General features: G+C 38.8%; 3 protein-coding genes, 2 long non-coding RNA genes and 2 other non-coding genes across 8 annotated transcripts in view; 5 read left to right on the forward strand and 2 right to left on the reverse strand.

The window, feature by feature from the left end:
* LOC149081464 (carcinine transporter-like) overlaps window positions 1–15,976 on the forward strand; it is a 20,991-nt gene extending 5,015 nt beyond the window's left edge. The window contains exons 3-10 of the mRNA XM_089238389.1: window positions 3,052–3,206; window positions 3,304–3,472; window positions 5,193–5,322; window positions 6,233–6,354; window positions 10,208–10,422; window positions 11,625–11,794; window positions 11,901–12,064; window positions 15,603–15,976. Coding sequence (XP_089094515.1) covers window positions 3,052–3,206; window positions 3,304–3,472; window positions 5,193–5,322; window positions 6,233–6,354; window positions 10,208–10,422; window positions 11,625–11,794; window positions 11,901–12,064; window positions 15,603–15,684 — 1,207 coding nt within the window. The 3' untranslated portion in view covers window positions 15,685–15,976. The remainder of the gene's footprint in view (window positions 1–3,051; window positions 3,207–3,303; window positions 3,473–5,192; window positions 5,323–6,232; window positions 6,355–10,207; window positions 10,423–11,624; window positions 11,795–11,900; window positions 12,065–15,602) is intronic.
* A 5,045-nt stretch (window positions 15,977–21,021) lies between these two features.
* LOC149081465 (beta-alanine transporter-like) lies at window positions 21,022–36,531 on the forward strand. Its single transcript, XM_089238390.1, has 10 exons — window positions 21,022–21,871; window positions 22,103–22,206; window positions 27,358–27,512; window positions 27,623–27,791; window positions 29,246–29,375; window positions 29,714–29,832; window positions 32,168–32,382; window positions 33,776–33,945; window positions 34,037–34,200; window positions 36,317–36,531. The coding sequence occupies exons 1-10, from the start codon at window positions 21,506–21,508 to the stop codon at window positions 36,384–36,386; spliced, it is 1,662 nt and encodes a 553-aa protein (XP_089094516.1). The 5' UTR covers window positions 21,022–21,505; the 3' UTR covers window positions 36,387–36,531.
* A 13,663-nt stretch (window positions 36,532–50,194) lies between these two features.
* Window positions 50,195–61,945, forward strand: LOC149081466 (uncharacterized). 2 transcript variants are annotated; one of them, XR_016193368.1, is made up of 3 exons: window positions 50,195–50,498; window positions 60,307–60,568; window positions 61,827–61,945. It is a non-coding gene; the product is annotated as an uncharacterized LOC149081466 (long non-coding RNA). The 2 variants fall into 2 exon arrangements; XR_016193369.1 differs by lacking the exon at window positions 50,195–50,498 and adding an exon at window positions 54,378–54,519.
* Window positions 61,946–74,183: 12,238 nt separating this feature from the next.
* On the reverse strand, window positions 74,184–87,053 carry LOC149081467 (uncharacterized). The gene is made up of 3 exons (XR_016193370.1): window positions 86,960–87,053; window positions 74,607–74,859; window positions 74,184–74,439 (listed from the first exon to the last, which is right to left on the reverse strand). It is a non-coding gene; the product is annotated as an uncharacterized LOC149081467 (long non-coding RNA).
* On the reverse strand, window positions 82,613–82,684 carry TRNAA-GGC (transfer RNA alanine (anticodon GGC)). Its single transcript has one exon. It is a non-coding gene; the product is annotated as a tRNA-Ala (tRNA).
* On the forward strand, window positions 82,914–82,985 carry TRNAA-GGC (transfer RNA alanine (anticodon GGC)). The gene has a single exon. It is a non-coding gene; the product is annotated as a tRNA-Ala (tRNA).
* A 7,507-nt stretch (window positions 87,054–94,560) lies between the features above and the next one.
* Window positions 94,561–121,453, forward strand: GLS (glutaminase). The gene is made up of 15 exons (XM_089238391.1): window positions 94,561–94,968; window positions 96,773–96,869; window positions 99,588–99,724; window positions 103,658–103,787; window positions 105,038–105,117; window positions 105,245–105,408; window positions 110,041–110,111; window positions 110,237–110,269; window positions 113,043–113,101; window positions 113,187–113,304; window positions 113,564–113,740; window positions 115,739–115,870; window positions 116,436–116,590; window positions 116,877–117,017; window positions 117,156–121,453. Exons 1-15 carry the CDS (start codon window positions 94,688–94,690, stop codon window positions 117,322–117,324), a joined length of 1,944 nt encoding a protein of 647 aa, XP_089094517.1. The 5' UTR covers window positions 94,561–94,687; the 3' UTR covers window positions 117,325–121,453.
* The last annotated feature ends 6,101 nt before the right edge of the window (window positions 121,454–127,554 follow it).

Below are 127,554 nucleotides of genomic sequence, written 5' to 3' on the forward strand. Positions count from 1 at the left end.
TGATTGTGGATACAAATACAAATACAACGCCACAACAGGTAAAATGCCCAACGAGGTGGCCAAGAAAAAGATGCCATAATAAAATATGGACGTCATATATTTCAAAAATATAGCAACCCAATTAAAAATGCAATTAACAAAAATTATAATCAATATATACACATGATAATATATACATACATACAATACAATATATACATACTGTCCCTGTCAATAGACTCTTCAGATTGCCCAGTAACATAATGTAACTAATAGCATTACTTTATTTATTTTTTTCTTATTGGTATATTACTCGTGAATATATGTTCTGCTGCGTGTGCCATTAGGGAATGATATGGAAATAAACCTAAAAGCAAAAGTTTACATCAACGCCCACCACAAGGAGAAAACATGCACAATTCACGTAATGACAGCCAAAAATGACTGCTCTTGGCCGTACAAATCCTTGAATATCTTCAAATTTCTGTTCACAGAGACAAGTACGGAAATAATGGAAAGACACCAAAAATGGTGTGTGTACGTCAAATACTGTGGAGATTATAGTGTTTTCTAAATCAAGAACCGTCAAAATGACTGCTCCGACCGTTCTGGTAACTTTTTTCAGGCGTGACCCAAAATCAACGGAATTTGATCATTCTGTTGATTTTGGGTCACCCTTTTTATGTTAAAGCGCTCATTAACCACTTGCCTGATGGGTTTTAAATCGTTTTTTCAGGGTCTTTTTCATTCTACTGACATGTCTATGACTGAAAATAACAGACAATTACAAAAAATCGTATACTTAGTTTTTAGTTTAAAAATTCTAGAATTTTAATTCATCATTACTATTCTTTTTCAAATAGAAAAAAAAATTCTGAAAGCTTTTATTTCAATTTTTTTGCATGGAATATGAATAATCTAGTTTTGAGATAGATTATGTAACACTGAACTACCTTATGTATATATGTAATTAGATTACAAGATTGTATATATAGTTGTCACTATGTTACTGTTGCATGAAGCCATAGCGTTTGTGCGGATTTAGACAAATGTATACTTTTTATTTGCGCATTTTTTGGGGTGAAGATTTGGGGACGGCAATTTGTTTCAGGGGGAAAAATTAGTTGCACATGTCGCCACCAGGCGTTTTATTTAGAAATGACACATTTAGGCAAGCGTTTACAATTTTAACAATTTTTAAACACTTTTACAATTGTTACTGCAACAAAAAATGTTCCACATGATGGCCATCATTTTCAGATACCAAGTGAAATCGCAAGATTGAATGTTCCACAATTGACCGAAGTGTCTGCGGGAAAATGTTCAGCACGTGGCCTGAAATGCTGCGTTTAAGGTCAGGTAAAGTTCTTGGATTGTCACAATTTACCAGACGTTTCAAATGCCTCCAAAGCCAAAAATCACATGGATTAAGGTACAGGGATCCTGAGGCCATAGATTAGGGAGGTGCCGGCTGATGACACGTTCTTCTGTAAAACGTGTTTTAAGAACATTTTTAACACACACTGCATTAATATGTGGAGGAGCTCCGTCTTGCATAAAGATTGCGTCTGCAAGGCAGTGACGGGCTTGCAGAGCCGGAACAATTTCGTTCCGTAAAAGCAATGCATATCGCTTCCCGGTGATCGGATATGTCCCTGGACCTGTAGAACGTAGAAGTAGGGACCGAGAATGAATGATACTGTAAATCCACACCACACCGTCACTTTTGGTGAATGCAACGGAACCTCTAAGATAGCGTGCGGATTTTCTGGTTCCCAAATTCGACAGTTGTGAGTATTGACCGCACCATCCAAGTAAAAATGCACTTCGTCTGTCCAGATGATATTCCAAAGCCATTCTGAGTCGAGCTCAACGCGAGCTACAAACTAGTGAGAACCAGAGTCAAACGCTATAATCATGCGGAAACAACCGCTGCACAAGTGAAAGTTTATACGGATAATATCGGAGAATATTCCGCCTAATCTTATGGACAGTTGAACGTGGCCTATCCAACACACCTGTACTACCACGAGAAGAATTTGAAGCGAAACCTCCTCTACTGCGTCTATAGAAATTGGTTTTCTTCCTCTTCCAGGACGAATAGCCAACGATCCTGTGGTTTCAAATTTCGTTATCACGCTCCGAAGGTTTTTAACATTCATTGGACCTTTTCGAATCCGCTTCCAAGTCCGATATTTTCGTAAAGCAGTTACTGCAAATTTGCTATTTTGGTAAAACAATTTGACCAAGAAAGCGTTATCTCGTAAACTTATCATCATTGTGAGCAGCAAACACATTGAGAAACAAGATCTCCGCGAATGTTTCTATGTTTTATAACAGCTGCTGCGTGACATCGCATAAATTTACATGTTTACTACAGGTATTCAAAGTTAAACGCTCTCTGGTGGCGACATGTGCAACTACTTTTTCCCCCTGAAACAAACTCCCATCATGAAGTCCTCCACAAAATTTCACAATTTGCTGATGACTGGATTCGCCTGTAGGCTACTTTAAAATAGGGTCTTTCAATTATGGACGCCCTGTATATGACGCTCTTATTGTAATTTACAGATCAAAAACGGAATACATTTTTACAAAAAAAAATTAACTTTTTTTTTTAATTTGATCACTTTATGTTACATTCATGCTATTTTAATCGAATATTGTCAAAAAATTAATTATATTAACAACTTGCCAACAGATGGCAATACCTTAAAACAATTTATACGTAATTATCTGAATTATTATCATTTTTACTGAAATAAAATTGACAAACCGAAAACGACAATCACCACACGGTCTTAGAGATAACTGAAAAAAGTAAATTGACTTCACTTTACAAGAAAATTTCGAAGGCGTCTGATGATCATAGTCCACGAATCCGAAATTGTTGCGCCTTCCAGGGCTTTTATCAGGCTGACACACCCGCAGCAATTTTTCCCATTAAACTAATCAGATTCAGGAAGATTTACGCCTCCGAGCCGCATGTTCATGATAAAAGTAAAAATATTAATTGCCAGATAAGAGAGCAAAAAATTCATTACTTTTGTTGAAATTTCTGTTATTTCGCAGGTTCGGTCGCAAACCGACGTTCTTCTTCACGGTATTCATCACCTGCGTAACGGGTATCATCTCAATCTTGATGACCGATTTCACGGCCTTCGCTGTGTTCCGCCTGCTGAATGGTACCATCATGCCATCGATCTTTCAGATACCATACATCATACGTAAGTATGACGGTTTCAACGTTAGTATCAGCGGAAGTGGGGGGGGGGATGGTTCCACTTCGGATTTTCACTAACCATTTGTGCGTCTTACTCCTAGTTTTGGAAGTTGTCGGCCCAACGATGAGGACCCGAATCAACGCTATAGCGAATGTGTCTTGGACCTGTGGACTCTGCCTTTTACCGCTTATCGCGTGGCTCAGTCGAGGGTGGATCGTCCTCGGTCTCATCACTTCTTCGGTGACGGTGCCGTTTCTGGCTTATTGGAAGTAAGTGCCATCAAAAATATATTGCAATAACTAACATAACGTGGTATTATCATTCCCCGCTTTGTTTTGTAATCTTATGGATTCCCTTCGGAGTGGAGGGGTGGTGTAAGCCAAACTGTGCTGAAACCACCTGCAGCAAGGAGGAGCAGCGTCGTCCTAAAAGCATTGTGGGACAAGGGCAACTTGATTTTTCTGAGTCATTGATTGTTTCTTCATCTGACTAGAAATGTCCGCTTTTACATGCTGAATCTCTAAAATCTTTAGCAGATCTCATTACCATGACCAACGCCCCCCCCCCCCTCCTTCCGTGGTCGTGCTTGGAACGTTCTAGACCAGGTAACCAACATTTTCCCAAGCCGTGCTAGAAATTAAGATTATTTTCGATGCGCGTGTCACTCCCCGGATTTTTTACACGCATATTCATGCGTCCCGTTTTAGCGGGGCACGATAATTTTCCTCACCTTCAAAAAAATGCTGTCCTATTGTATATATGTATATATATGAAATATATTGTTGTTCGTTATTTTCACATAAATTAATAAACTTCCGGATACACCCATTCTCCGGGATTACTTTGATAACTGTTTGAGATGAGAGATGGGGTGCGCCCGGTCCTTCAATGTTCAATTTCCTGTTGTGTCATAATGTTCATCTTGCCACACTTCTGAATACGAAACTATTTTCATTTTTTGAGTAGTAAATCTGGGGAATTGTGTGTGTATGTAAATTGATAGTTCATATTACCTACACCATGTTGGGCATGGGCACTGAAAATTGAGGGCTCGGGCTACTTGCTCCTCTTCCTCCTCAATAAACTTTGTAAGAAGGCTGAGCCTCGCAGGAATTCATAATTATGCAATGCAATGCATTACGCCCCGAACATCGTACGAAAGCCCCGAAGCGAACGTCCCCGAATATCGTACGCATGGAACGTCCAGCAACTTTGACCCGAAAAACGGAAATACAAACAGAAGAGCATCGAATAAAAAGTAATTATTATAATTAATTAAGAATATTTACCTCGTACTAAATATAAGTTTGGTAGACTACAAGGCCGCTCGTAACCTCCATTCATAATAAAATCATTGTTCGAAACTGCTGGAGAGAATTTACTCGATTTTAAAATGAAATGGAATTTATTTAATTTTTCAAAATAACTTTGCGTGCTACTCTTGATACCACGGCGTGGCACTTGTGACACGCGTGCAGCGGGTTGGCCACCCTTGGCCTAGATGTTAAGACGGCACTGAAGGGGAGTAGAACGAATTGCACTAGAACGGGTCAACATCGCATCTACATTGCACTATTACACTTACAACAGGGCCGTAAAAAGTCTTCGGTAGATAGGCCTTATACCATTCCATGTCAAAATATTATGCTAAAGACATTCTTCATTCTTCTTGAAGGCATGTGCTACATTTTATAGGGTAGCAAAATTCTATAGGGGACAAGTTGATGGATTACAACAAAAGTACATGTCTGCAAAAGTTGAGTATCCATCTAGTTAGGTTAGTCGTGGTGGGGTCAGATATTTGACTGCACACAATGGTGGAAGACCATTCTGTGAAAATGACCATGTAATGTGTTTAGTGGCGTGCACGATAAATGAACTGCAAATGGAATCTTTGGACTTCTTAAACACCGGGATATTTTGCGTGCCTATAAAATTATTACCTAAAAATATATTCAGAGCCTTTTGTCATCCTTTCAATTACTATAGGATTCTGCCAGAATCACCGAGATGGCTTCTGTCTCGCGGTAAATACGCCGAAGCGACCGAGGTCATGACGAAGATCGCTGATAAGAATGGAAGTTTGATCGAAAAAGAATTCCTGTCGACGGAGTTGAAGGTAAACGATCATCTTCATAACGAAAAAAAAAACTGATCGATTTCCTATGTCTTTTCTGAATTCAGGGTGCCCCAGAACTCTACTGCTGGAATAAGAGGGGTGATGATATATCGCTGAAGACAAACAATTTTTGCAATGGAACCTATGGTCGGGACCTACTTTTCCGAGGAATGCGTGCGTTTTTACAAATCAGAAGTCGCCAAAATATGTAAAATTTTCTTACATCATGAGAGACAAGGAAAATCATCTCACCAAAGAAAAACCAAATAAAATCATCTCACATCTTTCTTCTCCAACGTTATAATACAGGGATTGTCAACCCTTTTTAGCCGTGACCCAAAATCAACAACAAGAGCAACTTAGCGACCCATGGGACAGTTTGTTTTTGAAAATTAGTGAAACCAGTGATGAAATATGCTCATTAATAACAGTACTCTAAGTATATTTGTATGACTTATATACAAAGACGCTTTCGAGTCACGTTTCATTCGCGACCCATAGCTCAAGATTCCCTGTCCGTAAGTGGATTTGTAAGAGTCATCTCGGGAGCACCTGCAAGTCGAGTTTGGGGCAGTCCCCTGCGGTCGTGACCCACAGGGTACGAACCTCTACAATAATGCATATGTGGATGGGAAAATACGTTTTCCCTCTTACTGCCAAGGTTTACTTTAGGATTTATTCTCCATTTTTTGGCACTGGTTGCTTAAAGTTCATGTTAACATGCACTTAAAAAAAAAAGCATTTGCGACCATAGGTACTTTTGAAAAACTTTTCGTCTTCACGTGTATTATCAACCCTCCCATTTAGATGGTAACGTTCTGGAACACACCATGGATATATCTCTTACATTTTTCTTTTCTCTCTATATAGACAATAAACGGAATGTTTATGAATTTATTTTCCAATTTAGAATTACGGAGAACGCACTAGAAAAGAGAAACAGAAGATGATAAATTCCGTTGACACGTCTCCGAATGCTCTGATGAAGTACCCGAAATTACGTAATAACTTCCTCATAATCACTTTATGCTGGTAAGTCTCTATCGAGCATTCTTCCAGTAATTCAGTTGTTTCCAAGTATTGTACAACATGCTCAACAATTCTTGTAAAATTTACACCAGCGTTTCTCAACCTATGATCCGCGGACTAGAGGTGGTCCGTGACGGTGTCGTAAGTGATCCGTGAAGGTGTCATAGGTGGTCCGCAGGCAGACTTGATAATTCGAATCTAACTGAATGAAAAAAAAAATTTCAATTGTTTTAACTGATAATATTAATATCCATATGAGTTCAAATAAAAACTGTTCCTTCATACTTAGGTTCATCGTACCTCATTAAATGCGGGAAATTGCGATCCTAAATACGGGACATTACTGATTGTAGCGGAAAGATGTAATTTATGACAAATATACTACTGATTACTTCAGAAATGGGCGAAGGGTTGGGGAAGTAAACGGCTGCTATAAATCACAGGGAAAAAATATATGTTTGACGAAATATAAATATTCAAATGAATAGATGGCCATATTTCATTGAAGAAAAATTATTGGGAGAACTGGGATCTTTAAATGCGGTAAAATACGGGACGTCACCAATTGGCATTAAAAGCGTTGCAATAAGTCGGCAAAATCCCTAATTGTTGCTAAAACAGCTGAAAAATGAAGGGGGGGGGGAAAAAACGCGGAACCTGACAAATACATAAGATCAATATTTGTAGCCATAATTATCATAATAACTATGGAAAACCTGTTTATTCATGGTTTTACAAAACATTACAAATTTAAATAAGCATCGTTGAACAAATGTATAAAACAATTCGGAACAAGTAGAGATAATTGGATTGTCCCGGTTATACGGGACACTAATGATCTGTCGAATTGTTTCAGACATTTTACTGATCCTTGGGTTTAGAAAGGTTGAGAAACGCTGGTCTAGAGATAGACACATGAGTCGGCAACATCGGAGAGTTATTCAACAAATCCACCGTCTGCTTTACTTCCACGTGTGATCCGAGAAGCTGCTGCACGGATTATCATCTCAGTATAAGGAATTTATTAAAATATTTCTAATTTTTCTTAGTTTTTCTCGTTTTTCACCCATTGACCCCCTTTCACGATATTTACTTTCTTGGCCTCCCTCGTCGCAAGCAGACCTCATACAGGAGCGAGAACCTTCCTATTCATTAACGGGATTTCTGATTGAATTTATAGCGTTCAAAAAAATCCATGAATAACACCAATTTTCAGGCTACGGGGCTGGAGACCCGTCAGACTCCCTCTTATTGAGGTCCTACGGGCAGTTCCATTTCCTTTAAACTGAGAAAAACTCAGGTATATCTCCATGGGCTAGATATACCTGAGCCATGGGCTACTACCGAATGGAATGTGCTGGAAGTGTGAATAAGTGTGCCTAGCAGTCTGAGTGCGTATATAGTGCTGTGTCGGATTTTTCAGTGCTGCCATCTATGTCTCAGAAGATGATAATTTTTAACTTCATCTTCATACTTGCCCCACAAGTCTTCTCCTCACTTCTTTTGAAATCCCAAGCTGCGGTCTCCAGCCCTTATGTGCCACTGAGAGTACGTGCAATTTTTCTCCCTGGTCATTCGGTTCAGCTATCCATTTTTATCAAATGGTTTATACGTTACATCGACTTGATAGCTGTCTTCATGGAAAGAACGACGCGAGTTATTTGATACAGTCGAATCCCGTTTTAACGAATGCCGATATAGCGAAACTCTCGTTTTAACGAATACGTTTCTAATCCCCCAAATAAGTTTGCATAGGAACAATGCAAAAAAATCTGGAATACCTTTATAACGAAATTTCGTTATAACGAAGCGATTTCTCCGGTCTCTTGGAATTTGTTATAACGGGATTCGACTGTACTTGCGAGCAAGGGGCAAAGGGGCCACTGTACTATGCTAATTTTTCCGGCACAACCCTTCCTCTTTTGAGGTAACGGAAGTAAGTTGCTTTACATCAGTCCGGGGTTGTGAGCGGCTTTTTCTATCTGTCTATGTTTCAGAAGTAAAGTGAGTGACGTGTGATAATTTGTAAGCCTGTTGCACTCTGTAGTGAGACTTTTTAACAGGGGGGATCAGCTCGCATTCACGCTTCGAAGTTGGGAACAGCAGAAAACCCACTTCAGCCGACCACCGCTGTGGCACCGGTGGGGCCGGACCCGGGCTCTTGAGTCGAGGGGGATGAGAGAAAAATTTGAAGAAGGGAGCGATGGAACAAAAAGGTTCCAGAGAAAGTCACATTTCGCTCCCGTCCTCGTGTTGGATGGAGGAAACTTCCGAAGGGCGAATTAGGTGCCTTCATTCAGTGGTCGTCTTAGGTCCGATAAGAATAATGCAAATTTTTGTTGCCGTTTCTTGGGACAGTAGCCACAGAATTGATGGTTGCCGTTATGGTGACACACGAGCATCTACGCCACTCGCGCACCTTCTCTTAACCGCCTCCTAACCAGAAAGTGGCCCACCATTCTATCTCAATGAAGAGATTTTAGCAGGTGGTCGAAGAAGACCTGGGCCAATTCTGGAAGTCAAGCAGAGCCCTAATGGCATGGCCTTTTGTGAACCTAGCGTAAAGTTTGTTTCTGTGTAATGCTTGTTATGTTTCATGTTGTCATCTGCCGTCAATTTTTTTTTAACTTCGAGTGAAGTGTGATGATTGAGTAATTGTAGGAGGCCTGTTGATCTTTGTGGCGAGACTTTTCAATGGAGAGATCATCAATTGCGCACTAAAAATTTATATACAACGACGCAACAGGCAAAATGCCCAACGAGGTGTCTAATATATAACCTAAGTGGGATACGAATCTTCCCCAACCCCAAATTACCCGCAATGGAGCCTTCTCACACCGATCACCCTCCCCCCTCAAGCGAAATGTGAATATGATAATATTGCATTCAATAAATCCGTTGAAAATTACTTGTATCAATATTTTGGATTAAATAACAAATTCAGGAAAACATCGACTAAAAAATAAGGAAAAAACTGGACATTCATTTCAAAGAAAATGTCGAGAGAGAAAGAATGCCGGGAATGACTGTCCGGAAAACACGGGACACCGAGGGATGTATGGTCACCCCATCCACAACAATGTAGAAAAATTGTCCCTCCCAACAGCGAGCTCTAGATCCGCCCCCTGCCTTTGACACAAACCGGTTACGTCCGGACGGAAAGATGCCGACCCTTCTATTTTTCCTTGGATGGGGGAGCAGTCGACCCAAGAAAGAATAGGGCCCCTTTCACAAAGGACTTTTTTTTCCCGTCTGGTGAAGCTGATGCAGCCAGCCCAATGACCAACAAACGACGAACAATAACTAACAAAAGACTGCGACCGGAGGGCAAACATGGGACGGCATCTTTCCGTCCGGGTGAAGCCGGTGTGTATGTGAAAGGGGCCTCGGCATATCACCGGTTGAAAACCATTGGGGGCCCCCCCCTCAAATCCGAACTGGTGTCACTGAAAAACTGACGTGGTCTTTAAGCGAAAAGATATCTAGTGACAGTTGCCGTTCTGGCAGTTTCGAAGGTATTGCGCTGAACATTGGAAGGGAACAAGTATCCTTTTGAAAGATATCGAAATGTTTTAATGCCATCTAATGAAACATTTATCAAATACGAGTCATCAAATCATCAGAAAACTGTATAAAAATATTTCAAAAATTCAATAATGATTAATGAATGGGAAAAAAAATTAATGCATTTGATAGATTGTGAATTTTTTAATCTTATAATTTTCTATATGATATAATCATATACATTTATGTTGTTTTATGTAGTAATGAGGACTACTGTTCGTATCATTGAATTTTCAAGCGTCGTTTGTCGTGGGATTCGTATCTGTACTTGTTTGATTGTTCTCTCCGACAGGATAGCCAACAAAGCGGGATACTACGGGCTGCTTCTGAATGTCCCTAATCTGAACGGCAACGAATTTCTGAACTTCTTCCTGCTATCCATCGTCGAGATTCCTGCTTTCGTCTACAGCTGGTGGTTCATGGAGGCGTACGGGCGTCGCTGGTGCGCTGTACTGAACTACACACTCACTGCCATATCTTGCCTGGTACCAGTCTTCTTCCCAGATGGTTTGTGGAGAAATTCTTTCACTTGATATCATAATGTGTTGTACCTCAGGGTTTCACAACTGCGGGCCGGTGGAAGTAGTTGAACATTCGCGCGGAAATCGGGGAAATAATTTGCGGACTATAAATAAGAAAAAAATAAATAAATATTGGAAGAGTAGTTTACAGTTCGAAAGAATTCAGAATTAATTTGCAGACAGGAAAAATATAAATAAATGGGGATAAAAATAAATTTCAGAATTAATTTGCGGACCAACAAAATATAAGTAAATGGGAGAAAAATAAATTTCTTAGACTTATAGTGCGCGGACCGGCAAAATATTTGTGAATACAGAAAATAATCTACAGGCAGAAAAACAAAAATTAATCAATGAGAGAAAAATTTAATAGTAGAAGTAATTTACGAACCATTAAAAAATAAATGAGAGAAACTAATAAATAAGGAAATTCAATAAGAAAAGTAATTTGCGGACTGGCAACAAATAAATAGAAGGAAAAAATGATTGCAGAAGTAATTTGCGGAAAGCCAAAACATAAATACGTAAAAGAAAATATAGACTCAAGGTAATTTGCGGACCGGCGAACAATAAATGAATGCTAAAAATAACTCGCATACCCGCTGATGGCTATGACAGAAATTTAAACCAATACAGGGTGTTACTGAACTGATGGTCAGAACTGTATGGGGTTATGGAACGTAAATCAATCGGCGAGAGGGCGCTTTCCTTGGAAAGGAATCACCTTCTGCGGAAGGTGACAAACCTTTCATTCAGCTGTTATGCGTCGTCGATGTGACTCTTGTATTGCAGCTGGTGATCGTTCCTTTGAGCGTTTGTTGTAAATTTTTCAATAATAAAGATTCTTTATCATTTATTATTCGTCTTTACTGTGCTCCCCATTTTCACGACGCAAGTGCCCTCTCACGGCTCGCCGCTTGCTCTCCGACCCCACATTGTATGGCGAATGTATCACCCTTTACAGTTCTCACCATCAGATCAGCTACACCATGTGTAGATAAGTACACTATTTAAAACTAAATGTAAAATTACGTATTAGCTATATGAAATTTCTAAATTGTTTCGTGGACCGGTAGGGAATTCCTATGGACCATCACCGGTCCGAGGACCAGCGGTTGAAGCACTCTGCTGTATCTATCATGCTTTACTCGTTGTATATTCCTCACATTAATTTCTTATGAATTCCAGCTGGTGTCGTTCCTTCTTTACTGGGGAAATTCTTTGTGTCGGCCTCATTTATGACGATGTACCAGCAATGCGCCGAGCTGTATCCCACGACGCTGCGTTCCTTGGGAATGAGCATGAGTGGAACTATAGCTGAAGTTGTCACGCTAGGCGTTCCTTACATTGTGTATCTTGTAAGTGTTTGGCAAATCATGATATCATTCATCAAATATTCTTCAGTGGAAACATAGTTGGAGCAACGGCGTGTAATCTGAATGTGTCTCTTCTTTCTAAAACTAGGCGGTGTACGGGAAATACATACCATTTTTGGTGTTCGCCACTGTATGTGCGATGGCTGGTTTCTTTTCGAGCTTTTTACCAGAGACATTGAACGAGAATTTGCCGCAGACTGCTGAAGATTGCGAGAGTTTTGCCGCCCATCAGAGATTCTTCTCCTGCAACAGGTAAGGATGAAATATTTCTCTAAACAAAATGACTAAACGGTGGAACTTCTTTTCGAGAATTGAATTTATTGTCATCATTGCAATTTATGGAGGTCACACAATGGGGTATTGCAGTGATTCCCAAAGTGTGGGTAGCGTTAATGAACTGGGAGGGGGAGTCACGAAAGATTCTCCAAAATGAAAACGTCTGAACAAGAAATTTATTCTCGAAAAATAATGATATATACTGACATCAAAAATATATCAAACTAAACAGTGACTAAACTCAGCTGAGCAGCTAACATGTGCCATATAATGTAATTTTATCAAATTCTACATGTACAACGATCAATATTCTTACTTACACTGGGTGATTCAACAAGAATCTTTTGATTTCATAATTATATATATTCTAAAAATTAAAAACACATAGTGATAATTGTTGTTGAATATAAACTGGGAAGAGACATGGCTACGCTTTATATCAAAGGTGCTCAACCTTTACAAGAGTGCGGGCCACTTCACTGGTTTAAAAATGAGGCACGGACCACATAATTAAGTCATCTTGGTGAGTGTTACAGATCACTTAAGTTATTTGCAAATGCGCCGCGGGCGCTCACTTTAGTGATATTTAGTTGTGTCATGGTAACTTTGGTGACTTGGAACTGTGCGGTGGGTCATTTTGATGATCTGTAAATGTGGCGTGAGTCACTTAAGTGATGCGTAAATACGTCGCAGACACTTTTAACTGATCTGAAAATCTACCGAGGGCCGCTTGAGAACTTTTTCGTTGGACACTAAAGTAATCTGGAAATGTGCCGCAATTAAATTAAGGAATTTAGATATATGTTGCGACCTTCTTAAGCGCTCTCTTAAGAGCTTCTAACTGACCGCTTTAAGCGGTGAAAATAAAAAATTCCCCCATGTAGCGGGTTGCTGTTAATTGAAAATGACAACTTCTCGAGAGAGCTGATCTCCCCATTGAAAAGTCTCGCCACAGAGAACAACAGGCCTACAACGATAAGTTATTCAATCATTACACTTCACTCATAGTTAGAAAAACTGGTAGAGGATGGCAGCACTACACATAACAAGCATTATACAGAAACAAGCTTCACGTCAGGTTTCACTACACGTGCACGCGCATTCCAACATGTACCAATTCGTTAGAGGTCCCGGATAGGGAGTATGGACGAGGTACATGTATGGTTTAGTAGTAGTTAATTGAAAATGAATTGAAATATTCAACTCCGTTAGACGCTACAAGCTCAGTTATTTTCTTTAACGATTGGATTTTTCCCCTGTTCGTGTACAGCAGCGTTTCTTAACCTTTTTTTGCCCGTGGCCCCCTTTGAAGCATATTTTATTCCCCGTGGCTCCCCTGTCTTACCCAGAGTCTTCTACCCTCATCTAGAAGCAAGATCCTTTATACGTATTGAATTGATTTTTTCAGTGAATTTATACTGAATGGAAATTTTGCAAAGAAGATTGACCTCCAGACCACTGGCGTAGAATTTATTGAGCTCCCTGCTAATCCCAGTTCTATTCAGGACAGTCTCAACATCATGGGCACCCCTAGGCAAAGTGATGCTATGGTAGTCCCATACTTAGCCGGAAATAAACAGCCTACATATTTCCTACTTATTATCAAAATTTATTGCAATTTTCAAAATGTCATAAGGTGGGGTCACTTATGGACATGAGACAACAGGGCACGACCCCTCACAAGAGTGGGACTGACAGAGCTGCAGCCCGGGGCTTGATATGGTTTTCATCATTTTTTGTTTCTCACGCTATAATTTAATATAGAGGAGAGGCCTGCGAAAAACCCCATCCTTGGGAACCTGTTGCAAAATGTAGGCGGTGAGGCCTGGGTGGGTCCATGCCCCAAGACGGCCCTGACTTTGTGTGTCGTTTTGTTGGATTCTGTAAGTGTGTAGTCTTTAAAATATAAAAGCTTTTTCTTCACACCTCAATTTTTCTTCTCGGCTCTCTGCAGCCCTCAAAACCACCTGTCATGGCCCCGTTCTAAATTATCTTCCGTGGCCCTCTTAAAGTATCCCAGTGGTACTGGGGTTTTTTGTTCCATCACCCCTTCTTCTGAATTTTTTTCTCCCATCACCCCCCCCCCCCAATACAATCTAACTCAGGATCCTATATTATACCCGTAGCTTCTACCGCCCCCTTGGAACATTCCATCGCCCCCCAGTGGGCGTTAACGCCCACGTTGGGAATCACTGGTGTAGAGTGTAGAGTGATCATAACCTTGTTATTACGAGTTATCTTCTCCCCACTATGGCAAATTTATCACCAACCGCTTTTACAAGGGGACACCAGTATCGATTAGTGAGGGACAATGCAAGGTTATGGTGTCGCAGGGAATTTTTCTCTAATAGGGTTGTTAATAAATGGAATAGCTTACCCCCGGAGGTAGTAAATTGTAACACAATTGACACGTTTAAAAAGAAATACGATAAACATGTTGGGGTAAATCGAGAAGCTATCCATTCTTAGAATAAGACAACCATAAGTATTCTTTATGGGCATTGTATAATATTTTATCATGTGTATATATTGTTTATAATTTGTGTTAATTGCATTTTTAATGGGGTTGCTGTATTTTTGAAACATATGACATCCATATTTTTATGGGCATCTTTTTATCAGCCACCTCGTTGGGCATTTTGCCTGTTGTGGCGTTGTATTTGTATTTGTATTTGTATTTGTGATGCGTGCTGAACGAGATCTATTGAAAAAAAACTATTTTTCCCACAAAATCAACTTTTTTTTCTTTCACTGTTAAGTGAGGGATTTTTTGAGGGAAAGGGGGAGGAAAACCGGTTTTCATAACTTTAGCTTTCTTGATCACTCTCAGAATTATAGCATTGCTGCAGGCTTAAAAATGCCAAGTTATACGTTTTGTGCAACCTTCGGTGAATTTGGCATGATTCAGAAGTGAGGTCATGCATTTTTAATTAAATATAACTCCATAATTATTGGTCAAATTAAAAAAACTGGAAAAACTTTACACATTAGTTTTCACTATAAATTATTGGGTGTTCGACAGCATCCACCCTCCATATATAGGGTGCATAGGTAACAGGGCGCATGTCATTTTAATGGCGAACCGTTGATCCTAGAGGTATAGCTCCTGTTAGGAAAAGGATCCAAATAACGTGTGGTACTCAGGTATGTCATTCATGTTGCAAGGGGTTGTATAGTTATTAAAATAAGAAAATAACTTTTTCTTCATACGGGCATCCTGTTCGCGAAAACACAATTAGAAAGTTGTTGCCCGGTCCCTCCTGATGATAGAAGAAGAAAAAAAATTCACGTTTCCAAATGCAATATTCACTGAGATATTCGAATTCAAATACAGAGGGAAGTTGGGGAAAAAAACAGCATTAAATATGTGCAAACATTTTGCCCGCATTCAAGAAACTACGTCGGAATTAGCGTGTATAATTTTAATTTAATATAGAACATAATTCTATTTTATAAGTTAATTATTAAAAAACTGTAATTTTATTTTAGTCTTTACTTCTCTTCATGTTTGCAGGAGAAGACGGCCATCTTGCTATGAGCACAACATTGACTTTCCTATGCAAGAGAGTGTGAAGAGAAAACGATCTCATACGTGAAAGATATGGAAAAGTGTCGGCGTATATGAAGACCCCACTAAATATCATATTCATGTATACATATATAAATATGTACGTCTTCACGAAATAAAATTGTATCCCCCGTGTTCCATTATTTTTATGTCTGTTTTAGCGTACAATTTCTCCAACAAAAGCTTACTAACCATTTGAATATGATTATTGCTGTCTGAAGATATGACAGACAGAGATATCGTTTCTGTCGTATTATTCGTAGATAGATATCTTTATTTTTATGAGATTAGAGACAAGCTAATTGAGATAATTCTGATAATTTAAGGTTTCCGACTGCGTTCGTGATCCCTTTTCTATAAAATGGTACTGGAGTGAACTTTAATAACATTTTTTGTACCAAAAAACTGTTACAAATGTACCAAAACGGTGAAGAAAAAATAATAAATTTTGGACTATACACATGTATGATGTTTTCTATGAAGTCATTTTTATGTCAAATTTTCTAAACAAAATTCATGTAATATTCCAAACACGATTGCAAAAATTCCTACGAATGGGATGTTTTGTTATTTTCGCAGTACATTCAGCTAGTGATGATGCAGGTTATGCACCCATATCTAAAGGATTGTATGGTATGCTCATAAGTTACAGTCAAATTTGTCTGTATATAAAACAGTGTAATCAATGGCAGACCTTAGATTTTGGTACAGAACCGTACCAATATACGGCAAAACACCATATTAAATTTTGGTAATGATTGAAATACATTTCTAGGAATTATTTCCAAATCAAGTGAAATGTCAAAAATAGTATCCATCGTGTAAATTACGCGTTTAAAGTTTTTATTCGCGTGTTACTTATATGCGAAAACGCAACACTAGAGTGGGCGTAACTTCGGTTCTGAGCATCATATAAACAACACAAGAACCCAAGGAAACTGATATTTTCTGGATGGATATTATGTCAAAGTAAACTCAGAAGAAAAGTCGTCTAGTCTCTACCAGTCCCTCTTGCCAACCGGGCAAGCGTGCTACCATTTACACCACTGGATACGAGATCTTGCCTTCCTTATTTCACGCATTGTGGCGTGAGGCGCTAAAGTAAAGGCATTAGCAGCCTGTTTTCGAATCTCAACAAGCAGGTCTTTCAGAAAAAATATATAAAAATAGAAAATTTTTCTTCCAAAATTACGTTTTCAATGTAGTCGGTTACCTTAAATTGTACGATTTTGATAGGCCCAGCAAAACGGAAAAGTCATTACCATTTCAAAACGTACAGACAGCGTTCTCTTATCAGCGTTCTCAGACAGCGTTTAAAATTTACTAATTTAAGAAACTTGTCAGATAAAATCAAATGTCAAGTAGTTTCAGTACTTTCGAAGCAATTGAACGGCATGTTTCAGTATTTTCTGTTCATTTCCCTCCTATCAAATACAATTATCAGACACATACGGAATTCATCCACTTCAGACCTTTAGAAGTCTTTACGAATGACTGTTTACCCACGACCTGGTCCGATTTAATTGGGCTATGCATACCATAAAGTAGTTCATTTGGATAATCAACCCCAAAAAAAAAAAACATAATTGTTCTAAAAAAAAATCTATGAATTTCCAAACATACAAATTCTACAATTCGTTTTCACCTACCTCATCGCAACCGGCTCTATCAGGGCCGTCCTTAGGGGTTCGCGACAGGTACGGTTGCACCAGCCACCATGCTTTATGAGGGCCCGCAATAATTTTTTTGTTAGAGGCTTTCATTAATTCTTAAATTATTTTTTTGCACGTGTTCTGTGAATTTCCATCAAATATGGAATTATTTCTTCCGTTAATTCTGAACTTTCATCCATTGTGAAATTATCACTTGCACTAGTTCTGAATTTTTATCAATTATGAAATTATACCTTATGATAATTCTGAATTTTCACCACTCCCTTCTAGAATTATTTCTTCCGTTAAGTCTGAATTTTCACGCATTCTGGTATATTATCACTTTCATCAATTCTACATTTGCACCCGTTAAGGAATTATAACCTGCACGAATTATTTCTTTCATAATCAATTCTGAAATTATTCCTTTCATGAATTTTAAAATCAGTATCGAGAATAGTTTCTTTCATCATTACCTTCAGTGTTCAAAGTTGTTACCAGAAGGTAAGTTCAAAATTACCTTCAGTGCTGAATTTCCATTAATTTTTTTTTTTTGATGATTTACATTTAATATTGTGTTTAAAATTTTTTGCATGGACACATTTCTCACAGCATTATTTGTTTTCAGAAATAATGGATGTGTGCTGATTCCCCCACCCCAAAACAAAAATAAAATCAGGGGCAAAGAGGAGAACTACACATTTGTGGAGCCCCCGAAATTGTTGAGACGTGCCGGGCCCTCCGCGTCTACAAACCCGCACGGGTAAAAAGCTTATATCCCGGGAGGTGCAGAGCCTGGGTCGTGTCTGGTCTGTCGGGTCCCCGCGTCTTGTAGGAGCGGCTCTGATCTCAGCCCAACCTCGTCTTACTCGAACACTAAATTCATTCACCAGCTGCAGAAAGTTGTCGAGTGTGGACTTCTTTGTTACATTTTCAAAACGAACGGGAGGAAAATGGTGTTCGATCTTTTTTCGTTCCCTTCCCTCTTTGCCTAATTCAAGTTGGCAAAACCTATTCTATAATTTAAAATCACAAACTCGAAAAGGGTCTGTTTCTATGCAATGGAAATTGGTAATGATTTTGGGCGAAGTTTTCATTTAACTCTTGCATATATCGGAAACTGTTTGACACATCGGGACCAAATTATGTGTATGTACCGAGAGGTGTGGGGCCCCCCTCCCCTCATACTGCAGCAGGGCCCCTAGGCTGGGATAGTTGGCGGTTCCCCCAACCAGCTTTTTCACGGGCCCCTCTGTGGTTAATTTATAGTGTGAAAACTCAAAAAGTTGTAAGAATTTTTCCGGTCCCTGTCAGCTCTGTTCTTGTGGGGGCCCTGCCGAGAGTATATATACGTATAATATACATATATCCCCAGTGCTCGCAACACACAGGGTCGGGGTACCGCGTATCATTGCACATATACCTTCATGGGGAAGTTAAAATGTTTAATTTCCTTTGGCCTTTGACGGATCTCATTGTTATCTTGCTGCTTTATAATTGAAAATTTCGCAGTAGCGGAACCCTAAGATATATTCAGTCTGGGAGGCCCTAAAAATTTGCGAATTGGGTCCTGGTTCCTTGATTGGGATTTTATTCGTTGTTAAAATGAATACAAATAAAAAAATGTCGTGGCCCTCACAGAGAGGAAGTCCGACAAGTCGGCGGCTAGGTCGGCGGCCCCCCCCCCCCTCCTGGAAAAATGGACAGGTTTCATTTCGGGGGCCTTGTATGAATCTCAGTGATTTTTGTTGTTGACAGGGGAGGATGTCCGATAGGCTTCCAGGTCGGTGGCCCCATGTGGTATATATAGTTGACAGGTTTCATTTTGGGGGCCCTGGATGAAACGCATTGGGTTTTTTTTTGTTTTACACAGTAAAATTTGCAACAGTGGGGGTCCGAGATAAATCCGGCCTGGGCTCCGCTAAATTTCTGCGAATTGGGTCGCGGGTACTTGATTGGGGGCCCTGGAATTCATTTGCTGGTAAATTGAATACAAGTGAAAAATTTCCGTGGCCCTCACAGGGGAGGATGTCCGATAGGCTTCCAGGTCGGTGGCCCCATGTGGTAGTTGAGAGGTTTCATTTTTGGGGCCCTTGATGGTACGCATTGTTTTTTTGTTGTTCAACATTGTAAAATTTGCAACAGCGATAGTCCGAGATAAAGCCAGTCTAGAGCCCACTAAAATTATGCGAATTGTGTTCGGGAAATTAGTTGGGGCCCTGGATTTTATTCGTTGTTAAAATGAATACAAATGAACATTTTTCGTGGCTCTCACAGAGGGGATGTCGGACAAGCTTTCAGGTCAGGGGCTCCATGTGGTATAGTTGTATAGTTAACAGGTTTCATTTTGGGGGCCCGATGAATCAAATTGTTTTTTTTGTTGCTTTACACTGTAAAATTTTCAACAGTGGAAAAGTTAGATTCGCACATGACAATGATATTCGGACTTACCTTAAAAATTGCATGCAATAGTTGCGGCGTCATGTTTTGTCCCCCATAACGGGCGCTAAGATGAAAGAGAAATGGGGTTGTCTTCAACCTGGTGCTCGTGACATATTCCGCGCTCGCGAGCACTTGATTAACCTCTTAATTAAACTCTTTGTGCAAATCACATCAAGTATTAAAATCATCCCGATGTCAAACTCTTGTGTGTGTGGTCAAACTTTCCGTAAGGGTGCTCTTCTTCTGATGATAGGTGGAGGCAGTGTTCGTGACTAGAAAAAGGTTGAAGACCTGTGCTCTATAACGTCCCTCTTTAACAAACACTATTCAAAGTCGACTATTCGTAACGTCCTGCAAGACCATAAAAGAGTTAGTCTTGAACGTGGGTCCTAAATTAAAAAATCGTCAAATGAAAAATTAAAAAAAAAATTCCATAGAGAAATTGGTACATTTACTTATTATGGCTAGCCATTTCCGACGTCAAAAAATGGTGTGATTTTACTCCTATAACAGCTTGGCGATGCGATTTCGTTTTTTCATGACGGCTAGCGCTGTTTTTCCGCCACCCTCACGCAGCTAGCGCATTATGCTCCGCACCCATCTAGGTCGCTCCGGGTCAAAGCCGCTTGAAAGGTAACTCTTAATGCATCTTTGCTCCGGGTGGTCTCTCCGAGGATGTCAGGATGCTAACTATCGGCTTTGAGTACAAGTAAATCTTCACTTGGCTACGAGAGAAAGTTTATTTCTATTCAAAAATCTCAATAAAAATTTGGAAATAAGGGACACGATGTGGAATAAATAATTCCCTACATATAATCCGCTGATTATATGCAGGGAAATACGGTAAATTTTACATTTTCCTGAATATTTGGAGACGTTTATATGACGGTGGTGTTTTTACGTGATACCTTAGAAAAGCATCAGCATTTTGATTTGAAATTCCTGACCAATCAATGGTGAAGTCATAATAACTCAATCATTAACTCAAACAATTTCTTTCACTTCCCGAAAATTGAAGTTCAGACATGCTTTCAAGGAAAATTATAACCCATTTACTCCGCAATTTTATTGAATCTCAAAGGATTCAATATAATCTCGAATCAAAGAAAAAAGTAGACAAAATACATGCACTTCAGATAAAGTTCTCTCTCGATGATCGATCTTTTAATCTTCATTCCTTTTTAAGGGCGGGATCCGCATCGCATAGCGATTTCTTTCTTCTATTTTTTTTTTTTTCATGTATTTTCAATACTATCTTGTAATTCCGTCGTACACGACAATAAGTAGAGTGTAGATATTGGCCGCGAGAAGAAATAGAGGAAGCTCCTATCATCGAAAATCTCCGAACAAGGCCGTTCGTGAGGGTCACTTTATCGAAAATCTTCAAAAAAATAAAACTAAATCAAAAACAGTCGCAAGCTGGATCTTTGTAGAGGCACAGAGTTTTTCATTCATTAAAGACATCGCATTTCCTCATCGGGCACTAGGAAGAAGCCACAAACGATCCACATCCGTTTGAGAGAGAGTTGCACCTCCAACACGAAACTCTTCCAAGTGCTTCTTTGGACATGGATTTTAAGTGTTGCGAGAGGACGAAGCCAAGCATATGCACATACATATGATAACTTTGACTTCGGTTATGAACACATCGAATCAAGATCTCATTCCATATGTTCATCTTTGAGTTTTTATTAATTTAAAACAAGAAGACGCCAATCCATTTTCGATCATAGCTCTAATTTAAAATTTCCAATAATGGAATTCGAAGACATCCTCGCGAAAGTAGGTGATTTTGGGAAATACCAGAGGACCCTGATGACGGTATTCCTGTATCCCGTCGCGATCCTGCTGCCGTGGTTCACAATGAACATTCTTTTCATGCTGTCGGTGCCGCAGCATTGGTGCCACGTGAAGGAGTTGGATTCCTGGAATCTGACTTTGGAGGAGAAGCAAAACCTGACGAGACCGCCGTCTGATCCGAGTTGTTCCGTGTACGACGTCAACTACACGGACATCCTCAGCTCGGGTAACTTCACGGTACCTGAAGGTTCCCCGACTAAGTACTGTGATCAAGGTTGGGAATACGACAAGACGTATTACGAAAGCACGGCGGCCTCTCAGGTGAGAATTGTATCGATATAATGTCGACGTTATTTCTGTGAGAAAAATTCCTTTACCCGAATTAAAACATGAATTCGTTTCCACAATATTTATGCATTATGTCACACATCTAAAAAATTTATTTACAAGAAATTATATATTTTTGTTACTCATTTTCGATACAGATAAATCGATTTCATTCATTACACACAACTGAACCACTAACGAAATTATTTCTGCTCTTTTGTACAGTGGAATTTGGTCTGTAGCGACGGTCATTACGTAAGCCTGGTACTGACGCTGACCAGCGTTGGAGGTATCATAGGTACACCGACGTATGGGGCACTCGCAGACAGGTACGTTGCATACAGAAATAGAATTGTCGCACACATATATATCGGTTCGAAACCACTATTACTGAAATCATCAGCGGTATGACACAAATCCGTATCACACTAAGTACAATACCCAGCAATAAATTGCTCACATTATACGTTACATCTATGAAACATTATGCACAACGTGCACCCCCCCCCCTTTCCGATTGTTTTCAGAAACGACTGCAGAGTGCAATTAATTACATCAAGAACATATAAATTATAGATATAATTTTATTTTAAATTTAATCGATAAATTCGAGAAGTTCCTTTGGATAAGAATATTATGTTCTCAAATATGAATCATTTTGGTCTGCGTAATATGGCTCGCGATAGATTAAGTTTAAGATTTCTCCATAGATTCAATCAAGAACATAAATGGTACAATTGTTTAAAAAATAAGTCCTTGACAGATCAGAGACCCGCATAACAAAACAGCTCAACGATTACAAACAATCACGTAACAAATTTGGACATTAGAAATCAATGTAAGAAATTGACAATAGCTGGATAGCTATAGATGCTGAACCAATAGTCGGTTGGCTATAACTAGCTTTTACGATTCACTGAGAACCGAACTTCGATTTTGTGGCAATTAAGAGCTATATTACAGTTTATTGATCATATATAGCGTACCAATATGATTCGGATAAAGTACACAAAATAATTTTTTTTTTCTATGTAGTGATATCCAAGTCTAAGAAACACATTTTGCTTAACGCATTATTGTCTAAAAGTTGCCAGTCCGATACCTAAAGTATCTAGACTGTAGAATTTTTGTCTGTCTAAAGGGATGTCTACATACTAGCTATAAACAATCACACTGAAACAAAAACTCAGCTGAGTAAACGCTTCGGTATTACAAGCAATTATGCAACAGCTTTATGATAATAAACAATCATGCAAATTTTTAACAGGTTAGAAATCTACAACAACTAGATAACTATTGACACCAAAACAACTAACCAACTCTATTACGGCTCCTTGAGAACCGGACATCAGTTTCATGACTATAAACCGCTATACAGTCGAATCCCGTTTTTGCGAATAGCGTTATAGCGAAAATCTCGTTTCAACGAACACTTTTCTAATCCCCAGAAAAGTTTACGTAGGAACAATGCATAAACCTGGAATTCTTTTATAACGAAGTGATTTCTCTGGTCTCTTGGAGTTCGTTATAACGGAATTTGACTGTAATGCAGCTTAACGACTATAAGCATTTCAGTTGCGGATAAGCTATAATTTTATACAAGATATTGCTATCTATGTAGTGGTGCCAAAAGTCTTAGTAATATATTTAACTTTCTACTTATAATATATCATTTTTTAAAAATGGCCAGTCCAGTTTCTAGAATCTCTAGCTAGTAACATCTTTGTCTGAAAGGACGTCTACGTACCAGCGAAAAACGATTGCAATAGAAACAAAAACGCAGCTGCGTAAAAAACTACAAATATTTTAACATAATAGATGGTAATACACAGGTGTTACACTATAACGTCCTAACATTAAAGGTGTAACGTATAAAATATCATAAACAATCGTTTAACACTTCGACAATCACTATGAAATTTTACTACAAAAGGATTACAAACATTTGAATAACAACTTAACGATTATAAGCAATTGTGCAACACTTTAAATTTACTAACAATTGTGTGACACTTTAAATTTACTAACAGTTGTGTAACACTTTAAGTTTACTAACAATTGTGCAGCGAAAGGATTACAGACATTTACGTAGCAACCTAAAGATAACAAACAATCGCGTTACACCTTAACAACTCAAGTCTACAATTATTACGATAACTGAATAATTGTGTTAGTTAAATGCGTAATTAGTCATATCATATACAGGGTGCATGGGTAAGAGTGGATTACAAATAGTCACATCATATAACATTTTACCGACCGTTGATCCTAGAGGTACACTTCCAGTTACAAAAAAAAAGTATTCAAATAACGTAGTAATTAAGTACTCAGCTATGCCATCCATGCTGCAAGGGGTTGTGCAGTTATCAATATAAAAAAGTGAATGTTTTATACGGGCACATTGTTGCCCAAAAATCTTGTTGTAATGTTGTTGCGCTGGCTGTCCTTGACGCCAACAAAAAAATAACAATAATTCTACGTTTGTAAGTGCAGTATTCACTGAGAAATTCGAATTCGAAGAACGGAGGAAAAAAACACCATTAAATGCGAGTACAACGGTTTTCTACATCAACTCAATACAGTCCTGATCCCAGAATCCAAACCCAGACCTGCCCCTTAGGGGTGTGCGACAGGTGCGGTCCCACTGGGCCCCGCATTCACGTTAGCAATAACTTCTTTCATAAATTCTAAATTTCCAATTCCAATTTTCATTAATTCTGGAATTAATGAAATTCAATTCAATTTCCATCAATTCTCGGAGATTTTTTTTTTCTCTTATTCTGAATTTTCATCAACTCTGGGGAATTCTGCCCTTCATTACTTCTGGAATTGTGAGCTTCATCACTTCTGGAATTCTGAACTTCAATTCTGAAAAAAATGAATTTTCATCACTTCTGGAATTCTGAACTTTCAATTCTGAAACTATTTCTTTCATATATTCTGAATTTCCATGATTTTCATTTTCTGAATTTCCGATTCCCCTCTCCCACAGAAGAAAAAAATCGGGGCTAAATAGCCCCATTATTATTTTGGCACCAGGCCCCACGTCTGGAGAGGGAGGCCCTACATAAACCATGGCAAAAAATTAACTTTTAAAAATAATTTCATGACAGTTTCGCTGAGCAAAGCAATAATATTAGCTGTTCATAACCAGCAATGACACGCAGCTCAGTTATTATAGCTAACTGGGATAACAGTAATGCTAATTTGATGTGGATTGGGAAGCTGAATTATTATAAATAATCAATTAGCAGCAGCTACTTCGCTTAAAATCATAGTTAAATACAAAGGTTTTTAACCAGTGGGTCCCGATCCGAACTTGGGTCGAAAAGGCTCTTGAAACGGGTCGTACGAATCCATTTGCAATCCGGTTCTAAATACATTTCTATGTACAGTGGAACCTCGGTTAACGAGCGGTTCGGTTAGCGAGCAAATCGCATAACGAGGAAAAGTTTTGACAAAAAAATTGGTTCGATTAACAAGCGATGATTCGCATTACGAGAAAAAATTTGCGTTTCATTTATTGCCACGTTTTCACAACTAAGCTGATGATTTTTCGCTTCCTTGCACACACGTGCTGTGGAACTGTAGGTAATATTCTCCCCTACAGTGTCCGGTCAGCGTGCCTCACTGGAAAAATTGAATGTGACTATTATACGAAACTAGATGTCGAATCGCGCGTATGTGTGATTGTATTTTATATAAATTCTGCTTGGCCAGGAGTTGACCATAGACGAACTGATGGACCTTCATTGCATACAATAGCAAGAGCTTATATTGAGGGTATCTTTTTCTGAGGAAGAGAGAAGTGAGAAGTCCCTCTCTTTCCAAATGTGATTAGAGAGATGTGTAAAATGTGAAAATCCGTACAAAATTCTGTAGGAAAGTGCCAATGAAAAAGCACAATAAAGCAAGCAATAAACCTGCAATGCAATATCCCATCTCCGAGAAATCCTGAAAAGGAGGCAAAAAGTAAGGGTCATTGGATACGTTCTTTTTAAAATTACACAAAAAGAATAAGAATGCAAACAACAATGAGTCGGTAAATTGTCCAACACGAGATAATCCTCTTCTCTCTCGTTGTTTAGAGTAAGTTAATTTGTATACATTATCGTACCGCATATTTGTTTATGGAGTTATTACATTATGTATAATGTACTTGAAAGTAACTACCATTTATCACTTGGCGTGGCCCCCTTTTAGAGTATACCAGTGCCACAAATGGGCCACGTGGCATCAGGTTGCGAACTACTGCATTATTATAAAGTACGTACACGCACATTCCCGCATATACCAATTCGTTAGAGGTTCCGTAGAGGAATATGGACGAGGTGCATGTGTTGTTTAGTAGTAGTAGTAGTATTATATAACATGCAAAGAAAAATAATTTCACTGGAACTTTTGCCGTCTCCTGTCGAATAAAATTGTTACAATTTTCCGATTGAAGTTGCTAACTGGCTTGCGAATAGCATAATAAAGTAAATAAAAATATTATATCACATTGAAGATACTTTAAAAATGATAATATATATAAAATTATTAAAGTTACCAAAAATTAATTATCAGTTGATGTTCGTGTACAGTAATATATTATGAGTAAATTTTGTTAAGTGTTGTCATCCATCACTTTAATGAATGATTGAGATCACACATATAAACAGGATGCAAAACCATGGACGGCTTATATCTGCTATTTTACTGATATTATTTTACTTCACAAACATATCAACCGTTAAAGTTTTGAAGTAAATTCAGTGATTTAATACATATTATTATTTATAAAGATATTTTATTGTACAACATTATATTATTTTTTCAATATATTTCATCAATCAAAAACATTTTACGAATGTCAATTGAAAAATCATATTAGTTTTATTCGTTAGGTGGCAGCAGATATTTCAGATCAATGTTTTGTCATTAACATGATAAAGATTGCAGTGGTTCTTAAAATGGTTATTCTGGGGTGGGGGAGCGCTGGTGAAAGTCAGATGAAAACCAGAACAAGTGCTGAAGAGGGGCCCTCAGAAAGAGAGGGGTGATAGATTTCAAGTGAATTATGGTGGGATTATTATATTATTCCTAATTTAGGAAATGAATGATTTCAGAATTCTAGTGAAAATTAAGAATTTTTTTAGTGAAGACATAAGAATGGATGAAGAGATTCAGAATTTACGGATGAAATAATTTCAGGTTTAGTGAAAGTTTTTAATAACTTGGGACCCCCTTTTTTAATTCATAGCCTACTAGGTTCAGGCCCAGTTGGATCACCTGCAGACCCATGGATGGATTTCTCTCTAATATCGAAACCAATACATCTTTTCATCAGAAATTATTTAATAAAAACGCAAAGTTGATATGTTGTTGATTTTGGGTCACGTTTGAAAAATGTTAAGAACCCCTGGTTTAATGCCTTTAAAAATTGCTAAATCAACCAGAAATTCGCACACACAATTTTATCTACTGAATTTTTTTTACAGATTCGGTCGCAAGCCGGCGTTTATGATGACGGTTTTCGTAACTTGCATTTCCGGGATCGTATCCGTTTTCATGAAAAATTTCACGGCATTCGCCCTCTTCCGTCTGGTGAACGCGACAATTCTGCCATCCATATATCAGGTACCATACATAATAAGTAAGTGTATTGCTTATTCTCTCACACAAACATCACATTGTCTACTGTTTTGGATGCTTCGATGCCTGTGACCAAAACATTAATTTTCATGAATTTCATGTTATGAATAGTTCTAGAACTCGTTGGACCAGCGAAAAGGACAAGAATCAACGCCATCGCTTTCTCTTCGTGGACAGTTGGCTTGAGTATTCTACCACTTCTAGCTTGGCTCACCGCAGGGTGGATCACTCTCGGCATAGCTACGTCGTGCGTGACTTACGTGTTCCTGATATACTGGAAGTAAGTCTATTCCAACCATCACCGTTGGTGAATACCAATTGATATATGACACATTTTTAAAGTATTTAATTTCATCTATTTGTCAAGATGTTCATTCACGCAACGACTGCAGTGGTTGGGTAAATCAAACAGCAATTCACATGCCTAGACGGGAGTGTAACTTTTGCATGTCTGAAGAAAAAAATGTTAGTAAATATTATTATTAGATTTACTTATATGCCCGGGTCGGGCATGTATTCTAAAAAAATGCATGCCCGATCAAATTTTATCATGCCCCGGGCATGTCGGGCCATAGATCCAGCTCTCAACCAGTCTATAAATTACATTTTTGTATCTCATTGTGGATGCGAATAATTTATCTAAGTAATGTTAAAAGAAGACGTTTTTTTACTGTATTGCTATATACCAGTGATTCCCAACGTAGGCGATAACGCTCCCTGGGGACGATAGAATGTTCCAGAGGGGCGGTAGAAGCCATAGGACCCAACGAGTTAGATTGCGATGGGACAAAAAAGGTTGGGAAACTATGCTATATATACAGTTGACGCTCGCTAGAACGTCCTCGTTAAACACATAACATTCCGTTATGACGACCGTTACGACGAATCCCAAATATTTTCTAATTTTCATTATTTTATTTTTATCCAATATAACGAAAGGCAAATCAGTCGATCCATTACAACGGCCAAACTTAACTTGGATCTCCGACTTTTGCGACGATATTAACTAAATCCGTTGTTGAATGTGCGTGGCCTTGACGTTTGGGGCAGAGAATCATTGTCTTTTCTATGGAAAACCCGGTGGTTAACCAGCGCTATCATTGGAAACGGGGAAAACCATATCAAGGTGGACTGCTCTCGCGTAGGTTGATCCCCCACCCCTTTGCTCATAATTCTGTTTTATTTTCTGATGGTGGCTCACTCCCACTTCCCACGTGGTGGATTTTCTTATCTCATTCCAAATTTCATTGCGCAATTTTACTTAAATTTCTCACAATGGGAGAATATACTGGCAAGTGAACTTATATTTTCATGCTGAAAATTATTCATTCAGCATGGCTGCCTTCAAGAAACAAAGTGCTATAGATCTCAGTAGATCTCGAATTGAAAGTTTCGGTGGAACTGACAAGAAGTCTAAAGCCAAAATAGTCGAATCATTAAATATTCAAAACAAAATGAAAGAATTTTTTTATTCCGTCAGTATATAATACACAATTTTCTGGAGAGAATATACATTTTATATATTTTTAAAATGCAATATAACGCCCATTTTACGTGGAACTAGTGGGGTCCACTCATTATAACGAGCATCGACTATACTACGGTGATTTTCATGTATTGAAATGAATACGCGAACCCTTAAATTTAAGGTCAAATATGTGCCGATCAAATATCAAGTCGATTTTTTTTCTTTTTTTGCGTTCTGTTTAATCTTGATTTCTTTGACACGAACAGGATTCTGCCGGAATCGCCAAGATGGCTCTTGTCCCGAGGCAGATACAAAGAAGCAACTGATACAATGGTTAAAATCGCTGTCAAGAATGGAAAAATTATAGACAAAAATTTCCTCACTACGGAACTAAAGGTTTGTCTAATTTTTGGAAGAAATGTCCTTGAGAAAATAACAGTAAATAGAAATGTATTGCCAACATATTACCAAGTTTCTGTCTTTTCTTCATTTCCAACGGTTGGTGCCCATATCATGTGCAGTCATATGCTAAAGCCGGGATTACACAATAAAACTTTGATAAAATCCCTTTTATAAAACTTGAAAAATCCAGCCACGATAAAACTCATAGGTTACATTCGAGCAAATGCATGTTACTGGTTGAATTTTTCAAATTTTATAAAATAACTTTTAGAAAACTTTTATAGTGTAATAATCCCGGCCTTAGATAAATGTAATAATTATTCTTTTCTCAGAACTATGGAGAACGTTGCAAGAAAGAGAAAGAAAAAGCTAAATCGTCTGAAATGTCCCCGTATTCGATATTGAAATATCCAACATTGCGAAAGAATTTCCTCATATTAACATTGTGCTGGTGAGTTCAATATATTATTGAATTTAATCAATACTATCAATATCTCAACTTTAAAAGGTGGGGAAAATGGATGTTCTTATTGAAAAGTTTCCCGACTTCTACAGGGATGTTCGGGAAATTCTTGCTGTGCTTATATATATATATATATAAAAGGCTCAAAATTAACATTTTTTAAATAGAATGTGTTTCCAGAAATCCAGAAATATTTTGCCGAAGAAGTTTGTGTCAGGAAATTTTTTTTTTGGTCGTAGACAAATGCGTGCGACAATTTTTTTGTCATAGAAAGTGCATCCGAAAAACTTTTCTCGTCCGTAGATTGTATTCCCAGAAATTTTTCTGTCGTAGAATGTGCATCCGAAAAAGTTGTGGCCGTGTATGTCTACTTTACCGAGCACCAACTCCGGTCATACATCGCCATACGGAAATTTCCAACCAGTAGAGTTGGGTGGGAAATGAATTCTTCATCCATCGGTGGTCACCCCCAGGCTCGGTAGGTAAAGAACTTGCTTCTAACGTTCTATAGCCTGGATTCGAACCCATGGACATTAATGATAATCTTCATAGTGGAAGACAAGCATCTCACCACGGTGCCACTCGGGCACGGAATGTATGTCCGGAGACTTTTATGTCGTGGAATGTGGGAGCCGGAATTATTTTTATTTTTATTTTGCCATAGAATGTGCACCCGAAAATTTCTTTGCCACAGATTATGTGTCCAGAAGTTTTTTTCTTTAGTAGAATGTGCGTCATAAATTTTTTTCTGTAGTAGAATGTGGGTCCTAAAGCTTTTTCCGTAATAGAATGTGCGTCCTAAAGTTTTTTCTGCAGTAGAATGTGCGTTCTAAAGTTTTGTTTGTAATAGAATGTGCGTGCAAAAGTTTTTTCTGTAGTAGAAAGTGCGTACTAAATTTTTTTCTGTAGTAGAATGTGCGTCCTAAATTTTTTTCTGTAGTAGAATGTGGGTCCTAAAGCTTTTTCCGTAATAGAATGTGCGTCCTAAAGTTTTTCTGTAGTAGAAAGTGCGTACTAAAGTTTTGTTTGTAATAGAATGTGCGTGCAAAAGTTTTGTTTGTAATAGAATGTGCGTGCAAAAGTTTTTTCTGTAGTAGAATGTGTGTCCTAAAGTTTTGTTTGTAATAGAATGTGCGTGCAAAAGTTTTTTCTGTAGTAGAATGTGTGTCCTAAAGTTTTGTTTGTAATAGAATGTGCGTGCAAAAGTTTTTTCTGTAGTAGAATGTGCGTCCTAAAGTTTTGTTTGTAATAGAATGTGCGTGCAAAAGTTTTTTCTGTAGTAGAAAGTGCGTACTAAAATTTTTTCTGTAGTAGAATGTGCATCCTAAAATTTTTTCTGTAGTAGAATGTGCGTCCTAAATTTTTTTCTGTAGTAGAATGTACGTCCTAAAGTTCTTTCTGTAGTAGAATGTGCATCTCCTAAATTTTTTTCTGTAGTAGAATGTGCGTCTCCTAAATTTTTTTCTGTAGTAGAATGTGGGTACTCAAGTTTTTTCTGTAATAGAATTTGCGTCCTAAAGTTTTTTCTGTAGTAGAAACTGCGTCCTAAAGTTTTTTCTGTAGTAGAAAGTGCGTCCTAAAGTTTTTTCTGTAGTAGAAAGTGCGTCCTAAAGTTTTTTCTGTAGTAGAAAGTGCGTACTAAAATTTTTTCTGTAGTAGAATGTGCATCCTAAAATTTTTTCTGTAGTAGAATGTGCGTCCTAAATTTTTTTCTGTAGTAGAATGTACGTCCTAAAGTTCTTTCTGTAGTAGAATGTGCATCTCCTAAATTTTTTTCTGTAGTAGAATGTGCGTCTCCTAAATTTTTTTCTGTAGTAGAATGTGGGTACTCAAGTTTTTTCTGTAATAGAATTTGCGTCCTAAAGTTTTTTCTGTAGTAGAAAGTGCGTCCTAAAGTTTTTTCTGTAGTAGAAACTGCGTCCTAAAGTTTTTTCTGTAGTAGAAACTGCGTCCTAAAGTTTTTTCTGTAGTAGAATGTGCGTCTCCTAAATTTTTTTCTGTAGTAGAATGTGCGTCTCCTAAATTTTTTTCTGTAGTAGAATGTGGGTACTCAAGTTTTTTCTGTAATAGAATTTGCGTCCTAAAGTTTTTTCTGTAGTAGAAAGTGCGTCCTAAAGTTTTTTCTGTAGTAGAAACTGCGTCCTAAAGTTTTTTCTGTAGTAGAATGTGCGTGTCCTAAATTTGTGTGTCGTGGAATGTGTGTCTAGAATATTTTTTGTGTCTGAATATGTGTCGCATTTATTTGATATAGAGAGATGTTTAGCTCTCAATTTTAACGATGAGTTTTTACTTATAAACAAAAGAAATTTTCTCTTTTTAATAGGATAGCTAACAAGTCAGCTTATTTCGGCCTCTTGTTCAATGTTCCGAACCTAAATGGAAACGAGTTTCTGAACTTTTTCATGTTGACGATTGTCGAGTTACCGGCTTTCCTGTACAGTTGGAAGTTGATGGACTTCTTTGGTCGTCGCTGGTTCGGCGTCTCGAACTACGTTCTCACCTGCCTAGCGTGCCTGGTACCGGTTATCTTCCCGGATGGTTCGTTTGATTGTTTTTAATATGCATGAGAATCACATCAATAAATTATTTCGTGATAAATGCTACCAGTAACAATAGCTCTGTTCTAAAATATTTGGGGCACCATACAGTTTGTAAAGAATTAATGCGGCCTGTGTTAACAATATTCATTATAAAGGAAAGGGAATACCTTTTGGGCACGGTACAATAATATAAGTGGCATCCCAACTAGAAGCTCAAAATAGTAAAGATCTCAAACACGAAACAGATGTTTCGAGGCTAATATAGCCCCTTCTTCAGTGGTATAAAGTATGATATGTAAGGAGAGCTACTGTAGTTCACCATATCGTGGGCCTTATTTCAACCGCGTGTTTTGTTCTAGAAAGGAGTTTGCGCAATATAATCAGCGGTTCTCAACATTTTTTGACTCGTGGAGCCCTTTTTAGTAAAAAAATTCTATGTCGGAGCCCCGTAGGCCAATTTTTTAATTATTCATCAAAGTTACTGATTTATTTTCACTATTTAAAAATATAATTATTTTTTTACACAAGGAGCACCGGTTCAGAACCGCTGTGCTATACATAAGACTTTCTACCACCAGGGCCGTCATTTGGGGAGTCAGGGGGGGCCATTGCCCCTCCCCCGGCTTTTGAAAATATACTAAAAATTGTATATATATACAATTATATATATATTACATACATTGAGTACATGTTCTTTGCCCCCTTCTCTAAAAAAAGTTTGCCCCCCCCCCCCCGGAAAAAGTTGACGGCCCTGTGTACCACTGACGAAGGTGCTATATCAGCCACAGAACAGCTGTTTTTTTGGTCCTTGGAATCTTTATCATTTTAAGCTTCAATGTTGAGCTGCCACTTATATTAAAGCACAGTAACATCCCTCTACACGGATACCCTTCAGATTCAGTCACCAGCTCTTTTAAAGCCTGATAATAAGTTCCCCTTGTATAATAAAAGTATGCACTTCAAACCCCCTGATTTACAGTCATCCCTGAAGCACGGACGAATTTTTTTGTTCCATCGGTGTCCGCAAAAGAGGGGTTTCACTATAATATTCATTGCTTTGGCACGAGGTGGCGCGGTAGTAAGATCGTGAAGGTTGTCGTTAGGTCCCAGGTTCGAACCGGGAGAAGAATATAGATAAAAAAAATCCTAATGAGAGCTCGAGGCAACCACTGATAGATGGCGCCTTCATTTCCAACCCAACTCGTTAACGACAGTAAATTTCAGTACAGCTATATGGCCGGATTGTTGTGTTGAAGTAGTAATATTCATCAAGTCTATGAGCTAGTATGTGATGCTAGTCTTATTATTTCTTAAGTTAACATTTATTAACTGTATTTTTGGCATTTACTAATCTCAACTAATTTCATTGTATTTTTTTTAATCAATGCCAGCTGGTGTCGTGCCATCACTACTAGGCAAATTTTTTGTGTCCTCTTCGTTCATGACGATGTACCAGCAGAGTTCCGAAATCTATCCGACAACCCTACGTTCTTTGATGATGGGACTTAGTGTGACCGTCACTGAGATAATTACGATAGGTCTTCCTTACATTGTATATCTGGTAGGTCTAATATCTATTATCAGTCATAAACTAAATGAATACTCCGGTACATACTGATCACTGCCGAACCTTTATTTTTTGCTTTCTTTAGTCCGTGTACGGCAAGTACATACCTTTCTTGGCTTTCGCCACTCTGTGCGCGATGTCTGGTTTCGCTTCGAGCTTCTTACCAGAGACTCTGAACGAGAACTTACCGCAGACTGTTCAAGACGCCGAAAACTTCAAGGCCAACGAGAAATTCTTCTCGTTCAAGAGGTACGAGTTAAGACATTTATGTTTCCTATGGGGGGAAAAACTGCATTTATACACATGTATAAGAGAGATTACACAATGACATGATGAATCATATTTAAAACCAGAGACGCAAAAAGCAATCTTCAGGTATTCAAATACAGAACGTAAGAGAGAACCGAGTTTTCTTTACAATTGAGACATTCAACGTCATTAGAGTTTATTTCATAATGAGGTAGCCGAATGCGTTCCAAAATTTACACATCAGCAACATCAGTTATAGGCCAGTATTTTTCAATCTGTGGTCCACGGGGGGTCATGACTACTCTATAAGGGATCATTTTCATTTAATACCATTGCACGAATGAGAAATTTTGTGCTGTGGAATTGTAATTTATTCAATTGTTTGTTTTTTGCCAATTACCAAAAAACAATATATTTTGGATTTTATGGGAGCGGGGTGTCTGCAGCGTCAAAAAAGTTGGGAAACACTGGTATTTGCAATAGAACAGCGTACGTCTAGGATAAATCGTTGGCAGATCTCAGACCAATCCAGCAGCTGCAGGAATGCATGTTATATGGCCGTCATCATTTTCAACAGGACAGTTTTACGTACCTATCGTACAACAGTCCTTCACTGAAGAAGTAAACAGTGCTCTCCGGCACTCGCCTCATCGGATGCGACTCTTGATACAGCGGTTCGTTCGTTTTCCAGAGTCAGCCGAATCCGACATTCGAACCCAATGATCCTTTTTCTGTGGGGTTTTCCAACTTTGACGCACAAATACAAGCCGGTCTTCCATTTGAAATGTCTCTCCGCAGAGAGTAGGCAGACTTACACGATACTTACATAATATGAAAATTCAAGCATTTACAGACTTCAATTCGAAACAAGAAAGACAAATGGTGACACTAGGGTAACACGAAACAAGCACAACTCCGATAACATAAATACGTTAGAGACACTCATATACGCACACGTTCGTGCTTGTAAACCAATTCGTTAGAAATTCCTGCGAGGAATGTGGAGGAGGTGCATGTACGGTTGAGCAGTAGTGATTCTGCTTTAGTCATCCCTCGCTTTACGCTTTAATTGTTTCCATAAAATCATTGCGTAAGAAGAAATCTCGTAAAGTATGTTGAAATTAACGTAAGTAAAGTAGAGATAGCGGTTTTCTTCAGAAGAATAGAAAAAAGAACAAATTTTTCAGTAGAAAAATACTTTTTTAATGAATTGAATTCAGACGAATTCAATTCATTAAATTGAAGTCTCGTAAACTAAAGCCATACGAATGAATTTAACTGATACTTTTTAATTCTGTCTTCAATAGGCACTTCTGATTAATTTATATGCGAGTGTAGTGTTGATGTTTTCTTTCCTGAAGAGTCTGGTATGATAGGCTGATAACTTTTTTAATGAAGTAGTCCAGATTCATGTGACAAGCTGCATTCTTGGTCTCTATGAAAACCTCAGTGGCAAGAGAATTCTGAATATCTCTCGCAAATATGACAATTCTGGTTTCATTAAGACATTTTTTTTTTTTAATTTTAATTCCGATAGCATTGTCAATGTTATCAAGAGATGTTGATTGCGAGACCTGGTGAATTGGATTTGAGCATTTGTCCCACATCTGTCTCATCTAAATCATAAAATCTAACGGATTTTCGTCATTTCAACTAAATCATATCTTCAATTTACAAGCCCATTTTCAAAATGAACATCAAACTCCAGGCGAAATTTAGCAGTTTGTGATTTCTAATATCAAATTTTCGAAATCACGTAACAGCGAAATCTCGTAAAGCGAGGGATACCCGTACTTGAGAGGGGGGATATGCTAGTACACAAATCCTATCCTCAAGGAACTCCTGAACAACTTTGTGATCAAATATCGAACTGCTTGCCAGCACATGGAGACGGCGTTTTCGGCCTCCGTATTGATGATTCCGAATAGTCCACCCATTTCTGAAGCATCCCGCAGTTTGCATGGGTTTGTCATTCCTGGATTTCAGGTGCCATTGTCTACTTTATCCATTATTCCAATCTATCCCTTATTCAATTAATTGAGCGATTCCTTTTGAGGATAAAAACACTGACGCCAGTGCGAAACGGATTCATAGATGCCGTAATTCTTTATTTCAGGAAGAAGAAGCCACAAAGTTACGAAAACGACACCGACTTCCCACTTCAGGATGGAATGAAAAAGACATGATTCCAGGCTTTCGAAGTACGAACATGTGCTCGTTCCGTTTTTTGCATCAGAAAAGACCATCCATATATTTTTTCCACCATATCTATGAAAAAGAACTGTGCGTGCATCCTTTTTTCATTGAAATAAATTTTTATTCCATTGCCTTTTTCTGCGCACGAATTCTTTTATTAATTACTAGCTGTAATACCCGGCGCTGCCCGGGTTTCTTCAATGAGGCTTTTTTGGATCACGTGATATCTCCCTCTCTTTTTCTTGAGGAACATATAAACCGTGTCCAAGTTAACCAATATGGCGACTTCCTGCGCGATTCATGAAATAAACAAATTTAGATTTACAGAAACGTAGAAATGAATATATATTTTCCTTTTTTAAGGGGCGCTAGGTATTTCGATAAACCTCCACCCCCCCTGAACTTCAAGTTACCCATCTGCCTGTTTCAGCTTTCAAAAAATGCTTAATTAAAGCTGTGGAATTTTTTCCATCCACTTTTTACGGGCTCATAACTAATTTTAAAATATCCTAACCCACATGAATTTATGCAAATAAATATCAAAATACAATACGGAGACATTAATTTTCATGCTTGAGATGCTGATAAAACTGATGCTGATGGTGATTATGACGTCTATTCGAAAAGCCTCATTACTGGGAGGATTGAAAAAGTAGCAAACCATTGTAAAGGCATATACACGTCTGAAACGCATTGCTAGGCAACCACGGTAACCAAAGTAAACGCTTCGAAAGTGATTGTTGAGGCCCAAAAACCATTGTTGCCCAACCGTTTTTTTGCCCATTCGGGGCATTTGCCCTGCTCTGACAAAATTTTAAAGTAGCCTATCGTTCAAGTCGGGTCCCATTTGGTATATATGCAAAATTTGGTGACGATCGATCTAAAATTGTAGATTTGTATAGAGAACATACATACACACACACAGACAGACAGAAAATCAATTTTATATATATAGATTCCACAGCGGAACAGGCCATGATGACATTTTGTGAAGATTGATGGCCGCACCTGCCGGGCAGAAGCAGCCGTACGTGCAATTGTATTTTCTCGTAACACATCAACGTTAACCTTGCATTTAGTCTCAATGTCCTTAGAACGGACACCGTTAAAGGTTTAAAGATTAGCAACGAGCAGTGTGGAGAAAATTTATCAGAATAATTTGTATGTTAATAAAATAAACTTTGAAACACATTAATCGTCTTAATGTGTTGCGCTTGAACCTAAATAAAAAAAAAAAATTTAATCTATTACAACGAAAATGCTGGCATTTGATAATAATTTTGATGAAATTGAATCATCTAGCATTTTCTAGATTTTAATTTAACGACTTTAGATAGCGATGCAAACCTGTCTGGAGTGTTTTCGTAAAGGAAATACAGTGTATGCCGCTTAATTTGATCATATCGGGTGCCGGGAATTCTAACAACTAATTGATAATCATGACCAAAAAAAAAAAAAAAAATACCGATTGAAGCAAAACAGGCCGAACACGACCAGGCCCTGAAGTACCAGACAAGACCCCCGGACTCTGTCCCTTGAGGGATATAAGCCCTTTACCCGACTGGGTTGAGTCTTGTTGGGGAGTACGACCAGGCCCTGTCACTTACGGTCAAGCTTAGGCTTAAGCTCATTGCCCCGGAGGAGAAAATAATAATAACAGTGTTCTACAAGGAAAAAAAAAAAAATTTCCGATATGAAAAATATGTTTCTAAAGGTTTATGGTGTGGGAAATTCGAATCTGAAGAGCACAGTTTTTCCAGTTATTAAACAATTTATGTCTAATTTTACCGATATACAGTAGTTATGAGTCATGAATCATTTCGAATACCTTTCAGTTTATTCGCATTCCTTCTTGGAACCTTAAGTTTTCTTAAGAAATCATATTCAAAAACAAATTCCCCCCATTTCCCCCCAAAATTGTCGTTAGGTTCGTCGTGACCATTTGATGTGCAAGAAATCAGTCAGAAGTTGTGGGTGGTTCACCAGAATATGCCCTGAATTTCTTAATTGTAAATTATGGTTTCTAGTGTTTCCTGAACTCTTACACCTTGGGTAGCTGAATACATTGCTGAGCTGCCGCAGGACGCGAATTAATTTTGATCATTTTTGTCACACCACGGTCATTTTCTGTGCGCGAGGGCTAATTAGACCGGGACCTACAAATTATTGCCGATTGCGTATCTCCGCCCATGAGGGGGGGGGGGTAGAAGAGTGGAATGAAAAGGATGAATCCCTTTCGGAAAAAAACAAAACAAAATGACGTAGCAGAAGAGAAATGTGGAAATTCTCGAAAAATGACCCACAAACTTTTTATATATCCAAACAATAGTTAGCGTTGTAACGAATTGGCGCTAAAACGAGTCCTTTTTACATTATAATCCCTATATAGAAGATTTGTTCGCTGGAAATTTGTTGAGCTAAGCGGAGTTGACGATATAACGGGGTTCGACTGTACATCATCATTATCCCTGACATCAACAAGTACGGTTATAACTGTCTCTTAGATATACGAATCGAGCATATTTACGGCGTTCACGATAAATAAAATACAAGCGTGTGTATTATGCGTCTCTCGACTTCATGTCACATTATGCCACGAACCTTGATGCATTTACGTGACCGCGAGGTTAACCGACCATGAATCTATTCAACCGTTTGTCTTCTTCCTTGATGCCCACGGGATTTTACTGGAATCACCGTCAGGGCTTTTGTCTAGCGGTAAATGTACCGTAGCTATCGAGATTTTTATGAAACAACTGAAGGCAACCCCGTCCCGTCTACGAAATTTCTATGCGTGAGGTGTAACTGTTTCGCGCGGGAAATTGAGAAATAAATTGAGGAACATATATATTTTAAAAAGGGAAAATTTCCATTTTTTTTAAAATTTGCAGTAGAAGCACACGTAAAGTTTTGACGACAAAAGCGTATTAAGTGTGATTTACTTGGCTATAATCATGTTTATTATTTTGATTGCCAGTTGACTTAGATTTTTTTTATACAGGGTGTTATGTTAATGGACTGACAAACTCAGAGGGTTGTTAGTAGACATCAAGAGGAACAAAAATTGCAATGGAAGATGGTGTCGCAAACCAAGTTGAGGGGGTGAAAATCGCGAAACACGAGAGGTGGATTGGACGCGCGGGACCCTCTGCTTGTCCTCCACGTTCGCCGGATCTCAATCCGCGTGACTTTTTCCTATGGGGTCACCTTGAATAACTCGTTTATTCGACGCCTGTGGACACACCGGAGGATCTTATAGCACGGATTATCGTCGTTGCGGCGGACATCAAAAGCATACCTGGTATCTTCGAGCGCGTCCGGGAATCGTTTTTACGTCTTTGTAGACTGTGCAATGACGTCAGTGGCCGCCACTTCCAACAACTCTCGTCGTAATTAATCAAATAAATCTTTGTATATTTATTATTGTAGCTTTTTGTTCCAGCGTGACGTCGAAACCTGCATGCGTTTTTCGCGATTTTCACCCTCTAAACGTGGTTTGCGACACCATGTTCCACTGCAATTTTTGTTCCTCTTGACGTCTACTAACAACTCTCTGAGTTTGTCTGTCAATTAACTGACCAACCTGCATATTTCATTTATCCGTTACGCGATTCCAGATTAACGATTGCTGATGTTCCAAGATGATTGTATAAATTTACTTTATATTTTGTTGCCTTCGTCTGAGGTGACTATTTTTCTTCCATTTTAATAAAACTTTCCAGGTACACCCATCGTTCGGGAACGCTTCGATATCTCTCCGAGATGGGACTTTAAAGGTCGAAGTAGATGTTAAAAGGAACTAGTTTGCTCTACAAAAGTAGAAAATGGTCCAACAGGTGGGGAATGGTAGAAGAATATTTAAAAACTATATGTTTTGATCAACGTTCAAGGGAGTTATAATTGAATTTTCGAAATGTTCCGTTTTGAAAGAAAATCAGTGGAAATGTTACCTTTTCATTAAAATTGGAGCTGGATAAAAATGAAAAATTGGAAATCTCTACGTTACCTATTGATTCCAGAAGGTGTTAGGCTAAGAACATAGTGGGAGCGACGAATGAGAAGGAAGAGAAGCGAGATGAGAATATAGCTGTGCGAGCAAGGAACATAGTACACATAGTGGGGGGCGTTTAATATAGCAGAGAGTGTCGAATAGAAACTCGAAATCAGCTTGGTTTCTTCAATTAAAGAATGCTTAAAAATTTCATAATGATAAAAATCATTGCTTAGACAACAGTTTAGAAATAATAGTGTTGTGTGAATATCGCTATTTTTAAATATAACTACGGAAATATTCCTCATATTTTTGCCGCTTTCCTCCCTACATCTTTTCCCGCAGCACTTGAGTGCGATCACTTCCCGAAAAATCAATAATATTTTCTACTAAATTTATGGAGTAAAAAAATTGAGAAAAATATGAAGTTTTTCAAAGCTCCCCCGTACCGTTTGAATTTGTATTATTAGCATAGGCGGGAGGGTAGAAGTGGAAAATCCCCCCCCCCCACTCGAATAGCTTTATTTGTATAAATATTTGTTGGTTTCATTTTTTTACACAAGAAACGTAATTATTAGCACACAAAAAATCCAGCATAAAAAACATTCGGTACGCTTCCAGTATGGAAATATTGACGGTACGCAGAAAATAAGCAAATAAAAATTGCCAATTTCCCCCCCCAGAAACATACACGATTTTTAACTCAGACTACTCAAATACATTTGACCACACACGGTGCACAATAAATTAGCTTAAAACTCAAAATATAAATAATTTTCGGTTTGGTTAAGCACATGCGCACGAAAAAAGTTTGACGGGAAATATATGAAAATTATATTCGGTACTTGCTATTTCCATTTGATCGTCCACACCATTTTGAAGAACTTAACATCAACGATTCTGGTGACATTTTTGACCTCACGACCGCTTTTTAACAGCGGAAACTTCGACAAGCATCTTGAAACTACACACAAGCGAGCAGAGCAGAGAAAACAAAATATCTTGAATGCGCTGCTCTTATCGCTTGTCGCGGAGTTCCCGTCCTGCTGCGGTGCGCGCCACTATACGCAGGCGCATTGGAATCAGTGTGCTTGATTTCGCTGCTCGGATCTCTTCTCCCTTCGTTGCTTTGCTCTCCGTCTTACTATGTGTTCAGCCTTAAGTTGCCCAGGAAGGTGCCTTTATTGCCAAACACCAGTGGAATAAATTCCATCTAGTTCTCTGTCTTTTCTCCTCATCATCGCGAAGCTTTATGGCAACATTGTAAACCCCTGTTTTTTTTCCTGTACTCCTGTCGGTGTTTTCCCCTTACATACTGTACGATGTATCTTTCTACTATATACATGTAAGAACGAAAGAGAACACGTGCGTTGAGGGTGAAAAGAGAAATAAAGAGAAATCTGTTGGATACTTCCCTTATGTACTTGTTTATTATATTCTTTTACAAAAACTAAATGCGTCTATAAACAGTTTTACCTACAATTCATGCTGTTTTTTCCCAACTTTCCTCCGTTTTTCGAATTCGAATATTGCATTTGGAAACTAAAATTTTTTTTTATGTTATTATCAGGAGTATAACTTTGTAATAACTTTGTAATTGGGTTCTTGAGCACAGCGTGTGCGTAGTCCGTATACGAAAGATTTTTTTGTATTTCAATAACTATACAACCCCTTGAAACATGAACATATCCAAGTACTACACGTTATTTTATAATTGGAAGCACTTCTCTAGGACCAACGGTTCTCCAGTAAAATATCATACGCCCTGTTACGTATGCACCCTGTATATTCTGCACTAATCATTTTTTCCGGGAGCGGTAGCCCAGGTCGATAAGATACTCGCCTTAAGTACCAAAGGATGTTTAGAGGTGTCGCGAGTTCGATACCCGGTTCGTCCTTGTCAGGAACTTTCCTGGCACAGGGGTACAACAGAAACCGTGACATGACCACAGAAAAAATTTCTACCGCATGGAGTCCCCTATTGAGGGATTTATCGCACCAACCTCTCGATGAGTATAAAAAAAAAAGAAGCCTGCCGTTCGGAATCGGCAATAAATTGTAGGTCCCGGTCTAATTAGCTCTCGTGTGCAGAAAATGACCGTGGTGACACAAAAGTCCCTTCTAGTTTCTATTTCTAACAAGGAAACCAGTTTATATATATCCGATCGAATACATATCATCCGAATACAGATCGAGTATTCTCTGATACTTCAAATGAGGAGCTTATTTTCTAGAAGGGAGCTTTTCCACTTTCCTTTCGAACTGCACTATTTAAACCTTTATATCCTGAATTTTAATTTACCAGTGACTTTTTGATTATATTTTTGCATTATTAGATAAGTTTTGGTGCAGAATAACCCTGGAGAGAGGAAAAAAAAAAGAGTAAAATACTTTTTTACAGTGTTCTGGTGATCAATTATGCAGCTGGTACTCAGAAGTACCGACAGGAATATGGGTAATATGTAAGAAAAAAAATTCAAACACACACATTTTTATTCACACTACTCGAAATCATTACTTCTAGAATTTTTTTTGCAACATGAACATTATGAGTGTGGTTCGGACTGTATCTTTGGAATGGAGCACGTCTGAATTCCACCCTTCCCTCCTCTGCTGAGCAAATGTAGACCAATGAGCTCCCAGATTTTGTTTCCTGATGTTTTTGGGCGCGGAAAAGTTTAGGCCGAAACACACTGGACTGACGCGACGTAATTTCCCGTCATATCAGAGACGTTGTGAACTCTGGTTCGTGAAAATTCTGTGACGTGGAATTCCTACGTCACAGAATTTCGACGTCGCTGAATTTAAACGAATCAGAACGCACAACGCCGCTGACGAGACGAAATAATCACATCACGTCAGTGTAGTGTGTTCTGTCCTTAACTCTTCCGTCTCTTCTTCGGCTGCTCTGGTGTGGTGCTGACTGCAGAGGATGACCTGTGTTGGCCACTTCCTTGGGCTATGTGAGTCCCATTGCCAAGTTTTTTCGCAAGTCCAATAGTGAAATTTCTCCATGTATTTCTTTATAAATGGCATAAGCATTCATATGCGCCATTTCAAGCATCGCGAAAAACAGTCTGTGCCACCAATTTTTGACTTTCTGTCCCTGTCAAATGGTGAGTGCAGCATATCTGTTTTGTCCACTCCGTACATTGATGAATACCATAGGGGACTACAACGTCTTATTTCGTCTCGTCTCGATGTCGAAGACTCAATGTAGTTGCCTCAGTAAAAATCCTCCCCATGATTTCGTTTTCCACATCGAAGTAATTTTTACTATAGGAAATCACTCTTATTACCTGGCGGTACATGCACCTCGTAAGAGATTTCTAACGTATTGGTACACATTGGAATGTGCGTGCTGTGAACCTAACGTGAAGTTCGTGACTGTCTGTGTAATCCTTGTTATGCTGCTACATCAGCCAACAATTTTTCTGACTATGAATAAAGCGCAATCATTGAATAATTGTACCGTTGTAGGCCTGTTGCTCTCTGTGGCGAGACTCTTTAACGGGAATTATCGGCTCACATTCGCGCGCCTCGAAGATGATAAAGACTCCTGTGAGTACCAGGCCCGTAGCCAGAAACTTAGTTCGGGGGGGACCACAGTGGTAGAACAATAGATTTAGTCATCTTTCTCCCTTTTTTCGGTCATTTCCCAACATTGCGGGGGGACCAGACCCCCAAGTTCCCCCACCCCCCGCCACGGCCTTGCTGAGTACCAACATGGCGGATGCATCTTTTGTCTTATATAGCACCTTACTCATAGCCCCTATTCTTTCCTTTTTGTTTTGGTTTTATATACAGAACGTAGTTCGCAAGAAGACAAATTTGAATTTCATCCACAAGAATGAAGGGATCGATCCCCCAAAACGTGAAGGACGTGGAATGAGACTCACACTAATGCATAAATGCATAGATACGCTTTCACGTTTTTCCATGGCGTAAATCCATTGTGCGTTATTTTTGTCTCTTTTAGCGTATCGTATATCAATTCAAAGGTTATATTTTCCCGGCGAATATGTTTATGGTCGCATAAATGCTCTCAACGCCATTTGTGTGCGTAGATTTATAGCCCTATTATATCTGTAAATATAATACATAGCTGCAGACAAAAAACAGTGATAAAAAAAAACCTCATCTTCACGAATCATGAATCGCACGACGTAAATAATCGATGTTACGACTTGTTGACGTACTGTACTTGGAATTTCATTGAACGAGATGACGCGAAATCTCCACGGCAACTTATAATAACCATGCGTTACTTGCGAGCATGCATTGCGGAGTATTCCCGCATTCGAGCACCTCAACCAGTGCTTCCGGGTGTGAGGGAAAGTTCACTGGGGGGACACACGACCTAGGGTGCTCAAGTTTTTCAAGAGTGCGGGCCACTTCATTGGTACGAAAACGTGTCGCGGGCCACATAAGTGATCTGTGAATGTGCCGCGGGCAACTCAATTCATATGAAATACCGTTCCAGGTCACTTAACTTATCTATCTGTAAATGTGCCGCGGTTCATTTGAGTGGTTCACTTAAATGATCTGAAAATATGTCATGGGTCAGTCACTAGAGTAAGACAAGAATGTTCAGCGAGTTCAATCATTGATCTTGAAGTGTCCTTGGCAATTTCATTAATTTGTAAATATGCCACGGGTCACTGAAGTAGTCTGGGAATGTGTTGGGGGGTCACTTAAATGATTTGAAAATGTGCAGTTGGTCACTTGGTGAATTAAGAATGTGTCACGAGCCACTGAGTGATATAAAGCAGTGCCTCATGTCCCTTAAACGATCTGCAAATATGCCGCGGATCACTTAAGTAGTTTGGGAATGTACCGCGAGTCATTTGAATGCTCTGGAAATGTTCCGCGGGGTCGCTTAAGGAATTTGGTTATGTGCTGCTTAGTTCATTTTTACAAAATTTGCGGTCGTGGGCCACATCAGATGACTCCGAGGGTCACATTTGTCTTGCGGGTCTTAGGTTGAGCATGCATGGCCTTGGTGTGCCACAGTCCTCAATGGTAGACTGGTATAAACCTCAAGTATGGCAAAAAGATTTCTTAAACATATTCGAACCGCTCTTTAATCGAACCCACACGGGTAAAATGCTTATATCCAGTGAGGGACAGACCCTGGGTCGTGTCTGGTCTGACTGAGTAGGCTCTTTAAGGTGCCACAGTGGCGATCAGATGAGGTTGGTTATCTGTGTTCTGCCAAATATGCCGAATTGATGTGTTTTCACATAGATTTTCTCTGTTTTGAAATATCAATTTGTAATTTATTTATGAAAAAAATATCTAAAACCTAATTTACTCTTGTTTGTTTAGAGTAATCATTTGTACGTTGACCGAACAATTAAAAAAAATGGTATTTGAATTTATATGAGCGTATTGAGTTGTAGTATTACATCCATGTGCAACCAACAGATAGTAGTGCAGTCATGTCTGAACCTACATTTTTACATAAGGGCTTTATTTAGTTCAGGAGTTCTTAACCTGGGTTCCAAGGATTTCTTGCGGGTTCTCAGAAAGGCTTCAGAGGGCCAGTGAACTAAGATGAGTGAAATGATTTACTCACTGTTTATACATTAGTATACAGTATGCTGGATATTATGAATTTTGTGAAGGTGCTTCATTTTATTGCTGAATAAATGAACGCCAGAACTTTGCCACTGGACTTATCCCGTTGCAGAGATCACTTCCAGCCCAGCTTCGTGGCAGAGTCTGGAACACTTTATTTTGTGTCAAAAAAAAAGAAAAAAAAAACATACAAACTTTTTTACAACATATTTTCCCCGGACAATTGGGTACTGTCGTGATAAACAAATTTTGTGGTGATTACAGACGAGATGGGATTAGGAGTTGGAGAAGGTCGGGGTTTAGTTAAGAAGAATGTACACATATTAGGATGGAGGTATGTTTTAAAAGCAATTGAGCGCCCCCCCCCCCATGCCATCTCATCTGTTATCTTGCACTTGCCATATTATATACACAGGATACAAAAAGAAAAAGAAATGAGAATCTTATTGTGAAATAATATATCTATATATCCATCGTAGCGAGTCATCTCTCTCGCTTAACACCTTATTGGTGAGCAAATGGGTTTGATAACTTGCGACTAGAAGCCAGCATCAGTTTTATTGTGTTGAGTTCACTCGCTCCGGCGGATTTAAGGAAAATATACAAAATAGAAGTACTGTGTGGGGGAATATATACAATTAGGGAGCACCCGTGGCATCTCGCTTAGCACCTTATTCGGTGAGCAACATGAATACGACAACTTCATTTTATTGCTGCAAGATGGTCCTTAAGCACCATTTTATCCGTACAATTGGTTCTCGCAAATTAACGCAAACGATTAAGAATCTCTGGCTTTGATGGAAACTACAAATATTCTGCAAGAGAGGACTTAACGTTCATCAAAATACTAATTGACCCAGTGATTCTGACAACAACTAATACTACTACTACTACTAAACCACACATGCACCTCATCCATATTCCCCTACAGAACTTCTAACGAATAGTTGCGTGTTGGAATGTGAGTGTCTGCATCGTGAACCTAAATGTAAAGTTGTTGCTGTGCAATGCTTTTGTTAGGTGTGGAACTCCATCTGTCATAAATTTTTTTAACTATGGGTGAAGTGTAATGATTGGAGATTTTATCGTTGTAGGCCTGTTGCTCTCTGTGGCGAGACACTCTTTCGCGGGGAGATCGGATCACATTCGCACCTGGAAATTGGGAACGACAGAAAACCTAATTCAGCCGACCACCACTGTGGCAACGGTGGAGTTCGAACCCGGGTAGTGACTTTGACTGTGAATGCCTAACTAATTTTTGTAACGTTGTTGTAATTGCTTTTGTACTGCCATTCTTCACTGCCCAAACTCAGGAAAAATTCAATCACGTGTCCCTGCAAAATGCCCGAATAGTGTTCTGGCCCGGATATGCGGCCCGAAATGCGAGGCGACAGTGGTCCAACTTTCGTCAGGGACACGTGAATTTTCTTTCCGAGATTTTTCTCCGCTTGGTATCACTGTATATGTACTGTTACGAAAATTATGTAAGTACTAATTATTTATCAGTTACTATGTCATCATCCGCCTTTAACCTCTTCACGATCAAGGACGTAATATTGCGTCCAAATGCCAGGGTAATAAATTCAAACAAGTTCGTCTGTTTCCTTTCCTCTCTCCTCATAACAACGAAACTTTGTTGCTACCCTATGGGGGGGGGGGGTAGTTATTATTACCTTCGTGATGAAGGAGGTAAAAAGCTTCTACTACAAGATAAAATAGGTTCTACTATATACATGTGCATAAGAGGGGAAAGAGAACAGGTAGGTGAGGATGGAAGAGAAATATAATTATAATACATACTTCCTCTCTCTTATCTGTAATATCTGTAAGTATTACAGATAAGAGAGAGGGAGTACAGTAATATCATTACATCAGAACAAGGTTATCATATTTATCACCATTCGTTAAACAGAGACCACCCGAATTTCTCGCCAATCGCTTGTAAACTGGAAGCGGTTGAATAGCCATGCTCACATTTCCCTGTAAATTTCGCCAAATTAGCAATAAACTTGCCAAGTCTCTCGACAGCTCCGAAAGAAGTGTAAAAATCTCGCGAGAATCGTGAAGATCGCTCTGCTCTGGAAGGTTTTTTGTTGCCCACATAGTGATGGTGCCAGGAGAGAACTACAAAGAGTTTTGTTGAAACGTCTTGAAGAGGTGAGATCTTTTGTATGTGAGAGAGAAGTCGTTCCCTGTTTTTAGCGTGTTTCGTGAAAATCTCTGCTTGTAAATAGCTTTTCTGTTAAATAAATCTGTGTTTTCTTTTCGATTGCTTCATGATTTGCCGTCTCGAGACGGTGAAACACTAACCGGAACAGTACTTTGTATGAATGGCGTAGAGAGTGACATATTTCTCTCTCTCTCTCTGCCTGCACGTATTCCTTGTCAGTTGAAAATGAAAAAGCAAAAATGTATTTTGTATTCTTTTTGAATGTTATGCAAAGTATCCGGGGAGAAATGCTGTGCCTAAAGCCGAGCCCACGCCTGCTGCGCTAAGCGACACCGTACCGCGCTAAAACTGATAACGGCCCGAAACGGAACATAACAGTGTAGAACGGGGCGAGGTTTGAGAGGTCGGGTAACTCAATCCATGTGGAGCGAGCGCTAGTACCGATACTCGGCTCTTTGAGATGGCCCGTATACGGGACATATTCCCATATTTCCCCGTAATTTTACACTTTTCGATACTTTTTATATTTTTATTTTTAACTTGGTTTTTGTTGTTTTTTTTTCCAAAAAAGTTTACTTCAATTCTTAGCCATCACTGGAATCCGGGACGAAGGTAATTTGCATAATTTATAAAAAAAAATTGTGATACAATGGCATACGATGACATACAATGACATACGTAGAACTCAGATGTGGTGTTGTTCTTGCATATCGCAATAATGATTCTCGCAACGAAATGTTCAGTGGTCTCGTACATCGATGTTTTTGAGGGATCCTTGAAGTCAAGTGTCTGATGGTGAAATGCAGTCAAACTCAGTTATAACGACATAGAAGATTTCGCGATTTTTTTTCGTTATAACGGATGTGTCGTTACTGCCGAGGTGCGATTTTTCAACGCAAAATATCACCAGACGCAACCTTTCCCTCATTTCAGTCACTTTGAGAACAAATATCTCAGCGAATATTGCACTTAGAAACGTGGAAATTTTTTTACTGACCTGAGGAGAGACAGGTGAAACAACACATATACAGGGTGATTACTTAATTCCCCCCTTGCCGCATTTTACTGGTGAAACGTTGATCCTAGATGCTTTCTTCCAATTAGGAAAAAATATCCATATAACTTGCAGAACTCAGATACGTCATTCATATTACAAAGGGTTGCATAGTTATCAAAATAAAAATAATAACTTTTTATACGGACACCCTGTTCTCTAAAATGCATTTCGAAAGTTGTTTCACCTGTCTCTCCTCAGGTCAGCAAAAAAATTTCCACGTTTCTAAGTGCAATATTCGCTGAGATATTTGTTCTCAAAGTGACTGAAATGAGGAAAAGGTTGCGTCTGGTGATATTTTGCGTTGAAAAATCGCACCTCGGCAGTAACGACACATCCGTTATAACGAAAAAAAATCGCGAAATCTTCTATGTCGTTATAACTGAGTTTGACAGCATTTCACCATCAGACACTTGACTTCAAGGATCCCTCGAAAACATCGATGTACGAGACCACTGAACATTTCGTTGCGAGAATCATTATTGCGATATGCAAGAACAACACCACATCTGAGTTCTACGAGATAAAAAGTAACAGTCAATTATTCAAGGGTACTGACTATGTCATTACGGCCTTGGACACCATCTTGAGCAATTACAAGAGTCATCTTCTAGTGCAATTAAAAAATTAGCTGAAAAACCAGACTCTCGACCGCGGGTATTTATCATCCCCATATAATAAAAGAGCTCGAACTAATAGCGTTTTGAATATCGGTTGTAAGTTTCTACGACACTTCTTTCAAAGCTGTGTCTGCACCAAGCTTTCGAGACAGTCTCAAATATAAGTGTGCAGGTACGATTATATATTACTGCATACACCCGTAATCAAGGCGAAGGCACCATCGGATAGACGACCTTAATAAATGTCAAGACGCACAATCATACCGAAAGAAAGGTGTAGAGTGAGTAACTTTATAGTTCTTTATTGTTTCCTCTTTCGTAAATAACCTTCGGAAAATTGTTTTTCTCTCTCTCTTGTCCTTTCTTCGCCCGTGTGCGCCATGCCGTACGCCACTGTCTTTGGGATCGTGTGAGTTATGGATTTCTTCTCATCTTTAGCGCGTATTGAATACGTACGTCACTTGCCGGTGATTCATTCCTCATCTCTCTCTCGCTCGAAGGTATAGTTCAAGTGCACGAATATGTATAAATATATATACATACAGCATGTCCGTTGCATTCCGAGATTTCCGTGGCCCTACAGAACATATTGGTGGTAGTAAAGAGCTAAGTGTTGGTTTTCCTTAAAAGAATTAGAAGCGCCAGCGTGAAATCTCGTGGGAAACATCCTTGTTCATCGACAAAAAGGTGAGGACCGAATAGTTTCTTTGTTATGTGCTTTATTCCAGTACTATCCGCGTATTAAATGTAAATTTGAGTTCATAATCCATAAATGCAAAATTATAATTGGGTTTACTGCAAAAAACAGTGAGTAAATCTCCTTAGTTAGATCTTTTTTACGGACGCCAACAGAGTCCGTAAGAGTGGTGGTCGTAATAATCAGGGGTTTGAAATGAATAGTTTTGTTATACAATGGGAAATTATTATTCGGCCGTAAAAGAGGGGTGACTGCATATGAGGGGTATCTGGCCGTTAAGAGGGGGTTTCACTGTAAAAACATTGAACGCGTTTTACGAAGAGAAAGCTATTTTAGACATTTTACTCGAATTTGAGACGTGATCATAACAAAGTTTTAATATGGTATTTTTAAGGTCATGAACCAAAAAATATGAAGTCTATCACAAGTATTTGTCAAATTACTATATAGTTTTATGCACAACTAGCTGTCACACGCTGCTTCGCTCGCGTGGATTCGATAATCTGAAAACTATACTCAGCGATGATTCGCCCCATATAACATTTTAACCCTTCATTTTCAGAAATCCCGTCTTATTGGATGTCTACATTATAAAATATAATGCTGGCTAAATTTCATATTTATTTCTTCAGTGCTTTCGACTCGATAATTGCTCCATATAACCTTGGAAATTCCCCTCGGGGGGGGGGGGTGTTGAATTTTGGAAAATCCCTTCTCAGTGTGAGTTTCCACATTACAATATAAAAACTTCTGACGAAATTTAATATTTATAGCATAACCTATGTTACCTTTGAACCCCCTTATGACCCCCTTGGAGAGTCAAGTTTCGAAAAACTCTTTAGTTAGGCTTTACGTCATGAAATACAACTTGTGACCAAATTTCCTGAAATTTAACGGTTTCGGCTCGGTGTGATTTCTCTATGATACCTTTGAAACACCTTAGGACTCGAATTTCGGGGGAAAAACCCCTTCTTAGTGAATCTTTGCCATAAAATAAAACAATTGACCTAATTTAATTTCTTCAGCGGTTTCGGCTCGGAATGATTTCTCTGTGTTACCTTTGATTGCCATGATTTTCGAAAGTAAATATGAAAGCTGTTAATCCTATCTGAGAACGCGGAGCGTCATTTTTCCCAGGGGGCCTATGCTTTTGGTATGATCTTTCACGCATAAACCTACCAACTCCCAAGAATCAGGGGTTCTGAGATCGGCCAATTATTTAGACCTCATAACTCCTGGATGAGGGGCCCAGACCAGATGAGGGACCAAGTGCATGAGTATGTAAATGACCGAGTGAGTGACCGTATGTGTGACCAAGTGAATGCGTAAGTGATCGTATGAGTGACCAACTGCGTGACCATATGGTCTCGCTATTTCATACGGTCGGTCACTCATTTGATCACTCATACGACCATTCACTTCACCAATCATACGACCATTCACTTCACCAATCATACGACCATTCACTTCACCAATCATACGACCATTCACTCGACAAATCATAAGGTCACTTACTTGGTTACATACACAGTCACTCACCCACAGTTACTATATATATAGACATGCATCACACATTGGCGATCAAAAAAAACAGGATTTGGCTGCCACCGGGCAGTCTTACATCAGCACATCGAGCTTTGACCACGGATCTCCAGCCACTTCGCGAAATGGCCGGGAAATGCCCGAATCATTTCAGTGATTCGAACTTTGACTAAAACGCTTGGCCAATCCATGAATCGACTGGCCCCTCCCGAATTGGCCACACTTCGGGCTTTGGCAGTAGCAAGTATTCATGAATTTGAGAATTTACGTTTATTTTACGGGACACCCAGAACACACATGAGTCCCACCAGGAAACGATACCTCAGTTGCAGGGGGGGGGGGGGCTTCCCACATAAGATCCTGCATAATTCCCAATAGATAATAAAATTAAGAGATGTTGTTTAGACCGCAGTAGGGACACACATTTCTTAAAAAATATTCAGAATTTAAGTTCCGTGAAACAGCCTTGTTGTCATCGATGGTTCCACGGAACAGCCTTATAACTATCAAAGGTTCCGCTAGAAGTTGCACGTTGGGAATCCCTGGTCTAAAGATCATGTGAAGTAAACTGATGTTATTGGGCCTGATACTTAGATGAAAGTAACGGCTTTCATACTACTTGTATATTCCCTCGCGAAGATCACAGTACCAAATTCCCTCATGTTGGCCTCAAATGGCCATGAGGTCATGCGTAAAGATGGCTCTGGTCCTACGAGCTTTGCAAGTAGTCATATTTTCACCACCAATATTTTATTTAAGATCTTTATTTCTTGAAAGCCGATTTTTTTTTTCATAGCCCTGTGGCCCGCTTAAACAAATGCCGTGGATTCCTTTTGTACTTGATATTCACCCGTGGCCATCTCAGAATATCCCAGCACCATAAGGGGGCCATATGGCCCAAGGTTGAGAAACACTGGCTTAAATAGGCCGCTAGAGCCCACACGCGTCATTCGAGCCAATGTAATGCTTACAAAAGAAGAATTGTTTTTTATAGCACGCTTTGTCCCACCTCAAAATTTATATCATCAATTGATACCAGAACCGCTCTGCATACGAATAGGACAGCGATTCCAAACCTGTAGTATGCGTACCCCCCCCCCCCCGCCCCCACGGGTACGTGGTAAGCTATTCAAGGGTACACGAAGGGAATGCACATTTACTACACATTTCTAACAATGTACAGGTAGGCCCCTTATGCATATACGCTCAACCCATGCCTCTCGTAGTCATCTGATGTGGTCCGTGACATATTTCTAGCTTACTTAAGAGTGGCCAATGGCTCCTTTTCAGAACACTTAAGGGGGACACAGGGCACATTTCCGGATTGATGTAAGTGGCCGGCAGCACGGTTATAGATCATTTAAGTAACTCGCGGCACATTTACACATCACGCAAGTAGCCCGCGGCACATTTCCCATATCACTTAAGTGTCCATTGACACATCACTCGAGTGACCCCCCCCCCCGGCGTATTTATAGATAACTTCAGCACATTCCCAGATCACTTGAGTGACACGCAGCACACTTCCAGATGACTGGACTATATTATTAGATCACCTAAGTGACCCTCGGCATTGTTCCAGATGACTGGACTATATTATTAGATCACCTAAGTTACCCTCAGCATTGTTCCAGATCACTGAAATGTTCCGCAACCCATTTACATTAGCAGTTCCAGATCACTAAAATGGTCCGTAACCCATTTACATTAGCAATTCCAGATCACTGAAGTGGCCCGTGGCACGCTTTCAAATCAGTGAAGTGGCCCGCACTCTCCTCATGAGTGGAGATACGGGCGGGGGGGGGGGGCATTGCCCCCCAGAGTCAAAGGTGGAGTCGACTGATCTAATGCATGTATGAATTGACATCATAATCGTGCCCCGCCCCCAGACTTCCAAGTCTATTCCGCCTATGACTCTCCTAAGCGTTGATCCATCACCACCTAGAGATAGAAGGCCTTCGCATTCTGCTTGTAACGTCAAGTAAGTAGTTCATTTTCCCTCAGAATATTCAGCGAAAAAAAATTCCCTGCTCGTTCCAGTATCATCGTTGCGAGGAAAAGAAATGATCTCGGGCTCAGAATTGGCGATTTCTATGCCCCACATCCAATCACTATGCGGTATTTGTGAGCCAACGAGGAAGATTCTACGCCAAAATAATAAGAAACGAAATAGGATGCTGTGTTTCAAAATGTGGCAAACTTGCTTCGTCTCAGCCACCTCGTTAGGCATTTTGCCTGTTGTGGCGTTGTATTTATTTGTATTAGTCTGAATGACGTTTATGGCAAACACTGCAGAGGCCTTCTATCTCTAGGTGGTGATGGTTAAACACCCTCGCTCTTATCACATTCCAAGTATCGCGTTTCACGCATGTCTGGTAAGCAAGCCTCTTCCACACAGTTCTGAAAATGCACAAGCCTTTAAACGCATTTCCACGCGGTGTTTAAAGCATAAGAGCTTGAGAATCGCTGGTATGTAATCTCTAAACAATGGACTATTATGGTTTTCAAATCACTTGTACACACAAGTATACATGAATACTTTTGTACGAAAAGTATGAATTTAAGTTATATATATAATATAAAATATTAGCTTTACATACAAACACATGCTATTTTTCCTTTCTTTTTCAAATATACAAGAATTTTTCCTAATAAATAAGAAATTTCAGTAACCCACACAACATTATTTTTATACAGATTTAACAGCATGATCGAAATTTTGGAATCGCAAAAGTTGGAACATTTTGATTATATCTTAAATCAACGCTAGATGGCAACCCTACGTTTCATTCATTTTCCCGTTCCTATTAACGAATAATAAATACATGCAATTTGTTCACAGCCTGTTTCACAGTTTTTGCTACCGAATCCATTTTTATGAATAAGGGCCGTTCAAGTATTACGTCAGCAAATTTTTAGCCTTTAACCAAATTTCGTCAGCTCTTCCTTCCACCTCCTTAAGCATATTGGGATCAGAGATGTAAGCGGGAGAAGGGAAGGGGGTGCAAGAGACCCCCCCCCCCATGCCCCTCCAGACGATCAAAAAAACCTTTTTTTTAGTTTCGGAAAAAAATACCTTTATACGCTATTATAATCAATTTCTGTTAATTTCAATGCTATTTGAAAAAAATTCTAAAAACTCAAAATTTCTCTTTAAGAAATGCTCAACCCATGGCCTGCGGGTGAAATGCGGCCCTCGGGGGTTACCTGATGTGGCCCGCCCCCAAACCTAATTTTGTAAAAATGAACTAAGCCACATATTAACGCTTAAGTGACGCGTGGTACAATTCCAGAGCATTTAAGTGGCCCGTAGCACATTTTCAGATCGCTCAAGTAGGCCTCGAAGATCGCTTTCACACTCAAAGATCACTTGAGTGACCCGCGACACAGTTCCAGAACACTTGAACGGTCCGTGACACATTTAGAGATTCTTTTAAATTACATGGGGCACAAATTTGAAGCACTTAAGAGGCCCGCAGTGCAGTTCTACATCACTCAAGTTACCCTCGATACATTTCCAAATTACTTAAGTGATCCGCGGCACAATTCCAGAGCACTTGCGCGACCAGGGACATATTTCTAGAGCACTCAAGTGGCACGCACTACATTTCTACAACATTTGAAGGATCCGCGGAACATTTAGAGTACACTATCGTGGTTCTATAGAGGACTTAGGGGCCGTTCAAGTATTACGTCATCATCGATGGGAGGGAGAGGGGGTTTCCGATTTGCTGACTTTTGATGACAAGGGGGAGGGGGGGGTGTGGATAGTGCTTACGTCATCAACCACCCTTTATGAAAATATGAATTGGATTCAGAGGGGCAGAGCTGATGACGAAATTTTACTGACAAGGCGGGGGGGGGGGTCAAAAATGGCTAAATATTTGCTTACGTAATACTTGAACGGCCCCTTATGAATAGGGGGAATAGGTGAGTTCAGGTGTCTACAAGCTAGCGAAAGGTTTTTCTCGCTTTCGGAACACCGAGGAAGATGTCATTAAGAATATTTCATATTTTTTGAACGGCGGGTAATGACATAAGAACCAGTCAATCCCCCTTCCCCCCCCCGTCAGCAAAAATCAGCAAACCCGAACCCCCCCCCCCCCCATCGATGCTGACGCGGGGCTTCCAAGATGGGTCGTTTAGATGAACTAGCAGCCACGGGCTCTTTTGGTCCCGCTTAGTTATGGGTCCCGATTCAAACTTGACTCGCAGGGGCCTCCGAGAGGGGTCGTACAAGCAAAAATCAGCAAACCCGAACCCCCCCCCCCCATCGATGCTGACGCGGGGCTTCCAAGATGGGTCGTTTAGATGAACTAGCAGCCACGGGCTCTTTCGGTCCCGCTTAGTTATGGGTCCCGATTCAAACTTGATTCGCAGGGGCCTCCGAGAGGGGTCGTACAAATACACTAACAGCCAGTTGCTCTTGAACTTTCTTCAAACCAAGCACAAATCCGGTCTGTCACCGTGGGGGAATTTCCTATCGAGTGAGTTGTGCCGGAAGTGTGTGAGCATGTGTACCTGACAGTCTGATTGGGTGCCGAGTGGGCATCGTGATGGACTCTCATCCTGAGGACACAGGTTCGAATCCCGTTCACGGCACAGTGGTGGTCGACTGAAGCTGGTTTTCTGCGGTATTCCAGCTTCGAGGCACGAATGCGAGCCGGTCTCCCATTTAAAAAGTCTCTCCGCAGAGAGCAGGTAGGCCTTTAACACGATACTGACATAACGTGAAAATTCAAGCATTCCATCTTTACTTCAGAAAATGGAAGACAGATGGCAGCATGAACACGAAATAAGCGCAACTCTACAACATTGATACGTTAGGACCACGCATTCTCTCAAAACGCGCATTCTGACATGTGCCGATTCGTTAGAAATTCCGAAGAGGAATGTGTACGAGGTGCATGTACTGTTAAGTAGAAGTAGTCCGTACTAGTGTTGCGACTGATTTTGCAGTGCTGCCATCGACTCTTGAGCTACGGGTCCTACAAATCCCCTCACAGATAGGAATTTTTGAGCTATCGGCCACGACCCAAGCTTGGTTCGCAAAGACTTTCTAGATGGATCGTTCAAATCCACTAACATTCTTGAGCTTGGAGGGAAACGACACAAACACTTGATTCGCATGGGCTTCCGGGTGGTTCGTACGAATCCATTTTCAGATTTAAATAATTGAGCCATGTGTGACAACCCAAACTTGGTTCTCCGGGGGGGGGCTTCCTCGATGAGTAGCGCAAGCCCACTTATACAGTCCTGTTAGAAATAAATGCCTCACCGGTTTTACCAATTTCGGAAAGTAAACAGTCCCATGGGTCACGAAGCTGATCTTGTTGATTTTGGGTCGCGGCTAAAAAAGGTTAAGAATTCTTGCCTCCTGGTACATGTTTGTATCTGAAAATATATATATATATATAATTAGGGACATTGACAGTGGTATGGGACAATCAAATACACTACAAATACAAACACAAAGTCAAAAGTCACAACAGGCAAACCGCCCAACACGGTGGCTGGAAAAAAAATAATGTCTAATAGGTGTCTAATCGTGGGGAAATTCACGAGAATATTAGACAAAAACTCCCTGAGACACCACAACCTGATCTGATGTTCCCCGAATCGTAGCAGTCAAATGACGGCGTAGCAACATTTCCATGATCCATCGTATCGAAACCATTGAAAATCTTTAATGCTTCGATCATATCTCTACGACACGGCCTTTACGTTGTTCCAAACAAAGCACCCTCAATGAATAAAGTATTTCTTCATAGCTCAAGCCTTGCATATACCCGTTAGTGTTATAGTAGCTTTTCTTTGCAACCCTTCAACCAAGTATATATCTTTCTGAAGATAGGGCCTCCAAAACGGAACGGAATACTCTAGGCTAAGACGTACTTTGTATCGGATGGATGACTCTGGGGGCATAGCCAAAACCATAAATCAGCCTGTGCCTATGCACTACGATATGGTAACAAAGAAACTGCATACATACAAAAGAAAACTATGCAAAGCAGTAGACCACATATGATTGCTACAGAATTGAATCCGTGAGCCTGTCTAAGCCAAGCAGCTTCAACCCGTTGCTCGCGAACACCAAAGTGCTCCCAGAAGTACCCAGAGTGCTCAATGCTCGTGTCCGATTTCGTGCTCACGATTACTCGATCAGCGTTCCATTTAAACATTTTGTACAAAAATTGCATTCAAGGATTGAAATCATCCTAATTTTATGCGTTCGTATGTCGAAATTGCTGTGAAGGTGTTCTTCTTTCGATGATATGGGTGCAGATAGTGCTCTCGCCACTGGAAAAAGGTTGAAGACTTCTAGAACACAAGCATTAATCATTGATGAGTCATAGATTACTTAGTATGGAAGAATGAATACAGATAGAACCTATTTGTTTGGTGTTTCCTTCGAAGTAACTACCCTGTGCAATTATGCATTTTTGCCATCGTTCGTACGAAGATCTAAATGTGCTTTCCAAGATTTTTTTGCCACATCCTCCAGTGTCTTCGTCGCTACTCGCTTCACTTCTCCGGAACTTTAGAATCGTTGCCCCCTAAAGCAAGCAAAAAAAGGAAAAAGTCACATGGGGGGGGGAGTAAGATTAAGGTGATAAGCTGGTTCTGGAAGTATCAGATTGTGGTGTTTTTGGCAGGTAATCTGACACCAGCAGGCAACCTGCGCGTTAGGGCATTATCGTGATCTTGACCTACGACTTGGCCTTCGAAAGATCCAGTAGCTTTCGTCTCACCGAATCGATCGTGCAGACTTTCAAGGACTCACAGGTCCCACTTGGTGTCAGATATTCCCTTGTCCCTACGTACTTCCACGCCCAGCATATTCCCTTGATCCCGTCCAGTGTGACTTTTTCCTTTTTAACTCAGATTTAAGAGGCAATGATCCTCATGATCCAAAGAAGTGCAGCGACGAAAACACTGGAGGATAGGGCAAAAAATAGCCTTGCAGTCCTCATTTACATCTTCGTACGAATTATGGCAAAAATTCATAACTGCACAGGGTAGTTATTTCGAAGGAAACGTCAAATAAACAGGTTCCATTTGTAGCGCCTCCTTATTATTCCTTAGGTGGTGACTCGTTTGGATCTGGGTAATGATACACATTTTTGGTTAGTTTATCATTATGTGTTTACCCTTACAGCGGCAATCCCGAGATGTCTCGGGTCCATAAAACTCTTTCATTTCGACATTGATTGCCGGGCCCAGATGGCGTTGGAAGAGTTTTCTTCTCCTAATAAATGTTTTTTCTTCCTCCGCGTCCTGTCAATCAACACCCAGTGTTGCGATGTCAGGTTTTGTTGAAAGTCTGATGACAGAAAGGGAGAGAGAGAGAACTTTTCTTTTCTCTTCGTCATAGTAGAGCATTATTGCGTATACGACGTCAACAGCCTCTGTGGAGGTCGAGCGGTCATAGTGACGGACTCGCATTGCGAGGAGGCAGGTTCGAACTCCACTGGCGTCACAGTGGTAGTCGGCTGAAGATGGTTTTCTGCGGTTCCAAACTTCGAGGCGCTAATGCGAGCCGATCTCCGTGTTAAAAAGTCTCGTCACAGAGACCAACAGGCCTACAATCGGTACAAATATTCAATCATTACACTTCTCTCACTTCACTTCCGAAATATAGGAGGCAGCACTGAAAACAGACACAACACGGAATACGCACTCAGACTGTTAGGTACACATACTTACACCTCCGGCACAACTCACTGAGTAGTAAATTGCCCATGGCGATAGACCTGAGTTGTGCTCGATTTGAAAGAAAGCAAGAAAATAACAACATAAAAACCAGAAAAAAAATTTTTTCCCTCTTCCTTGTTTTCTTTAAATATCATTTTACTTCACGGGAGGAAACGCATTTATCAGCTTGCAATCGAAAAAAAAAAAATTCTGGAAAATATGTGGTGATTTTTAGAAGGTTTAGTGATTTACAATATGGTAATTATGCTGATCAAAAAAATTTTAAAAATTGCCTTAAGGGTTAACAATGTGATTTTTTGTTTTTTGTCATTAAAATACCTACAATTATCACTCGATTGGTTAACCCTTTAGGCGGTTTTTTAAATTTTCCTGATCCGCATTATAACTGTCGTTTGGGAATGAAAACGTGTTAAGAACCCGAGATATTACGGGCTGACCCAAATAAAAAGTAGATCAAGTTCGACGAGATATCTCGGGATTGCCGCTTTACGCATAAGGATGTATTACCGGATATAATATTTCAGTTCTGATCATCCGCAGATCTCAGGACGATGGCGTGCTTGATACATGGAAAGAGCATCACGGCAACGACACTCATAATCCTCCTGCTGACCAGGTCATCACTTTGTTTCGCGTGCAACACTCAAATGTGCAATCTCATGTGGTACATCAGTCCCTTTTGCTGTCTCTTCATGAAGGCTTGCTGTGACGATTCAGGTTCCTCCGCACCACCAAGTGGCTGCGCGTCGCCAGCGCCCCCACCGCCGCCCCCTGATACGACCGACGCTCCTGCGGATCCTGGGTTCGTATGGTATTTTTGATTTCAAATATATAACTTCTGTCGCAGGATTCGATCCCTAACAAATACAGAATGAATTATATTATTACATCACTCCATTGTTTCTATAGTGGCGTTAATTCATGAAGATCCGTATCGGTTGGTACCACAAACATTCGATTCGCCCATCGACCATCAAATATCTTGACGAGATGCTGTAGATCCGACTGAGATGCCTAGAAAGGAGGGTGGACTCATCGTCCTCCATCTTGTGGTACGAACATCGTAATATTAAAAAGCCTGAAAAAAACTTAATTTCAGGTTTTTTCACCAAACCGTATTGACGCCAACTTTAAGAATGGAAAACCAGCCACTACTCTGTTCGTACCCTTAAAACGAAACTGGCGAAAACGAAAAACCGCTTCAAGTGACGTCTAATCAAACAAACAGGATAGGAAACGGTAATTGGCTATATCGATAATTATGATGTCACACTTTCACTCGAAGATAGTTGATGAGTCGGCCGGGGAGGAGGGAGTCCTATATCTGACAAGAAAGTATTATTTTTGTCAGGAGGGAGAGGCGCAAAAGTGACTTTGCCCTGCCCTCTGCAGTGAAAATCGGTGTCCTTTGTTTCTATTAAATTTGTGTCACCTGAAGATTCCTTGGAGGGCGAAGGACCTTGTACGCTTTTGACACTGCTAGGTTTTTCCAGTATGGTCCAGGTCGTCCTCGTTACCTGCTGATACCTCTTCGTTGAGACATAGTGATCATACTCTGGCTGGGGGGGGGGGGAGGTCTCCAAAAGATTTCCGCCGAGGGCAATCCAAAATGGGCGTCCAGATGAGCTAAAAATCCGTTGAAATATGATCCGCCTTAAATGCATATGCAGTGGATTCCGCTTGCAACGTTCCCTCTTGGAACATTTTCCCGCTTAGTGCGATTTATTTGCGCTGTCTTAATTATTACTAATTTGCATTGAGATTGCCCGTTTAAAGCGATTTCCTGCTTACGACGTTTATTTAAAAACGTTTTAAGTGGGATCAACCGTATATAATACGCATTGATGACATACCATCCGATGGCCTTTCAATTGAAGTAAACTACGAAAAGACGCTTCATTTTCGTATTTGATAGGTCACATTGATATTCCCACACGCCACCAGGTTTACCACTTATGCGTTTAATTGAAAAAACAAAAATAATTTTCCTTTAAGTACAGTTTTTCCAAAAAAAAATGACCAAATAACCATTATTATAATTTTGTTTTTTCATTTTACAGGAGGTCCGGCTGGTTTGGTTTCCCGAATGCTCGGTACTACAAGTGATTATCAGCAATAGAGCACCTTGATGTATCAAAATGCTGTATAATTATTTATTGCGAATAAATTATTTATTTTAGTGGAAGAAAAAAACAGAATTCTGTATAGGATTAGAAAGTTTGTTTCACAGCATCGTACGTGTAAAAACTAAACTGTATAAATCTGATAAAGAATGGTGAGATTTAATTATCGAAGCCGAATATAGGATTCTGTGAATCCTGGTTGTCAAGCATTCTCTCCCCCCCCCCCCCGCCACCTTTGAAATAGCATCATGGTGGTGGGCGTCAGAGGCTTAACATTCCAAAATTAGATTCATTATAAGTGAATATAAATAGTTATTTCGAAAGACAGGTGGTATAATTGACTAACGCGCAGCTTCAAACGCAATCTACTTGTGTACTTCCAAGCTGCAGATATTGCAAAATATTCTAGATCCTTCCCCAAACCACTGGTTTATAAATGGCTCCAAGTATCTCTGTGCGGATAACTTAGCATTGTGTTGAACCAATATGCACATATTAGCCGTTGAACGCAGGAGTGGAAGAGTGGTGTTTGTCATTTTTCGTGTTATCCCGACTAACACCATTTTGAAGGGTGGTTTAACCTTCAATGGTATATCCAGATCATCACCTGTTCAAATAGTTAAACAGATTCAATAACTGCGAGGAAAAATGATACTTTATCCAATTACTCAAAATTACAAAAACTTCCTTGCAAGGACTACTTATCTCAAAAATCTAATTTTGGTTCTCACCACTCTTGCATGGTGGCTCACGGCTCATATATTCGTCGTTCTCTCTCTCTCTCTGGTTGGGTCATTACCCAATTCCTACTGGAATGCATTACACCCAGTGCTCACTGAATACCGACAACATCTCCAAATTATAATGGATAGGATGATCATCGCACCTACTATGTTATATGGCTACTCCCTCTAATTGCAAGAAAAGAAGGCATAAACTCGTGGCTGAGAATTCAGCCTGATAGCACATATTTGAGGTGATAAGCTCATGATACACATGATACTAAGTAGCACGAAAGCATGCCACTTTCGATCATAGGCAACATAGGCAATTGGCCACATTGGAACAAATGTTACCAATAATTTCATTGAGATTGCATATTCTCGAAAGTGGCATGCTTTCATGCTATTTAGTGGCATTTTGATTACGGTATTTAGTACCGTACGGTGTGGGTACGGTAGGACTGAAAGCCTCTACACCACAGACATGATTTCGGGTGTCGAGTTCTTTAGTTCCGTCTTCATATAACCAAGGTAGAAGCACTTCCAGTCCAGTCGAAGATTCATGCAAAGCAGCAAGAAAAAAAATGGCGAAACAGCCGCTAAGACGTGCATTCACAAAGCTCTGCAAGAGATAACACCACGGCTTTAACTACCAATAACATTATTCATGAAAAGAGAACGTATCATTTTAGATTATGGTTACAATAGAACAATAGCAGAACTCTCAAATTCCTCATCTACTCGATGATATTATCATGTGTGAAGGTCCTACTCAATGCCAGGGGGAGGGGGGGACGTGTCAGGAAAACACCAGCTACAGCACTTGTGTATATAGGGTGCATAGCAAACAATGGAATAATAGCAATAAACACATTTTACTGGAGAACCGTTGATCCTAGAAGTAAATTTCAAGTTAGAAAAAGTTTCCAAGCAACGTGTATTACTCAGATATGTCATTCATGTTTCAAGGAATTGTATAGTTATTAAAGTAAACTAAAAAATACTTTTCATAGAGTCCCTGTGTGTCCCAACACCCAATCAGAAAGTTGTTGACCCGTCGCTCCTGATGTCAACAACAAAAAATTCCCCGTTTCCGAGTGCATTGTTCACTGAGATATTCGAATGCTGAAAACGAGGGAAAAATTTGGGGGGGGGGGGAAAAACCGGTTTTCTTATTACGGGTAATTTTTTCCGCATTTTTAGAGAAGTTTTTCCCAACTTTCCTCCTTTTTCTTGAATTTCTCAGTGAATATTGCATTTAGAAACGTGAGATTTATTTTCACTCTTCATGTGTGAAATAGACATAAATGTCGGAAAAAATTCACAAAAATTCGTTTTTGAATTAAAAGTTCGAAAATGCGCAAAAATAGGCATTTATGGTGTATTTTGCCTGAACTTCCGAGCTCTAGTAATTACATGAGACGTTAATATTGTCTCCCTTACAAGGTGGGGTGAGTCATGCCGATACGGCGCTTAATTAGAATTTTTTTTTTCGGTGTCATCTTTCCCGACAATTGTACTCATTGACAGAACGATACGATTTTTGATTTCGTATAACGTACGCAAATTAGTGCTTTTCGATTTCACCGCCATCTTTTGACAACTAAAATCGACAAATAACATTAGAATGAGAAAAAGAGAAATAATTTATTTTGTTTTCTCGACATCTGAAACAATTTCCATCATTATTCGAACATTTCAAATTAAATGGCCAGTAAATTTTTTTTGAATGTTCAAAAGAGTAAATATTTATCTGAAATTTATTAAACTGAAAATTAACTTTCTTCCTAATAACACAATCACTTTAAATAGTGAGCACTGAAGGTGCTTACCGAAATTATGTTAGCGATTATGCATGGTGTGTGTGTGTGAGAGATAGAATACACTTATATAATTTCCTTCGTCCTATTTTACTGGCAAACCGAGTGTCCTAAAAAGCATACTTCAAATTAGAAAAATTATGCAAATAACGTGTAGAGCTCAGGTAAGTCATTCATGTCTCAAGGAATTTTGTGTATAGTTATTTATCTATACATATATAACCGCATGTCCTGACTAACTGATTCATCATCACTGAGCCGTAACCACTGAAGCTATAAATACCAAAATTTGGTCAATAGTTTTGTTTTATGACGTAAAAACTCACAAAGAAGTGGGTTTTCCAAAATGTTGACCCTAAAAGGGGTCAAAAAGGTGTTCAAAGGTTATACAGAGAAATCATAACGGAGCCGAAACGGCTGGAGGAATATTTATAAAATTCGGTCCGTAGTTCCTGTCAAGAAAGTTTAAAAATTTTATTAAAGAAATTGACGCGAAACGATGGTGGTGTTTTTTCTTGTTGAGGTGAGCTGAAAAGGGGGCAGAGGAGAGATGATGAATGAAAGTAAGACAAAATGCAAGAATGATTTTGGCGTTGACGTTATACTTCATTAAAAACATAAGGAACAAAGTTGAAAAGTGAACAAGTGATTGTAATAGATAGATAGATAGAACCGCTCACAACCCCGGACTGATGCAAAGCACCTTACTTCCGTTATCTCAAAAGAGGCAGAGTTGTGTCGGAAAAGTTAGCAAAGATTTATAGTGATGACTCCCCTTGCCCCATTCTCGCAAGTTTCGAATCACTCGTTCGCGTCGTTCTCCCCACGAAGACAGCCATCAATTCGATGCAACGTACAAGCCATTCGACAAAAATGAGTGACTGAATCCAATGATTAGGGAGAAAAATTGCACCTGCGCCCAGTGGCACCTAAGGGACGAAGACCGCAGCCTGGGATTTCGAAAGAAGTCGTTTGGAAAAGACTTGTGGGCAAGAAAGAAGAAGAAGAATCTGGCATGTTGAAGTGGGAGAGATTTAAGAATAGTCTAAATACACAACGTATACAAAATATATATATACAGCGCCTCGACTGTGAAGGGAAACGATGAAACAAAGACACCGTCCACAGTGCTGGGCAGTTTTGTCTGTAATAGCTCACTTAAGGGAGCTAAATCATTTGCCAGTGAAATATCTAAATATACGAAATGGATGTCAGGAACATTATTTGATCAAGCGATGTTCGCACATAGCAAAAGAAGAGGAGGAGGATGGGGGAAATATGGCCGTAGGAGTACTGAAATGTAAGGGTGTGATGATGATGATTATTATTATCATCATTCCTCCGAAGAAGAAGGAAAGGGGGAAAAGGAGAAACGGACCAATCAGCAGATTGAGGTGAAAACAAATTATATTGTTCAAGTCGCGCACCTCGTTTGCGAATGGCCTCTTTCTCTGCTTTGTCTCGCTGCTCGAGTATGTAAGGTCGAGAACAAACCAATGCATCTGTTTTCGTCGCTAGTCATTATTATGCACTCCCGTACCTCGTTGTCACCTCACTATGTGTTCTGTCTTAAATTCCCGTTTTAGAGATGAGTTTTTTCCCTTCCTAAAAATCAACATCTCGAAAAACAAGCATTTTCACGCAACATCCAGTTTTCTGCATATTTTGCAAAAAATCGAATTGTTAGAATATTTGGCGAGCTAAACGCTTAAATATAAATCACTGTAAGGATATGAAAAGTTAGTTATTGAATTGGCGTGATGTGGGAAATACCAAATATGGTTTAATGAAATAATTTCTGCGGAAATCTGGAACACACATAATAATTCCTAATTTTATAACAAGTATTCAAATTGAAAGTTAACCCCCCCCCCCCACCTTTCAGACACGAAAATGTCCAATTTTTTTTGTTTTTAATTTTCCAAATGTTTCAACATTTTTGATGTACAGAAAATGCATTCAAAACCAATTTCAACAAATCTTTTTTTTTTCTTTTTTTTTTTGAGCACAAATAATTCACTTCTTTCAAACTTCTTCGGCGAAGAGATGATGCCGGGCATATTCATCTGCACATACAATTTTTTCCAGAATTTTATTGCTAAATTTCATGTAATAAATCACCCTTTTTCCGGTGGCACTTTCTCCTGGAAGACGTCTTAAAAAAAATAAAAAAAAACCCTGAAAATGGTTTCACACATTCGTGGCACCGAGTCTGAAACGAGGTTTATTCGAAACAGCTCAGCACTCGAAAAATCATTTCAATGACTGGTGATGTCTTCCAGACCACTTGCACTCGTTAATTGAGCACCAAAGAAAAATCTGAACCAATTATGCGACAATACTAATTGAAACACGCGAAGGCACTCATTCGCGAAAATCACGTATCTTAGAAAATGCAATCTCATAATATTGCAGAATCCATTATTTCACATTCGTCTTCTCTTTGATCATATAATGTTTAAAGTAGAACAGGGGTTTTCAATTTTTTTTTCTATCCTCTGTGCCCCATTTCCCTGATCAACGCTTATCCGCGGCTCCCCTAAAGCAGTCTAATAAAGAGTCGCTTAGAACCTCTGGCAGGATCACCGCTCCGCGACACCCTGACGAATGTTGACTGCTCAAAAGGGCACCGCGGCGTGAAGTTTGAGAACCCCTAGAGTAGAATATGAAAACGAGAGATGCTCGAAAAATTCCGCTCTGAGAGAAAACCCTTTTTTTTTCTATGTATTATCGAAAATAATGATGTTGATGCCACCTTGGCATTGTATCAACATCAAGAGAAAATGTTACTTCATTGTTATAACAGCCCCTTGCAATCGCAGTAAGTCCGTAGATGTTAGTTTTTCTATTATTTTGATGACTGATTAGTGTAATTGCATATAAAACACAAAAGCTAACATGTAAGGGTCTTAATATTAGGCCTTAATGCAATCGTGATTGCGGAGGGCCGCCAGAAAGTATGAACTATTAAAGACCAATGAAGTACCGCAAAGGATTAAGGGTTTGCCTGCAAATTTATAATCCTAAGTAATATCTCACCTAAACGAAGCCCAAAGACGTTAGAAATTTCGTTGGAGGATCCCCGGTCCCGTGGAATAGGGCTTTAAGCTTTGATGTATTTCACTCCTTGTTAGCGGACATTCTCCCGATAGCGGACAATAAAATCAGACAAACTCTAATTTTTTTTTCAAAAATATAATTTATTCATTTTGGTCCATTAATCGAGAATTTATGATATTCGACGGCGATTATGAACAATCCCAAGTTCGTATTGGTAAATATCATAATTCGGCAATCAAATACTTGATTAACGGAACGTAACTAAGGTCCAGAATGGTGATTACGAATTTGTTTGCGTATGATGATACGTAAGAAGAAAGCCAACATTACAAGATTGATAATGTTGTTATTAATGTTTTTATCTTCTTCAAACTTATTTTAATATAATTGAATTTTTATTGCAAAATACGTGTAGTGCACGTATCATGTACGAGTAAAAATAATCAACTGCTTTAATGAAGAGAAGAAAGGGTATAAATTTTTCCTTATTTGTAGAACACTTGCCATTTTTATTTGAGAATTATTCATAATTGTAGGGGTGAAAGAGAAAAATGTAGAGAAATTTCAAATCAATCTTTTTCCCATTAATGCAATTGGTGATTATGCATAACCACCACTGGTGTTCACTTTTACGCGCGCACACAGTAGCATATACATTTCAACATCAATATTCATAAGAACTAATCTCGACCGAAGCCGAACGTCGTATAAATGTGAAGTCGTATAACCGAAGTTTTATTCTACATCGTACCTCCCCATTAGCGGACAAAATCATCGGTCCCATGGTTGTCAGTTCTCGGGAGGTTCTATCGTAGCAGGCCAATGCCGCATTTACCGTTTTATGCAGTATATCCAATGGCTGTAGGTGAGACGACGTTCTTCAGTGACGTCACGAACTGCGCGCGGAGGCCTCCTGCTATAGATGGTGCTGGTTCCACGAACCTGCCATGTTGCCATGTACATAAATTTTGTTCATGCCTACACATTGATAGAAAGCATTGTTATTTTCATAGATCAATAACTGGTTAGGTTTCTCAGAGGCACCTGAATCCTCCTGGGGCAATGTGCTTACATAACATTATGTGACGAGTCTGTGGGTGTCTCGGTTCCTATCACTATCATTCATATCAGTGGCCAAACCTAACCTTTCAGCATTCATTGGATTTTCTTGAAAATAAATCAAAATTTCCCAATATGGACCATAACCTCCAACCATAAAATTTCAAGATAATTTTGGTTTCATCGATAATTAATTTTTGATGTTATTCACAAAAACAGGGGTTCTCAAACTTTTCCCACCCACGGCGCCCCTTACCCCAATCAATGCTTCTCCGCGGCTCCTCAAAGCAGTTTAACAAAGGATATATTCGGAAAGCCTTTGTCGGGCCACCGCTACGTTACACCCCTGACAAAGATTTTCTTCGGGAGTGGCACAGTTTGAGAACCCCCTGCACTAAAAGATGTACTTAAGAATACGCTTGATGGATTCCGCCACAAGCAAAGAAATCTTCTGTTCAGACATCTAATTGAATGTTAATTAAACAGGAAAAATTAAATAGTTTTGTTTTAAGACTAAATTATTTTTGTACCACAAATAGCGATAAATTTTTTGTCGATGACAAAAATTAATATATAGTATTGTTGAAACTGCATCATTTTCAATTCTTCTTTGCAGTGGCAACACCATCTATGGCAGAAGGCCTCCGCGAGAAGCTCGTGACGTCACTGAAGAAGATAATATCCCCTATAGCCATTATTTAGAAGCCCATGGGCAGCTAAAAAGCACTAATAAATCGGTTGTCGAAGACGTCAAGGCTGACTATTCTCTAGAAGCAACAGTCACTAAACAGAAATCGTCTTACTTTGGTCATATAAAAGCGTTCAGAAGGCTCACTAGAAAAAATTGTAATGCCAGGAAGAATGGAAGGAAAGAAAAGAAGAGGCAGACCGAGCACCAGATGGATAGAGGAGGTGTTGCAAAGCACCGGAATGAAGCTAGTACAACTGAGGCATGCTGTGAATGACAGACAAGCTTAGAGAGCCATGATCTATAGCAGTATTTCCCAACCGGTGTACCCCGGCACTCTAGGGTGCCGCGAGATATTATGGGCATGAATAAAAAATATATATATATTACAGTTCACTTAAGGTTTCTTAAACTAAAATTTAGTCAAATTAATTACTTTTATGCATGACAGACTTATCGGATAAGTCGCCATCTGGTGGCAGTGTCATCAATGCGAGCTTTGGCCTGAGTTAGGTCTGGCTGGAGAAACTGAGACACCCAGGCTCTGTCGCAAGAAGCAACGTAAGCTCTTCGCCCCCCCCCCCCCCAGAAGGGGAGTTAGGTCTGGCTGTTCATGTACGGCCCAGTTTAGCATACACGAACTCTAAGGAAACAGGATTCGTTGGATTTCTAGATAATGGTTTAGGGCGCTCACCCGGCAAATGAGAGGATGTGGGTTCGATTCCCTCAAGTCCAATTTTCTTTCTCGAATTTATCTTCGCATCAGCCAGCTGTCGTAACCTTCGTAGTGATAGCGGAAATGACATCACACACACCTTCGGATAAGCTGATAGACTTCATTTGTCAATACAGTGGAACTTCGGTTAACGAGCATATATCGTTCCGCGAACGCGCTCGTTATTCGAATCAAACTTTTCGTAGGAAATAATGGAAACTTGGATAATGTGTTCCACAATTATTCATTCACATAAAAATGACTAGCAAGAACGGCATTGAATCCATAATACAATGCAATAATAATAGCATAATATAATGCAATAGAATACATACATTCGACGAGCCAATGGATTTTCATAGATATTGACCTTGGCCCCACCTATCCTGGGCTAGAAACCACTGAACTTCTCTCTTGCGGAGGAGGGGGGAGCCGTCTCAACATCATGGCTCCTCAGGAAAAAAGTGCAAGGCTGTCTTAAGAGCCCCATCGGCTTCCCCCCTTAGATACAGTAATTTTTCTAAGGAAACTTGGATAGATAGAACCTCTCGCAACCCCGGACTGATGCAAAGCAACTTACTTCCGTTATCTCAAAAAGAGGATGAGTTGCGTTGGAAAAATTGGCAAAGATTAATAAGCCCTCATGCCCTGTGCTCGCAAGTATCAAATCACTCACGTCGTTCTCCCTATGAAGACATTTATCAAGTCGATGTAACGTGCAAGCCATTTGACTAAAAATGGATATCTGAACCCAATGATCAAGGAGAAAAATTGCACGTGCGCTCAGTGGCACAGCTTGGGATTTCAAAAGAAGTGAGCAGAAGACTTGTGGTGCAAGTAAGAAGATGAAGTTGGCATGTTGAGGTGGAAGATTCGAATGATCTTCAGAACACTACATACAAAATATATACAACACCTCCACTGTCACGGGAAACAAAGCCTCCATCCTCAGTGCTAAGCAGTTTTGCTTTCCTTTCTTTTTACAGAATATGCCATATATATACACACACAGAGCCTCCGTTCGCAGTGTGCTGGGCATTCACATTTCCCCGTACTTGGATAAAAATGTCTGTCTATTATGGTGTTCACATATGAAGCTCTCAAAAATTTTGACCAAATGTCATTATCATGAGCACCTCTTTCAAACTTGATGCCTCCAGGCCGTGCCTACGTATTAAGACGGCACCGACAAAGTATTTTGGGGTCACACGTACTTTGCTGGAGAGAAGTAATAGCTTATATATTAATTACATCCAAAAATTGTAGTAACAGATCTCATCATGTGGTCCCACTATGGATATGAGGGCCCCGGGCCCTGCCCATATCAGCCCACGGATTTAGATGGTCCTGGTTCCATGCTGCGCTGGATTCAGAAAGTGTGTGTTAACATTTTCTCCCACCATAATTCCCTTGAATCAAGGTATATGTTTATCTTGTTTAAAAAACGGCTAATGCCGGTGTGCTATACTAATAATTTTTTATATATTATTGTTTTTTAAATTATTGTTAATGTCACACAATATTTTTTTGTCACTTTATCACGCTATTCAGAAGCCGGTCAACAAAGTCAATCGGAAAATTATAACAGTTTTATTCGATAGGTGACAGCAAAAGTTCTAGTGAAATGATTTTTCTTTGCATGCTATAACATAGCATGTAATGCATAATATACATATAATTCTGCAGTATTTTGCAATCTGGTGCCATGTGGCACGTTCGTGGTCCTGGGATGCTTTAAAAGGGGACCAAAAATGGAAAGGGAGCCACGACAAGTGCTGAAGGAAGCCACACCATAGACTAAAGATATAATTATTATTCTTACTCTGTGAACCACACACACAGAAAAGGTGAAAATTGCAGCTTTCAAGTAAAATATATATAGTACGTATAATGTAATAACGCCTTAAACAAACATGCAATACGATATATGTGGGTGTTTATATGATGTATACAAATTAACTTACTCTAAACAACGAGAGAGAAGAGGACCATCTCGTGTTGGATGATTTACCGACTCATTCTTGTTTGCATGCTTATTCTTTTTGTGTGACTTTAAAAAGAACGTATCCAATGACACTTGCTTTTTGCCTGCTTTTTAGGAGATGGAAAATCGCATTGTCATCAGACAGATTTATTGCTTGCTTTACTGTGCTTCTATTTCATTGGGACTGCAGATTTTGTACGGATTCTCACATTTTACACATCTCTCTAATTGCATTTGGAAAGTAAGGGACTCTCTATCTTAGTACTTTTAGTCTTACATTAGTAGTCTTAAGTACTTGCCGTATCTTTCCGCTGAGAATTTCGACTGGATTGTCTCAACATTTGATTTCGCAGTCAATGCGGAGGAAATAGATTTCACTGCTTGCAAACGAGATGAATTTATTGATCTTTGCGCCGATTCCTCAATCAAATGTAAGTTCACCGAGAGTGAGGCGTCGTTGTCTACTTTTTGGCTTGGATTGAGAAAGAGGAGTATCCTAATCTAATGAAGACAGCCATTAACACACTTTTGCCCTTTTCAACATCATAAACATGCGAGCAAGATTTCTCTGCTATGGTGACAGTAAAAAGCTACGCAAGAAATAGACTACTACTATTCAATGGCACATGAACCTCGTACACATTCTACAGAATTTAGAATGAATTGGTACATTCCGGAATGTGCGTGCATGTGTTGTGAACATAACATAAAGTTTGTTTCTGTAATTGTCAGGAAATACTAATATCGTTGTAGGGGGGATTTATAGCCCCGTTAACCTGCGCAAATATTGCAGTAGTATTGGGAGTTCTAGCACCCTCTTGACTACTTGTTTCTTTCGTAAGGAAAGAAATAGGGAGCAGTTTCATTGGTGAAAATTCTTGAAGCGGGTTTTGAGCCCACTTTTCTATTTCCCATGTGAACGGAGCTTATGTGTAGCGCTGCCATCTGTTAAGAAATAGACTCCAAGACCTTAAGGACAATTGACGTGTTTCATTGCCAACTGAAAGGCTTGATTTCAGGTATCTGTTCACTACGCATCAATCACAAGTTTCCCATTAATGATAAATCGAACATAAATCTACTGATGTATTTTTACTCAGTGATTTTTGTTGTGGTAAACTGTATTCAAGGAAGGGTGCCCCAAGTTTTTAATATTATTCCTAAAGGGTGCCGAGAACTTCAAAACGTTGGGAAACGCTGATCTATAGAGTCACCAGGAGTCGGAATCGACTCGATGGTTCCTAACAACCGATGGCCATTATATATAACAGGCCGACGCATGCGCCTTCTTTAACCCCTTTTTTAGTACATGCGATGGCTATAGGTGAGATGACCTTCTTCAGTGACGTCACGAGCTTCGCGCGGGCGGAGGCTTTTTGTTATAGAATATGCTTTCTGTGGAGGTCTATATATATACAGGGTGATTATAAAAAAACTATCCCGACACATGGGCCCCTAACTATCATACCATTCACAGAAACTGAATGAAATTTTGGCATAAGGTATTTTGAGGTATGCGCTCAAGAATGATATGGAAAACAACAGTGTCACTCTAACAGTTACGGTTACAGTGAGAAAGTTTCGAAAATATCAAATGGCAACACCAAGTTTTTTGTATTGGAATGTGATCTCCATTGTGAAAAACCCTAAATAGCGTTCGAACGGCAACTGTAGCATGAAAATCACCGGCGGTAGATAGGCTAAAAGTGAGGACAACCAATAAGGACAGAGAAGCAGCATAAAATAAAGCATTTTATTGTGTTTCACAAATTTTCCACATGACCTTGTGGAGGACTAATCAGGCTGGGATATCAGCCGAAGAAACGGTGGGACGAATGAAACGAACATTAATGCTCTGGTGCACGGCAAAGTCCTTTTTCCTTGCCTAGCTCCGGGGTTTTTCGTGCTACAGGTGCCATTCCAACGCTATTTAGTGTTTTTCAGTATGGAGATCGCATTCCAATACAAAACACTTGGTGTTGCCATTTGATATTTTCGAAATTTTCTCACTGTAACCGTAACTGTTAGAGTGACACTGTTGTTTTCCATATCATTCTTAAGCGCATACCTCAAAATACCTTATGCCAAAATTTCATTCAGTTTCTGTGAATGGTTTGATAGTTAGGGGCCCATATGTCGGGATAGTTTTTTTATAATCACCCCGTATATATATAAGTGTAAGTTCAAGTGTGCTGTGAGATCTAAAAAAATAAAATTGAAGTACACCAATATTGTTTGATAGGCACGTTTAATGTAATTTTCATGCTTACAAATCAATCTCGTTGGAATTACACAAGTAAATGTTGAAACAGTGAATTTTAACTGTTATATTCTCAAAACCCTTGACGATTGGACGGACAAGTCCTGTCTTGATAATGATTATGGTCTTTTGGCATGTTAACAGTCAATGATGACGATGTTGGCTGGCACTTTATATAGAACGGTTTTCAGTCTGTTCATCAATAATAACGGTTGTTACGGAACGGGAAGAATCCGAATCTCCTGGAAGAACAACAACATGCATCGAAAGCTATCATTGAAATCTCTCTTCAAATATGTACTTTTTATTTCTAATTGTAAATAGCATTGTCTGAAAATCGCTACGCGTTTTTAAATAATCATTGAATTATCTATCTAAAGAAATGCATTGAAATGCAGCTGATACATACGCGGGATCGGGTGCTGCTGTCGCTGTCGTGGTGGCGACTGGTGCGTTGCATTTGTTGCTGCTCTGCTGAGGTTTGGCGTTAGTGTCGCAGCAATTCCTGGTGAATAAGCAGCAAAAGGGGCTGATGGAAGTCACTAGTTTGCAGATCTGGGTGTTACAGGCGAACGATAACGATGGGGCGGCGAAATGAAGCGCAATCATTGACATCAATAACGTCAGTTTGACGGAGATCATGGTATACTCTTCGTTAATACCTAAAAATTGCATAATGATTGAAAATTAAATTATAACGCAGATAATTATACATATTCACGTTCGAATAGTCACATATGGTTCAAAACAATGAAAATACCCCCTTCCAATATGGAAATATTGCATATACAGTCAGGGCCGTCTTATGGACATCATGGGCCCCCGGGCAAAGTGATTTTTCTGAGGCTCTACCAGGCAAATTCTTGAAAATTTCAACCAAATCTCATTTTTGTGAGGCCCCTTTTCTCTTGAGGCCCCCGGGCCGTGCCCGGGTGGGCCCATGCCTTAAGACGGCGCTGTATACAGTCGAACTTTGTAGATTAGTATGTAGCTCAAAAAGACCATAAAAAATATAGAATCCAGTCTGAACACATTCCAGAACATTTTTTTTTCCTTTTTTAAATGCCACCAAGGCTTATTCTGAAGAATATGGAGTCCAAAAAACAACAACTACTGTAAAAACTTGTTGGGATTGACTGAAGATGTTTGTAATGTATTTTGTATTGTACTTATGTGTGAAAAACGAATGCGAAATCACAATTATATATACATTGTGCAGTAAATCTGTCATACATGCTTAACCCTACGGCCGTCTTAAGAGCGTGATGGGCCCCCGGGCCAAGTGGTTTTTTGAGGCCCTACCTGGAAAATTCCTGAAAATACTACTAATGCCATTTTTTACTAATGCCATTTTGCTACATTCAAACAACAGTGTTAATATTTTGCAACAAACTTCACAATTTAATTGTTATTATTGCTTTACTCCCTATTATCATACTATTTTTGTATCTCACTATTATCATCTTTTTCATGCAACACATTCATCGAACATCGGTCACAAATCCGAACCACAACAGTTGTGTTTTTTATTTGATAGGTGACGGAAGGGGTTCCAGTTTTAAGGATAATCCTCAATATACTATGCTACCGCTACTGTACAGGTAAAGAAACCTTCCAGAACAATCTCCATGATTCTCGTGAGATTACTCTTCTCTTGGCGTCATGATATTGCCGAATCATCGGAGCTGTCGCTCAGACATTCCAAGTTTTAGTCAATTTAGCGAGACTTACAGAGAAATGCGTTACTGGCTACAAGTGGAACATGGAATAATGAGTGATAAATTAGAACTATTTGCATAATTACTTTCGTAAAACTATGAAAAAAAAGTGGTTTCTCCCAACTTTTAAGCCGTATCCACACCGGTCATGCTACGGGATTCTGAGCTGCTCAAAACTGGCTTAGGATGCGTGAGACAATGCAAAACCGAACATTGAAATAGCCAGCGCTGTGCTATAGCCACACCTCAAAATATGTTGTTCCGTGGATTGAAGCTGCGGGTGTGGGTCCCGCTTCATATGGGCTCGTTTTCTTTCCATCAACCGTGCCTGGTGTTTATCCGTCATCAAGAGAGAAACGGAAGAAAAGTCGCAAATGCAAGTCCTCAGTAAAAGACTCGAGTTAGAACTAGTCGGCATGATTTTTTGTCTTTAAATATTGCTTCAATCCCATATTCGCCCCTAGACCCCCTTCCACCAAAATATCATTACTTCCAGGCAAAAAAATGCTATCTTCTTTTCTTTTCCCCGTTTTTTTTGCATACCAGCCTTGTTTACCGTTATTAGCAAATAAGGGGCCATTCAAGTATTACGTCAGCATCGGGGGGGGGGGGGGGGTTCGGATTTGCTAACTTTTGATGACAAGGGTTGGTGGGGGGTTTGAAGGTTGCTTACGTCATCAACCACCCCTTTTTGAAGATATGAAATATTCTCAGCTGCTGTCGAAAATTTACTGACGCAAGGGGGGGGGGGTCAAAAATGGGCTGAAAATCTGCTTACGTAATACTTGAATGGCCCCTAAGCTATGAGAAGCCATTACTTCACGACTCTATCCCGAAAATACCAAAATACCAAATACCAAAACTAAAGCATGTCAAATTAGATTGAAATTTGGCGCATAGTTAGTATGCATGTCAGGTGCCTGCAAACAACTTGGGTTTTCACCGCAGGGTGAGTATTTGTAATCAAACCACATTAAGAGATGGAAGTCTATAAAAAATTACCAATCGACTGGGACTCGGGTCCAGGATAATGTGACGGGACTGGCGAATTGTGTGAGTAGTTCGTTTGATCGCCTCGCATTTTAAGGGATAGAAGAGTTTTCCTCATATTATTCGGATCTTAGGCTGTGAACATAGTGCGTCTGTATTTCAGATTCTGTAAACCCGCGTCGTCTCAGGTTGGTTAAAAACCCAAATTTTAACTCTTTTAACTTGAAATTCAGGTTTTTAACCAATCTGAGACGGCGCGGGTTTCCAGAATCTGAAATACTGACGCGCTATTTTTACACCCTTAGGTGGGGTGGTCTTTCCTATCGTCCCCTCTGTATACCTGCACTTGAGCGAAGGCAAACGTCTTCAGCTATGAATGGAGCTGAGTCAGACATCTTCAGCTAGGAACATAACGGGGCAGGTATCTGCAGCTACGAATAGATCGGGGGCGGGCATCTACAGCTAAGAATGGAGAAGAGGCTAGCGTCTGCAGCTAAGAATGGAGAAGAGGCTAGCGTCTGCAGCTAAGAATGGAGAAGAGGCTAACATCTACAGCTGAGAATGGAACAGAACCAGACAACAAATTCGAATGGAGCGAAGGCAGACACCTTCAGCTGTGAATGAAGAGGAGATTGATATCTTGCGCTTCAAATGTAGGATTTCTTCAGCTGCGAATGGAGTGGAGACAGAATGGACTATCTTCAGCATAGACGGAGATAGAGTTGAAAGTTTGGGGGGGGGGGACACGGTCATTATTGCTGAAGGGGGGCACGATGATGATGACGTCAATTCATATATACACATATAAGTTAGATCATCTGACTCCACCTTTGACCTTGAGGGGGGGGGGGGGGAAGAGTATTGCCCCCATGCGCTCCCCCCGTATCTCTGCCCATGATCTTCAACTGCGAAAGAAGCCGAGATTGACATATTCAGCTTCGAATGTAGCGAAGGCATATCTTCAGCTGCGAATGTAGTGGAGACAGGTAGATCCAGGGTGATGTGTCGGAGAAGAGACATATTGCTTAGTTGCATCCAGGGCCGCAATTAGATGTTTGGTCACCCTGGGCAAGCGCTCATTTTGACACCCCATTGTAATGTTAAAGGAGAAGTTTGAGAATGAAATTTGCGCCCCCTCGGGTCCAGTGTCCGAGACCCGTACTCCCCCCCTAGTTGCGGCCCTGGTTGTATCGGATCATCCCGTATTTTACGGGACAGACAAATTTTCCACACACTTGGGAGGATACGCTCTGGATACGTGCTTGCTATCCACTGAGCAGACAAATGTTAATATTTCCGGATTTATGTGACACCTTAGGAGACCTACAGATGCTGTAATAACCTCTGCCCTCAGTTATTGAACGTTATTGTTCCGTAAAGATTCAGTTTTTTTTTTCCAATTTCCTCTTTTTAATTCAATTAGAAGAAACCAGTAGTGTCACTCTATAGAATCTTTCCTATCTTGCGGAGTTTTCCAACGCCGTAGTTCGTGAGGAACGTTTGTGATATGGCTTATACAAGACTCTTCTCTGTGGAAAATACACAAACGTAAATTTTTTGTAGAAACCCTGAAAAGCTGTTGCGGAATTCCATAGTTCCGCGGAACAGCCTTTTGGAAACATACGGAATATAGAGGAAACTGAAGAGGAATGTATTAAATTTGAATGAACGTATTTCGACTGAAAAAATGTGCGTATGAGTATTTTATTATATTTTCATTAAAAATGTATAGTCGAACTTCGCGTGCCAACTTCCGTTCTTAACGATTTAGTGACATCTGGTAGAGTTTATAATTACTACATTCAAAAGCTCGTTATTTTCGTCATGAGCTCATAAATAGCCAATCATTATGAAATAAATATCATATCATACCATATGAATATTATTTATTTATTTTTTCTGTGAACCCGTGAAAATATGTTTAAATGCACAATTTATTTTCTTTTAAAATATAATACTATATGATACACATAATCATATTAATTAACAATTTCATTTTCGACCGACAGAAACTTACTAGCAGTGGGTAATCATATGACACATGACTGACCCTTAAAACAGAAATCACTAAAAAAATGTTATATCGCTTTATTAAAAAGTGACATTTCCAATGTTCAGCGGTTTTCTAGGCGTGTCCGGCCACTAACGCTTAGAAATTCCAAGTTTTTATTCTTACCACATTATTAGCCAATCAGAATCAGGCTACTGTTACGTTGTAAAGTGTACCTCCTGCTGTTACCTTTGGCCCGACACACCCCGCTTCCCATCTCAGAGTGATATCGAAGCGTTCCCGAAGGATGGGTGTATCCGGAAAGTTTTGTTATAAAAACACCAGCGTCTATTTACGATTTCGCTATTATTTTGTCATTGCGTTTCATTTGCTCACACGATAATACTACAATGATATAATTTAACAATGCTATAATATAACGATAATAATGATATATATTATATAATAATAATTATATTGACATGCAATAAATACAGTGGCTTGCCGAAACATAAGTTCTATGTTTGGTTTCCTAATGAATCTATTATCATTATGAACCAATAACAATAAAGGAATTTGTCGGCACTCTATGAATCAATAAATGAGAGCAGGGCCCAGCTCCGCGAGCCGTTATTATTGTCAACTTGATGCAACTGAACCACATTTGGATTAAATCAGAAAAAAAATGGAAACATTTTTTTAGTGATTCAACAAACGATAACTTATTGTACGGAGGTGGCCCCCCATTCCCCTGTATCGCCAAGTTCGCTGTTTGGGAACAACCCCCCCCCCCCCAACCATTCCCGTGCATCTGACAATTTGTGGTGAATTATAATAGAATAAATCATATTTATCCTGTGCAACGGTTAAAAGAAATTAAATGTTTCAAATATATATATTCAAATATATATGTATATATATATAACCTTCGTTTTAAGCGTCCCGTGAACTTCCCACTGTACCAATGGTGGTTGCCGAGCTGAAGTTGAATTTAGTATATTCATTATTAAATGTCGCCAAGAGATATGGTGGCGCCAAATGGATCAAAAGTTGAGGTACCCTCGCGGTCTACTGTGACGTTTCCATGACGTCACAGTTGCTTGACTCTGATTGGCTGGTAAGGTGGAGATCTTAGAATTTCTAAGCGCTAATATGTCCGACTTTCGGGAACGCTCTGATCATGGCCCCCACAAAGGGTGGGCTGACAAGGCTCGAGCCCTGGGGCCCGGGACGATTTTCCCCATTTTTTTGCTTTTTCACGCTATAAATTCATCATAAAGGGGCCCCGTGAAAATGTGGTCGGGGGGCCCCGCAAAAGATCCCAGCCTAGGGGCCCTGCTCTAGGATGTGGGGGCCATGGCTCTGATGTCTGTATCGGATGGGGAGCGGGGCGCATCAAAAAAAAAAAGACATAAACTAAGGGGAGTTGGAAAAGGTGCTAAGAGTAATCAACTTCACGAAATATATGGACATGTCAATGCTAAAGTAAGAGGCTTCCAAGGAGGCGAGATATCTCGTTTATGCCGCTTAAAGGGTTAAAATCCTTAATATTGCTCTTTCCTCAGGTATTTCTGTAAATGATCCAGGATTGGCAGGTTTGTACAGAGTGTTAGATTTCTGCAGATTCGTTCCAAAAGAGATTGTCTAGACGAGCGTTTATATGTAAAACGTCTTAAAGGGGGGGGGGGGAGTTGTAGCATATAGCGTCACAGTTCAATTCACAGTTCAATTCAACTAAGTCAATTCTGAGGACTATTAAAATTTACGGTGGAAACCTTGCTACAACGATACTCGATATAACGATAAATTACTCTACAATGACATTTTCTTCCGAATGTTGTTTAGAATTGCTTATAGTCTAACGTAGACTCCTCTCGATAGAACGATATCCTTTACTACGATAAATCCCTTAGTTACGATATTTTTTTAGGAGATTTAGCAACTGCTGCAACGATACTTTTTTTTTATTTCGCTCAAAATAATCTTGTAGTGAATTTGAAATTCCTCGCAAATTTTAATCTAGGGATGGTGTTTAATGGCATCGGTACATTTTGCACTATCTATACTCACAAAATATTAATGTTGTTGCCGTAAAGCTTACGGCACCACTTTCTGTGTGGCACACAAAATTGTTGTGCATAAAACCGCTTCACAGGATGGAAAAATCGACGGAATTTCACTACGACAGATACGGAAAACTGGCTGAATGAGGAGATATCGATGTTTCAGGAAAGGAAAATTCATCTCTGCCCTCACGGGGACTGGAACCCCCCATCTCTCTCTTTTGCCGGATGAGCGCTCGTTCAACTAAGCTATGAAGACCGACAGAACTCCTCCCTCCTTGGAGCGTATGTATATGCTGAATGGCTCCGCACAATGGGCGGTGGCAATATTCTGCTAATAGCTCGCAGATGACATCAGGGCCACCAGATAGCTATTAGCAGAATGTTGTTACCATCCATTGTACGGAGCCATTCAGCATATACATACGCTCCAAGTAGGGCACATTCTGTCTTCATATCTCAGTTGATAGAGCACTCGTCCGGCAAACGAGTGACTTGGGTACGAGTCCCCGTGAGGACAGAGATGAATTTTTCTTTCCTGAAACATCGATATCTCCTCACTCAGCCAGTTTTCCGTATCTGTCGTATTAACAAGGGAGAGTGACATCTTTCGCCGGAATTTCACTAATCAATTGTTTTAATTTTTTGTCACAAATGAAATGTTCCTAAATGTTCATTCGACTTTGCATGGTGTTACTAACAACGCTAATTCAGAAGAGATGACAACAACAGCATAAATTTGATGGTGACAGTAATTAATGTTGCCCCCTCGATATAACGATCACACCTCCACAAAGATAATTTTGCTTGATCCGTAGATTATCGTTACATCGAGGTTTCACTGCACTCAGAGACACCCTCCCCCCTCAATTCCACATATAAAAATGCTCGTCCCGAAATCTGACGCTACGTATCTATTGCAACAACCATCGCCATAGCAATCATTACGATCAATTACAGTGAAAGTCCGCTTTAACGGCAGTTCTCATTCACGAGAAAAATTGTCGTTGTAACGGACTTTTTTCCGTTGTAAGTGAATTTCCAACTTTTGCTCAGTCCGGTTCCAAAAGTATGGAAAACTGCTACTTTATCTGCGTTAAAACGTCTCCCGGATCATTTCGTTCAAATATTAACGAAGGAATTGAACTGTAGTCATGAAATTGCGTTTTCGTCTCACAGATGTTGATCCTAAGTTTTGCATAACTTTTTGTATCATCAAAGGGATTTTAAACCCATTGAACAATTTAAATTTTCAATTTTCCTATCGCTGCTGAATTCGTGGCAACATTTTCTCCTAAGTCTGCTACGATTAATCGATCAATTGTTAAAATCGCTGTTAAAAATTTTAGTTGAGTTAATCAACTCGATTAATCCGATTAAAATTTTTATAAAAGTTTATAATTTAACTTGATTCATTTGAAAAAACCATTAGATGTCTTAAAAGTTGCATTTTCTACACATAACAATTTAGATGCGTGACCATATTTGAAAATATTTTAATCAATATTTTCAACATGGGGCAGGGAATACAAGTAGATTCTGCGGAAACTAGTGATACTGTATATAGAAACGTCCTCTCCACTTGTCAATACAAGATTCATCGAAAGACTGGTTATTTGTGGAGATGAAGATTACAAGGAAGAAAATTCATCACTGCCCCCACGGGGACTCGAACCCCGGTCTCTCGCTTGCCGGACGAGTGCTCTACCACCTAAGCTATGGAAGCAGATCGAATACTTCAACCTTGGAGCGTATATATATGTTGAAAGGCACCGTACATGGACGGCGTCAACAATCAACGTTATTAGTTGATTGTTGAAGATTACAAGGAAGAAAATTCATCACTGCCCCCACGGGGACTCGAACCCCGGTCTCTCGCTGGCCGGACGAGTGCTCTACCATCTAAGCTATGGAAGCAGATAGAATACTTCAACCTTGGAGCGTATATTCTATCTGCTTCCATAGCTTAGATGGTAGAGCACTCGTCCGGCAAGCGAGAGACCGGGGTTCGACTCCCCGTGGGGGCAGTGATGAATTTTCTTCCTTGTAATCTTCATCTCCACAAATAACCAGTCTTTCGATGAATCTTGTAGTGATACTGTATTTCAGTTTTGTAGAAGATATACCGAGTTTTATGGAAGTTTCAGAGACAAGACCAAGATTTATTGTCTCCACTGTGAATATAACAGTTTCCTTATTCGGGAAACATCAGCTCCTATTTTTTTCCACCAGTGCCATTTGAGATCAATTCCAAGGGGGAAAAAAGTAGCAGTTTGAAAAATCGAAATTAGTTTCGAAATCAGTCACTAACGTAAAATAAATGATTTTAAAAAAAATACAAGAATGTCCAAGTAAAGAAATTACAGATTTTGCCAAAATTATGTTCAGCATTTTAAAATAATATCCATTCACAGTTGATAGATGCGGGAAACGAATAGAATATATTTTTATACAACATTATAACAATGAAAGCATCACACAATTCAGACACTAATAAACAACAAAAAGACTGGATCTCTTATAAAGCAAATAATGGAAAAAAAGTGTACATACAGTACATAGTTCATTTTTAATATTATGCTGACAATATGCCAATGTAATACAGCAATATGCTTATCTTTTTCTTTAATGTACAATAAAATACTTATTGCAAGCCCCAGGGGCACCAAATTGCTGCTCGGGAGATGTTAATGGTGCTCCCTGGTGTAGAATGTATGTATATTTTTATAACATCAATTAATATTATACAGTTACCAATACTGCGTTTGAAAATAATCGCATTTGAAAACATTCGATTAAAATTTGATTAATCAGTCGGTTAAAATTGTTTTTATTAGCTAGTAAAAAATTTTAATCTATTCCCAGCCATAATTTTTCCGCTACTTGAAAAGTTTTTTTGGCGGGTTTTTTTTGTTTCAGTCATTCGGAACCTATTTCAAACTTCTGGTGGTCTTTTTGTCACTGACAGAGACAAAAAGCATAACATTATTACGCATCTCATACAATTATATATACAGTGGGGGATCCTAAAAATAGGGAGAGAGAAGTTGAAAATTTTGACTTTTCTTTATTAGAAGCGCATAAGAGTAATTTTTTTACCAAGAGCAAGTGCTATGATGAGAAGCAAGTTTTTGAAGATAAAGAACGAAAAAACTGACAACTTCGAGATTTTTTTTTTCGTTTACGTTATAGCTAATGCTCACTAATTTTGAAAAAAAAAAAAAAACTCATTGCAACCGAATATTTTTTGCATCTTTAACATTAGCTATTTGACAATCGCTTGCAAATCACTCGTTATAACGGACTAATTCACTATACTACTACCTAACGTGAGATATGCAGTCAAAGATAACAATGATTAGAAAAATGAAATAGTTCTAGAGATGCTGTAGGAGTTTAAGTGCTTGCCCTAGATCATAGATTCCATTAACACTAGAACGACGAAAGCGGTCATTTTGACCACAAAACTACTTTGAGACGCGATTACACCCAAGCGGTTTATCTCAGGTTGTTGAAATTTCATGATTTTTATGATCTTTTTCAGGCTATTGAATTCCTAAATTACGCATATTCCAGGTTTCTTAGTTTAGTGGTAAAATGAAGTTCTACATACTTCACTTTGGCCGCTATACAAATATTTAACTAATATCAAGCCTTTTTTTATGTTAAGTGATGAGGATTTTGCCCTTCTAAAACCAGTGACGACTGGCCGGTGGGCTAGTATAAACATTTTTTCTGTAGCTTTTTTGAATGGGGCTTCAATTTCGAACACTAATAATGTGACGGAGAGTTAAAGATGAGGCTTGAAGCAAAAAAAAAAAATTTTTTTAGAATCATTTTTAAAGCGGATTTTTTATGACCTTATTTGAAGGAACTGAAACAAAGTGAAGTGTCTGTTAGCAATGGGCCCGGGGTTCAAAACATCCTATTTTAGGACAAAAACATTTGAAGTCGGGTGACATTGCGTAACAGAGGGTACTGAGAAGAATGAACAAAAAAGTACTGCGACTCTGCAAGTGACGGAACATGGCTTTACAATGACATGCTCCATCTGTGTTTGATGGAACTTTTAGCTGCAGCCAATTATATATTTAAGTAGGACAATGATTATAAAGCACACTGCTATAAAAATCATCAATCAAGACCTGAGATACATCGCTTGGGGAGGTATGCTGGAGCCGTTTCGAAGAGCTGAGTATAGGTTACGATGAAATGAGCTGATATAATGATAAAAACATGATTTTTATCCCGAAAAATTGAATATTTGCAATTGCGACTCATCTGAAATATAGCGCTGTTCTATGGGGGTCACCCCCCCCCCCCCCCACAAGCGAAATGTGATATTTCATAAAACCTTCGCAACTTCTACATGATAATAGCATTCAATCAACCCGTTGAAAATTGCCTGCATTAACGTTTTTAATTGAATAAATGGAAGAAAACTTCGATTTAAGAACGTGAAAAACTGGGACATTTTTTGAATAAAGTGGTGATGGAGAAAAGTAACTGGAAACTCCCGGAAAATACGGAACAAAATGCGATATGTATGGTCAACTCATTCATAGCAACTAATTTTCAGCGATGTGTAAAATCACCCCTCCCAACGGCGAGCTCTAGATCCGCCCCTGTGCCCGGATTGTTTGTCTTCTTACTTTGTGGATGCTCTTCCCCTTTCATTTGTATTAGACGAAAGGTTGAATCTCTTTTACCCTTATGGAAGGAGAACAAGGAAAAAGAACAAACCACCATCTCCTGCAACCAAACATTGAAAATTTTCGCATAGTCCATATTTAAATTTAAAGGTCAAGGGCCTATATATATAATGTAATAGAAATGTTTCTCTAAAGCCTAATCAAGTTGAAGTATAATATTGAGGCTTTCCCCAACCTCCATAAAGTACCGATAAAAAAGTGGAGATTTGCCATTAATGATACTAATTTTTCATATTCAAAAAGGAAATTGAAAATCACTTACAAAAATATGAGTGTCTCACGCATTGACGTACAAAACACAAGTTAAATACAGTGAAACCTCGCTACAACGATACTCCATACAACGATAAATTCCTTTTTTTTCTATCTTGTTTAGAGTTGCTTCATAGAATAATGTTAAATTGCTTTCGATACAACAATATCCTTTCGTACGATAAATCCTGGTATAAAGATATTTGTTGAGGAGATTTTGCAACTCTGGTATAACGATATTTTTTTATATATTTCTCTCAAAATCACCTTAAATATATTTTTAAATTCCTCAGAAGATTTTATTCTTTCGAGGGTGTCTAATAAAATCGGTACTTCGCAATCTACCCTCTGAATGTGTTAATGAAGTTGCCGTGAAGCTAATTTCTATGTAGTACAGAAAAATTGCTAATGTACAAGAGTTCATTGCAAAAAAACAGGTCAAAGGCCGAATAAATACTGTTTTCAGAAATTTCGGTAAAGAAAAATTATTTACGTTGATTTTTTTTTTTCTTATTGCGATCAAAATGACCACTATCCGTCGTTCTATGTCAGGGGTGGCCAAGAACTGGCCCGCGGGCTGCACGTGGACCGTGAAGTGATTTTTTGAGGCCCCGCGAAAAGGTAAAAGTACCGTGAAAAAATTAAGTTTGTGATCATTATTTGAACTATCGGTTCCAACATCAGATTTCTTGATTAACAAACTGCTTATAAACTTCTTATTTCTAGTGACGAAATTAATTTAGTAACTAACTAATTAATTCAATTAGTAATGGAACGGCTTACACACCGAAGTTGCACCACTGATGCGGCCCGCGACCATTGTTGGCCCGCGAACAGAAAAAAGTTGGCCACCCCCGTTCCATGTAGTTCGAAATTCCCGTCGTTCTGGTGTTAAAAGAGTTCCGTAAAAGCAACGATTTTGAAAAAAATTGATCAGAGGAAAAATTATTCGAGATAAAAATATCTTAATTACGAACTAAATGAAATCCCGTCAATTTTTTGGAAAAAAACAAAAACTATCAAATCTATTTCCTTACCGGTAAATATAATCCGACTCGAACATGCAAAGATCCCAAAAACAACACGGAAGCTTCTCTTGGAAGTGTTTTATTCTCCTCGGAGATTCTGAACCATTCTGTAAATCGAACGTGGAATATTCTGGAACTTATATAAATTGCTGTTCTTTTTTTGTGTGTTTTCTTTTTTACAAATTAAAATGGGAGAGTCGTGTGTAGAGAGAAAGTATCTATGGCATTGCATTGTGAGAGGGTAAGTTAGAACCAAAAAAAAAAAAGGAGGATGAGGTGAATGAGGATGATAAGTGGATATAAATTGCCGAAATTACTGCCGCGTGTTCGAATATTGCCATTTCTTCTTCTAAACAAAAAAAAAACCCCGAAGAATAAGGTATATTTCTGCCGAAGGCCGTCCTCGAGTGTATTCCGTATATACTTGAAAGTCAATATAGTATTCTTTCTGTGTTTCCAGGCATCTATTACACGGCTTTTGTTTTCCCCTCGAGAAAGTGTTTGTCGGAATCAATTTTTTTGAGGCCAGGAATTTATTTTTCATTTTGTACTCCAACAGAAGGGGAAAGGAAAATGCATTTTTTTATATTAATGTTATTATTATCGTGTGTTTATATTTTAGTTTTTTTTTTTTGTTTGTTTTCTTCTCAGCCGACACATTGTTTTTCCTCCATTGTTTTGTACACAAAGCGCGAAAATTCATTGTTTATTTATTTTTTTTATTTGAATAAATTTACTTGTGACGTACAGATTCTTGGAATTCCGTGTGCGGGGGGGGGGGGATTATTTAGAACACATTTGTTTCCCCACACAATTTCGATAATTTGCATGTGATTATAGTGGTATAAAAACACGTTCGTAGATGACACCGAGTATAAGCCACTGTGATCGCGTATTAGAATGGGATATTATAATCTTATTAGGAATGAAATCTGTCTCTAGCAAGATGTAGGACGGTGTTTCCCAAAGTGGGCAATATCGCCTCCTGGTGGGCGATGGAATGGTCCGGGGGGGGGCGGTAAAAGCTGCTGGTTTAACATAGGATCCTATAGATCCGCTTGAGTAGGGGGGCGATGAAAGAGAAAAGTTTCTGAAGAAGGGGGCGATGGAACTTAAAGTTTGAGAAACTGTGATGTAGGGGAAAGTACAAATGCGGCCTTTTCTCAACAACCGTTTATCGTAGAGATAGGGTTTCGGTTTTGTAAAAATGCTCAAAATGTGTTAAAAATTTTACGCGGTGCAAGTTTTGAGAGTGAAAATGCAGTACGTCACGAAATAAAAAAAAAATCGACATTTTTAAACGGTCCCTCTGCCATCTAACTTCCAATTACAAAGTTGTTACCTTGTTTTTTCTGAGTCTAACAAAAAAGATCCTATATTTGTATAACCGCAATATTCCATGAGATATACGAATTAAAAAATCGGAGAAAAGGACAGAATGTACAGGCGTCTTCAATGGGTGTCCCGCGGGCCACATTTGGCCTTCGGAGCATTTTGTCGCGGCCGGCTTATCATTTTCAGCAAATTGGTTGAAAACACTGAGAGACGATTAATTCTATAATTAATGAAATAAATAATTTCAGAATGAGTAAGAAAAATGATTATAAATCAATGAGAGGAACTACTTCGTAATTTGTGGCAGAAATTATTTCAAATTAATAAATGGATAATTCAGTAGCTATTGAGAAGAAATAATTTCAAGATATATCGGGAAGGAAACGGTTTCAAGATCATTGAATCAAATAATTAAAGCATCATTCAAAGTGATTCAAGATCAAAATTGATCAATAATCCCAATCAGAAACGTTTCCAGAATTGGTGAAAAAGTGATTTCAAAACCAATTAAAATTCCTAATTAATAAAAAATAATTTCAGAATAAATAAAAGTTCTTCGATTGTTTTCGTCTCTGTTGAGCTCGGGACCCCATTGGCCTCTCCTATTCATATTTCACTGTAAATTACGCGAGTCAATTCCTGTAAAAAATCTGCGTTGTGCGTATTCTTCTTACAGTTATTAATTGCTCAGAATGAGTTGGTGGCCCGTGGGCTTCTTGGACAGTTTAAATCTGGCCCGAGGTGTCTGAAAGGTTGAAGACTCTGATCTAATCTATTACCTGTGTCACAATTTGGGAAAGCCGAGCAAGCGCCTTCAGGACTCACTTGACGAAAAAGAAATTTGGTGAAGACAACGACATGTAATATTCTTTATAAGTTAGTAAGTTTTAAATTAATATATATTTTTACTTCCTTTGAACAATTATAGACACTTTTACTGCTCATTTGATCAAAAATGTTTAAGTAAAATATTACCCTTTTTTTTTAGTTGCTGAAAAAACCCGTATTCAAGTTAAAAGCTATGAGAACTCAAGAAATCAGAGGGTAATGTGAAGTATTTCCAATGTCGAGAGAGAAGAATTCATGCGGGTTTTGTACTGGTCCTGGAGAAATTATTTAGTTATTTATAAGGCCCCACACACACAAAAATATAACCTTGAGCATATAAAACAGAATATGACTTCAAACGCGTAAGCATACAAATTCAACAGCCATCTCTCTTTCGTCATCTACGAAATAGAGTAATTGAATAACACATGTTAATTATGCATCGTGATTGTTTTCATACATTGTGGAATATTTCATAGAAAAGAAAATGTCGGTATTCATATAAGTCAATATTCATCAACCCCCCCCCCCTGGAAAATTTTTATTACTACGTATACTATAAAGCCATGCATTCACAGCCAGTGTACACAGCTGCTGTATTATGTCAGTATTTTGTCTCGTTGATCTATTATAGTCTTCTATTCCTGTAATAAAATGCTGCAATAAAGCAGAGAATTGGATCCACGCGATCAGATGGTTAGAACTTTCTGTTTTCCGTACTTATATAAATCACAATACATATGTGTGTATACTATATTACTCTACATGGCGCTACATGGAGCAAATGATGGGATATGTGTGCGCTGCTCTCTTGAGGAAGATTCTGCGAGAAATCAGAGGTGGTGGAATTCCGAAGAATATTGAATCAGCTCGGATACGGCAAGTGCTAATTATTATTTTCTTAATTATTAATTTGAATTCAGTTAGTAAATATCCACGTTGTGGATCTTGGGATTTGGAAAAATTGTTTAATACAGTGGAACCGATTAACGGAAACTTAGCGCCCGACATTTCGCCCTTAGCCAACACTCCCTATAGACAATTTGTAGGTCTTCAGCCCATGGTCCGAGGGATAAAAGTGTCCCTCCGGCCATTTTTAGAAAGTAGCTACTTGTTATAGAGCTTTGGGGCACTGAAATCTGTATTTGGAACTGTGAGATACTTTCCAGATTCAATAGTAATGTGTGCATTTGGTACATTAAAATGACCGTCGTAACGAATTTGGGGGGGTACCCGGAGCCAAAACAGTTTTTGAGGCCTATGATTTCATATAGGCTACATATTTCGAGAAGCCTCATTCGGTATCCAAAAGGTCGACTTAATTACAAAATTTGCAGAAATAAAGTGTACTAAAAAACACTTTAGGTGAAAAAGTTAAAATTTTATAATTATAGGGAAAAAAATAATAATTTGTAGCGATACTATCACATAGCAAAAAACAACCAGCAGATGGCGATAGTCATCCACGATTGTCGCTATATAAATGCTGGAAATATACATTTATATATGTACATGTGCATCACTGGAAAAGGGGAGTTGAGACTTCTAAATGTTCGGACGTGTTCTTTCTCGACTGCGATGTAAATGGTTAAGTTTAATTAATAGTAATTTCAATAATGATAAATATATAATAGTCTTTTATAAGTCAACATGTGCAATATATATATAGTGAATTCCTAAACTGTATTTATGGTAACCTTTGTGTGAAAACACAACAAGAAAATTTTCTTCATGGGGTCTTCCATATGTAAGGCCCCATTCGCACGGAGCAGATGCGGGTCCGGAAGAAGTTTTAACAATTGGAATATACTGAGCCTTTCACACACACACACACACACACAGACGAGCCGAAATTCGCCCTCACCTAGGAAAAGTTCATGCGGGTCCGGACGTCATCCGCATGTGTCAAAACCTAAGTGCGGGCTCCGCATCCGACATAGAACTTTTGACAATAGGGTTATTCGGAGCTATTCACACGATGCGGATGCGGAGCGAATTCGTAAAACACCATATGAAGGTCCCTGTTCATCAATATGATGTACCCACGTACGTCTATCCCTCCGTTTCCTTCTGAGATGAAGGATGAATGATGGGTGGCCTGTGATAGATGTAGCCTCTGTGGCCCGGCACAGAGGCCAAACAAAAAAGGACCAATATGATTTGTAAGAGATGTGATGTAGCTTTATGTAAAGTTTGTTCTGCTCCTTTTCACACATCTAAGTTGGATATTCATTAATTGTTTTGCATCGTGTATTGCATTATTTCGTGTATTAGGTTGTCGTTGTTATTATTATTATGTTTTATGCAAAAGAGCAAGGAAATTCCATGTATTATTTTGATTTGAAATAAAATTTTGCTTCATTCACTTGGTTTTTCCCGTATAGATACGAAATGGGAAATTATCATCCCATTGCTCACTCAATATTGCATATGCTGTGCTAAACGGGTAGTGGGATAATAATTTTAAACCCCGTAATTTACATATCAATGATATTCAAAATTTTTCTACGGTAACATGATCTTGTGTACCTTCTGACATATAACAAGGCAAAAAAAAAGATTAAAATCTGTGCCTTCGTCTTTTGCCCTATAAAGGGAACAAATTCTACGAAAAAGAGGAGTAAGAAAAGACAAATTTTCGAGATAAATATTCATATTTATAGCCATAGTTGTCATAATATAAACTACATGAGGATTTTCAACAGTTAGGATTTTTATTTTGACATGAGAGAAATAATTTTCACAAAAGTCGACAAATAGTTTGACCAAAAAAGTGCATTTTTGAAGAAAATACGGAAATACGGGACATATTTTCACCTCCCTTAATATTAATTTTTCTGGTCACAATAGAGTTGTGGAAATAAGTTAAATCTTTGATTTGGTTAAAAAAAATGGAAATTTAACGAATATAAACGGTATAAAGTTCATTTCCTTTGACAATTTTCGTTTTAATGTTTCGTAATTACTAACCCTTAACTGACGTTGTGAAAATTCTGTGAATAACTGGCGTCGTGAGGTCATTTTGGCCCCAGCAAGTATTAATGCATTTGAAAAATCAACCAAAAGAGTCTTCATAAAAGCGATGGATTTTGTATTCAACTTCATTCATCTGTCAATTAATTCACTAAATTTTTTTTTTTAATTTCTTTAATTATTTTCTCAAAAATGGTCTTTTACGGCCGTATTCACCAACACAGTTTCAACTGCAATCGCAGGTGGAAGGATTGAAGATCGAAACGGATTGGTTAAATTAAGGATTTTAACCAATCCGCGTCGATCGCTGATCGTTTAACCTGCGATCGCAGTTGAAACTGTGTTGGTGAATACGGCCGTTACTGAGACATAACTTACATTCGAAAGAAATGGAGGGAGACATGATTTTTAAAAAGAAAATTAAATTATATATTAAATTTTTTGAACACAATATTCATGATTAAGAAATGAAATGATATTATTAAAATATATTCACAGAAAATAGAATTTGCAAATTATAATAATACTTACTACATTTTCACAAGCACCAAATTTAGTCTTATTCTAAGTCGTTAACAAAGTACTTGTAAACAACACCATGACACATTATGATCCCACAGATCGCACGTACAATTCACTAACAACCCTATCCTCATGCTCACTTCGGACATCCGATGTTTCACGACTAATTTGAAACTGTTATCGAAAAAACTGGCGCTCTTCCCATATGCAATTTCAATCTGCACACTCCGGCCGTCGGACGAAAAAAAAAGACTTACGCAAGTGGTGTGGTGGGATCATTTTGACCCCACGGAAATTTTGATCGATGATATTGTGGGAAGAAAAAGTAGAATAACATTACAAATTTTTCAAACACATGTTAAACAACTAGCTTAAAAGATACGCAAAATAAGATGATCCAGATGTATATTTCTTTCTCAAGGAGTGGCAAGATGAAGAATGCGTGGGATCAAAATATCTCCATCACGCGCCAGTTAAGCCGGGTTTACCTGGGAGCAGGTTTTCAATGTCGCGCGCTACGTGAATCACTCAGCGCGACACGCCGTCCACTAACAAATAAGAAAATTAGTTTGACTGTTTTCCTACAGAGCGCAATGAGGCTCACGACAGCGCTTTACGTCGGGCGTTATTGGCCGACTGCTTCTGGAGGAGTCAAATGCGTCGTGCGCCGCACGTTTTGTCGATATTCTCTTCACTCTTGTGCGTTTTCCTTCCCCGGAGCATGCCGACGACAGAGTAGCTGATGTCAGGGCCATATAATATATAGCCGGCCTGATCTGATGCGCCACGCTAGGAAAACACAAATGCGTAGCGTAATTATGTAACACGTTTCTGGCCACGCGAAATGATCTAATTCGGTTCACGCTGCGCAAAAGACCTATTCCTGGGGAAAACACGGCGCTTTAAGCGTTATTTAAGCTATTGGCGTTGTTAGTATGTACAATTCTATGAAAACTATGGTGACCATACGTCCCGTATTTCCCGGGACAGTTCCAGTATTTTCTGTTTTTTTGGCCGTCCCGACTTTTTGACAAAAGTGTCCCGGTTTTTCCCGTATTTTACACGAAGCCTACTTGAATTTTTATTCTCTATTGAAGTCAAAGATTGACATTATTTTTCAACTCAGAAATTATTTTATGATAATTACTACTATATATGAGAATATTAATCTCCCACATTTGCCATGGTGAACGTTTTTTTTTCGTGGAATACATTTTAATCCACTGCTACTTGTAGTAATGCATCATTTCCCGCCATTGTGATATCCGTAATCTCAACAATATTTGGCAACTTTGTTTGGTTTTGGCGTCGTTTTTGGCGATAATTGGCGATGTCCTGTATTTTCCCGTATTTAGAATCCCGATGTCCCGTATTTCTCTCGAAGAAATATGGTCAGCTTAATGAAAAGCAACTTTATCATAACCTTCTGCGTTATCTCTACGTTTGAGATTAGATGGCAGCATGAATAGCAGAAACTTCTGTCACCGGTCGTCTGCTGTTTTCAAAGTTGTTCGTTTTGGATGTGTCCGTATGTCATGACGAAAGAACTGAACTGCAATTTCAGTTCAGTTTGTGAGCAGTGCTTCTGAGGAGTTAAAGCATGTTAGAAATTCTGCCAGATAAACAACAAACTGACCATATTTGTTTATGCAAAATACGGGATATCAGTTGCATGACGGCATAAAAGTGAGCAAAGTTGCTAATTTTTCCAAAATCTAGGACACGTTAGAGATAATAAGAAGTAAAAAAAGCTCATAAAGTCTCATTTTTATAAAATAGATCACTCAGAAAATAAAATGTACATGGCAAACACGCGAAATGACGAAAAGGCTGTCAAAAGGCCTAAATGGTAGAAAAACGGGTCTGGGAAGTAAAGGTAGTATGGTCATCATGAGTCTAATCGAGTTTTATTTTCGATGTTTGGTAACATAGTTTTGTAAACAAATCAACAACTGAAATTGTTTTTCTCCTTGACGGGATCATACAAAAGCTTGTCAATTATTTAAATAAGGAAATAACAATCATTGTAATAATTTGAAGGCGTTTAAGATAAGGTATTCGGTGCCTCAAGGTATTTTAATGCAAACTAGCCGAGCACATCTTCTTAGATTATTATTCCGGGGGAGAAAAGATGCGACCGGCATCCGTCACCGAGTAACCGCCGACCACCGATGCATCGCCGCTAGTCGTCGTCGTATCTCGTTACATCGCCGGTGGGTCGTCGTCAATCATGAGAGGTCCGTTCACTCGTCCAAGTACGGGTCGTCGTTCGTCAATCGCATCTTCATGCCGTTCGAGGAGTTCTCGCAATCGGTCACGGAGGGCAAGCCCAAGGTGAAAAACAGCAACATAAGCCTAAGGTAATATAAGCCCATCACAGTATATCCTATATATACACTGTACCGCGGGGCACCCTTGGGACACGTGATCATCCAGGGGCACAACTCCCCCCCCCATCTCGAGGCATTTCAGTAGCAATATACATTGGAGTGTGGTGGGTAGGGAATCACAGGCCTATCACCGGGAGCAGCTATAATATCCTTTTTAGCAATTTTTTTCTTTGGTGAGAAAAATGCCCGAAAAGTCGCCAAAACTGAAACGGAGTCGTGCTTTTGGATGTGTTTCTTGCCAAACGAAAAAAAAAAATGTCATCACATCGCCAAAACGGCGTAATGCTGATTTAGCTAAATCAACAGAATTACGATGAAACAGTTAGTTCCCTATATGTGGTATACCTTTTATTCCCAACGTTATGTGTTGCATCGAAACACCTGTGTAATGCCAACGTCTCACGCATAGTTAGTTTCATTTCCGCTAGGTTTATCCAGGGTCATTTGCACTAGGGGGCATTCAAGTATTACATAAGCATATTTTCAGCTATTTTTGCCCCCCCCCCCCCGTCAGCAAAATTTCGTCAGCAGCTTAGAATATCCTGTATCTTCAAAAAGGGGTGGTTGATGACGTAAGCAACCATCAAACCCCCCTCCCCCCTTGTCATCAAAAGTCAGCAAATTTGAAACCCCCTCCACCCCCCGATGATGACGTAATACTTGAATGTCTCCCTAGGTTTCGGATACAGGCACCTGCCCCCAAAGCAGAATGTCCCGAAATCTAGAATAATTTAAAGAAAAATGTAGAAAAAACTATTATGGGGAATTTTTACTGCAGAACATTTGGAGGCGGCTCATTGCAGAACAATACAAAACATTCTGCTTTTGGGAGGGGGGAGGGTACCTGGGCAACCCTGCCCCCCCCCCCCAATGGTTTTCTTGTCTCCATAATACTGATATAGCCTACAGCTATGAGTTTACACCTTTTCTTCCTCCTATAAGTAAAGGAAGGAATGGACTAATCCAGGCCTCGGCAACCTATGACCCGAGGGTCACCAAGTAATCCATTTCATAATTTCAAGTGACCTGCCCTGCTTGGGTTCCCAAAATAAAGTTTAATTATATTCGGGTATATGAAGTCTTCTCAATACACACATTTTGGTTGATTTTGACCCTCGGCCAAAAAAGGTTGCCAACCTTCCAATTTGCGGATGGATCAGAATATTAATATTGATTTGACTGTAATATAGTCCAGGGATTTTCTCGAACCAAAGTCACACTTGTTAACCGCATGGGCGAACCCAGAGCTTGCTGTTGGGGGGGGGGGGGATGATCTTATGAATTGTTAAAAATTAATCTGTGAATGTGGTGACCTTACATTCTCTGTATTTTGTCGTATATTTTCCAGGAGAGACAGTTTTCTTTCCGGTTTTTTTAAATCAAAGTTCTCTTTAATTGGTTATTTGACCCTAAAATACTAAATAAAAACAAAAAGCTGATAAAAACCACATGTCAACTGCCTACACCTCTATGCCTCTGAGACGTAGAGTTAGTATTCTAGGGTTAATCAAAACGTTGGTACATGTAATTATCAATGGATTGATTGAAATTCAATGCAATGTTATGATATAGAAGTTTAATCAATTTCATGAATCATCACATTTTGCTTCACCCCCCCCCCCCACATAGATCTACGACTGGTTTCGCCCAATTTTTTGTAGAACTTCATAACTGAAGTTCTACAAAAAATTGGGCGAATACCATCCCCCATTAACTGAAACTAATAAGACAAGAGTAAACAATAATTTTCTCCAATTTTTTTCTATCTTTACAGTGAGAGTCCTGCCATTACAGAGAAAAATGTTGACGATGTTCTGTTTGACATGTTCAAGAACGCGGACGATACTGTATCAGTGGGAAAGTTTTTGGCTGTGAGTATATTTCATTGTCTTTATTTGGAGCTTGGCAAATCCTGATCACGTTGCTTAATGTCTGAATTCTGTAACTGTTACTCGACTTTGGCATAACAACTTGTAAATTATTGGGTTTACAATGGCACAGGGGCTATGTGATCTATATCAGGGTTTTACAAATCCTAAAGTTGCCTGAAAATTTAGGTATTAATCCCCTGTAACTTTCTTTGCGTGATTCTTAAACCGAAGCTCAAGTAAATCACTCCGATCTTCAAAGTTCGAGATAGTAGGTTATTAAAACGGTCAGGGTTGTAATATGGTATAATTTCATTTTTATACTCGAACTTTCACCCGCATCTGCGGCAGAGATCGTCAGTGCAGGTAAGGTCATAATGAAACCTCTTCTGAAGGCCGCAGCTTCTCTGTGATTCAAAATGGGGACTTGACAGATCCAGATCAAGATAGTAACAAAACTAACACCTTCAAATTTTGATATATTATTCAAAATATAAGCCTCTGTGGGGCTCACCTTTGCTCCGAGCTCTGGCACGAAGCTGGGCTGGAACAAATCTCAGCAACAAGATGAGTCAGGCAGCAGAGTTCAGGTATTCATTCATTTTGGTTAACTAGTGATTTGGTTAACGATCCATTCACATAAGGCATCACAAAAGTTTTGAACAAATTTTGACTAGGATAACGAGCAATGATTCACATTTTGAGCAAAAATTTTAGGCTTTCTTTATTTAGTTTGATGTTATCACAACGGAGCCGATGGTTTTTTGCTTTCATCTATGCATTTACCATGTAATTGTGGGTGTAATCTCCGCTACGTTCTCCAGTTCTCAAAAAATGATCACAGGTGTGAGCATTGCTGTTAACGATATGAAACTAGATGTAGCATTGCAACCGCACGTATGTCACTCAAAAATTCCGCTTGGAAGAAAATTGTGTGATTATTGCATTAATCAACATTCCTGAGGGTCTAACTCATGAACGTGAACCACCATTTGCCGAAGGGATTGTGAAAGAAGGGAAAAGATCATGGCCATGGGACTGGAGTTGAATGAGGATGAACTTCAAGAACTAGTTACAGAACATGGAAAGGAGTTGGCCTTAGATGAACTACTCAACCGTACATGCACCTCGTACACATTCTTCTGTGAATTTTTAACCAATCGACACGTATGTGTGTTCTGAGTGTATGTGTGGCCCTAATGCATTTATGTTGTCGAGTTGCTCTTGTTTTGTGTTTGTGCTGCCACCTGTCTTCCATTTTCTGAAGTAAATATGGAAACGCTTGAATTTTCATATTATGTTAGTATCGTGTTGTTGGTCTGCCTGCTCTCAGCGGAGAGACTTTTTCAAGTGGGAAACCGGCTCACATTCGTACTGTAGAAGAACTGGTGGATCTCCTTTGAATACAATAGCAATAGCTTATGGATGATATCTCATCTGAGGAGTTGAGAAGGCCTTCATTTCAAATCAGATCAGAGACAGTGGCATATTTACAGGGGATGGGGCTTAATGGTCTAAAGTCCAGGGTGACAAGTTTCAATGGGGTGGAAAATTTGAGGAATGAATGGGGTCACAAAATTTGTGTAGCCGCCTCCCCTTCCCCAGAAGGTAAAAACTATAGATCTACCTCTGCGTAAACAGCGAGGAACTAGGTCATTGAATGCCCAAATGCCAAACGAGTGACCTGTAGACAGTGTGTTAGCATATGAGTGGACAAAAGAGTGGGGCCTAGAGTACGTGCAGGCATGGGAATGACCAGAGAAGCGACCTAGAGAGTGAGGGACCAGGTCAGTGAATGACCAAAATGGTGACCTAGAGAATGTGAGAACATGGAAGCGATCAAAAGAGTAGACAAGTATGTGTGAGTGTGTGAGCATGGGAGTGATTGAGAGTACACAAGCATGTGAATGACCAACATCGTGCGCAAAAATGTGAGTGATCAACTGAGCATTAGGTATGTAAGCATGTGAATGACAAAAAGAGTGACTCAGCGACAGAGGCATATTTACAGGGGCTGAGCGGGCTATGGCCTGTGGTGGAAAATCTGGGGAATTAGTCGTCAAGAAAATAAAGCCACCAAGAGAGAAGGGCAGCAAAATTTATTTAACCCACAGACGGAATCATAAATGTGCCACTTGATCAGAGAGATGAATGAGAGTCTGTGTAAAATTTCGTAGAAAAGAACCAGCCAAATAAAGCTGTAGCAGTATGCGAGTAATGAATCTCCAATGACAATCCAATTTCCGAGAAATACTAAAAAAGAGGCGAAAGCAAGTGTTACTGGATAGGTTCTTTTTCAAAGTCTCACAAATGAACAGGCAACAGCGAGCCAGTGAATCGTCCTAAACGATAGTCCTCTTCACTCTCATTGTTTAGAGGGCTTGATTTGTAAACATTATCACATTGTATGTTTATTTATGGTGTTATTGTATTGTTTTATTATAAGGTTATTGTCTTGTGTGTATTATTTATTTTTTATTCTTATGTTCTATTATTGATCGAATGCCGTTTCTATCAGTCAATTTTATGTGCGCGAATAATTTGTGGAATGAATCATCCCTGTTTACATTATGTCCTATAAACCAGTTTGATCTGATATACAAACAATTCAGATAATGAGCATGTTCATGCAAAAAATTAAGCTCATTAACCAAAGTTTCACTGTATTGTGGATCATCCTTAAATTTTTTTTGTTTTAATTAAGTATCATGGTGATTTCAGGCCTTGTCTTCAACCGGGTTGAGGAAGAGCGATCCTAGACTGAAAGAAATGATGACGAAGCTTAGAGTCATCCATAAAGAAAAGCAAGATATTGGCTCCCCAGATGCACTGAATTTAGATCGGGAGAGTTTCAAGAGGTGAGATTTTTTTTTTACTCTGGTTCTCTTTGAGTTTGCTCCAAATAATTTAGCTTTTCCATGCCCATTTGTTCTTTGGGAAGGCGAGAAACTACTGTTTATACCAGCTTTTTAATGCACTCATAAACAACACATTATATTCTTTATAATTATACAGCTGATGTATGTTGTAACTTCTTTCGACCTGAACCAAAACTGGCTATTGAAAAATAAAAGTTTTTTTTTTTTACTGATTGATTTGTGTTCAGTATACTGAAACTACTCAGACCAATATAGCGGCCGTTCTGGTTGACACATTCCATTGAAACTTGGTATATATATATATACGCTACATGGACTTATGGAAAAATGGAAAATACAATAAAAAAGTGCCACTTTTTCACCTGGTGGTTGAAAATTTAATTTTTTAATTTTATTTTATAAATCTCTCTCCTGTGGTCTCCTTGAAATATCCTAAAAAAATTGGCATTATTTGTTTGGATGAGCAATTTTTTAGAAAATCTGCTCAGAGTACACAGGAACTTTCATCATAATCGCCTTGTATGTGTCGAAATGTCCTTTGTAAAGAATTTAAAAAAATTCAAAATTAATTACTTGATCAAATTGGACCGATATCTTTACTATGACCATTTCCATTAGGCACACATATGTGTACGTTATAACTTGAAAAAAAAAGTACTATTAAAAATTGTTTAGAACAGTTTGAAATGAGGTACCCATGTGCATACCTCTGGAACGAAAAAAAAGAGGGTAAAGACTTGTCAACATGCTGTCCAAAACAAACATTACATGGAAATGAAAACGTTTAGAAGTATTTGGGATGTATCATACCAGTTGTTGTAACAAAGTGGTCACTTTATTTGGTGTGGTCACGTCATTTCAACTTTTTCTGGGGTGGGGGGCACAAAGAACATATACTCAATGTATTTATATTTTATATATATATTTGTATATATTACCATTTTTAGTCTATTTTCAAAAGCCAAGGGAGGCAACGGCCCCTTGACCACCCCCCCCTCCAAATGATGGGCCTGAAATCAACTGTACCAGGGGATGCAGAGATGTGAATCCTGTACTGTCGCACCACTCGGCTCACTCATTGCACTCTGTTTACTTCATCCCATTTTCTGTGATAACGAATACTTACATGCAAAAGCATTTTTCATACTATGCAGTGAATCCTTCCTACAACATCAATACTTGGTACGACATTGAAGGGACTGGACATGCTTCAGTTGATACAACAATAAATCTCTATAACAATATTTTTTTCAAATCTTGTTTTTAATTTCGTACAGTCTAACAATTTTCTTCTAGGCAATGATATCCTTAACTATATATTACATCCCTCAATAATAACATGTTTTAAAGAGATTCTGAAACCGCTACAACATATTTTTTTTATATCAGACTTTTTTTCTCTAACCTTCAATATATTTCTAAACTCACCATCTGTTTTTGTTCTTCCGAAAGTATCTACACTGCTGGCCACCGTAAATGCAACACCCTGAAGGAAGCATGCAAATAATATGAAATTTACAATATGCATTAGCGGAGGTGAGATATGCAAATGATTAGAATTTCAGCGCAGACGCACATCACGCGCGCCCGTGGCGCCACTTCAAAGCGCTATTTAAGGCTTGGAGATTTCGCCGATTTGAAGTACGGCAATTGTGTTTTTCTTGTGGTTTTTTCAAAAAAACGATCAATTATGCCTCGTAAAAAACAGAGATCATCTTTTGATCAAGTATCCGAGTTCGACAGAGGAAGGATAGTGGCCTACCGAGATTGTGGATTATCTTTCAGGGAAATTGGTAGTCGTGTTGGACGAAACTAAACAACTGTAATGCGGATATGTGATCGTTGGATGCAGGAGGGTACGACAGACCGACGTGTTCGATCGCATCCACCTCAGGGCACCACTTCACGTGATGACAGGCGTATTGTGCGTATGGCAGTGACTGATCGCTCAGCCACATCACGAACCATAGCACAGCACATTCAGTCTGTACCGCATCATCCAGTGTCTGCGCGTACCATTCGATGGCGTTTACAGCAGAGTGGTCTGTCTGCAAGACGTCCATTGCTTTGTCTACCCTTGACGCAGAACCACAGACGTCTCCGCCGCCAATGGTGCAATGAAAGAAGGATGTGGACGGCACTATGGAATGAAATTGTCTTTACTGACGAGTCACGCTTCTGTCTGCAACACCACGATGGTCGGATTCGAGTCTGGAGCCACCGTGGAGAGAGGATGCTGAACAGCTGCATTATGCACCGCCACACTGGTCCTGCACCGGGTATTATGGTATGGGGCGGTATTGGATATCACACTCGCACTCCTCTAGTACGCATTGCCGGTACTTTAAAAAGCCAGCGCTACATCTCCGAGGTGTTGGAGCCAGTTGTCCTTCCTTACCTTCAGGGCTTGCCCACAGCCATATTTCAACAGGATAATGCGCGACCACACGTGGCACGCATTGTCCAAAGGTTCTTCGTCAATCGCCAGATTGAATTGCTTCCCTGGCCAGCTCGCTCTCCGGATCTTTCGCCGATAGAAAACATGTGGTCCATGGTTGCTCAACGATTGACCCAGATTACATCCCCAGCTGCCACACCAGATCAACTTTGTCAACGCGTGGAAGCTGCTTGGTCTGCTGTACCCCAAGAACACATCCAAAGTCTCTTTGAATCAATGCCGAGGCGTGTGGCAGCGGTGATCTCCAACAATGGCGGCTACTCTAGCTACTGATTTTGGCAGGAACCACACTTCACAGAAGTCTATAAATTTAATCATTTGATGCTTGGTCAACATGTTATCTACAAAATAAATATTGTTGCGATATCTCTTGTCTTTCTTGGTGTTGCAATTTGGGTGGCCAGCAGTGTAATATCATTAGTATTTTGCACCACGGAAAGTGTTTATGAAAATGTTGATATTGCTAATTTCAATAATTACACAGCAAACCCTTGGTCAGATCATCCAACTTAATCTTAGTAATGAAATAATTGACTATATATAATCTTTCATGGTGAATAAATACCTATACGCCTAAGTGTATTTTTGGGTGGTGCTAATATCACCAATTTGCGAGAGACATCAATAGCAGCATGTGTAGCTGCTTTTGTAATGATCGTCCTATAGTGAAGGCAAATTTATGATGGGAAAAACCCCTTTCCTTCAATTCTTAATCAGTTTCTTTCAGTTGACCAGATTAAAGTTTCTTTTTCTGGGATACTTTCTCGAGGATATTAGACAAATACATGCTAATGCCACACAATGGCTGAATAACGAAATTGAAAGATTTTAGCTCAAAGGAAAAAATGTCCAGTTATTGAATGGAATAGAAAAAAAAATTAACAATTGAACATTTTGCAACCAATTGTGTGAGAAAGAAAAACAGATTTGTCCCATTTTACCAATACCCATTTAGCATACGCCCTGTTCAACCAAACAGGATATATGGTCACCATACTTTAAAACTGGATTTTTTTCAGATGTACTTATCATTTGGTTATTGTTATCAGAAACCCAGAGTTCAGATGTGGTCACATTAAGAGGGGTGGAATGTAACTTTATGTAGCGTTTATTTTTTTTGTTTGAGTATTGGTATACTTAGCTGTTTCACTGTATATCTATATGTCAGAGGATGATGTCACTCTCCGCTATCCATACAAAGGTTTTTAACAGCTGACTTATGTGAAGAGATATATTTTGGAAAGAGCAAATTCAAAGTTCACCCAGAAAGTGAAAGAACGTGAGTTCGATTCCCCGCAAGGGCAGTTGAATTTTCTCCTTCTCAAAATATATATTCACATTAGCCAGCTGTTAAAAACCTTTGTATATCTATTGTGCAAGGTATATTTTTGTGTCCTGAATATATTTTAAACTTCTTATCATATGTGCCCAAATTCGTTTATTTCTTTGCACAGCATAATCAAAGAGAACATTGTATTGATCAGCAGAGCTTTTAGAAACCATTTTGTTATACAAGACTTTCCCGATTTTGTTAAATGCATTGAAGATTTTTATTGGAAATGCAAAGTTAATCACGGAGGAAAAGTGAGTCATTCCTTCAATACCATATCTCATTCAGACTTCATATTTACACTTAGTTTCTTTCTTTTTTGTCTCTGTGTTTTCATCAGAGCATATTGTATATTTTTGTTCGCTAGCACTCTAATAATAAGCAGTATTCTGACTTTTGTCCATAAAACAAAAGACTTGGGAGCAGTCCTCCAGCTATATGGCAGTGTGGTCGGCTGAAGTTGGTTTTCTGTGGTTCCCCTATCTTCGAGGCAAAAATGTGAGCCAATCTCCCCTTTAAAGAGTCTCACCACTGAGAAAACAGGTCTACAACATTACAAATATTCAATCATTTCACTTTACTCATAATTTGAAAAATAATCACCAGATGTCAGCACTATAACAAGCATCGCATATTAACACACTTCATGTTAAGTAACAAAATCACACACATTCCAACATGTACCAACATGTTGTGGTCGGCTGAAGTGGGTTTTCTGTGGTTCCCAACTTCAAGGCGCAAATGTGAGCCAATCTCCATGTTAAAAAGTCTCGCCACAGAGAGCAACAGTCCTACAGCGATAAATCATTCAATCACAACACTTCACTCATAGTTAGAAAAACTGGTGGCAGATGGCAGCACTACACATAACAAGCATTACAGAGAAAAAAAAACAAACTTCACGTCAGGTTTCACTACACGTACATTCCCGCATGTACCGATTCGTTGGGGGTTCCGCGGGGAGGGGGAATGTGTGGGCGGGGTGCATGTGTGGTGTAGCAGTAGTAGGTAGGGCCTCCAAAAAATGGCTCGGGTATCCATGATGTTCTTAAGTCAGCCACCTCGTTGGGCAATTTGCCTGTTGTGGCTTTGTATTTGTACCAATTCGTTAGAAGTTCTGCAGAGGAATATGGATGAGGGGCATGTGTAGTTTAGTTGTTGTAGTATGTGTATGGTAGACTACTACTACTACTTAACCAAACATGCACCTTGTACTCATTCCTCTGAGGAGTTTCTAATGAATCTGTTCATGTTGGAACATGTTGTGTGAATGACAGAACGACCAAGAAATGTTTTGTGTATATTTTCCCTCATTTCTTCTGCAGCTATATTCAGTGCAATCAGGCATTATCGAGAGCATATGAACGGAATGATACATAATTGTTTTGGTGTTTCGAGTTTTAGGTTCAAGGCAGGTTTATTCATAAAAAATATTTGTAATATTGCAGTGCTGGTAACATAGGTTAATTTCCCTTATGTTTTTAATTCTTTTCAAAACCCTTAGGTGGCCTCATATATTCCGCAGTTGGCAAAGTACAATCCTGATTATTGGGGAGTCAGCATATGTACAGTAGATGGTCAAAGGTGAGCAACCGCTTTGTTGTCCCACCTCTGAACTTGTAGTCCCTTGGTGTGAATTATTAACAAAATGACTGATCTTTGGATTATAAATTAAATTATTCCCATTTCAATATGTCTCATATTTTTTTAGGTGTTCTATTGGGGATACTGACATACCATTTACAATACAATCATCAGGGAAGCCCATGAATTACGCAATAGCTTTGACCGAGTTGGGATCTGATATTGTTCATCAATATGTTGGACAAGAACCAAGTGGGCGAATGTTCAATGAGCTAGTCCTTGATTACAACAGTCAGTATTTATATTTTTTCTATTGTTAATAAGTATAATATAGTAATTAATTTGTCTTCTGTGTTATTCTAAGGACTTGAGACCGTTGTTGGAGAATCCTGACGATATTTTCCATATTATATATTACTTGAAAATCATGAACAGGACATTGCGAAAATAACAATAACCTTTCCGATTAGAGAATTACAATTTAATTTTATTCATTCATTGAAAATACTTCGACACCGTGAATTACACTAAACTCGATACAATTCACATTCAATATGGACACTCTCACTCCACCAAATTAAACACACAATAATTATATATATAGTTTGAATCACTCACCGTCATCTCAGGGCAAGGTTTCTTGCGTCCCCTACATTGAGGGATCTCGACCCGGGGTTAGGGGAGAGAGTAAATTAACGACTCTTCAAGCGCGACATGTTTGTCGTCCAACCTCCAGCAATACCTCTCTGGCAAAAAGCCTCGTGTGTTCCCAAACCAAGTTGGTGAAGAACCTCTGCTATTGGTCAAAGGCAATCGCCTGATTTCTGTAAGGGGTTTTCATTGGCCCAGAGGCACAATGTCTGTCTGCAGAGTTGTGATTGTGTTATGTAATACGTACCTATTCGGTGCTCAAGTGCGTCTTAGAAATACCTGGTGAGGGAAAGGAGAGCACACGTGTTGCATCCCATGTATGTATGCAGGGTTCGCACATCCTTACAAACTCCTTAAAAACTCCTAACTTTTCATTTCCCTCTGGAAGGGCCCTTATAACTCCTTACTTTTTGCTTTAGAATAGGCATTCCCCATGGTGATGAATAGCATTGCCTAGAAAAATAGGCAATTGCCTAAAAAAAAAGAAAGAGGAAGCTTCCCCCGAATATAAAGAGGAAGAAAAGAGAAAAAAAACGCTCTCTACCTTTGTAATAGGAAATGTGAAAGCAGGGGATAGGATTGGAACATCCAATGGTTGTGCATACCTGCCAACCGTTACGATTTTGTCGTATTTAGTAAATTAATACGATTATACGCTCTTGCTTCTAAAAATGTGATTTTTTACCGAATCGCTAGTTTTGACGTGTTTTCCTGCCTATGTCGCAAACTGGTCAGCATTGGAAATCGATTTTCCGTAGAACGACATCACTCCGCTGAACTAGTAGCCGAAAATTTCCCCATGCCCAGTGGTGAGAAAGTTTTTTTAAGTGTTTACTTATGCGGCGAAACGATGTCTTGAACCTCCTATATTACGCAGTATACTGAGTGCAGACCTCGCGGCTTTCCTATTTTTCCTACTATTTGCCTATTTTCGCCGCAATCGTTTTTTTTTTTAACCGCAATTCTCTCCTGCTGTTCCTATTTTATCCCTCCTTCCCATTTCCTTACAGCCAATATCTCACTACAAAAATTCCGAGAAACCGCAAAATGTCACTGCTTTCCGCAGTTTTTTTGACGTGTTTTATTCACATTACAACTCGCTACTGAAAAGGAAGAAAGGAAAAAAAATTTCAGTTCCACTGGAGTAAGGGACGACGACAAGCATATCTTTTCGCCGCCGCGCCTTAAAGTGCTAAAAACTGAAGTCCAGCGGGGAAAGCGAATCTGTTTCGCAGATTGGTTGCCGTAAATTAAAAGGCAAAAAAAAAGAGGAACAGGCTCTATCCACACACAAGAGATTCTATGAGAGACAGTGGGTTTCTCTCTCCTGGGATCCCGTAACGAGCGTTCATCCCTGAAGCCAGGTTTTCCTAGGAGTAGACTTTTTGCGCCACTTGAACCTAACTGGATCATTTCGTGTCGGCAGAAATGAGTTACATAATGGCGTTATGCATTTGCGTTTTCCAAGCGTGGCACATCGGCTCAGGACGGCTATATAGTATATGACCCTGGCGTCATATACTCTATCGGCTGCATGCTCCAGTTTAAAGGGAAGAGACAGAACATGAAAATGAAGGGAAGATCGCTGAAATGCGCGGCACACGACGCTTAACTCCTCCAGAAGCAGTCTGCCAATCACGCCCGATGTAAAGTGCTGTCGTGAGCCGTATTGCGCTCTGTAGGAAAACAGTCGTACTGCTTTTCATATTGATGAATAGATGGCATGTCGCGCTGGGTGATTCACGTTGCGCGCAGCATAGAAAACCTGCTAGTAAAACCCGGTTTTTAAAAGTGACAGCCCGAGCCACGTCTGGTTTTACAGGAGGGGAGGGGGAGGACGAGCCGATCAGCCGCTATAGCTGAACCCACTTTTTTTAACCTTCAGAAAATAACTTTAGGGTATCTTTATGTTAGGGGTCATTCAAGTATTACGTCAGCATGGATGGGGGATTTTCGATTTGCTGACTTGATGACGTGGAGGGGAGGGGGGGGTTCGATGATTCTTATGTCATCAACCACCCTTTATAAAAAATATGAAATATTCTTAATGGCGTCTTACTCGGTGCGCGAAAAACGAGTAAAACTTTTCACTAGTTTGTGGGCACCTGAACTAACATTCTCCCTATTGAGTCCCCTACAGCTACAGAGCCACTCTAGTGATCTTCAAATACTTAGAGGATCGAAATGCTCTGGAGCTGTGCCGCGCATCATATAAGTGATCCGTGATTATGCCGCAGATCACTTAAGTATTCTGGGAATGTGCCGCGGATAACTTGAGTGATGTAGAACCGCACTGGTGGCAGGACCAATGCTCTAAAACTTTGTCACATGTCACTCAAGGGATCGCTTAATGTGCCACAGATCGCTTAAATGGTCTGGAATTGTGCCACGAGTCACTTAAGCGATCTGTAAATGTGTCACTTGGTTCATTGTTACAAAAATAGATTTAGGGACAGGCCACATCATAACGCCAGGGCCACATTTGGTCCGCGCAGGCCGAATGTTTACCGCGGGTCAAGGCTTACCAAGGGCTTAGAGAGGTAGGGTCGCAATGAATTTCTTGAGCAATTTCGGGTTCTTAGCCTTCAAATAGCATTGAAATTAACAAAAATTGATTATAATAACATATAAAGATATTTTGTTTCGAAATTGGAAAAAATATTTTTACAATTCTTTTAAAAAATATTTTGTGGATTAAAAAAATAAATTTTTGATCATCTGGGGGGAAGCCCCCCAATTTAGATTCCACCAATAAGCATTAGGAGGAAGGGGACAGAGCGCTGGCAGGGGGAGGGTGAGAGTTTTGCTGACTTTTTCTGACAAGAGGGGTGAGTCAAAAATTGCTGAAAATTTGCTGACGTAATACTTGAACAGCCCCTTATTTTAAAGCATACATGTGCTCAACACATGGCCTAAATGTGGCCTGCCTCAAGTGGCTCCTGGCAAATTCTTACTTCAATTGAGCGGCCCGTGGCACATTCCCAGATTGTTTGAGTGAGTGATTTCCGGGGGGAGGGGGGGCTTTCTTTCAAACCAAGGTCTATTACCATCTATGGGCAATTTACTATCTAGGAAGTTGTGCTGGAAGTGTGTGTGGGACTAGAGTTGCTGCAAATATAAATAATTTTGTAAGAAAAATCTTTGTCGGCTGTGGTTTTTATTTTGAATAATTGGAGGGGGAATGAATATCACTTTTAGAATTTTTATAATTTATGTGATGCTGTTATGAGTTATATTTTTGACTAATACTTTTAGAACACTTTGATGACAACAAAAAGCATTCATGTGGATTGATTATTTTATGAATTCTTATGATGCTGGGTAACAAATCAAAACTTGTAATTTTTGAACCACTTCTACATCTATATTTTTGAGAAAAGGGAAAGTTTGTTTGCAAATTAAAAATAAATTTGTATATGTGCCCCGCCCCTTTTTTTGCTGTAAAACTTGTAAGTTATGAAGTTTGCCATGACTCCTTAAAAACAGCTTGAAGCTCCTTAAAAAGTCCTTAAAAACTCCTTACTTTTCATTTTGAAAATTTTGTATGAACCCTGGTATGTATGCATGATGTGTGGTTTCTCTATGAGAAGACGAGAGGGGAAGAGAGTGTGTGTAAGGTGCACTCGTGACATATTCCCAAACCAGGTTGGTGAAGAACCTCTGCTATTGGTCAAAGGCAATCGCCTGATTTCTGTAAGGGGTTTTCATTGGCCCAGAGGCACAATGTCTGTCTGCAGAGTTGTGATTGTGTTATATAATACGTACCTATTCGGTGCTCAAGTGCGTCTTAGAAATACCTGGTGAGGGAAAGGAGAGCACACGTGTTACATCCCATGTATGTATGTATGCATGATGTGTGGTTTCTCTATGAGAAGACGAGAGGAGAAGAGAGTGTGTGTAAGGTGCACTCGTGACACCGTTCCCCTCAATATCTTTCAGTGCCCTCCAATATTTTTGTAAAGTTTGTGTGTATGCTAATTTTGAAACATTCATATCATTTTCAAGTAGACTATACTCATTGTTTATGTTAAAATTATCAGCAAATAAAGAAATTACCATTTGAATTTTCCATTTTTCACTAAATTTATCCAATAACTAATGCTACTATAATAATTTATAAAATGCCCAAACAAATAACTCATTACCCCACAATGTAGCACACGTTTGATATCGAGGCAAAGTCCATAAATTACTTGGTATAATAGTCATTTTCTGCCTTTATACTTCTTCTTTCAGCCTGGTGATTTTTCTTTTGTAATATTCTCCTTACAGAAAAACCTCACAATCCAATGGTCAATGCTGGAGCTATAGTCGTATGTTCTCTTTTACTGTACATGGTGGAGGTGTGTGTATAAAGCATATTTTTTTAATTGATTTATTTTATTTCAAGTGCTAACAGGAAAAAAAAAAGTAATTTTTTAAATATGTTCTACAATAATAGTATTTATGAAATTCTTTTCTTTTTCAGCCTGAAATGAGGGCATCGGAAAAGTTTGATTGGGTAAGACAGAATCTTTGGCAAGTTCAATTTAAAGGTATTTGTGTACACATACACCACTGTGAAGAATAATCATGAAAATTTCAATTGCACTATTTTTTGAGCATTCTGAACTGATAGAAGTGTATTTTTTCTCATTGAATAACATTAATTTAGCTTATTGAAATACTTGTTTTTTCTATCTTCTCATCTTTCTGGTATAAGACACATTTACAAATAATAAATGAAATAATATAAGTGCAAAAATATCAATAATATTCGGACACACATTTTGCACAGACCATGGTAATATACCAGCTTTATTAACCGTTCATCTGACCAATTAATTTCTCTTTTATCCTTTTTTTAGAAATTTGAAGCTAATAAAATATACTTTTTGATTAAATTTTTTTTTATGAATACAGTATAATCTCGTTATAATGGACTGATAGTAGCCTTAATGTTATCTGTTGTAATGAGTCTGGTTCAGGGCCTAACTAAGCTGGGACAACAGAGGTACTGCCCCAGGGCTCTGAGCCAAATAAGGCGAAAGGGGAGCAAAAAAGTTTCACTTATTTTGCATAATGAACCCCTTTCAAGAAAAGCCCCTAGGAAAAATCTGCTCCTGTGCCCTGTAAAGGCACACTACGGCCCTGGTCTGGTTTATAACAGATAATTCTTATTGACAGTGTAATGCTGCAGGGGTAGCAATGAAAGTACAGTAGTTATCTGTGAAAAGTATTTGTTATGTATCAAATAAAAAACAGTCTTTAACATAGGTTCAATTGAAATTGATGTGTACACATGCACTGTATTAATCTTTAATTTGTCTAGCTGGGGAGCGGTATAAATCGTGCAGGGCATCCATATTTACGCAAAACAAAACAACGATAGATGTTCACTTGCTTGCTTGGAAATGCTTTTTTAAGCGAGTCATTATTTTTAAAATACTTTTTAGATTGTAAAAATTTTAGAATTTTTCTGCCCATGGATAGTTAGGTTCTAATGTACATTGAAACTGATTTCATCATATTCATAACTGTTTTTAAAAATCATCAGCAAAAACAAATTTAATAATTGAAGTAATTAATAATTACTTTTCTAAATTATGCTGGAAATCTTTGACCTGCTATTCTGGCATAGCCAGATGACTGCTTAAAGTAGTTTCTGTAGGTAAATGTTGAAATCATTGAGAAATCTCCCCTAATTTCATAAGGTCATTGCTTGTGAATGATGATAATGAAATAATCCCTGTAGAGGCTGAGGGTGTCTTTTCTTTTTCAGCCAATCTCACCAAGCAGTTTATTTTATGCAACAGCCCATCTGATTGTTATGATGTGATGAAATTAATGAAGATTACAAATTCAGATTGGCCAGTATAGTTATAAAATTTACTGATGAAATAAGAAATATGTTCTGCAGTGCTTTAAGTTAAAATATATTTCTTCCATTACTGATGATCGAGTCACAGATTTATATATGAGGGGTTCACAGCCATAGTAGGCCAAGTCCATTTAACTTTATTATGGATAATAACACCTTAAAGTTTTTGTAAAAGCAGGGCACTAACAAATGATAGTTTGAACTGAACTTTGACATATTTAATTCCTTTGCATCACTTGAACTAAATTAATTATCTATCAAAGCCTGTAATGTGTTATTATCTATAATAAAGATAAATTGACTTGGTCTACTATGTTCATGAACCCCTCATATTTCAGAAGTACTATTTTTGTAGGAAAATAGAGCCTCCTTAATACTGTTTTATCTTTAATACTATTTTATCTTTAATAAATTTTTCATATTGAATGAGATTGTCAAATTAAATTTTATCTGCATGGGAAGCATTCTGTGCTTATATGTTCGTGTTCTTCATCTTCATACCGAAGTGTCATGCACAATCAAACCTCTTTGAGTGGATATAATTGAAGTGTCAGGGGAAGAAAAATGGTTTTCGGTCCAAAAGAATCAGGATTAATTTTTTTACGGTTTTGTATAGCTGAGTATTGTCTCTTTCAACCACATAAGACATCAGAGGCAATAATGCTTTTAGCCCACTGTGATAGAGGAAGAAAGATATGGCATAATACAAGTGGGTTGCTTTTTCTCGCTTCAAATATATTCCTTTTTTAACCTAGGAGATCAGCCCTGATTTCAAGGATTGTGTGCATGTTAGTGTTGAAGTCCGTTTTGCAGTTAATCAACTAGTTTAATGGACAAGGTACATGTATGGTTTAATAGTAGTTAATCAGCTAACGTGCTATTCATTTATCTGATTTTTTTTAAATATTAATTTATGGAAATGGGATGGGAACATAAAAAACGTAGAAACTCTCTTCCAATGTACCTCCTTTTCTGGTATCTATTTATAGAGCTTTAACCGGAGAGAAAATCATTTTTAAATACAGTGAAACCGTGACATAATGTTACTCTGTGGGCCAAGAAAAATATCACTGTAAAGGGATTAATGTTTTATTGAGAGGTGATAGTTTAACATTAGGCTATATGCACTTCCAAATGAGCCTTGAAAAATTATTGTTGTAGAGAGATTTATCGTTATATCGAGTGTCGTTGTAGAGAGATTTATCGTTATATTGAGTGTCGTTGTAGAGAGATTTATCGTTATATTGAGTGTCGTTGTAGAGAGATTTATCGTTATATCGAGTGTCGTTGTAGAGAGATTTATCGTTATATCGAGTGTCGTTGTTGGGAGGTTTTACTGTACCACAATGGACATTATAGCTGACTTTTATAAACCAAATAAAATTATGTTTTTATTCTCCCATTTCATGCCTAGATATGCCAGTACTATAAAGCCATGGCTGGAGGAGAATATCTTGGCTTCAATAATGCAACGTAAGTGATTTTTAAATTATATTTATATTTCTTAGTTGTTCTTTCTAATTTGTAATGTAAACTGATTCACAACTGAATGTCTTAGGTTCCTCTCTGAACGAGAAGCTGCAGACAGGAATTACTCGATAGGTTTTTATATGAAAGAGCACAAGTGCTACCCAGAGAAAGCAAATCTTAAAGACACCATGGACTTTTATTTTCAGGTTAGAGTTCACATGGATTGCAAACAATAATTTAATATCTAGTTTATGTTGCTACCAGTTATGTGAATTCATTGTAGATTTTTTTTCCTTCTCACTTTAGATCTTCATTGCATCTTAAATATAGCCTTGATATATGGCAGAAAAAATTATGTACAAAAGTGTTCTTGTGCCACAGTTAACTTTGATTGTTTTGAAAATGTTTTTTTTTTCAAATATATTTAAGATGTTATTGATAACTTTATTGGATATGTTGTTCCAGTTGTGCTCCCTTGAAGTGAACTGTGAGACAGTCGGCATAATGGCAGCTACACTTGCCAATGGGGGTATTTGTCCTATCACTGGCCAACAAGTTATCGACACTCATTCGGTCCGAGATGTGTTATCTCTGATGCATTCTTGCGGGATGTATGATTATTCTGGACAGTTTGCATTCAAGGTGAGGCGAAGCCTTGTCACTATGTGTCTATCCTATTGTCACATTTGATTACAGCTTTATAACAATATGGTTAATCATCTGTCTAACTTGTTACAAATATTTATTTGTGCAAAATATACATTAAGCAAAGCATTCATATATTTTTATTCAGCTATCATTTATACACACAGACTGACAAGACAAATAAGAACATTCTTACCTGAAATTGAGACTGTGAAAAAAATAGTCTACTTAATTTAGTAACCAGATTTATCTGCTGTGATCACTGACCTTAGCTAAAGTCACTAATGTAAAAATTAAAGTTGTGGGGCGGGGTGATACCTGGTTAATGTCTTCTGTGTGAAAATACATATCATGAAATAAAACATTGTGTTTATTAAAAAATTACTTATTATTTAATTGTTTAAGAAATCAGGTCTGTCATCTAGGGGGGGGGGCATTGGCTCCCCCCCCCCCCTGGCTTTTGAAAATACATTAAAAATGTTATATATATATACACACACACACACAAATATATATATACATACATTGAGTACATGTGCTTTGCCCCCCTCCCCCCCGGAAAAAGTTGAAATGGCCCTGTAAGAAATAACTTATTAAGAATTATACTTTTACTCGAACAAGATCCTCGGAACTAGCAAGAACTAAATCCAAAATGGAAGTACTCCTTGTGGCTTCTGATACCTGCTGATACAAAAAATTATAGAGCAATAACTTGAGGAAGCCTTTATCATAGGTCTCTAGCCAATATTTTCTCCTAATCAATACCCAGGTAATTTAAATCCCCTAATAGGACAACCCTTTTATGCTTACATATGCAGGAAATTTCCTCATGAAATTTGCATCTTTTTTCTGTGGTTTATAACAATCTCCTACAATAAGCTTATGACACTTTTTGTTTTCAAGCTCAACCCATATAGTTTCAATATCACTTCTCTGTATGTTACACTCTCGAACCTGCAAACATGATTTCGTGTAAATCAAGACTATACTCCTTTTCCTGCCAGATCTATCTCTGAAAAAAGTATCCTGTAATGAGTAAGAGGTATTCATTACCATCGTTTGCCCAAGATTTTGTAAATGGCTACAAGGTCTCTCCGCAGCTATCATAACATCTCAAAAATCTTTCTTATTGCCCAAGTTCCTGGTGTACATTAGCACACATTATAAGTTTCCCTGCAATTTAGTGTCATTCAAAAAGCCATCCAAGTCAGAGGTGGATAATTCCCTGTCAGTACTGTTATTGTTATCATTTACTAACCCACATTCTCATCTACCTGGTCTTGGGAATAAAAAAATGTGACCTAAGCCTATCATAAACCTCCCAGACCCCCAAATATTCAGGTAATCCCATTCCAATGAAGCCACCTATCAGTGAGTGCAGGAAACTCCAAGAACTTGACCCCAAGTCAGGGCCGTCTCAAGAGCATTGTGGTTTCCCGGCCAAACTGATTTTTCTGATGCCCTACCCAGCAAATTCTCGAAAATTGTGATCAGATCTCATTTTTGTGAGGCCCCTTCTTCTTTTGAAGCCCTGGTGCCTTGCCCCGGTGACCTGATGCATTAAAACAGCACTGCCCCAAGTGAGGAGCAATTGTCCTTCAGGCCTAAGTTGAAGTAGTGCCCCAATGTACTCCAGTGTACTCCAATGCCTCTACTGGAATCACTGTCATAACATTGGTAAATGTAATGTGGTTTCTTTCAGAATTTATTATTGCAGCAATCCTTACGCAATACTAGCTCAGTTGGCCAAACTTTCTTGATTGTAGCATCATTCGAAAAATATTTATTATGAAGGCTGTGTGTGATTTCAAGCACACTCGTTACATTGTTAAGATATTATTGCCGTGTTTGTGAATCAATAATGATAAAATAAATCAAAGCATAATACAAAATAGGAGTTTGTTTCTTATCATGCTTTGAAGGGTAATATTTCGCATTGTCTTAAAAATGTGTTCTCTAATGTTTTCGTTGTATATAAAATTATTTAAATTTTAGGTTGGCCTGCCTGCAAAATCAGGGGTGTCTGGTACGACAATGGTTGTAGTGCCCAATGTCATGGGCATATGCTTATGGTCACCTCCACTTGATGCATATGGTAATTCTGTTCGAGGTGTGCAGTTCTGCGAGGTGAGTATAGTGCACATCATATACAGTATATGTACTACGTGTGTATGTTTTGCATACTCACTCATGTATAACTCAGTAATCCAAAATTTTGCTCTACTCTTGTAAGGCTTAGACTTTGATCTTCGTTTGTGCCAATTGTATTTTATCAGTTGTTTGAAACATTTGTTTAGGACTCAACAAATCCCAAGCGACTGGCTGTGAATGAAATAATTGGTATTGTTGCCAAAATGTTTCTTTTTGAAGTTGACACAAAATTTTGTTGGTACATGAAAAAAGAAAGAAAATTTTATTCATGCCAACATGTGAAGTAGTCATGATAGTACAGGAAAGTGATAAATATAATTATTTTCACCTTTTTTTGAAGAAAAAAAATCTTGGCAACATAATGAATCTCTCTATATCATCCACTTGATGATCTGCCACGATGAACATTCTATGATGACAAGGATGTATTTTCTTTCAGATATCTATGAAATTTTTCTGATTTGATACCTTTTGTTATTATTTTTTCACCTATAATTTTGACAATAATGAAAAAGTGAATGATCTTGATATCATTATTCAGGAACTTGTCAGAGTTTTCAACTTCCATCATTACGATAACCTGCGTCATACCACTCAGAAGAGAGATCCTAGGCGACAGAAATATGAAACAAAGGGTCTCAAGATTGTTGGCTTGCTCTTCAGTGCTGCAAGTGGTGATGTCACAGCCATGCGCAGGTCAGTGGTGTCCAGTAAATTATGATTACAATGAAAAAAAAAATCATTTATGTAATTTATACACCTTGGCATTCTCTAACCTGAGGTTTTTTTTTTTTCCATTGCGCAAAAGGTAATTGCAGAGGTGGAGAGTTTGCAGCTCTCACACTATTGCATATTTTGCCTTTTCCTTTAAAATAAGATTTTGATAGAATTTATACAAATACAAAGGCCACAACAGGCAAAATATCCAACAATGTGGCTGAGAAAAATATATCTCATGTTTAATTTGTTGTACGATCTTTAGGCACTATCTTTCTGGGATGGACATGGGGCAGAGTGATTATGATGGACGCACTGCCCTTCACCTCGCTGCAGCTGAAGGACATCTTGAATGTGTTGAATTTTTACTGAAAGTTTGTGGGGTTGAACATAAACCTGAAGATAGGTAAGCATGTTATTGATCTGTTGTATCAATATTCAATCTGCAAATGAATTTTATCTGCCCAATGTTGGACTGGCTGAACATTCTACCAAGTTTTAGCATCATTTCACCGATTCATAAGCAATTCTTTTTTTTTTCAAGGTGGGGCCATACCCCTTTGGATGAAGCCCATGCTTTTGGACACGTTGAAGTCGCTGAGTTTCTAGACAAATGGGAATCTTTGAAGGATGGTGAGATGCAAGCCTTTGATATGCCGGAACAGTCGACGAGCCCTCGTAAAATATCAATCATCCACCCAAAAGATTCATAAACTATTTTTCAATTTTGACTATTTGTAGTTTGATGTCCATAGTTATGTTATTTTAGTGCCTACGGAGACTGGACTCAATGTCTTAGATGAGATGTTGTTGATGTTTGATATGTGCACATTCTTGAGGATTCACCATGCTACTTATGCTCAAAGAGGGCGTCTAGATTTGACTCCTTGTTACAGCATTCGATTCTGTCGTATAAGTGGGGGGGGGGGGGAAGTTTTTTGTATTCAAGAAGAATGTTGAAGGATGGAAATTTTTACAAAGAGAATTTTTAGTATGTGCTTTATGAGTCTTCAAATATCAATTAGATCTCTGGTTATAAAGAGCTTTGAATAGATATGTCGGTGCCTTCTTGAAAATGGTTTTTGTTGTGGGTCAAATGTCAACAATTTTCTGAGTCTTCGTTATCGTATTTTGATACATTTGTGTTTGAGTGAAGAAGCAAAGATTTATTAGCATTACCTCGCTCTTTCCATTTCACAGAGAAAAAAAATCATTGCTTTAAATGGACAAGTTATTGTACCCTATCAGGTACATTGAGGATATCATCACCTAGACAAGATCTCTTGAACATAAGTAGCAATGGTTTAAGAGTAACACTTTCGCCTGTCATTCTCAATCTCTTTGAAGCATTTATAATAACTTTTCATTTCACATTCCATATTTTTTTTTTGCTTACACAGTTTTTTGCGCTATTTATATATAAATATATATAACACAAGTATTATGTGTGTATATATAAACACAAGGAGATATATCCTTGTGTTTATCTCTAGTCTAGTTTTATGCAAAACATTATTATACGTATGTATTTATTTACTTGTAGAAGTCATTTTTTGTGTTTATACATTTACAAGAGGACTTTTTATTTTATATTTTTCATTGCACAGAGAGATATGTATTTATGTTCTCTATGCAATAGTCATTTTACTTGCAAATGATTAATCCTCAGGAACTTATTGTTTGTATTTTTAGATTTTATAAGCGATAATACATGTGTGTTTGTGAGAGAGGAAAAGTGGAAGCTCGTGATAATTTTCTCCAAAGTTGTTGCAATAATTTTAAAGGAAGTCAAGATTTTATTTGTCATGTTATTTTTATTTACAGTCTGTTTCATAAGTTTAGTCACAGTAAGAAAATAGCAACAAACAGAAAACTAGATGGCACAGCAAAAAACCTCTAAAGATTTATTTACATATGCACAAGGCCACATGTAGAATTTTTGGATTACTTGGTAGCAGATTAGCCGTGCACAGAAATTTTTTTTATTGGTCACATAAGATTTTGTGAAGGTTGGTAACAAAAACAACATTTCCAGTTTTTGTGGAACTATATTTCTTCCTTCTTTTATAGAACTTTTCCCTCCTCATTCTCAGAGGTCCCAACTAGAGGGGGGGGGGGGGAGAAGAGCAGATGGGTCTGGTGTCCTAGGCGCTGAACCAGAAGGGGCACCAAATCCACCCTTTAACTTCTTCCTCTACATGCAAGGGGTGTCAAAATTCTAGCTTGCCCCGGGTGACAAAGTATCTAGTTGCGGCCCTGGTATATACCATGCCAGACTTTCATAATTATTTTTTCTTTATAAATTTATGGACCTATGAGCCAAGTATTGCATATTGTTTTTGAAGATTGATGTTTTGGCATGGTGGGTCAACCATTTTCTTTAAAATGATGTGGTTGACACCTTCATTTCGAGGACGAATTGATGACTCGTAATTTGGTGATTGAGGTCAATTTTTATCTGACCAAATGCCATTTTTACAATCCACTCATGGGAGTCATTGTACAAGGTCCTCCACATCATGATTTTAACTCGGAATCTATATCTGTAGTACTGGCTATCACAATGTAAATGCAATGAAACCTGTGTACGACGGAATGTCAAGAGGCTGGAAATAATAACCAATTTTAGACAGATTTCTGTTTTATAAATGTGCAAGTCAAAGCACTAATTATTGAACAGACTATATTTTGATTTTGTTTAAGACAGGTTTTCATCTTATACAATGTCCGTATTTGGCAGGTTTCACTATATTACATTTGGACCGTTATAAAGCGTTCAAAATGTTGTTAACACCCTTGTCTTTTATTTTCAGCTGCTACAATTGAGTGACAAACCCAGGACCGTCATTTCAACTTTTTCCAGGGAGGGGGGGGGGGCAAATAACACGTACTCAATGTGTGTATATGCATATATATTTGTATATATATATACCATTTTTAGTGTATTTTCAAAAACCAGGGGGCAACGCCCCCCAAATGACGGGCCTGTACAAACCTCTGTCTCAGTTTTTCAATGACTTCAACATTTTGATTTAGGGATGAAATCAGCAATTCTGCTTTTAAATAGCAGATATGGCATGCAATCGTCCAATCACAGACAGTCATTAATTTGTATAAAATGAATTAATGATGTTCATTCCTAAACTTTTGATATACTTGTTTTTCGTACTTTGGAACACCTTGTATATATTTATTTACATTTTTGAAAATTCGATACTATATATATGTAGCCTTGCATGTGTGTAAACACATCTCAAGAGTTTTTTTTCTATATCATCTAGCTTTTAGTTTCTTGTGATCTACATACTATGACTAAACTTTTGTAGCAGACTGTACATCATTATCACTAATAGTTTTAAATTCATTTTACCTTCAAAAAATATGAGCTATGGTGATACCTAACTGTGCTAGGACTTACTTGACTAGAAAACCATTTGTCTGACGTGTACACAGCGATTTTTGGCAGTGGTTGATTGGTGAACTGGTTCATTCAGGATATTTTGTGGAATACTGGTTTTTTTTTTTTTTTCACAAATGAATAGCTGACACAATTTTAAACATTTATATAGTCAAAACTATTAAGGTGAGCATACATAAGCGTGCTGACTTTGTAACGTGACTCCCTGCAGTGGCTCTGATAAGGGGAGTCTACAACTTTCAGCCATGTACAGATCTGGAAATTCACAAAAATGATATGGCGTTAAATGGTGAACTTCTGTTAGAGAAGCAATAAACACTTAAACATGTGAACGTGCAGAAACAATGTTACCCATAATCAAGCTAGCTAGCCAATGTAGCTTCAGGAATGATGAAATTCTCCTATTTGCCCAGGAGAATTAAGATGTAGGATACTTATGAAATAGAAATGTGTGCCTAGAATAAGCTTAAACACCTGGGTGTCTGGTGTTTAACATGGACCAGGACTCTATGTGACGCAAACATGACATTGTTTTCTCGCTGTACTCAGTGCCGTCTTAAGCATGGGCCCACTCGGGCATGGCTTGGGGATCTCAGAAAAATGAGAAGTAGTTGAGTTTTTCTATAATTTAACAGGTAGGGCCTCAGTGAAATCACATGGCCCAGGGGCCCATGATACTTGTATGGACTACACGACTACAACTTTTTTTATATCCAGCCCACGTGGTTGGATCGTCACAAACAGAACTTTGGTTATTGAGTCCAGATGTGCCAAGGACGCTACAATATCTGTTTAGACTTTGATTCTTAGATCAGGTTTCATCACATTTTGTGGATTTATATACTTGTAGTCGGACTTGCTATTCTGTTATACAAATTTATATAGATATTTATATACATATACTCATTTAATGAAATTCCGGATGTATACCCATCTTTCGGAAATGCTTCGATATCTCCTTGAGATAGGAAGTGGGCTGTATCCCGTCCTTTTCAGTGTCCAATGGGTCTAATACGTACATGGGTACACAAACTTCCTTTGTGTTTATTTTATTTCTTTTGTGTTCGTTGAAGAAACAATTCTCATTGGGTCCAGTTCAAATGGCTCAAGAATCATTCACAACACTGTACAAATTACTGAACGATCAGTTGTGAATGCTTACATTAAATGATGCATGCTAATGTATACACCTCTACACATAGTGTAATCTGTGATACATAAAAATAAAGAAAAACATTCGAAGTTTTTTTTTTCAGAATTGCTCAATGGATAGCAGCATTTTCGTAGAACTCATTGACTGAAATTAAAAATAGTGACAATGAAAGAAGAAGTTTTTTGTTTTTTGCATTAGAATGTGCAAAAATTGTTTCCGCTACTTCTGTGCAGCATGCATTTAGGAATTTGTAATTGAAAAAAAAAAAGAACACATGCACACAAAAGAATGGTTCAGTCAATTTCAGTTACTCTGTCCTACGGAAGTACTGCCATCTATTGAGATATGTTGAAAAAACTTTGAATGCTTTTCTTTATTTTCATGTATCACAGATTATATTACATTAATAGTTTTGAAAATATACGTTTTTAAAATTGCATCATTCATTTGTGCAAACCCTGTATTTCATTCCCTGCAGTTAATGTTATGTGAAATTCTTTTCATTTCATGAAATTTTTGCATGACTGTTTTCACTTTGTTTAGCGGCACTTGGTTGTTTTACTTGCTGAAGATTCTTGAAAATTAAGTTATTTATGTGTTTCCCCTCCTTTCTAGAGTTGTGATAACTGGATACTTATTTATTAGTAAGTTTTTATGGTAGGATATTTGTATCAAAATATTCGCATGTTTGATTATTAACAGTTTTTCAACTTGTATTCCAATTCAGATAGCGTGAAGTTCCTTTTAATTTGGTCTGTGATATTAATAACGTTTTATTATGAATTTTTATGAACGGCTATATATGTGCACTCGTGCAAAAGGATCCAAGATCTCTTTTTTTTTTTCTTTGGAAGTCATTTCTGTATGTGTGAAGTGTCAACTTCAGGTGAATTTTTGACCTAATCATTTCATGTCAAGTTCTTTGTGTTGAAGATGCAATGGGTATTTTGTTGAGTTTGTTTTCATTCTGTTAAATTTACTTGAAATATTTTATTTGATGTGTGTTCAGTGACCGTTTCTTGACCCACAATAAAATTAGTAGATATTAAATCCATGGCTGAATGTGATTATTTTTCATTCGTCATTTTGAGAATGTTTTTTGGAACTTTTTGTTATGGATAAGTCAGTATGAACTTATGCATGGCACTGAATCTACTGTTAGTGCATTTGAAAGTGAATTTAATTGAACTGTGAATTTAATATTATATACAGTCACACCTCTATACAATGTTGTCACTGAATAAAAATGACCACAACCAGGGTGACTTAATAGAAAGTTTTTTTTTTCTCAATGTGACCTGTGTTCAGTATCCAGCCCTGAATATGCACAGATGTATCTCATTTGAGGGAAAAAATTAGGCTATGAATATTTTTTTCACTCAAAAATCAAAATCTGTAGAAAGGCTCACTCTCTTGGATGTCGGTTGTTTGGTCAGACAGGGGGCGGGCTAAAAAACACTATATTAGGCAACCGCACACAAGCACTGAATTATGGGCTTTGTTTTACATGCTTTCCACAGCACAGTAGAAATCACTAAACTCTCTGTAGAATACCATGGTTTTTTTTTAAAATAAAGTAGGCTTTCTTCTGATTTTCATCATGTGCAAATTAATGGGTATGGGACCATTCAAGTATGTCAGCAGGTTTTTAGCCATTTTTGACCCCTTTCTCTCCTGTTAGCAAAAGTCAACATAACTGTGATCCCCGCCCCCGTCAGCAAAATTCGTTTCAGCTCACCCTCTACCTCCTAGCGCATACTGGTATCAGAGGCGGGGGGGGGGGGGGCTCATGAGCTCCCTTATGCCCCCGCGTACGCCTCTGATTGGATTGCCCTTCGATGATACACATAAGGGATATGACTGGGCGCGATAGCCCAGGTCGATAACATAGCCGCCTAAAGTACTACTAAAGGATGTTTAAAGGTGTTGCGAGTTTGATACCTGATTCGTCCTTGTCAGAAATTTTTCTGACGTGGGGGGGGGGGGGTATAACAGAAACGGCGTCAAAACATGACCACAGAAAACGATTGCTACCGCAGAAAGTCCCACACCGGTGGATATAGAAAAAAGGCTGCCGTTCGCGGAATCTGCAATAAACTGTAGGTCCCGGTCTAATTAGTCCTCGTGTGCAGAAAATGGCCTTGGTGTGACAAAAACGATCAATGTGCAACAGAAGTCTGACCACCGTCTGACACTGCTGTAGTGAACTTTTCTATGTATGTTCGGGGATTGTTTTTCACATTACAGACTGAACACACTAAATTTTTAGTTCGTGTTTTAAGTTATTAATTACTGGTTTAAGTTCAGCTTTCATTAAAGGAGTGGTCTAGATTTGTCGTTGCTAGTTGGTGCGAAGTACTGAGCGTTGAGCTCTCGTTTTCTTCATGATTGCTCTAAATTCTAGAGATGTTGATCACTCAATGGCAAGATGGTTGCTCAAAAAAACCATTTGAGTAATTTGATGTACATAATTCCTTTCTATTTAGTTATAATGGAATTACTGCGGATGTGTCTGGTCTTGGTTGGTCAATGATTACCAATATTCTTCCGAGTTCAAGGCGGGCCTACACCACTTGCGATCAAGTATTTCTCGGGAATAGTAAATAAAAATAAACCAAACCTTTACTTCTTTATTAATATCCCACTTACGCACAAACCAGTTGCGGTCGCAGCTTTCCATCATGCAAGAAAATTGTTTTCACGAGTCTTGTTTTCTTTGTTTGTCCCGTAAATCATCGCAGCTTGTAGGAGTATAGACGGTGCAACGGTGGGAGAGGGGGGTGGCGATCCGCCATTCACGAACAATTGTATTACAGTAAAACCTGTCTTCAACGGAATCGCAAGGGACAGAGATACTTTTCCGTTGAACACAGGTTTCCGCTCACAATAAAAGTTCAATTGCTATAATGTGTACAATTATGTAACGATCTCGTGTGTGATTGAAATAAAATGAAAATAAATAAGTTGAAAAAATAAAGTAAATAATTTAAAAATAAAAATAAATAATGAGTCCATAATTACTGACTCATAATACAGTCCATAATTACTGTACTTAGGTTTTGACAACATCTGTATAAAATTCAAATCTACATTGTTTTTCTTCTACAATAATGACACACACACACGCTCACATTCTTTTAAACTTCTTAAAAAAAATTTCAATTGGGTTGTCAGTGTGTGTCTCGTCGACGTGCCCGAGTGGCATGGTGGTAAGATGCTCGTCTAACATCGTGAATGTTGTTGTCAGGGTCCCGGGTTCGAACCCAAGGGAGGATATAGATAAGATATTTTCCCTAACGAACTCGAGGCGACCACCGATAGACAGCGTCTTCACTTCCAACCCATCTCACTAATTGCAGCAAATTGCAATATAGCGCCAGGGCAGTCACCCCTTTGCCTCTCTCTAATTAATTCCGGCCCTACTCAGCCTTGCGATCACGGAATGCACACAGCTTGCATGAAATTTTGCAAGTTGCATATCATTTGCAAATTCAACTTCACTGATTTCTCCCGTAGAAAAAGCTTGATTTTCCGAAATTTGTTTTTACAATTTTAGAAAGCAGCTTCTTTATTACACATTTCTTATCAAACCCACAGCGTCAAGTACAGAAACGATTTTTGCTAATCTAAGGGATGTTTATGTAGAACTCACATTTGCAAGCAAAGATTTCTGTGGAGCACTTTAACGTTTTGTATAATCCTTTGGTCGCCAAACACTGACATTGTTTGCGTGAAATTTTCCGTTAAAGGGTACAGTTTTCCTCCCGTTTCCGCGTTAGACAGGTTCCGTTTAATCCAGGTTTTTAATATGTATTTTGGCATATTGAAATCACGGGACCACGATTTTTTTTCCGTTGAAGACAGGTTTCCGCTTAATACAGGCTCCGTCAAAGACAGGTTTTACTGTATTAACATGTGCGGCAGGGCGAAAGTAAAATCCCCCCCCCCTCCCGATCACTATTGGTGAACTAAATCCCACCCCTCGTTCCAAAGGAATGTATCCGCTTATGTACGAGAATCCGGAAAATCACCCAAGGACGATTCTTGTGACGCGCCGAGTGGACGCACAAAACAGTTTAGCTGAATCCCCCTCCCCCGCCTATAAATGAGACAGGGCGGGAGGGTCCAGTCTGCAGAGGTCTACTAGAGAAGGAGATCTATAGAAGACTTGTCAATAGGGAGAAGATGTGAGTTCAGGTGCCCACAAACTAGGGAAAGATTTTCCCTCGTTTTTGGGATTCTCATTAAAGATGTCAGATATAAATGGTGGTTGATGACGCGCAAGCGTAATTCAAATCCCCTCCCCCCCATCATCAGACGTCGGCAAATTCCCCCCCCCCCCCCATCGATACTGACGTAATACTTGAATGATCTTGATCTCTAGAGAAAACTTTAATTGTGAAATTTTCAACTAGATAGAGGACCCTCCATACTACGTGTGTGTATATAGGCCAGGATTACACTATAAAAGTTTTTTTTTTGTTGTAAAACTTGAAAAATTTCAATCTATAAGCGTGTCGGATACATTCGAAAGTCTTGTAAAAGATCGTTGATAAAAGTTTTATAGTGTCATCTGGGCTTCAGACCGGCCTAAAACTATAAAAGCAATTTTATAAAACTTCACAAATGCAACTGATAGGCTTAATGGTTGATTTTTCGTTTTATGAAATAATCTTTATATAACTTTTACGGCGTAATTCCAACTGAAAAGACATATTGTGGCCTCAAATTGTTGTATAAGTTTTTTTACCTGTCTTTTGAAAATTTCAAACAAAACTCAAGGAAATGTTATTGATGAATTGAAATCAAACTATTTATTGTTAATGACCGAAAATACCATTGCGACGACGTTGAAATTTATTATATTTTGATTTTTATGTGACAACAAAAATACGCCACACAATCACAATTTTGTATGCAAAAAAACTAAGATGCTTCAACAATCACCTGTTGGCATTCGAGCTGATGTCAGCAAAATAGCTCTATTTTTAAACAACGATGATCATCAAATCAATCGTCATTCTAGATATTATTAAAACAGGGTTGTGTGAGCGTGTGTGTGAATTTGACCGACATTCGAAATCATTCCCGTTTGCTTCCATCATCAATGTTTTCCTCATTCAGAATTGTGACGGGGGTAGGGGTGCATCCAAAACTAATTGAACTATCGTCGAGAGAGAAGAGATAGACAGCTTTTTTTTTTTCACAGTCCAACACAACAAGGAAATATATATTTTCTGAATTTTATGCCGAGGCGAACTCAGAAAGAAAAGTCATCTGGTCTCCACCGGGACTACAACCTAGGCAAACCGAGCAAGCATGCTACCACCTACCCCACTGGAAACACGACCCTGCCTTCCTCATTTCACGCAGTGTGGCGTGAGGCGCTGAAGGAGAGAAGCATTATAGTAGCCCCCTCTCGACTTCAGCAAATGGCATCCCTGGTGGGACGGTAGAGAGTTAAACGGCTTTTGAGAGAGAGAGAGAGAGAGAGAAAAGCCGCTTATATATCTCTCTACCGTCCCACCTGGTGGTCTTTTGCTGAAATTGAGAGAGGCTCTACTATAATTATCCAACTTCAGTGCCTCACGCCACAATACATGAAATAAGGAAGGCCGGGTCGTGTCTCCAGTGGTGTAGGTGGTAGCATGTTCGCCCGGTTTGCAAGAGGAGCCTAGGTTCTAGTCCCGGTGGAGACCAGATTACTTTTCTTTCTGAGTTCGCCTCGGCATAAGATCCAGAAAATATGTGTTTCCTTGTTATGTTGGACTGAGAAAAAAAGCCGTCTGTCTCTCTCTCTCTCTCTCTCCGATAGTTTAATTAGTTTTTGATGCACCCCCCCCCCCGTCCCAATTCTGAATGAGGAAAACATTAATGATGCACATGATGTAGAAAATGAAAAAAAAAAAATTATTATGAAAGAGAACTTAAATTTGTTGTTTGGTGGAAAAATTATGTTGATGAAGAAAGCTGAAAGAGGAGAGATGATTAATGAATGACAATGCAAAAATGGTTTCGGCCAAATAATAGTGGTAGTAAATCAAGCGTTGTCTTTATTACGATAAATTAGCGGGAAGCAAAACATCAAAGGGAGCAAGTGCTTACATTAAATGACATGCATCTTTGAACCTATGCTCGAAAATATAACGTGTCTTGATTTTTATGTTTCAGAATTCATTTCCATATTGAATGACGGGAATTAAAAAGCGTGCGTGAACATCATAAAAACAATATTAAACTAGAAATACGCTCTGCGTTATTTAATACGGTAATGAATAAAAAAAATATGTGCACAAAATCATAAAAAAAAAATGTTTTTGAGAGAATATATTGGGGTACCAACGCAATAGGGTACCTAGCAAGATCCAAGAT

This window comes from Pholcus phalangioides, unplaced genomic scaffold, assembly GCF_987345545.1.
Source record: "Pholcus phalangioides strain wild (caught in Gottingen) unplaced genomic scaffold, Ppha-v1.0 ptg000010l_1, whole genome shotgun sequence".
Taxonomy (NCBI): Eukaryota; Metazoa; Arthropoda; class Arachnida; order Araneae; family Pholcidae; genus Pholcus; species Pholcus phalangioides.

Excerpts from the sequence above, each read along its gene's own strand:
- LOC149081465 (XM_089238390.1), top strand. The coding sequence starts at position 21,506 with ATGGAATTCGAAGACATCCTCGCGAAAGTAGGTGATTTTGGGAAATAC. Across the intron at positions 21,872-22,102 it reads AAAGCACGGCGGCCTCTCAG|TGGAATTTGGTCTGTAGCGA; the intron begins GTGAGAATTGTA and ends TCTTTTGTACAG. Across the intron at positions 29,833-32,167 it reads CTCATATTAACATTGTGCTG|GATAGCTAACAAGTCAGCTT; the intron begins GTGAGTTCAATA and ends TCTTTTTAATAG.
- GLS (XM_089238391.1), top strand. The coding sequence starts at position 94,688 with ATGCAAACTAGCCGAGCACATCTTCTTAGATTATTATTCCGGGGGAGA. Across the intron at positions 110,112-110,236 it reads TTTTACTGTACATGGTGGAG|CCTGAAATGAGGGCATCGGA; the intron begins GTGTGTGTATAA and ends TTTCTTTTTCAG. Across the intron at positions 117,018-117,155 it reads GAACATAAACCTGAAGATAG|GTGGGGCCATACCCCTTTGG; the intron begins GTAAGCATGTTA and ends TTTTTTTTCAAG.